The sequence below is a fragment of the Phaenicophaeus curvirostris genome, chromosome 8 (genome assembly GCF_032191515.1).
Source record: "Phaenicophaeus curvirostris isolate KB17595 chromosome 8, BPBGC_Pcur_1.0, whole genome shotgun sequence".
NCBI lineage: Eukaryota > Metazoa > Chordata > Aves > Cuculiformes > Cuculidae > Phaenicophaeus > Phaenicophaeus curvirostris.
This window is the reverse complement of record NC_091399.1, coordinates 19,114,112-19,234,306: the sequence shown is the minus strand read 5'-3', so window position 1 is coordinate 19,234,306 and position 120,195 is coordinate 19,114,112. Positions and strand designations below refer to the sequence as shown.

Genomic DNA, 120,195 nt, shown 5'->3' with positions numbered 1-120,195 from the left:
AAGAAACTGCCCAGTTGTGACAAGGGGCTGGTGCAATGAGCTGGCAGAGAGCTCGGGTGCAGAGGTACATGAAACAAGCTGCTGATAAGCGCTAACGCTGGGCAGCAGACAGAAGGTTTTCAACGTTTAGGGTCCCTGTGGGGTGATGCTTTCTCGGTGGAAGCAATGCAGCAGCCCCCCTGACCCTCAAGGAAGGACCGCGGTGGGTTTGGCTTCACCCCTCCGAGAGGACCTGCAGGCAGCAGGTGGCACTGGCAGAGGCTGCACAGGGAGGGGGTTGAGTCACCTTCCCTGGAGGGGTTTAAGGGACGAGGTGCTGAGGGACATGGTTTAGTGATTGATGGGAATGGTTGGACTCGATGATCCGGTGGGTCTTTTCCAACCTGGTGATTCTATGATTCTATGATTTTGCATCCCAGCGTGGATGAAGCAAAGATGCTCCGCACGGAGTTGCTCTGTTGGCTTCAGGATGGGGACGTGAGCATCAAGGTTAGGGACACGCGAGGCCACCCTCGTGCGATGCCATAATGCACAGCCACTGCCTGGCTTGATGGACACGCTGGGTAATAAAACAAAAAAAAAAATCCCTCTTAAAGCAGGGGTGAAAAGCAGTAGCAAAGCTTTCAGCGAGCACATGTGGGGGCTGAGCGCTCAGCCCGGGAGATGTTTATAGCACTTTAGGTCTGTTTGTGAGGTTGGAGCCTTTCCAGAAAAAAAAAAAAAAGCAGGGAGAGGGGGTAAAAAAACCCCACACAAATGAGAAAGACATATATTATTGTTTATAATCTGCTTTATTCAGCCAAACCTTTCCCCAGCAGCCTTGCGGATTGCCGTTTAAATCCCTCGGTGCCTTTAACTACCCGTACAGAAAGTGGTTAATGTGCATTCGCCCTAAGCTTGGCATCTACTCCAGGAAATCACTTTAATTGAGAAGCATTAAATGTTAAAATGATTAAAATATAGAAAGCCAACACACCGGTGCCCGTGGAGGGGCTTGTCCCCCCTCCTCCAGCCTGGCTTTTCCATCTCACCTGCCTGGGGGGATGCCCTGGTGGGCGCCCACGGTGCCACGCGATGGCTGGAAAGCTGCAGCCTCTTGAGACGCCGCGTGCCGGGGTGGAGCTGGCACCCCAAACCCACCCACCTCTCCGTCCTCGCTAAAAAACCAGGGCATGACGACCCCCCCACTCCAGCGATGCCAGCTCCTCCGTCCAGACAGGAGCCAGAGGACCCTGAGCCCCGGAGAGCTGATGGTGTGATGTCAGCCCACGGAGGAAGAAGAAAACCCCACAGACGGCAGCCGCTAAAGAGCATCCCGAGTTTATTTGACGTCGCTTTCTCTCGAGGCGAGGGGGTGACCGTACACATCTTCATGCCAACGCACAGGAGGCAGGGTACAAAAGCCACACCCCGGGCCCACGTTTGAGAAGACTGGGGGGGTTCCTTTCTCCCCAAAGACATGGCAATAAATAAGGTTTCATTCTTTGATTTTTTTTTTTTAATTATTATTTTCGTTGGGTTTCGTGGTTTTTTTTTTTTTCCTTCGTTTTTACCCCAGGAAACAAGACTCTCACTTTCTGGAACTGTACAAAATTTACACAGCGAAGGGAGCAGGCAGCGTCTGCCTTGTCGAAGGGGGATGGAGAGCAGCGAGCACGGCTCCCCCAGCCCCCTCCCCACCAGCCGCCCGCGGTGCCCGGAGAGCCCAGGGCTTGGCACGCAGCAGCACCCAGGGCGGGAGGGAGGCACGAGGAGGGGTAGGGGCATCCCGGCGATGTGCTTTCTTCTGTGGCCTTATTTTTATTCTTCTTCCCTATTTGCTTTTCAGAGCCCCCCGGATCCACCGCCAGACCCTCCCAAGGGGCAGCCTGGGATCGTCGGCATCGCCCTAGAGCCAGAGGGGATGGCGGGGAGCCTGGGGCAGAGCTGGGCGGCGAGCGTGGGGCTGGATTTTATCCATCGGGCTGGATGACTCCAGCCTGGCGAGGGTAGGGGGGTGCGGGCTGTGCCAGGGGAGGTGGGCAGGGCCTGGCACAAGCCCAGGGATGTGGGTTTGGAGGAAGGGGATGGTGCCAGGCAAGCCAGGAGCTGCCCCACGGGGAGCACGGGCTCTGCCAGAACCACCCTGGTCCCCCCTGGGTACCCTCAGCCCCTCTCACCCACCCCATCCGCTCCAGTTCCCACCATGAAACGCCCTTTTACTCCTTTTCGCGGCAATTCTTTCGCGATACCCTCAGAGGAACCATTCCCCACCTCTCCTGCCCACCTTCTCCCAGCACGTTGCAGCAGCTCCGCTAGTTTAATCCCTCCGCACAACCGAGGTAAAACCCGCAGCGATGCCCCACGAGCCCCCCTGGGATAAACCGCAGCCGCCCCGGGCAGCGGGGCCTCCGCTCTGCCTGGACACGGCGCCGGCCTCGTGAAAATAAACCCTGGTACAATATAGACTTTTCTTTCTGCCGAGGCTCCGGGCAGCGCCGAGTCACGTTTCAACTCCATATGGAAAAATAACTCTTGAGAATAGAGGGAGGAGGGGAGCGGGGCTGGCACGGCTGCCAGGCTGGGCTCCGCCATCCCTGATTGTCCTTCCCTCCCGCCGCCTCGTGCCGTCGCGCGTCCCGCCGCGCCCCAGCGAGCGTCCCGTGTGCCGACACCTCTCTTGTGCTTAACACCCAAAGGCATCCGTGCCCCGGCCTCGGCCTCGCCGCCCTCCCTGCCCTCCGACCCTCCAGGGCCCATTCCCATGGGAAGATCCTGGCCGGGTCCAGCTGGGGCGCGCGCCCTCGGGGCCCTGGGGGGGCCGGGGCGGGGAGGCGAGCGGCGCTTAGAAAGGGGGGTGATCCATGTCGTCCAGCCAGGAGGCCGGGCTGGTGGGAAAGTCTGGGTACCCGACGCTGCTCCCCGTGGAGATGTCGGAGGTGGGGCCCCCCCCGGCCATGGCTCGCAGGGCCGCGCTCACCCCCTGCGCCCCGTGGGCCGCCAGCCCCAGGCCGCCCTCCATGGCGTAGTCCAGCCCGTTGAGCAAGGGCGGGTGGGCCGGCAGCGAGGAGATGGAGGACGGCGACTGGGGGAGCCCGTAGGGGCTGCCGTCCCGCAAGTCCTGGTACGACTGTCCCGTCCCCTCCATGGGGAAGCTGCCGTTCAGCAACTGTCCGCCCGCCACGTCCCCGACGGCGCCGTAAACCCTGTTGGCGTGGCCGAGCTCGGAGAGGAGCTGCTCTTCTGCTGGGGAGAGGAGGGAGAGCAGAGTTGGGGGTCAGCGCCGGGGGGAGCCCCGCGGCCCTCCCGCCGCCCCACGCCGGCACCCAGCTCACCGCGGAAGCTCAGCTCGCTGTCGCTGACGCCGCAGTCCTCGGCCGAGCTCTCCTTCTCCAGCTTGCTGCTCCCGCGGCTCCGCTTGACGCTCTTGTAGAACTGGCCCCAGCGATGCCGCCCCGCGTCCTTCTTCAGCCTCTTCTCCTTGGCTCGGCGGTTCTGGAACCACACCTGGGCCGGGAAACGGGGATGGCGATGGCAACTCAGCACCCTCGGCACCCCTGCAGCCCAGCGCCCAGGGGAGACTTAGGCTGGACATTAGGAAAAAATTCCTCACGGAAAGGGTCACTGGGCACTGGCAGAGGCTGCCCAGGGAGGGGGTTGAGTCACCTTCCCTGGAGGGGTTTAAGGGATGGGTGGACGAGCTGCTGAGGGACATGGTTTAGTGTTTGATGGGAACGGTTGGACTCGATGATCTGGTGGGTCTCTTCCAACCTGGTGATTCTATGATTCTATGAATCTATGACCCAGCGCCCACGCAATCCTGCATCCCAACAAGCCAGCGTCCCGGCACCCCTGCATCCCCGCATGTTCTGGGCCCCTCACCACAAGAAGGATGTTGAGGCTCTGGAGCGAGTCCAGAGAAGAGCAACGAAGCTGGGGAGGGGGCTGGAGAACAAGAGGAGCGGCTGAGAGAGCTGGGGGTGTTTAGCCTGGAGAAGAGGAGGCTGAGGGGAGACCTCATTGCTCTCTCCAACTACCTGAAAGGAGATTGTGGAGAGGAGGGAGCTGGGCTCTTCTCCCAAGTGACAGGGAACAGGACGAGAGGGAATGGCCTCAAGCTCCACCAGGGGAGGTTCAGGCTGGACATTAGGAAAAAGTTTTTCATGGAAAGGGTGATTGGGCACTGGCAGAGGCTGCCCAGGGAGGGGGTTGAGTCCCCTTTCCTGGAGGGGTTTAAGGGACGGGTGGATGAGGTGCTGAGGGACATGGTTTAGTGTTTGATGGGAATGGTTGGATTTGATGATCTGGTGGGTCTTCTCCAACCTGGTGATTCTATGATTCTATGCGCAACCCAGCTCCCACATGTCCATGCAAACCGGTAACCCTGCGCTTCAGCATCCCAGCTCCCCAGCTCCGAGGCATCTCTTGCATCCAGGCAGCCCTGGAGTCCAGCAGGGCAGCACCCCTGCAACCCAGTTCCCACACCCCCATGCAAACCCACAGCCTGGCTCCCTGCCACCCCCACGTCTCAGCACCCAGCACCCTCGCAGTCTCTCACGTCAGGGTCTGTGCAGCCCAGCTGCCGCACACCCATGCAAACCAGCGCCCTAGCGTCCCCGCAACCCTAATACCCCTTCCACCCCTGAAATCCCTGAAGCCTGACAGCCCTGCCTCCCAGCACCCACGCACCCTGCCACCCCGAAACCCCTGCAGCCCAGCCGAGCCTCGTCCCCCTTGGCCAAGGGACAGGGCGGAGAGGAGCATCTCGGTGGCCTCACCTGCACCACCCTCATGTCGAGCCCCGTCTCGGAGGAGAGCTGCTCCCGCACGTGCCGGGCGGGCTTGGGTGAATTCTTGTAGGCGTTCTTCAGCGTCTCCAGCTGCTTGGCCGTGATGGTGGTCCTGGGCCGCTTCGCGCCCGCCTCAGAGTCGTCTGCAAGCGAAGGAGCCGGTACCAGCCCCAAGGGCAGCGTCGTGAGCGACCGCAAACCACCACCTCCCCAGACCCAGCCGCCCCCAGCGCCCGCAGCGAGCCCTCCTGGGCTGACCCGCGGCCACCCCTCGGCGCGATGTCCCATGTCCCGGACCTTTCGGGTCTCCTACCATTCTGCTTGGCGGTCTCGTAGTCCTCCTTGCAGACCAGCCGCCCGTCCTCCATCAGGTAGAACTCGTCGCCCGTGGCCAGCTGGCGGCTGCAGATGATGCAGGCGAAGCAGTGCAGGTGGTAGACGAAGTCCTGGGCTTTGCGGACCACCTGGGTGGGGGGGATGCCCTGCTGGCACGCGGTGCATTTGGTCCCGAAGCGCCTGCGAGGAGAAGCGAGCGACCCTGAGCCCCCCGGCGAGGTGGGTTCAGCGGGGACCGCGTGGGGACAGGGCAGAGTTGAAACCAGCAATCAACCTAATTACGCGTGACACTTCACACCGCAGGGTTTTATCTTCTTCAGAGCGAAAGACCAGCCTAATGGAGCTGAGGAAGGTTTGATTTTAATGGTTCTTTTAACTAATGCCTATAGGCTGCCTGATTTTTTCCCCTGCAAGGACAGTACATATTTCATCCGCATTAATACCAAATAAATTAATTACACCGCCCCGCTAGCATGATGAATCCCAGATTAATGCAGAATGATGGGGCTCTTACACCATAACGACAGCCCGAGGGGGGCGCAGGGCGTGCCGGCTCGGGGTAGGCAAGGCTGCAAGGAGCGTGCAAGAACGGGACCAGAAGCATGGGAGGAACAGGAAAAGAGCCTGGAGAAAGGGTGGATGGAGCACGCAAGGAGCGTGCGGGAATGATGCATGAGAACGGGACGACAACCATGGGAAAAGCATGTGATGAGCCGGCAAAGACCATGCGAGAATGGGATGATAAACAGGCAAAGAGCACGCAACCAGCATGCAAAGACCACGTGAGGGTGGGACAAGGAGTGTTCAAGGAATATTCAAGGACCTCATTGCTCTCTCCAACTCCCTGAAAGGAGGTTGTGGAGAGGAGGGAGCTGGGCTCTTCTCCCAAGTGACAGGGGACAGGACGAGAGGGAATGGCCTCAAGCTCCACCAGGGGAGGGTCAGGCTGGACATCAGGAAAAAATTTTTCACAGAAAGGGTCATTGGGTACCAGCAGAGGCTGCCCAGGGAGGGGGTTGAGTCCCCAAGGCTGCAGCGTGGGGCAGGTTTGCCCTGCAGAGGTGTGAAGGGTAACACCTGGATAACGCTCGCTGGAAATGGAATTAAAGGCACGAGGCTGATGCGTGCAATGAGGCCGTGGCAGCTCAGGAGAAACCAAAAAAATGACTGGATATTCCACTGGTGTTTTCAGCAACAGGCGTGGGGGCTCTGGGATGGACAGGATCGCCCTCACCGCCCAGCAGCACCGCTAGGGCCCTGCTGGGTCTCCCCCAGCACCCCTAAGCACCCCAGCAGCAGGTTCTGTGGAGCCATCCCAGCAGCAGCAAAGTCATCAGAATAAACCTTAAGCGGAGCCGTCTTTTTGGAAGGAGGCAGCCTAGGAAAACCCAAGCCCTTTTGCCCCAGCCCCAAGGCTGCCGGGGTGGGCGCTGAGCGCTCGGGGTGCTTGGGGGTACGGCCACCCCCCCTTGCTGCTTCCCAAGGGCCAAGCGTCCCCCAGCCACGCAAAATCACCCCGTGAGCCCCACGGCTGCCCATGATTTCGTGCTGTCCAAGGTCACCAACACTGGGTCCCCGAGTCCCCCAGGTGTCACCCAGGGAGCAGCATCGGGCACCGGGCATCGGCAGGGCCAGGGTGAGCTCAGCAGCCACCCAAAGGGGCGCCGGGGGCAGAAGAAGAAGAGGGAAGACCTGTCTTGTCTCATTTTTCTGGTCTTGTGCCCTAAAAGGAGGGTCAAGTGGGAAGGAGGGAGACAGGGAAGGGAGGGCTGGGCGGTGGAGGCACAGGAGACAGAGAGGGGGATGGAGGGATGGAGGGAGGGGTGGGCAGAGGGAGGGATGGGACAGACAGATGATGCTCTGCTGTGCCCAGGGCTGAGCTAGCTCTGCATCCCCCATCCCACCCCTCCACCCTCCCTCACACAAAACCAAATAAAGCCATTTTAAAAACACAATCACAGCATCACGGGATGTTTCCAAGCCACCCAGACCCAGGACAAGGCTGCCTGTGGCCAAGGACCAAGGTGGACGAGGTGCTGAGGGACATGGTTTAGTGTTTGATAGGAAGGGTTGGACTCGATGATCTGGTGGGTCTCTTCCAACCTGGTGATTCTATGATTCAAGAGCTGAGATTTGGAAGAGAGGAAAAATAAAAAGATGAAAAATCACAAAAAAACCCTGTACCTTTCCAGAAGCAATTCCTGCCGTGCCAACCTGCCTCTGAAGCTGCCTTAGATCCTCACTGCCTCCCCCGGTTACCTACCCCGAAATCAATGAGCGGTTGAAAGAAAGGTGAGGCGAGCGCCTGAATGAGTGGCGAGAGGCTATTGATTGGCACCAAATAATCCAGGCAGGACCTCATCTAAGAAAGTCGCTGATCTTTCAACTCTAATTAACATTGATTACCCGCACCTTTTGGGTGACTATTTAAACGACTTGGAGATTAATAGGCTGGAAAAATATTAGAAGTGAAGTGTTATTACCCAGGCGGTAGCAGCTGCTTTGACCGCGGAGGCTGGGAAGGAGAAATCCAAGGTGCAGTTTTGGCCCTGATGCCTTCGTGGGGGAACATGTAGGAGGCCTGAGAGCCTGGGGATGGGCAGGCAGGGAAAGTCTGATTTCTTGACATCAGGAAAAAAATTTTCACGGAAAGGGTCATTGGTCCCTGGCAGAGGCTGCCCAGGGAGGGGGTTGAGTCACCTTCCCTGGAGGGGTTTAAGGGACGGGTGGACGAGGTGCTGAGGGACATGGGTTAGTGATTGATGGGAATGGTTGGACTCGATGATCCAGTGGATCCTTTCCAACCTGGTGATTCTATGATTCTATGAAAAGTCCATTTCTAACAGAAAATAGGTTGTCCTGTCCCACAGGAGCAGGGAAACACCGAGGTTGTGGCATTGGAGGTACCTAATAACAACATTGAATGAGGTTTTTACGCTAATGGGAGAAAAGAAAAGTACAAAAAGTGGGGGAAGAGGGGAAGAAGCAGCACCAGCAAACTCCGTGGAGGAGAGCGAGGGCTTAGGTAGGAACAGGCAGTGTGGCTGCTGCTGCCTTGAGCAGGATTGAGCAGGTTTCTCCTGCCCTCTAGCTCCGAGCGAAGCTGGGGCTGCAGCAGAACCGCCACATCTTGCCATGTCAGGAAGCTTTGAAAGCAGAACGGGAGCATTGGGGAGGTTCTGGGGGGCTTTCAGAAGATTAAATCCCACCAAACACCTTCCAGCCTGTAAAACAGCAACGTTCCCTTTGCTTCCACAAGGAAGAAAACAGAGAGACGACGGGTTTGGAGAAATTACGCTTCCAACTAGGTGATGGATTTATCTGCTCGGCGGGTGGGAGACGCCGTTTTGGGGGGCTGTGTCCCCAAGTGGTACTCACTTGAAGAAATCCTCCTTGCAGTAGACGCTGCCGGCCCGGGAGAAGCAGCGGTCGGCCAGCTGCATGTGGCAGTCGGCACACTTGAGGCAGGAGCTGTGCCAGTGCCGGTCCAGGACCTTGAGGATGAACTTGTCCAGGATGTGCTGGTTGCAGCCGGCGCACTGGGGGATCTCTGGGGAGGGGGGGGAGAGAGAGATGGAGATCAGCATTAACCCCCCTGGTGCTCCCACCCGGCCGCCTTGGCTGGCAGAGCCCCACGGTGCCACGTGCTGGGGCTTCGTGGGGTGACAAGCTGCCACCCCTCGGCACACCTTCCCTTGGCCCAAACCCTCCAGGGTCACCGAGCCCACAGTCCCGTCACGCACAGACACATGTGTGATGTTTTCCTTCCTGCATCGCACTTCCCAGGCCACATCCTTCTCCCTGCCTCCCTCTGGGACGATGTCCCACAGCCCCTGCCCAGGCACGAGGCTCGTTTCGGACGGGAACGGTTGGACTTGATGATCCAAGAGGGCTTTTCCAACCTGGTGATTCCATGATTCTCCTTGTGGACAAGGAGAATGTCTCTTCCCCTCCGCTGCTGCTGCATCCCAACAACAAGCACTACCCACTTGGATCTCCCCAAGCTATTTGGACCCTGGTTTTCACGCGAGGAGAACAGCACATTCCCACCCGCTCGCTCCCATCCAGCTGGGATGTTACGGGATCCCGGAAAGGGCTGGAAAACACGGGCTGAAGCGAGGCCCTGCGGGGTCACAGCAGCAATGAGCGGGGACAGCAGGTCCAGCCCCATCCAGTCCTCTCCGACAGCATCCGTGCTGCGGGAGGATGCTTGGAAAAGGAAGACGTCCACGCTGCCATCCAGACCCCCATACAGCCTATAGACAGGCAGCTCCTAGAGTTCTGGAGAGCTGGATATTTATCCCTCTGTCTCTCTCTCAGTTATTCTCTGTTCAGAATAACTGGGAGGTGCTGCGGGAGAAGATTGCTCGGTGAAGCCAGGCACATCGCGCTGACACAAACGCAGAAAGAAGATTGATTTGGGGAAAAAAAAATAAAAAACCACCACCGAGCCCCTAGCTGGAGCGCACGAGCCAGAGGGATGTTTATGCATAAGGGTGGCCCCCGTCTCCAGTAAATATTGAGGGAGGAGGTGGTTTATTTTCTTTTTTATGCTCTGCGACCAGTGCTGGGGGGCTCGGAGGAGGAGGGGAAGGGGAATAGAACATGAGGGGAAGAAAGAGAGGGGGAAAATGAGAGGAAAAGCAGGGAAAAGGATATGTGGGGAGAATGAGAAGAGGAAAGAAAGGGGAGGGATGGAAGAGAAAGAGAAAAGAAAAAGGAAGAGAAAAAAAGAGGAAAGAATCATAGAATCATAGAATAACCAGGTTGGAAGAGACCCACCGGATCATCGAGTCCAACCATTCCTATCAAACACTAAACCAGAAAAGAAAGGGGGAGGAAAGAGGAAAGAAAGGGAAGAGGAGGAAAAAAGATGAAAGAAAGGAGAGAGGGGGAAAAAGAGGAAAGAAATTGGGTGAGTAAAAAGGGGGGAGAAAGGTGAGGGAAAGGAAAAAAAGAGAGAAGAAGAGTGGGGGAGAAATAATAAGAAAGAAAGGTGGGCAAGGAATAAAAGAGGAAAGAAGGGGGGAGGAAAAAACAGGAAAGAAGAGGGGAGGAAAAAAGAGGAAAGAAAAGTGGAGGGAGGAAAAAGAGGAAAGAAGAGGGGAGGAAAAAAGAGGAAAGAAAAGTAGGGGGAGAAAAAAAGGGGGGGAAGAGGAAAGAAGGGGAGAAAAAGAGGAAAGAAGGGGACAAAAAAGAGGAAAGGTTGGAATGGGAAAAAGGAAAGAAAAATGGGTGAGGAAAAAAGAGGAAAGAAGGGGAGAAAAAAGAGGAAAAAAAGAAGAAAGAAAGGTGGAGGGGAAAAACGAGGAAAGAATGGGGAGAAAAAAGAGGAAAGAAAAGTGGGGGGAGGAAAAGAGGGAAAATAAGGGGAGAAAAAAGAGGAAAGAAGGGTGGAAGAGGAAAAAGGAAAAAATGGGGGAGGAAAAAAGAGGAAAGAAGGGGAGAAAAAAGAGGAGAGAAAGGGGAGAAAAAAGAGGAAAGAAGAGGGGAGGAAAAAAGAGAAAAGAAAGTTAGAGTGGAAAAAAGGAAAGAAAGGTGGAAGGGGAAAAAAAGGAAAGATAGTTGGAAGGGATAAAAAGGAAAAAAGGTGGAGTGGGGGAAAAAAAAGGAGGAAAGAAAAGAAAGGAGGAGGAAAAAAAACGAGGATCTCTCCAGCCTGGGATCCCGGGGGCCGTTTGAGCCCGTGTCACATTCCCAACACGCAATAAATGAGCAAAACCCAGAGAGCAGCATCTCCAGCTCGCACGGGTCCTTCCACTCGTGTCACACACACACACACACCAGTGGCACCGATTTCGTTTGCCAGGGTTCGTTTGTTAATCCAGTTTTGGAGCGACGGGAAAATCACACACATATTTACCTCTTTATATATATTTATATATTTTATATATATATATATATATACACGCAGCTTATTTTCCACAAGCAAACAGCTGCAGCAGATGAGAACAGTGTCTGCCTCAAATTTCCAGAGGAAAATATGGTTTTGTACCAAGAGTTCTTATATTTTTATTTTTTTTTATTCCAATCTGTCCATAAGTCACGGCACCAACAGAACCGTATGTGCAACGAGGCACAGAAATTGCACTTGGCTGCTCTCCCTGTGCAGGATGTTGTTGCTATTATTATTATTATTATTAATAAATAGAGGAGAAAGGGAAGAAAAAAAGGATAAAAGAAAGGGGGGAGGAAAAGAAAGAGGAAAGAAAAAGGAGAGGAAAAAAGGGGAAGGAAAAGGGAGAGGAAAGAAAAGGGAGAGAAAAAAAAGAGGAATGAAAAGGGAGAGGAAAAAAGGGGAAGAAAAGGGAGAGGAAAAAGGGGGAAGAAAAGGGAGAGGAAAAAAGGGGGAAGAAAAGGGAGAGGAAAGAAAAGGGAGAGGAAAAAAGGGGGAAGAAAAGGGAGAGGAAAGAAAAGGGAGAGGAAAAAAAGAGGAATGAAAAGGGAGAGGAAAAAAGAGGAAAGAAAAGGGAGAGGAAAAAAGAGGAAAGAAAAGGGAGAGGAAAAAAAGGGGAAAGAAAAGGGAGAGGAAAAAGGGGGAACGAAAAGGTAGAGGAAAGAAAAGGGACAGAAAAAAAAAAGAGGAAAGAAAAGGGAGAGGAAAAAAGGGGGAAGAAAAGGGAGAGGACAGAAAAGGGAGAGGAAAAAAAGAGGAAAGAAAAGGGAGAGGAAAAAAGGGGGAAGAAAAGGGAGAGGAATAAGGGGAGAGGAAAAAAAGGAAAGAAAAGGGAGAGGAAAAAAGGGGGAAGAAAAGGGAGAGGAATAAGGGGAGAGAAAAAAAGGAAAGAAAAGGGAGAGGAAAAAGGGGGAACGAAAAGGGGGGGAAGAGGAAAGAAAGAGAGAAAACAAAGGCGTAAACTAAATAATAATAATAATAATAATAATAATAATAATAATAATAATAATAATAATAATAATAATAATAATAATAATAATGGGGGTCTGCAAAGGCCCCAGGAGGTGTCCCAGCAACCCCCTGGTTTGCCTGGTGCACGCAGGGAGAAAAACCTCTTAAGAAGCGCTGCGCTGCGCCCTGCGCGGAGGCGGCTGCGCGGGGTGGGGGGGGTGGGAGGGGGTGCAGGCTGCATCCCCCCCTTTTTTTTTTTGAACCAAATTCTCTGCTCCGACTGGGAGAAGCCGCGGCCGCCGTTACCGTCATTTCTCAGCGGCGGCTCCATCTCTCCAGCTTCTCCCCGACGGGAAAAATAAAAAAAAAAATTAAAAATTAAAAAAATAAAAAATAAAAAAATAAAAAAATAAAAAATAAAAAAAAATTTAAAAAAAATAAAAATTTAAAAATTAAAAAAATAAAAAATAATAAAAAAAAAAGAAAGACGGGAAGGAAAAACGGGAAAGAAATCAAGAAGGAAACGAAACAAACTCGATCTCTCGGATCGCAAAAAACCCAAGGCTCGGGGAGGATGCACCCAGCGCCATAAACCATCCCCCGAATTCGATTTTTTTTAATTTTCCCCCCCCCTCCCTCTTTTAAGGAGAAGGATTTGTCACCCGAGCAGAGGAAGATGCCCCGGCCCCCAGCACCTCCCCGAGGAAAAAGCCTCATTCCTTCACAGGGAAAAAAAAAAAATTAATTATATATAAAAAAAAAAAAGCAAAGCTCTCTGCAGCGAGGAAAACGACTTTCCCAGCGGCGATTAATCAACCCTCGCCCCAGCCCCCCGGCCAGAGCCCGGCGGCTCCCGGGCTCCGTTCCCGAGCCTTTGGCACAAGTTTCGCCTTCGGTGAGATGCGCAAAAAAAATATTAATAAAAAAATAATCGGAATGAGCGTTTTACCCTCGCCTCCTGCCAAGCGGGGGCCGGGAGGGGGGGGTCCCCCCGGCTGGGCTCCCCCAGGACCCGCTGGTGCGAGGATGCAGCCCCACAGCATCTTTTATTACCCTCACTAATTTTTTTTTTTAAATTTTTTGGCGCTTAAATGAATAATAATCATCGCATCCAACCGCATCTCGCTGGATTATTTTGTGATAATTCCCGGTCTGCGTCAGCGAGCAGAGAGAAGGGCCCGGGGGGAGCTCGGTGCCCCCCAAACCAGGGGCTGCAGCCCCGGGACCATCTCGGCACCTCGTTTCTCGTTAAATCCCTGCGAGTTCGGGGACCCCGGGCTGGGAGCCGGGGGGGGGGTTGGAGGGATGGATGGAGGGAGGGAGCATCCCCCCCCGCGTCTGGGTTTGGCATCCCGCAAATTGGGGCTCCCCCCACCCCCTCTCCGGGCCCGCAGGGATGAGCCGGGTCTAGGAAACCGATTGCAAATGGAGAGCGAATAATAATAATAATAATAATAATAATAATAATAATAATAATAATAATAATAATAATAATAATAATAATGATGATGATGATGAAGGAGAAGGAGAAGGAGGAAAAGAAGGAGGAAAAGGAAAAGGAAAAGGAAAAGGAAAAGGAAAAGAAAAAGAAAAAGAAAAAGAAAAAGAAAAAGAAAAAGAAAAAGAAAAAGAAAAAGAAAAAGAAAAAGAAAAAGAAGAAAAAAGGAGAAGGAGAAGGAGAAGGAGAAGGAGAAGGAGAAGGAGAAGGAAAAGGAGAAGGAAAAGGAAAAGGAAAAGGAAAAGGAAAAGGAAAAGGAAAAGGAAAAGGAAAAGGAAAAGGAAAAGGAAAAGGAAAAGGAAAAGGAAAAGAAGAAGAAAAGAAAAAGGAAAAGAAAAAGAGAATAAGAAAAAGGAAAAGAAAAAGGAAAAGAAAAAGAGAATAAGAATAAGAATAAGAATAAGAATAAGAATAAGAATAAGAATAAGAATAAGAATAAGAATAAGAATGAGAATAAGAATAAGAAAAAGAATAAATAAGAATAAGAATGGAAATAGTAATCGAAATGGAAAGAGGAGTAGTAGTAATAGAAGTAATAGAAGTAATAGAAGTAATAGAAGTAATAGTAATGGTAACAGTAATGGTAATAGTAATAACGATAATAATAGAAATAATAGAAATAGAAATAATAGAAATAGAAATAATAGAAATAATGGAAATAATAGAAATCGAAATGGAAATAGAAATTGAAATGGAAATAGTAGCAATGGTAATGGGAATAGTAATAGTAATAATGGTAATAGTAGTAATGGTAATAATAGTAGTAGTAATAATAATAATAATAATAACAATAATAAACAACAACAACAACAACAGTAGCAGTTCCCTTTCCCGCTGCAGCCCCCCCAGCCCGCTCTGTCCCCCGCGCTCCCACCGGCGGGTCCGGCCCCGGGGGTCCCCGCAGCCGCGCTCGGAGCTCGGGCACACGCGGGGACGGACGGACGGACAGACAGACACGCGCCCCGCGCACGGACGGACGGACGGACAGAGCCCGCAGCCGGATGGACACCTACCCCTCACACAGACAGACAGACAGACAGACAGACACACGCACACTCCGCGGACAGACAGACACAGCGCAAACACACAGAGACGGACGGACAGACAGACGCGCACCCCGCACATTCACCGACTTAGACAGACAGACACACGGAGACAGACACACGGACACACGCGGCCCCGCACACGGACGGACACACAGACACGAAGCCCCGCACAGGGACGGACACACAGACGCACGGACAGCCCCGCACACGGACGGACACACGGACAGACAGACGGACACACGGACAGGCAGCCCAGCACACGGACGGACACACGGACAGACAAACGGACACACGGACAGACAGATCAGCACACGGACGGGCACACGGACAGACAAACGGACACATGGACGGACACACGGACACGCAGCCCAGCACACAGACGGACACACGGACAGACAAACGGACACACGGACAGACAAACGGACACGCAGCCCAGCACACGGATGGTCACACGGACAGACAAACGGACACACAGACAGACAAACTGACACACGGACACACAGCTCAGCACACAGACGGACACACGGACAGACAAACGGACACGCAGCCCAGCACACGGATGGACACACGGACAGACAAACAGACACGCAGCCCAGCACACGGACGGACACACGGACAGACAAACGGACACACGGACACACAGCTCAGCACACAGACGGACACACGGACAGACAAACGGACACACAGCCCAGCACATGGACGGACACACGGACAGACAAACAGACACACAGACACACAGCCCAGCGCTAGGACGGACACACGGACAGACAAACGGACACACGGACGGACAAACGGACACGCAGCCCAGCACACGGACGGACACACGGACGGACAAACGGACACTCAGCCCAGCACACGGACGGACAGACGGACACACAGGCGTGCACACGGACGGACGCACGGACGCGCAGCCCCGCGGACAGACGGACACACGGACGGACCCACGGACGCGCGGACAGACGGACGGGCACCCAGCCGAGCGGACGGACGGACCCACGGACGCGCAGCCCCGCGGACGGACGGACGGACGGACGGGCGGGCGGAGGCGCAGCCCCGCCGCTCCCCGCGGGGGGGACCCGGGGGCGCGCTTGGTGGGCTGGGGGTGTGGGGTGGGGGGGTCCTTACGTGCGCCGGGGCTGCCGATGAGGCCGGGCGGCGCGGGGGGCTCGGGGCGCTGCATGCTGCCCGCCGCTCCCCGCTCCCCGCCCGCCGCCGCTGCCGCCCGCCGGCCCCGCAGCCCCGCCGGGGGGCGCGTGACGTCACCGCGGGGGGGCGGGGCCCCGCGCCGCCCGGCCAATCGCCGCCCGCCCCGCCGCGAGGGGGGCGGGGCCTCGGGGAGAAAGGGGCGGGGCCTGAGGCGGAGGGGGCGGGGCGAGACGCGAGGAGCCAATCGGCGCGCGAGATGAGGGGGAGGGGGCGTGGTCTGTGGGGAGGGGGAGGGGCTTGGTGGTGGGTGGGCGGGGCCTGCGGGGAAGGGGCGGGGCCTGGGAGCGGCCCCCCGGGCTGGGGCTCCTGTCGCGACATGGGGACAGCGGGACACCAGGACACCCGGGTGTAGTACACAGGGACACCGTGCTGCTGGGACAGCAGGACAGCGGGACATCAGGACAGTGTGACATCACACTATCGTGACATCAGGACAGCGCAGTATCAAGACATCATGGTGTTGTGATATCGGGACATCATGACACCGGGACATCCTAGTGTCGTGACACCAGGATGTCTTGATGTCACAATGTCCTGATGTCCCAATGTCACAGCAGCATGATGTCCTGATATCATGATAGCACGATGCCCTGATATCACGCTGTCCTGATGTCATGATAGTATGATGTCACGCTGTGCTGATGTCACAATGTCCTGATGTCACAATGTCCTGATGTCCCAATGTCACAGCAGCACGATGTCTTGAGATCACAATAGCACGATGCCCTGATGTCATGACACCAGGATGTCTTGATGTCACGCTGTGCTGATGTCACAATGTCCTGATGTCACAATGTCACAATGTCCTGATGTCACAGCAGCACAATGTCCTGATGTCACGACACCAGGATGTCCTGGTGTCATGATGCCCTGATATCGCACTGTCCTGATGTCACAATGTCCTGATGTCCTGATGTCACAGCACCAAGATATCCTGATGTCACGACACCAGGATGTCCTGGTGTCATGATGTCCTGATATCACACCACCATGATGTCCTGATACCGTGCTGTCCTGATGTCACGATAGCGTGATGTCACGATAGTATGATGTCACACTGTCCTGATGTCACGCTGTGCTGCTGTCCCAGCAGCACGATGTCCTCATGTACTATCGTGACATCAGGACAGCGCGATATCAGGGCATCGTGCTATTGTGATATCAAGACATCGTGCTGCTGTGACATCGGGACATCAGGACATTGGGACATCAGCACAGCGTGACATCAAGACATCCTGGTGTCATGACATCAGGGCATTGTGCTATCGTGATATCAAGACATTGTGCTGCTGTGACATCAGGACATTGTGATATCAGGACATCATGCTATCATGATATCAGGACATCGTGCTGCTGTGACATTGGGACAGCACGACATGAGGACATCAGGACATTGTGACATCAAGACATCAGGATATCATAACATTGTGACATCCTGCTGTCGTGACATGAGGACATCGTGCTGCTGTGACATCAGGACATTGTGACATCAGCACAGCGCGATATGAGGACATCATGGTGCTGTGATATCAGGACATCATGACATCAGGACATCCTGGTGTCGTGACATCAGGACATAGTGCTGTAGTGACATCAGGACAGCATGACATCGTGACATCAGGACATTGTGACATCAGGACATCGTGCTGCTGTGACATCAGGACATCAGGACATAATTACATCAGGACAGTGTAACATCAGGACATCGTGGTGTCATGACATCAGGACATCGTGACATCAGGGCATCATGGTATCGTGATATCAGGACATCGTGCTGCTGTGACATTGGGTCATCAGGACATTGTGACATCATGACATTGTGACGTCATGCTGTCATGATATCAGGACATTGGGACATTGTGACATCAGGACAGCATGACACCAGGACATCCTGGTGTCGTGACATCAGGACATCATGATACTTTGACATCACACTATCATGACATCAGGACAGCGTGACATCATGATATAGTGACATCACGACAGCATGACATCAGGACATTGGGACATTGTGCAATCAGGACAGCATGACATCAGGACATCCGAGTGTCATGATAGCAGGATATAGTGACATCGGGACATTGTGCTTCTGTGACATCACACTATCACGACATCGTGACATCCTGCGATTGTGATATCAGGACATCGAGCTGCTGTGACATCACGCTGTTGTGACACGGTGACACCGGGACACGGTGTTGCCGTGCCGTCATGCCGTGGCGACGTTGTGCTATCGCGACATGGCACTGTCACCACCGCAGTGACGGCACCGCGGGGAGAGAGAAATGTTTCCTGTGAGGGTGGGGAGGCCCTGGCCCAGGCTGCCCAGGGAAGCTGTGGCTGCCCCGTCCCTGGAGGGGTTCGAGGACAGGTTGGATGGGGCTTGGGCACCTGATCCAGTGGGAGGTGTCCCTGCCCGTGGCAGGGGTGGGACTGGATAATCTTTAAGGTCCCTTGCAAATCAAATCATTCCATGGCTCCATGATCCATGGGAGGTGGTGGCAAGTCCCCTCTTCAGGCACAGCCCCAGCTCTGTCCCTTAAAATCACATTATGAAGGCTGGGAAGCCCTCAAAGCCCATCCAGGTCAACTGTCAGCCAAAATGTCCCCAAGGACCACAGCTACAGGTTATTAACCCTTCCATGGATAGAGACTCCACAACTGCCCTGGGCAACCTAGTCATAGAATCATAGAATAACCAGGTTGGAAGAGACCCACGGATCATCGAGTCCAACCATTCCTATCAAACACTAAACCATGTCCCTCAGCACCTCGTCCACCCGTCCCTTAAACCCCTCCAGGGAAGGGGACTCAACCCCCTCCCTGGGCAGCCTCTGCCAGGGACCAATTTTTTCCTAATTTTTTCCTAATGTCCAGCCTAAATCCCCCCGGTGGAGCTTGAGGCCATTCCCTCTCGTCCTGTCCCCTGTCCCTTGGGAGAAGAGCCCAGCTCCCTCCTCTCCACAACCTCCTTTCAGGTAGTTGGAGAGAGCAATGAGGTCTCCCCTCAGCCTCCTCTTCTTCAGGATAAACACCCCCAGCTTCACCCTTCTTTCAGTAAATAAATTTTTCCTAATATACAGTCTAAACCTCCCCTGGAGCAACTGGAGGTGCCCTTCCCGTGTTTTCATTTCCCTGCTGAAATGCGAACCGGGAAGAGGCTTCTCCCACGTGAAAAAAAAATCCTGAGGGACACGGTTTAGTGTTTGATGGGAATGGTTGGACTCAATGATCTGGTGGGTCTCTTCCAACCTGGTGATTCTATGATTCTATGAATCCCAAAGCTTCATTTCACCAGCAAACCCCCGTCCCACACCGCTGGGCAGAGACTGGTGTGCACTCATTGCAGGAGTGACCCCCCCCCAGCCCGCTGAGCCCCGAAACCAGCTTCCCACTGCGAGGGAGGTGAATCCCAGCCCCTCTCATCCCCTTCTCCCCTAAATCAAGCACTTGCTCTTAAGTGCATTAAGCCCCCCCAGGCCACCTGAGCCCCCCCAGCCCCTTGGGGCAGGAGCCACTGTCCCCCCCGCAGCGTCCCCGCAGGGCTGGAGCGCGACTCCCAGCCTGGGGGTGCAGAAAGGCAGGTCCCCAAAGCAGATTTTGCTTCTCCTGCAGGGAGAAGCGTAGCTGGACGTGCAGACAGACAGACAGACACCGCTCCGTGGCGTCCCTGTCCCACCGCTTTGCATTTCCAGCCTATTTCTCTAATTATTCCACCGCTGCTCTCCCCCTCTCCGGCGCGCTCTGATTTATCTCTCAGCCCGGCTAACAGCTCCCTCCACCCCCTTCTCCTGGGGGAATTCAATTTTCATTCATTTTTCTGCTCTGCCAGATCGGTTCGGCCCCTCTGCCCCCTCCAGATCACTGGTGGCAGTGGCCGGTGGGCAAAGGGACTCGCCACTTCGAAAACCCCATCAGCATCTTCCTCCCTCTTCGCTCTCAGCTCTTTCCAGCAGAGCCTTCATCCCTTCTTCACCCTTGTTGCATTTGTGAGGTTTTGGGTATGGTCAGGTTGTATTTAAGGGGACAGGACGAGAGGGAATGGCCTCGAGCTCCACCAGGGGAGGGTCAGGCTGGACATCACAAAAAAATATTTCACAGAAAGGGTCATTGGTCCCTGGCAGAGGCTGCCCAGGGAGGGGGTTGAGTCCCCTTCCCTGGAGGGGTTTAAGGGACGGGTGGACGAGGTGCTGAGGGACATGGGTTAGTGATTGATGGGAATGGTTGGACTCGATGATCCAGTGGGTCTCTTCCAACCTGGTGATTCTGTGATTCTATGAATCCAGCTCTCACGGGGCCAAAACTGTCACCACCCCCCTTCGTTGTGCAGCCACCTCCCCCCCAGGCAGCACCTGCCGTGGCACCACGAGCCCCCACGTGTGCAGCTCCCACCGCTCCCCACTTCTTAATCATCCCAATCATCACCAGTGACCCCCCGCCACACGCCCCTGCGGCCGGGGTGGCACCAAGCGGTGACAAGCACAGAGAGATCCGGGTACTCACCAGCAGCCGGAGGAAACCTCTCCCGTTGCGGGTGCCACCGAACAGGGCGTCGCTAATTGTGATTGAAAATTAATCGACGTTAAGCGAACCCCTGTTGATTTTACAGCCCGAGCGCAGGCGGATGCCGGTGGAGAAAAGCTCTGGCCCGCGTCGAGGAAGAAAGGGAAAGAGGGTGAGGCAGGAGGGAGCGAGAGGGAAGGTGGCTGGGTGCGCGGGGGGCGTCCACCGGCCTTGGGAAAATTAAATTGCACTTGAGGGCAAATTGTATTAGGGAATCGCTGCGGCTCGCGCCAGCCTGCGGCCACTCGGGTCATTAGTCCTGGGGACACCAGAGCCTGCGGCGCCTCGGGAAGGGGTAAAGGGGTGACCCCGGTCAGGGAGGGCTCCTCGGGGCTGGCAGTGGGGAGCCACAGCCTATGATCCCCCGAGCGTGGCCGTGGCACAGCTCGATGACTCGAAGTCACCATCCTGGGGGGTGACAGAGTGGGGGACACCCCCCTCCTCGCGGCACCGAGCCCCGCGCGAGGGTCCCGGGCGCCGGGGTGCTGTGCCCCAGGCTGGCAGAGCCGGGGCCAGGGGGATCGGGACTGCACCAAACAGGATTACGGAAAAATCTATTTACTGGACTCTCTTTTTCCTGCGTGCCTGGCGGCTTTAGCTCCCCGACCCCGTAAATCTCCCCGGTGGGGCTGCCGGGGATGCGAATCTGGATGGCCTTGGGTGCCTGCTACCCCCTGCAGACCCCCAACACAGCCCCAGCCCACGCCACTGAGATATTTTGGGGTAACCCCAGGCAGCCCCTCCTTGCCAGCCCTCAGTCCCCCGCTGGGGAGCAGCTGGCAGGGTCGGGGTGCCTGGGGAGGGGGGTTATTGATGGAGGGGGCGATCCCTCCCTGGGGAAATCAAGGAGGAGGGCTGCGGCGAGGAGACCTTCGCCATCCATCACCCTGTCCCAGACAGGGCTGGGGGGACGCAGCCCCCGCCCCATGCCAGGACGAGGCCCCCGAGGAGCCAGCTAAGGGACACGGCCAAGGCCAAGCGCGGGGACCAGCCCTGCGCCCCGTGGAGGTGACCACGCGCAGACACCAATAAGAAGGAAAGAAAGCAAGAAAATTTATTCCAAGGGCAGGTGAGGGAGGAAGGGCCAAGGGAGCCAGAGCCCCCGGTGCCAGGGCAGCAGCTCCTGGGTGCCCCCCTTCCCCACGCCACCAGCCCTCGCCTCCCACCTGCACAAAGTGAAGATATCAAGAAAAAGGCACCAAATCGGATTGACACCCCCTCTCCCCCTTAATAAAGTTTATTATCGGCCGGGCCCTAATCCTTTTAAATCCCTCGCGTGGGGGGAAGGGCCAGGATTAGGGGAGGGCAGCGTAATCCCAATGAATTTGTTACAGGGGGATTTAGGCAGCGCAGGGAGAGCAGATGGCCCCAGCCCCAGCTCTGCAAAACAACCATTTTCCTTAATGATCCCTAACAAGGATAAAAGGGCAGAAAGAATCAGGGATAGGCGCAGGGGGCTTGAGCCTGTGGAGGTCGCAGTCCCTGGGGGGGAATGCAGAGATGCTCATGTGCATCTCTCTGGAGCACGGACACAGCCAGGACCAAACTGCAGCTCGATGACTTGTGCCAACCTTTTTTTTTTCCAGAGTTTTTCTGCCTCCCTTCTCCATCACCCTGCTGGAGGCCAAACCACAAGCCACCCCCACCCCAGGGACACAGCAGCTGTGCAGGGAGCAGTTGCCCACGGGTGCACCCAGAAGCAAAAAGCAGGAGAAAACATACAACAATCATTCAAAATATTTAAAAGGATTTAAACCAAGCCAGTGCCCTTCTTCCCTGGGGTGAGGGGGAGGCTGGAGCGGGGATGGCAGGGAGGGGAGGTGCTGCCCCAGCGTGCCCACGGAGCAGGGACAGCCGACACCGCGGGGCCAGCATCAGCAAAAATAATTTATTCCACTAAAACAAGCAGAGAGCGAGCAACAGCGCAGGGACGGGGCGAGGAAAGGCTAAAGGGGGGGGCCCTGTTCCACGTTGCAAAAAGCGGGGGGACACAACATGCAGCTGACCTCACGACTTCCACCCCCTGCCCAGCAGAGCCCACCTTCTGGGGCCAAATCCCCAACCCCGCCTGCCCCAGTAGTGGTTTGACCCCAAAAGGCACCAGACTGGGCTTCCCAGTTTGAAACCAGCCCAGTGCCAGGGAGCAGCCGGGTGCCGAGACCGGAATTGCTGTTGGCATCCCAGCACCCAAAACCACGGCACTGGGACCGGAGAGGGGGATACTCAGATACCTCCTTCCCCCTCAAAAGCCCCTTCCACCCTCTGCCACCGGCAGGGCAGCTCCTGGGGGGGACGCACCAACCCCCTTCCTCACTGGGTGACAAAACACGGTCCCGGGGTGCTCAGCTGGGCAGCCCACGCGCCCCGGGCGCTCTCCAACCGCTCTCAGGCCATGGGGAAGCCGGAACGGCCTTTCCGAGCACGGGTGCGGAGGCGGAAGAAGGTGTACATGCCCAGGAGACACATGGAGGAGAGGAAATAAAGGGCAATGCAGAGGCTGATGTCCAAGCGGGAGAATCCCAAACCAAGCACCCGCAGCCACGGGCTCCTCTGCACGCCCTCCTCCTCCTCCCGCACCAGGACACCAGGAGCCCAGCGGCGCTCCCGGCCCACGCCGGCATCCTGGGGCAAGGCGATGGTGTCCCGCTTGCTGAGCCGCCGGCGCCGGCCGGCTGCCGCTCGCAGCGCCTGGCTCTTGAAGTGCTGCTCGCTGAAGGAGTCCAGGTCCACGATGTCCTCACCCACCTCCCGCAGCTTGGAGTTCCGCCGCACGATGCTGGGGCGTCGCGGCTCAGGGGAGCCCGGCCGCCCCGGAGCCCTCATCTCACCCTCCTCCACCTCCTTTTCGTTCTCCCGCTCCTCTCGCGGGCCCTCAGTGCCCAGCCTGGCATCCAACCCCTCTCCAGCCACGGGGACGGGGTCGGCCTCGGTATAGTCCATCGAGATGTTGACCTTGGAGAAGCGCGTCTTGAGGAAGCTGAGCACGGCTTGCTCGTCCCAGATGTGAACCCCCCGCTCCTCCCTGTGGCACTGGGGACACAGGTCCGGCGGAGGCCACTGCAACTTGGGGAACTTCGGGTCCTCTGTGTCACCTCCTGCAGGCAGCGGAGCCAGCGAGCGGGTTTAGAGGGGACATGCAACGCAGCCCTTCTCTGCTCTACCAGTATAAACACACCCCAGAGCGTTCAGCAGCTGGGGATGGGGACAAGGACCTTTGGAGGAACCATCTCAGGAGGAAGATTACATGCTTCCCACAGGGAGCTTCCCAAAGCCACGTGGTGGCTTTGGGAAGCTCCCTGTGGGAAGCATGTAATCTGCATCTCCGGGGTGGTCTGATGCTGCATGATGGGGATCACGAATATGGGATGTCCCCACTGCTGCACCTTAAGGTAGCTATTTGCCAGCTCCATCCAGGAGGAAGGATGCTCCTCCACCTCCCCCCTCCTCCCCTTTTCCCTTGGGAAGCCACCCTGGCTGCTCCCCTCCTCCCTGCAGCCCCCCTTACCAGCCAGGCGAGCGTTGACCTCGTTGTGGTGGGACCAGAGCCAGAGGACGGCCTCCCTCCGGCTCGCCACCCGGTCCATGGACTCGGCCGCCATGGCCTCGAAGTGCTGGGCACAGTCCCGACAGCCGAAGAAGTGGCGGACGTAGCAGCGCATGGTGCTCAGCACCTCCAGCGGCAGCTCTGGGAGGGAGGCAAGAAGACAGGGAGGACCGGGAGAGCGAATCCAGACCCTTCAGTGCCACCACCATGGTCCCACGGCCCAGGTAGCAACCCCACGCCTTGACTCTGCAGCTCTTATCCGGGCTACAAACCCTTGCTCGCTTGCAGCGGGGTTCCCTGCGCCCCAGCCCCACGGGACACTGCCACCCCGAGCCTCTCATCGCCCCCAGGGACGCCAATACCTGTGTCAGGGCCGCTCTGGGCAGCCTGGACAGTCAGCAGGTGGAAGATGGTCCAGAGCCCGCAGGGGTAGCCACGGAAGTGGGGTTCAGTGCCCAGGCAGCCCACCCAAGTCACGTTGGTGGGGAGCATGGCAGTGTGGGAGGCCTGCAGGACAGACGGACACAGCGTGATGGAGCCGGCAGCTAATACGGGCGGCGGGGCAAGGGGCAGGGGAAGAGAGCGGGGACCAGGGTCCCTGTGGGTGCCTTACATCTCTGTTATTCTTCATGGCCTCCTTCAAGACACTGCGGGGCAGCTCAGGCTCCGTCCAGTTCTTCAGCCAGTCATCCAGGGTCTGCAGGTAGGTCTGCACGCAGGGACGCCCGGGGAAGTACTGCAGAGAGGGGAGAGCCGTGAGGAAACCCAGACTGTACGTGAGCAGTGGGACAGCCAGGGGTGCCAGGACGGGCACCAGGCAGCACCTGCACCCTCTGTGGCTGGGGAGCACTGAGGACCCAGCAAGGTTTTGGTGCCCAGCCCTAAGGGGCCACAGTGTGTTCCTGCGTGCGCATTCGGGCTCCAAACCTCAGCCTTGTCTGAGGGAGGCAAAAAGCCACTCTGACCATAAGTCAGCACAAAGCCGATTAGCAGCAGCATTTTTAAACCGCAGGCACCCCGGGGAGAGGGGGCAGCCTGTCAGTGCACGCCACTGATGGACGGACAGACAGAGGGACTGACCCCCAACCCACAGGGAGCACACAGGAGAAAAAAAACAAACGGGGAAGCAAAAGGAAGGAGCGTTTTGCTAAGTTGAGCTGTTCTCCCCGGATCCATCAGGATTCAAACCGAAAGTCCCAAATTCCATGGGGAATTCATCTGCGACTTGACATTTTTGCAGCAAAACAGACCCCCTTCAGGTTCCTTCGGTGGAAGCCTTTGCCATGCAAAGGTCTGCTTTCCAGGTACCACTTCTTACCACGTCTGGATTTCTCCCCCCACTTCCTTGCCTCAAACACCACTTGGGAATTCAATAGTTAAGTCTGGGACCTGTGGGCTGAGCTCTCCCAGCCTAAGCCCTGGCAGCAAATCCTGGGAACGCTGCTCCGTCCAGTGGATGAGTGTGGAAACAGCAGCTCCGGCTCAGCATCCTCAGCAAATCACCAGCACTAACCACCCAGCTTCATCTCCAGTGCTATGGCTCATCCTTGGCCAGCGAGGGGAAAGTTCGCAGGAAGAATTAAAAGCTGAGCAAATAAAACGGCCGCTGCTCCCCGCTACCCCTGCAAGCTCGCACCTTTGGCCAGGGAGCTGGCGCGATGGGGAGATCTATTTCTCTAGAGCAGCGGCTCTCGTTAAAGGGAGGAATAGCTGGGGGCAAGCAGAGGAAGAGCCACGTGAAGCTCTGCGCTGAGGACTTAGGACTCATTGCACCAGTGGCTCGTGTTTAACACGCTCTGCTGGGAGAGAGAGCAGGCAGGGGTGAGAGCAAGGGGTCTCACAAATCAGCAACGGCTGTGTGAGGTCCAATTTAAAGAAGGGAGCAAAGAAATCAGCCGTGGCCAGGTGAAGGTTTGCCGAAGAGCCTGAGCGGGAACGGGGACAGGGCTCCTGTAGCCCTGCTGGTGGAAACCTCGTCCAAACCCAGTGCCTGATCGCACCACGGAATTACACTGCCCTGCTTCTAGCTCAAAGCTCCTCCACATTTCAATTTCGCCAAGCCCAACAGAAGACCTTAAAATAGACTCTTACAGAGCCTGACTCGGAGCGGGAGTCTCTTTCTCAGACTATCAAAGGAGCCTGCAGAGATCAGCTCCCTGAGCCAAGCATCCAAGTCAGGCAGTCAGTTACAAACCCCACTGATCGTCTCTACCGCTCCAGCAGGCGACGGCATCTCTTGCAAAGACCTATTGTCACCTCATGGTACCTCCTGCAAGCTCTCAGCCCGCTATGGCCCCCAATACCTCCACCCAAGGTCTCAACTAAAGCTCTCCAGCACCTGCTCTTGGCTCCACCTGGGACCCTGGTCTGAGTCTGGGGATCCATGGGGATGGGGACAACCCCATGTGCTGAGCACCGGGACGCAGTGCTCGTGTCAGACTGCCACGCTTCACCACCCATGAGCACTGGGACGCAGTGGCCTGCACCCTGCATTTGCTTTTCAGCTTATAAATAGCCACGGGTAGGCGCAGGTGGTTCCTCTACCGACAGCAAAAAGCTCCTCACCTTCACCAGCATGGACACGTAGCACTTGAAGGCGGCCAGCTGTGCTCCCGACAGCGCAGCAGGGCGGGCAGCCTCCACCCGAAGCGAGTAGTGCAGCGTGGACTCCAGGTCAGCCATGTACACCTTGGAACTGGGAAAGACAGCACAACGCAACGGTTCATCAGCTCATTAATCCACATCCCAGGGATCCAGCTGTGATTTGGGTTTTTTCCAAGGGGAAAGACACAGTCCCAGCTTCACTGCCCACCTGCGGCCACGACACCTCTTCCCCGCACCAGCCCCAGCCTCCCACCACCGCAGAATGAGGGTGGGGGCTCTGACCTGTCCGCATGCCTTGGCTGGGGTAGGTTGGTCTCATTGGAAGTGCTGACAGTTGTGTTCAGCTTGTAGGAGCCACGGGTGACGCCTGAGAGCGCGCGCAAGTAGTAGGTGTAGAAGGAGCGTGCCTCCACTTGCCTATAAGAAAGGAGATACCATTAGCAAGACTCTCTTCCCTCCCAAACAGCCTCTATCCTCAAGGAGGAAGCAAAGGAGATCTTAGCCAGACCAGCAACTCAGACCTGAGGAACAATTTCGGGGTGGTCTATACTCTCCACCAGCCCCAGCAGTGGGTATCCTAGCAGTGAGCTGACCCCAGGGAGCTGTGCCACCTCCAGGCAAACGTGGTAGAGGGGTGGCTCGGTCACAAGCCATTTTCCTCTGCATGAGAGCCAGGCAGTGCTGGCAGCCCCATTCAGGGCCCACCTTGCCCCCAGCCAACCTGCCTGACCCAGCTACTGCCTCTGTCCTAACAAATTTTCCCACGATTATAAAGGAGAGGAGAGAGACAGGGCATAAGCCTGGTACCCCACCAGGCTACAGCACCCTGGGATCCCCAAATCCACCCCCTGCACCCACCCTGTGCCCCCACGCTCACACAGGTAGGCGGGAGAAGGAGCCGTTGCGGAGAACCAGGTAGCCAGAGGGGAAGGTGGTGACGCCAAACTTCTTCACGAGCTCCTCCTCACTGCTCAGCACCCTCCTCACTGCCACATTCTCATACTGCAGCATGTCCAGTGTCACCTGCAAACCCAGTGGCACCCTCAGGCGTGATGGGAACCCCAGTCTCACCAGGGATGCACCAAGGCTATTTAGCACCCTGTACAACACTTCGTAGTGTGCAAGCCACCCCAGAAAGTTGCTGGGAGAGGACTTCCCTGCCTAGGTGTCCAGGGTTATCTGGCACCAGGGACACGGGCTTCAAGAGAAATGGAAGATAAATGCAGCTCCACCCACCTCTCTGCCCACGAAGGAGTCATTCTTCTCAAAAATCAGCGCCAGGTACTGCTCCTTATTCCTCTGGAAGAAGCTGGAAACCTCCTCCACGCTGTGAAAGAGGAGAGGATGCCAGTGAGTGCCCCGGCATCAGCATTCCCACCCAAAACAAGCTCAGTCCTTATCCCTGGGGATTCAGTAGCGATGCTGGTGTGGGTTCAGCCCCACTGTGCAGGCAATTCCTCCCTGCTGAAGTTTCCAGCCCAATTTTCCACTCCAGTTCACAGGCTTTGAGAAAACCCACTGGGGTCAGGCAAGGAGGCAGAAAACAAAGCACAGGTAGGGCAGGTTAGGTGGGAGCTGCCTGCTCACCCAGGGAGAAAAAAGGCAACGCACTTGAATGAGGGCTGATGGATTTTTGGCTAGGACACAGAGGCACCAGAGACAAGCACATGCCCAGCTCAGTCACCACTTTGGGAAAGCCAAGTGCTCCCTGCCTAGGATGGCGGAGCAATTGCCTGCATCCAGCTAAGACAACTCAGATCCCAACAAATTCATACCGACTCAAGAAAATCCATTCTCAGGGCAGGAAAAAGCTGCTAACGGCAGCAGCCTCACTCGGCAAGGTATGGCACTGCCACACACCCAGCCCAAGGCACTGCTTGCTCCACTTAGGGCTGATGAGCAGGTTTGTTAGGAGATGCAAGAATACAGCCTGTCTCATCCAGGTCACAGAAATGGCTCTAGCCTGGCCAGTCATCTGTGTCTCCCTGGAATGTGGGTGATACAGTGGCAGCTCTGTGCTCATTTTTGGCTCAGGATTTCCCCAGACACCTGCTCTCCGCAGTGTGGGGGCCACCAGAGCTGCCCCCCCTACCTCGCCGGCTCCAGCGGAGGACAAGCGGGTGGCCAAGCATCCTGGCTCTGCTCAAGGTTGGTGATGATGGCATGGCGCAGGTCCTCAATGGTGGCACTGGGATCTGCGGGAGGGACAGGACACCAAGGGGTCAGTTCTGGGGAAGCCAGCGCCACAGACTGAGCCGAGGGGAGCAGCTCTGAGCTGTGCCCTCCAGGCTTCCCAAGGTGACAACACATGAGGGATGTGGGCAACAGGGCCATTCGCACCTGGGGTAAAAGGCCCACATGGCTCCGATACTCACTGGTAATCCTTATCCCATCCTCTGCCTTCTCGCTAAAAGCTCTGAAAAACTGAAAGAGAAAAAAAAAACCACACACGGGGACGCTGGAGTGTTCGGAGGGGGACAGGGATGCAGCACGGCTCAGCAGGCAGAGGCTCCCACCAGACCCGTTCTACCTCAGTTTCCCCATGAGGTTACAGCACACTGAGCAACAGCAGCCACTGCAGAGAGAGCTCCTGGACACGGACCCATCTCACCCCTGGAGGGGAGGGATGCAGGCACGGGCTGGGAGCCACAGCCAGCCAAAGGCTGAGTGCCAGCAGGCGGTAGAACAGGCATCTCCAGGGGTCCCAGAGAGGCAGCTGGAACATTCCTGATCCCGCAGAGCACTGTCTCCCTGCTCCATAGGTCTCACAAAGCAGGAGAAGTGTTTTCCCCCCAAGTCCTGGCCTCCCACAGCGGCTCTAGTACCCACAGTACATCCAGCAATCAGGTTACATCACACAGGTGTTTGCTTTATAGGCTGGGCGCACCAGCTGTTTGCAAAAGGTGTTTGGCGGGGACACAGGATGCAATGCAAGTGATTTCTTGGCACTGCCACGTCAGCACGCCTCCCTGCCCCAGAAGATGTTCCGGTTGACGTCCCTCAGGCAGTGGGTGCTCAGCAAAACCTCAGAGCAAGGCTGGGGCACAAGCCAGCCCCAGGGAAAGCCCCACATCCAACCCCACCTTGGACTGAGCCTGCAAGCCAGGACTGAGGGCATATCTGATCAAACCCACCACCCACCTCAAGGCAACCCTGGCTTTCGCTGCCTGCACCTGGAACGCTTCAGCTTTATTGCTTGTGTTGGAGCGAGGCCCTGTTTGCAGTGAGAAGCGCTGCGGAACGGCAGTATTGACACAGCTAAGAGGCTGGGCACAGGCCCGGGAGGAGGGATGGCACCTCATCAGCTGCCACAAGAGGCTCTCAGTCAGCCTCCCGCAGCATCCCCGCACCCTCCTCCAAAACCTGTGCCTGCAACCACTCCCTGCCCCGCTGCAGCCTTTCCCAGGAGTTTACAATTCAGGTGTCAGACTCTTGCCTAGCGGAGGGGAGACCTGTCTTCTACGTGTCACCCTGAAGCAGCATTTTGGGTTTTCACCCTCCTTGTTGCTACACCACTGGGCGGTTGCGCCAGTTGCATCCCAGCCAGTTGTGTTTTGGGGAAGGGTGAAATGGCTCAGTCTGTAAAGCCTCCAAGGGACTATTTTGATGCAATCGCGCTGTCGATCTGATTAAGCAAGAGAGGGACAGGCCAAAAGGAAAAGCACGGTGAAAACAGGGCACTGGTAAATGCCTGGCACGCACGGCCCTTACCTTCAGTGTGGGGAAACCAGTTATCCCAAAATCGTCGCACACTTGCTGATTGGCCTCGTCGGCACAGTCGATGGCCGCAAGCACCACCGCAGGCCTCCACTCTGCAGGGACAGGGGACGCAGTCAGCACCGCTCAGCCCCTCTGCGGCCCCAAAAACCACCCCGCTCCCCACAATCGCTGTGGAGATGGTGGGAATCTCCCACTGCGCCAGCAGCACGGCTTCTCCTGGCCCCAAAATCACAGCTTGCTCCTCGCAGGAGAGCAACCGATGGTTTCCAAGCCCCAAATACGCGAACCGCAGTCCACACCAGTGTTTAGCACCCTACTTTTTGGGTGGTAAGAGCAGAGGGAAAGCCCTGAGAGGTGGAACCAGGCTTTGCACACCCTGCCTTGGTCAGCACGCAGGCAGCTCTGCCCACGGCTGCCTGCCTGTCTGGTTCTGCCTGCCCAGCCTCTGCCACCACGGAAAGAGGCCGCCGGGAGAAGGGAAGGGATGGCAAACCGCAGCTGGGGAAGACCAGGGAACGTAGACTCCAGCTAGTCTCCCCCCAGCCCGAGGCCACGGTCGATAATCGAGAGGGAACAGCCCAAAATCAGTGGGCAGAGCACTGTGGCAGAGCTCGTCCAGGTGCTGAGCAGCCACTCCCTCCCAGCCCCATCTCGCCAGGGAGGACCAGCGGTTCCCCGGGGTAAAACAGAGATGAAGAAAATGGGGCATGAAAGCATTTAAAGCAGCAGGGTCTAAAAGCTAACAGTAAGATGGAGATAAAAGCTCCAAAATGGCTCCTTTTTAGTGTAAAGGACACAAGCTGGAGAACACCTGGCCTCTCCTTCAGGGAGGATGGAGAGGGATGCAGCACTAGCCCATGGATGGAGCCCACGCCACCCTAGGTGGGAGCCTGCCGGAGGTGGAAACCCACTGGGACCATCCTGTGTCACAGGTGATGAGGCAGACGAGTTGCTTCCCACTGCCCCGGCGGCACAGGAAGGCCAGTGCTGAACCCCGCTGCTAGGAGCCAGGCACGTTCCTGGACTCATCCACACGTGGTGCCCATGGGTTACTCTGGCATCCTTCCTGTCCAGCCCACTCCCATGAAAACGCACGCGTGGGAGCAGCACCGAGGGTGCCAGGCAGCACAGGGACAGCTTCACCCGGCCTCCGCGGGCACGCCAGCTGCGGTCCAGCCTCTGGGGCAGAGAGCCCAGAGGGAACTCAGTTCTGGAGAGGAGCCAGGAGAGCCAGCGTTGCCCCGCAGGGCACGGGCACGCACCTCATTCCTCACATCCTGCCCTGCTGGGGAGCACTGACGTCCCTGGCAGGGACGGCATCCCCTCGGAGGGATGGGACGCCTGCCCCAGCGGGTGCCCTGACTCACCAGGCAGCGACCGCGCTATATCAATTAGTGCAATAACAGAGGAGAAGCCGTGCATGCCCTGGGATGCCGGGGGAGGCAGGAAGAGCCCTGGCGGGGCGAGGGGCCTGGCAGAGTGACATGCGGGTCCCCAAGTCGGGCTGGGCACCATCCAGGCGCCAAGGTCAAAGCCCCAGAGCCCTGCCAGCCTCTCCCTGCGGGCACCGGGACAAGCAGGACCCCCCCAGGGCCGCGCCAGGGTCAGCCTGAGCTTCTCCCAGCCAAAGGGGCTCCAGGGATGCTGCAGGCCTGGGCATGGCAACAGGGGAGCCCGAGCACCATGGGGAGGGAGGATTTGGGGGTGCTGACTGAGGGTAAGATACAGGGGACTGAGAGGCATCGACAGGCAGGATGCAGGGAAGGTTTGAGTGATCCAGGGATGCAGGGATGATCTAAGAGCACAGATGGAGAGAAGGATGATGGAACAAGGACACAGAAGGAATTTAGGAATGCTGACAGGGGACAAGGACACAGGAGGATTGAGCGGTGCTGACAGAAGGGACAGGGATGCAGGGGACATTTAAGGGTGCTGATGAGGACAGAGGGGCAGAGACTGCAGATTCTGTGGGTGCTGATGGGAGAGGACAGAGACAGGGATGCAGGGGGAGCAAGGGCAAGGGGCAGAGACACAGTGGATTTGGAGGATGCTGACAGGAGAATGCAGAGACAGGGATGCAGACGGTAATAAGGGCTGTGGGGGCCGATGGGAGACGACAGACAGGGATGCAGGAGAGGGGCAAGGGGCAAGATCAGTGGGAGGGCTAGGGGTGCTGAAGGGAGAAACAGAGACAGGGATGCAGGAGGAACAAGGACGGGGACAGAGACAGGGAGAAAGGGGGAACAAGGGCGGGGACAGAGACGGGGACAGAGACAGGGACGCAGGGGAAACAAGTGAGAGATAGAGACGTGGATACAGGGGGAACAGGAGAGAGATAGAGACAGGGATACAGGGGGAACAAGGAACAAGGGAGAGATAGAGACGTGAATACAGGGGGAACAAGGGAGAGATAGAGACAGGGATACAGGGGGAACAAGGGAGAGATAGAGACAGGGATACAGGGGGAACAAGGGAGAGATAGAGACAGGGATACAGGGGGAACAAGGGAGAGATAGAGACGTGAATACAAGGGGAACAGGGGAGAGAGAGAGATGCAGGGGGAACAAGGAACAAGGGAGAGATAGAGACGTGAATACAGGGGGAACAAGGGAGAGATAGAGACAGGGATACAGGGGGAACAAGGGATAGATAGAGACGTGGATACAGGGGGAACAAGGGAGAGATAGAGACAGGGATACAGGGGGAACAAGGGATAGATAGAGACGTGGATACAGGGGGAACAAGGGAGAGATAGAGACGTGGATACAGGGGGAACAGGGGAGAGATAGAGACGTGGATACAGGGGGAACAGGAGAGAGATAGAGACAGGGATACAGGGAGAACAAGGGAGAGATAGAGACAGGGATACAGGGGGAACAAGGGAGAGATAGAGACGTGTATACAGGGGGAACAAGGGAGAGATAGAGACGTGTATACAGGGGGAACAAGGGAGAGATAGAGACGTGGATACAGGGGGAATAAGGGAGAGACAGAGACGTGGATACAGGGGGAACAAGGGAGAGACAGAGACGTGGATACAGGGGGAACGAGGGAGAGACAGAGACGGGGATACAGGGGGAACGAGGGAGAGACAGAGACGGGGATACAGGGGGAACGAGGGAGAGACAGAGACGGGGATACAGGGGGAACCAGGGAGAGACGAAGATACAGAGGGGAAGAAGGGGAAGGGATAGGGGGAAAGAAGGGGAAGGGGCAGGGACAGGGGGAAAGAAGGGCAGGGACAGAGATTAGAGACACGGGGGGAAGGAGAAGAGGCAGAGACAGGGACGGGGAGGCCGGGGGAGGGCCCCGGGGGGACTCACCGCGCAGGTCCCGGGCGAGGGCCCGCCAGGTGGGCGCGAAGTGCACGCAGTGTCCGCACCAGGAGGCGAAGAACTCGACGGCCCAGGCGCTGGGCGAGCGCAGGAGCCGCCGCTCGGCGCCGTCGCCGCCCAGCAGCTCCAGCGGGTCGGAGGCCGAGTAGAGCGCGCGGGGCCGCGCCGCGGGCAGCCCCAGCGCCGCCGCCGCCGCCACCAGCAGCACCGGCGGCAGCAGCAGCAGCAGCGGCGGCGGCGCCGCCACCACCCCGCGGCCCCCGACCCGCACCTGCCGCAGCCCCACACGCATTGCGCGCCGCGCGCCCCGCCCCGCCGCTTTTATAGCCGCGGGACGGACCAACTGCACCGCGGGGGGGGAGGGCGGACCCACTGCCGCGGAGCGCGGGGGGGGGTGGGGGGGCGGACCCACCTCCCCAGAGAGGGGCAGGGGGAGGATCCAATCGCCCCAGAGCGGGGGGGGGGGGGGGGGCGGGACCAACTAACTGCCCCTGGGGGTGTGTGTGGGCAAATAAACCCAGAGAATGGGGGGAGGGAGGGGGGAGAGGACCAAACTGCCCCACAGTGGGGGACATGCACACACAGAGCAACTGCCCTACAGTGAGGGGGTGGGGGGAAAAGGACCTAATTGCCCCCACCCCGGGTTGGGGGGGGGTGGAAGACTGAAATGCCCCATAGTGAGGACACACACAGAGAACCAATTGCCCCACAATACAGGGGGTGGAGGGGGGGAAATACCCCACAGCTCGAGGAAATAAGGACCCAACTGCCCCAGAGCGTGAGGCAGGGGGGCAAATACCCCACAGTGGGTGTATGGGGGGGCGGAAAGACCCAATTGCCCCACAGCGCAGGACACACACGTACACACAGACCTAACTGCCCCACAGTGGGGTGAGGGAGGCAAATACCCCACAACACAGCGGGGACTAGGGCCCAACTGCACCACAGTGGGGGGGGAAGAACACAATTGCCCCAGAACATGGGGCAGGAGGGGCAAATAAACCCACAACATGGGAGGGGGAGGGAGGGGGGTGCCACTAATCCCCCACAGCACAGGGTGTGGGGGCAAATAACCCCACAGCACAGGGTGTGTGCGCCTCAAATACCCCACAGCATGGAGCTGGGGGGGAGGGAAATACCCCCATACTATGGGTGAGGGGCCCCAAATGCCCCCCTACATATCATAGGGGTGCCCCAAATACCCCACAGCACACGGGGGGTGCCCCAAAGACACCCCCTCCCCCAGCATCAGGCAGCCCCCCCAGTGCGCTGGGCAGGGGTTGGAGCCCTGCAAGGGAACGCAGGGCGTAAAATGACACTTTTTTTTTTCTGATAAAAGCAAGGAAAGGCGAAGGCAGCTCGTGCACCGCTTCGTCCCCCCAGCCCCACGTGCCAGGGCTCACGCGTGCACCCGCGTCACCGGTGCCCATCGCCCCGGGGCATCGCCAGGGTGGATACAGCCCCCAAATCCATCCCTCCGCTCCCCTGAGTGCCCCAGAGGGCAAGGGGTGCCCATGGCTCTGAGGTTGGATGTTGGCTCTGTCCCCAGGAAGGCCATTAGCCCTGCTGGGCCCCACCTAGGTGTTTCAGGCGGACTCGCCGTGCCAGAAAAACGAGCCTGCCCGAGCCAAGCCACCCCTGGCAGGAGAAGGCAGGGGCATCCGCACCGGGCACGGCTCTCGGAGAGCCACAGGGCTCCCCAAGGTCAGACAGAGCCCCTCGGCCACCACCCTGGGGGGACGCTGCCATATACCCACCGCGAGCCCAGGCTGATGCAATCGGGGCAGAAGATGGTTTGCTCCAGCCCTGGCAGCTGTAATTAAATGCTTGAGGGATTATCAGCCCTTGCTGCTTGGCGAGGAAGGAGAGAGGTAGCAGGGCTGCTCCAAAGGGTGGGCAACAGACACCCAGCCACCACTCCGAGGCACAGCTACCCCTCATCTTTGCCCAGCTGGCGATTAAAAGACCCCAACTCCCTGTGTTTAGGCTCACAGTCACCGTTATTCTACCCTGGGCTATAGTCAACTTGATTAGGTTATCACAATGAAGGAGAGGTGCTCAGCACCAGTGTCATTGCTGGCATCCTCCCCACCCAGCTCACCCCTCCCTTCCAGGGAACCTCACAGAATCACAGAATAACTAGGTTGGAAGAGACCCACCGGATCATCGAGTCCAACCTCAATTCCTTGGATCCTTTCTTAGATGCAAAAGCAGCACCCAACCTGAAGGCAGCTGGGTAAGAGTCCACGCTGGGGGCTCCGGCTCCTTTGGAGGTGAAACACACCATTGCTCACCCACTAGAGCCCCAGGCTGGGGATGCTCCAGCGTCCGGCACCCAGGGAACAGCCAGGGCTGGAGGCGCTGCCGATGACCAGCTTAGCACGTCCCAGCCGTGTGGTTCTCCAGGGAACAGCCTCCTGCACCCGCAGGCTGGAGACCTTTCCAGGCATAGACTTGCCCAAATCAATTTTGCCTTTTAACTTTGCTGTAAAGCAAGAGATGAGGCTTTTTTTTTTTTTTCCACCTCCAACTCGGAAGAGCCAGATTTTCATCGCGGGATGCCCTGAGACAGGGAAGAGAAAAAGCAGAAATTTTCAAATAATCCATTTTAAAATGGATTAGAGACTAAGATGGATTAAAAATAAAAAATCAAGCCATGGCACAAGTCTGGGGAGGTTTAGGAAATGCCCTCCCAGTGCTGCCTGCCTGTTGTCCTCTCTTGCTTTGCCCCCCTCACCGCGAGTGGAGGTTCAGCAGATGGGTGCTGAGCTCCCACCCAGTCCCACAGCCCAGACACATTTAGGAACCGGCTTGATTTTCAGCTGTGCTGCACAGGAAAGCCTTCAGCACCCAAGCTATCATCCTTTGCTTTGGGAAGAGGTGTGCTCCACTCCCTCGGAGCAAGCCCATGGGCTCAGGACCACCAGAGAGGTCTCCATGCTGCACCTGCCCCTGGGCAGCAGCTGAGCGTGGCTTTAGTTCATCAGAGCTCATCAGCTCTCAAATCTCCTTTCACAAACTAACATCCAGCAGGAATCTCCTTGTAGTCCATGAGGTGTGGGCAACACCAATAGCCAGAGAGCCTCAAAGGCCACTATGATCTCAGCAAAATCATTTAAGCCCTGCAGAACTTGCTTTGTGCACCCAAAACGAGTCGTTTTCACAGACACAAAGAGCTACTCTGATGGTGTCTGTGCTGCATTAGAGAGGAGATGGGGAAAGAGCAGTTGGAATTATATTTACTCAGCCCTTGAAGTGTTGGTAAGGATTACTGAAGACACTGCAGCAACTGCGGAAAGGCTTCTACTGTCCATTTTTAAAACCACGAATCTGTCTGCAAAACACTAACAGCCCGAAACGGCCAGATAAGCTGGCCCAGGGCCTTCTCACTTCCCTTCAGTTGTCAAGGTTTGGGGACAAGGAGGACGAAATGGACTTTCTTCCTTGAAAATTAGAGAACACGTTCCTACCTAATTGTGTGATTCCAGGAACTGACTCCAAGAAAAACACGCGGCCAATGCAAGACTCATGATACAATCACGGCAACCCTGTCACCCAGCCCTGGCATTTCGGAGGTCGCTGGGTGAAGTTTTCATCCAACTCGCTGGGAGCACCCCAGATACACCAGCTGTGGAGGGGGCTCAACGGTTTTCCTCTCTCTCCAGTGTTCATGAGATGGACCGATGAACTCAATGAAGCCCTCCCTGATGTGGAGCGTGGCATCACTTAAAGCATGGTTCTTCTCTAAATAAAAGAGATTAGCGTCTCCAAAGAGCCTCAGCGAGCAAGTGACGACTCTGCCAGCTGCCACCTCCCAGCTGGTCCAAGTCAGCTGGAACACTCTAATCTAGGTAGCACTTTTCCCTTGGTGGCACCAGTCACACCTCTGCTGAGGTTTCAGACAAGACCTTTGGCAGCACCCGGGCTATAAACTTGCCAGGTTCTGTGGCTTTGCCAGGACAGGGAATAACACACAGAGTAAACCCATAACTGCTTCCCCCATCCTATATCGGCTCGGCTGGTCTCACACCTGTGAAGACCAGGAAAGCCTCTTGTGGCCCCCACTGATAGCCGGGAAATGCCGATTACGTGAGACAGGCTTGGCTGGGGACAGTTGATTTCTACTTTTCAAACCCAACAAGCCTGTAATAACAATGGATGTAAAAGAAAAGCCGGGGTGCATTCTCAGGATGTGATGAATGTGTTCACGTAGCTTGTGTCTGCAGAGAGGCTGGAGCAGCACCAGCCCCTTTCTGCTATTCACCCTCTGCTGATTCATCCCTGCTCAAAAAGACAGCAGTGACGATGCCCTCGCTCTTTTCAGAGGGACCTGGGGGGATCGGGAGGAACGGGTGCGATCTTTGGTATGTCTGGGTAGGAAACGTTTCACCTGCAAATTTCAGATCTACTTAGACGCATAAATCATCACCACAACCCAGGATGCTAAGAGCAGATGTTTTCCACTCCAGCTCATCTGCCCAGCTTCCAGGAGCAGATCGGGGGAGGCCACACCGCCCAGGTTTGCCACATCATTATTTGGCAGCTGGTTTAATTGCAGCGCATGAAACAGAGAATACCACACGGATGACAACGGAGCACTCCTCTCTCGCTGTGGCACTAGTCCTGCAACGTAAGCAAGGTCTCACCTGCCAAGGGCTGGTGTGCCCAATCTCAGGTTCACCAAGCAGCGCGGGCTCCATCACCTCTGCAGAGCAGCAAAGCAGGACACGGGTGCTGGACCAGGCTCCTTGCTGAGCTCCTCAGGCTGAGCAACTTGAAGGGCAGAATCCCCTGCAGCCTCTTTTATGTTGCTGGAATAAAAGAAAATAAAATCTCTGTGACACTTCCCAGAAGCAGTCTGAATTCCACCTCCAGCCAACTCTCAGACAAAACCCTACTTGGAGTCAGCCTAGATTCCACAGGGCGGTGAAAGACAAGTCAGCCTGCAGGTGGAAACCACCTGAAACCAGCTCTAGGGAGAGAACGCAGCCCGAGGGACACAGCAAGGCTTGCAAAGCAAGCACAAAGTTGCTGGAAAAATAGAGCCAAGAGAAACATTCAGATCGGGAGCCAATCAGACCTCCTCTGGGCCGTCCTCCCACCACACACTAGTCAGGCAGAAGAAGGTATCTTTGCCCCAAATCTTGTCCCCGTGCCCTGATCCTGCCCAACCTTCATTCTTCGGAACGGAGCTGCTGCCTCTCAACAGCTCTATTCTCCTTTCCCCAAATTCCTGCAGGATCTTTGATAGGAAATGGTTGGACTTGATGATCCGGTGGGTCTCTTCCAACCTGGTTATTCTATGATTCTATGATCTTATTCAGAAGGAGGCAGGAACGTGCAGTGCTATGGGGTTTGTTCACTCCAGTTTCTAGACCTCCCAGGGTGCCTTTCCCTCCCCCCCTCAGGACCTGCATCCCAGAGAGCACCCGCTGCTTTCAAACCCCATTACATCTCATCCACATTCCTGCCCGCCAGCGGCCCGTGCTCCAGGCTCCGGGCTGGGTGCCAGTGGCCAGGCAGCCTCCCTCCTCTCCTTCCTGTGCTCTGAAGAGACCTGCTGGCTCCCAGCAGCTCCCCACCGCCTCCTTTTCTTCTAAGGGCTGCGTTAATGAGGGGAGCTTGGACACTGCAGGAAGCCCTTTAGCTACGCAGGACGTGGCGATGTCTGGAGCAGAGTCAACATCTCACGTGCTCCAGGGCTCCGCTGGGCATTTCGGGATGCGGGATGGTTGCAACTGGCACCCTCCCTAGCACCTGGGAGCAGGAGGCACCCGGGAAGGGAGGCACCAAAACAGTCCCACTCGATCCAACGTGCCGATCCCGGCCCTTGCCCAACGCGGGAGTTTCACCGGGTCCACGGGTGAAGCGGCTGTCGAAGGCAACTGCGCTCCCTGGGTTCTGGAAAGAGTTGCACAAACACCACCGCAGAAAGTCAGTGCCAAAGTGAAGCAATGTAGACTTGCAAATGAGGAAATTAGAGCCTTCGTCAAGCTGATTACTGGGCATTCTGGGCAAGGACAGCAGTAGCATTGCAGCAGTTTTCTGTGTCACCCGCCAGAGCGCCGTGGCAGCGTTCCCACCGCTCGAGCTGTTTAAAGAGAAGCCAGTTCTTTAGCCAGAGAAGCACAAATCAGTTTTTTTTTTTCCAACGTGAAAAGCACAATAAGCCACTTCCAGGGATGGATATCGGAGGCCGCAAGCAGATGACTGTCTGAAAATGCAGGATTCATGGAGCAAAATTGCTGCAGGGCGAGGAAAGCAGCGACGTGGATTCTCTCCTGCTGCTCGGTAATGAGAGCACAGAGGCTGCAGCACCACTTTGTCTCGGCCCTTTGGACATCAAAGGACCCACCACCGCGCTTTGGCCAGTTCAGCTCCCTGAGCTCAGAGGGCTGCGGCGTGTTTCTCCGTCCGTATGAGGGCTGCAGACCGTGTTCCCAGCACGCTCTGCTGAGAACTTACCACACTGGCACCACGGGACTGCAGCAAAGCTGCTTCCATAATTAAAGTCCGAGCGGAGCAAGTCTTCCTCCAGGACGAAGCACCTCTGCTACGGAAAAGCCAAGAGGAAACGACTGCTCAGCACAGTGCAAACCGGCAATGGTTTTGTTCAACCCCCCTTTGCCGCATACGCCCCTCCCAGGCAGAGGAGAGTGGTGAGGAGCAGCCTGGAAAGCAGCAGCCTCCAAACTGCAAAGGCCAGCGCTGGGTTTTGTAGACACCTGTAGTAAATGAAAGGCAAAGCCTTTTCTGCTGGGCTGTACAGCGATAAACGGCACCAAACCACACTGAGGCAGCTCAACGAACACGCTTCGTCTTACGTATTTCATGCTGCTGCTCGTTCGCCACGTGCAAGCACACCTGCGGTTTGGCACCGCGACTGCTCAGCTGTCACCTCACAGAGCTCCGGGGCCTTTCGCGGGTTGTATTTTTTAATCCTGGAAAGGAAACAGCAAAGATTTAGCAAAGTTCCACCCATACATAAAGTTCCCAGGGAACAACACTCACTCCTTCAGTGAAGAAGTGACTGGTGCTGGTAACAGCAGCTGTAACCATTTAGGAGCCCAATTGTGGGATCCAAAACAAGGCTGGGGCTCTGAAGAATTGAATTCCAAGAGCCTTGTTTAGACAGAAAGAGCTTTCCCTCCATGTCAGGTTTTAAACCATGAGTTTTTAAAACCTATTTTAAATGAAACTTTTAAGGAGTAATCTTCCTCCTGCAGCGCGCTCCTGCAATGATTACACAACGCCATTTGCTGCTTCTGCTGTTCCCAACGCTTGGCTTTAACAATAAGGAAATTCTAATAATGTTATGATTATAATTAAGGCGACTGTAATGGGATTTTGTGGACTGTGATTGGCATCCCAAGTGCAGCATCAGACAGAAAGGGGAATGTACAAGGGACAGATTTCCAGGACACCTTCAGAATTAGCAACCATTTGGGTAATTATAAAGTTCCATTTTAGAAAGAACCAGGAAACAAGATTAATTTATAAATCAGTTTATTTACAGAATTTGTTCTCTTAAAGTACATTTCAGTAACCAAACATATTTACACTGGTGTACACAGGGACCACCCTGGTTATTTTACAGTTCTTAATTACAAAAAACCCCAACCCTCCGTATCCTTGGGTCTGTCTACTGTGCAAAGCTGCTCTGGATGTGAACATGAGCTGAAACTGGCCCAAAAACCAAGTTACCAGGTTATTTACACGTACACAGTTAAACGGGTTTCTTTTCAGCATCTCCACATCCCAGTAGACAGGGAGACGGAGCCTTCTGAAAGGCGGCTTTGCAAACGTGTATCAAAAGGCTCTGCAAAGTCAAGGAAAAAAATAGTAAATGCAAGTTAATTACAGTATTCCTCTTTCATCTGTATATATTTGTGCATTTAATGTTTAAATTACAAATAAGTTCAATAGTTTGCTTTTCTCCATGTTAGCTGATTTGTAAACACTTCAGATGCACTAAATAACCTGCTTCTCTGCTGAAAAGTCCTTTATTTTCCTAACGTTCTTAAGGTAGCAAAGGGATATGAAGGTCGGAACTGCATGCAGTTCCCCGCAGAATAGTCACTTAAAAGGTTTCTGTCGCTGTGCTACTGAAGATCTTCTGCAGGTACACACTTTATTCAAGTATTGCAAAAAGCTAAGGCCACTTTTTCAAGAAAGGAAAGTGAATAAGATGGGATTTTTCAATCCCACGTTCCACCTTGTGAGCAACAAGCCTTTTCTGAAAGGCAGAAGTACTGAAATCCACAGCTCGGCAAGCATCGTGCTGTGGGAGAGGTACTCGCGCTCCTTGGCCTCACAAGCCTGGGCTTTCCCGCCTGGCACCGAGATCCTTCTGAAGAGGAAGCCACATCTCCCCAGTGATGACAACCACTGCCCCAAGCAGCTCACGGGTCTCAAATAAACGTCTCAGCCTTGCATCTTCTAACACGGTTCCACTAAGATAACCAGGACTCAGAAATATCACCTTATTCTTAGAACGGGAAAGGAGGGGAGAGGAGAGAAATGGAGAATTCAGCCTCTGTTTGCGAGACTCGAGGCCTCCTCGTGCCTCGTTACCAGCCGCCACCCAGGCAGGCCACTGCTTCATCGCGGTAATCATCAGTCCACAAGTACTCAACACACTCAAGGTTTAGAGTATACACTCGCAACTCAACACACCTGAGGTATCAAGAAGATAATCCATGCACGTTCAAGTCTTTTTAGGGTTGCTCCTAGTGAGGATTGCTACCAAAAGTAAAGGGTGATGACAGCAAAGGAATAAAGCCGGACACAGCTTCAAAACAGCTGTCAAAATAGCTACTGCTTCTCTTGAGGGTACGAAACCAGCACTATCCAAGCCAGCAAGACAACAGGCATACGATCTCCAGTGGTCCTCCGTACCCAGCAGGCTGGCTGTACAACCTCTCCCTGCAGGCCGACAGCCCGGAGGGGCTACGCCAGCCCGCAGAACAGCCAAACAGCCTTGGGGACGCCGGGCAACCTTCTCAACACCAGCCACATTATCTACAGGATAGATACCAACTTTGTTTCTCTGATACTCCAGCCACAAACCTACGGTGCAGGTTTCTGCCTTCTTCCCGTAATTGCCACCTGTAAGAATAGCAATCCTGCCATTGAAGAAGATACACCCAGGAAAGGGAATCTGAGGAGGTGCCCCGGTCAGTGACACCACGCTGGTTAAATACAGCAGCTTTAGTTTGCTTCTGTCCTAAGCATTCGACTTTCCTGGTTCAGCACTGTGACATTTTACGTGGACAAGTGAATCATTTAGGAAGAAAAGCTGAACGATTCTCCAAGACTATTTGACTTCCAGCCAGCAAGAAGGGCCACTACTGTGGGACAGACACAACCTCCTCCTTGTTCTTCCACTCGTTAAACTCCCAGGAATATGGCTCACCATTAACTCACAAGCAAGGAGCTGGCCACGCTGTATCTGAGAACCTGCACGGACAAATCCAACATTTCCCAGAGCTGTTCCTGAAGAATTACCAGCTGTGTCATTGTGCAAAAGGCAAATATTCCAACCATAGCTTTAAAAAAAAAAAAGAGGGTGGAAAGGAGAACACAAAATGGAGCAGTAGCAGAGGGATGCATAGCAGGAACCTCAAGAACAAAGCAGATGAAAGAAATGATAGAGATCTCCCTGCCACACCCATCATGGCTTGTGGCATCTTTGGGGCACCTCCGAGGGCTTCAAAGTGTCTTTCCACACTCCTGCATGTCTGGGGAATCTGAGTCTCCTCTGGGTCTTGTCTCAGGTTAGCAAACAAGGACATCCACTATTAAGGCATCAACGTTGGACCTCAGTCTGTGTTCCTCCAAGAAAAACACAGGAGCGGGAAGGAGAGGTTAGGAAGGAGCGCCCAGCAGAAGAATGCTGCAGTTGAACCCAGACCTAAATCAACAACTAAGAGCTGGCCATGGCCTACAAGTTCTGGGAAAGGAAGGAAACAGATGGAGCAGGGAAGTTTCACATCATTTTTCAGGTTAGTCCCCTCAACTCTCTGTTGTCTCCAAACCAGATGTGACAAAGATCCATTCCTAGACCTGCCTTTGCTTCCCACCCCAGTCACTGAGGTTTGGTGGTTCTTACCTTCCCCCTCGTATCTGTCTCAAGAAGCTGAAGGTTTTGTGGAAAAAATATGGGGCTCTGGAATTTTCCAGAATAGATGCCATGTCAAGTTCAGCTGCCTGAAAACATGCAGAGAGCGCAGCCAACCGCACAGGGCACTTTCCTATAATATTCCAACCATAATTCCAACCACTTAATAAATTATCTGAAAATAAATAAAAACCCCACAAGGACAAAACACGCAGACAGTCAAGCACCTGACACCACTTTCTTTGGTGAATACACTCTGTTCTCAAAAATTGTTCAAGTAACAGCCTCTCTGATTCATTAGGTGGCAGTAAGGGAAGAAGCTGAGGGATTGAAGGCCAAATTTTTACGAGGAAACATTTTCCACTCCTGCATGTCTCATGCCTGAGAAAATCCTGAGTATCCGCTATCTGGGAGCAGCTGATGCTCCAGGAAGAGAAGCGCTACACAGTAGGAGGAAAGTTGTCTATGGGCTCATCTTTCACGTTTGACATTAGGAGGGCTTTATCTTGCTCCACCTCAGGACTGAAGCAAGTTACATAGGAAAAGCAGCACGAATTCTTTACTTGAATGCAGAAAACACCACCACCTAATCTCCCTGGACTGGCTAGCACCATACTTGGTACCACATCACAGAAGAAAGACGAAAACCAGCTTCACCGAGAAGGGAATTAAATGGGCTCTGGAGCAGAAGAAACTGATGCACATTGTTAGGGCTGCAGGAGGAAAGGTGCGAACATTATAACACTGTTCAGTACAGTCAAGTCTCCATTTGAGACTAAAACCTGACCAAACCGTTTCTTCCCCAAATTACTCACATTTATAAGAAAAGTCGAGTACTGACGGCTGACAGCCATCCCAGCAAAACAACCAATATCCCAACCGAACCCAACCCTTCTGGAGCACAAGCCGAACATGTCAAAGCCCCAGGCCGGGGCCTCAGACAGCTGCTGGCAGTCACGCGGCACAACCGCCCTGGCACACAAACAGTCTTGAGTGCTCCACCACACAGTCTCGAGTGCGGGATCAGCTTGTTCCAAACAAACCCAGTGTGAGGTCTCTAGTGGCAGCGGATGCAATTTCAGGTTCCTTTGACCACATCTGAATGGCCTTTAAACCCCACAGGTGGAAGTCCGGCAGCAGCGCTCGCAGGGTGGAGAGAATGTCAGGAGTCAGACAGGCCTGTGACGACACAGCCGTACGGTTACCTTCAGTGCTGTCAGACAAGCAGCAACCTCCGCTGTTTCTCATTTATCTGGTTCAAGACATCAACAGTGTCTCTGATTAAGGCCTCGAAGATCCCGTCTGCCAACTGCATCTTTACACACAGTTCATCCTCATCGTAGTTCACCCACTGTGCTTCTTCCTCATGAAGTTCCTGCACCTTGAAGGGTAGAAAGGAAAAGGCAGAACAAACATTACAATCCTGTTGCTCTAGGATATCCCCTGCAAAGTTCCAGAAAGAGTCCAAAGCAGCACGCATCTGCCAACAATATATCTGCCCGTCTCTGTAAGAGATTACAGGAAACGCTTGGAATAGCAAAACAAACATAGATCTATTTGAACCAGGCTATTTCACTGTATGAACATTTTCTACCTTGCACTATTGTATCCATTTCAAAGGATTTCATATTCCTGCACAGGTTTTTCACTTGAAAGAACTCAGCTGATTGGATATTCTTGGCCAACGGGAGAAGCTCCAATAAAAAAAATCCCTAAATGTGTATTTGCAAGACGCTGATTCCATGCAGCTTAAACCGGTAAGAAATCACGCAAAGGCCTTTAGCAGGTAAAGGAGAAGAAGAAAAGACTACTGCAGTTTAGTTTATTTGAGTAAGAACTAGGAAACCTAAAGGAAATAACGAACTTTTGCAGCTCGTCTGTATAAGAAGACAACATGCTGGCATGTGTCGTATGAGTTTCACAACTCACTTGCACAGAACACTCCACACTCCGTGGATTTGACAGCATTATTACAAATGGAGTTTTGTACCATTACATCTAAAAGAGTAACTCAAAGAGCCTTTATTTCCTTCTATCCCTAAATTTTTGACAAGCAAAATCCTGGTTTACTGTTCACTGGTAAATCGGTGTTCTAGCAACAGGCAGAAATACATAATTTCATTCAACAAATCAAGTCTTATCAAGAGGCTCTCCCAGCTGGACATCTCCAATTAAACTCATTAACGATGTGTCTAAGCGACCACTTTAGTATTACAGATACAGCCTAATGAAGCTCAAACTTTTGAGGAAAGAAAGAGTGGGTGCAAACATCACTCGTTTAAAATTACAAAGTAAACCTGCTGAAAGCTCTTTCTCTGCTCTGCTTCAGCAGAAAGCTCCTCTGATCACAAATCCTATGCTTTGGACTCAAAATGCATTTACAACGTCCACACAGACAAGTGTAAAACGTACTGAAAATCCCCTAACCCAATACCAATGCATAATAAGAGTTATCTACAGAGCGCAAGAGCTATAAGCCCCATCACCCTCTTTTGCCTGGAGCTAAACCACCCAGAAACTTGTCCATTTTGAAGTTGACAGCAGCTGTAGCATCACGGTGATTCAATAACTCAAACACAGCATGAAGCCCAAGAGCAGGCTGCTATGGGAACCCCAGGGAACAGGCACAGCTTCAGGGTTTGTTTCCATTCATTAGCCTTCAGTTATACACAGGGCTTCAGTCTGACAGCTCCTTTTCTCCTCTCTTAAGAGAGCCTGGGGAGAGGGCAGGGATCTCATCCTGCAAACAGCTTTGGAAGAGTCACCCTAGGGGCTTGCAAACGTCTGCACTACTACAGCCAGCACCTCTCTTCAGCACAGACCTCCTTTCTCAGATGCTGTCAAAGAGAAAGTGTTAGTGGTTTCATCATGCTACTTATTAATAAGGAAGAAGCAATAACAACAGCAATCAGATTTTCAGTGAGTGTTGTAGGTTAAAGATAATTTAACTCGGCCTGTGTTTGGATGTCTGAAACAGACTCTGAACTCTCAACAGAGCCCTGCTGCCTGCAATCGGTACGTGCTGGTTGTGAATTCTGATAAACCCTGGACTGAACAACAGCAGCATTTATTCTATGAATTCTATAAAAAAGTCCTCACCGATAAAGAGGCATAAGATCGAAGCACCATCATGGAGGCTGATCATGTGTTGTGTGTCTGCATCAGAGATAATTTAGATTAGGAAAAGCAAGAGATGGGGGTCACAAAAAGGAGAGGTGGAGCCAAAAAGAAAGGTTCCCAAAAAGCCAAAGTGGTCTGGGAAAGAAAACAAGGGCCCCAAAAGAAGGTGGTTTAGATCCTGGAAATGGAGGAAGATCAGGAGATGAAGGAGGTGGCTGGAGTCACATGCCAGGAGATGTCCAGCGACCTTGATTAATGACATCCAAGACTGATAACTGTGAGCGGCTGCACAACACCAACTGATGGGATGCTCTGCCCAAGCCTCCCTGGCCAGCAGCAACCTCCCTTCTGGGAAGCGAGGTCCAGACCTAATGAACGGAACGCTGGGGGTGGGGGGGAGTGTGTAAAATAATCAAGCAGGTTAAAAGCTCTGATCTCACTCCCCCTTAAAAAAAAAACCCAACATCCAGACCCACATTAAGCTACTGATCATTCTGTCTCACCTGCAACAACGTGATGGGACAGTTACTGTGCTTCAGGAGGAAAAAATTAAGATTTATGGGATAAAGAAACACACATAGATGGGAGAGGACACGGTAACACGATCTAGGCAGAGAAAGGCTGCATGTTAAATAGTAGTGGAAAGATGAAGAAGGAAAAGCAGTGTATCAGTGATTAGCTTCCTCTTGCCTCTATCATTCCTCTCTTTCTCAGAGGCACAGTGCACAATTTCCTTTGACATTAAGAGGACTTGCTTGCGCACACCTCTGGAAAACTATGAGAAAGTGCAACTACAGCTGTGGGCAAGCCTGGTTTACAGCATATTCAGAACACGCGTGGCAACTGCCCTGGCTTTGCAGCCCTCGCTGCAGACAGCTGAGCTGAGGCAGGTGCGACTGCTTTGTCCAGGAAACGTCTGATCCATTTGCTGCATAATTACAAACTGCTTCCAAGCAATAGAGACAGTTTGTTTTTATTTGGCGACTACTGTGGCTTTCATGGAAGTGGGCTTTGCATTGTTTTCAGTACACATGCAGCATTTGAGTTCTTGGACATCCTCATGACACAAGTAAAACTTCATGTATTTGACACCAGGAAGTGAGCTCTCTTTACCAAGGAGAAATGTACTTGGGCAAAGTCAGGAAAAAACAGTTTCAATAAGACTGAATTCCATCCTACAGTTAAAGATAAATAGTGCAGGAACCATTCCGTGTTCTTTATCTTTTCCTCCTGCAGGGTATCTAGTGTGGGGTTTGTGTGCTTGGGGTTTGTTTAAAGAGTCAAAGAAGGGAGCATGGAAAAAGGAAAATCAGGAGGTAACAAGGTAGCACGATCCTGCTGGCCATCTAATAAGTGCCACGGTACCCCAAAAAACCAACTTAAAAGAATATAATCGGAAGGCAACTTTAAGTAAACTAGTAAGTTTTGATTTCTGAAGGTCAGCATTCAAACCCATGTGTATGTGCAAAATAAACTATATTTAAAGAGTAAGTATATCATTTGGAGACTGGCACGTACAAAAATCCAGCAACAAACTACCACCTAGGAAGAATGCCAGCAGAAGGGCAGCAGGCAGGTGCATTCTCACAGCCCTTTCTCTCAGAGGGCCAGGAAATCTTAAGATGCACGATTGCATACAAGCAGACTCCAATTCTCCTCTTCCTACTGCACTCCTCTTGGGTTTAGCTCTCAGGCAACGCAGAAGTGGGGTTTCCAATTAAGCCAGCTTGATAAGAACAGCTTTGCTTTGTTGGAGAGTTCAGAGAAAACGTGCTAACCCTTAAGTTAGCAGGTCAGAAGACCGAGTACTTTTCAGCACTCTGTTGGCAAGCTTCTCAGGTGTGAAAGCCGAACACGCAGGTTTTGCTTCCTCAGGCTCCAGAAAAAAAGGAAGGGGGGGTGGCAGGGACAGCAATGGCAGAGTTCCTGCAAACAGATCAGCACAGTGAGTTTTGGCTGAAGCCCCAAGTGAAAAAAAAGCAGTGGAAACAGTCTATTGTTAGCACCTGAACTTCAGTAAGGAGATCTGAGGGTTCTTGCTGCAGTTTAAAAGGAGGTTTTGAAAGGTGCAGGAAACCCTGCTGCACCAAAAGCAGCACCTCGGTCTGCGTGTACATTCAAAATGCTCCCACACAGCACACGTGATAAAGGTGGCAACACAAAGGGACATGAGAAGAAAGCAAACACCTAAACATTCCTTTAACCTGACTTCAAAAAAAGTAGCTTTTCATAAAGGCAAATCTCCTGTACTTGTTTACTGAAAGCCAAGATTGGCTCTAATTGTTAACAACTGGAGCGACTGTTCAGCAGAGCCGAGAACTCCGTAAGAAATCCCATTACAGATGCATCCCAACGACAGCGATGCCTGATCAAAGCTGACAGTGCTGCCAAAAAGGAGAAGAGGGAGGTGGGGGTTTTGTCACTGGCAAAAAAAACATGGCTAACTGCGTTGGTGTCAATTCTGGGAAAGAGGAGACGAATAAAAATGCAATTAAAGATGCAGTGGCTGGTGGAAGCAGCAAAGACCAAGAAGGTGAAGGACTAATCCATCCTGTTCTCCTCTCAGAAGTGACCAAGAACCCAGCATCAGAGAGCATTGGCGCAGCACAGACTTCTCTTCCTGCCCTGCCCCTTCCCCACAGGGCTGAACCTTTGGTGGGGACAAGAACCACTGGGAATTGCATTTAGTATGATAAATCCAAGAACACAGACCCGTGGATAAGCAGCTAGAGACTAAGCTGGGCAAAATAGCTTGGCACTTGCTCTATGCCTTCAAAAGAAACAAAAGGAAATTCAGCAAAGAGCCAGGGCTCCCGGTTCTAGAGCCACTCGGCCATCCAAGGTGGATGATGTCATTATTTGACAGCCATCACAGCTATGCTGGAGAATGTGGTGTACAACAGATCCTCCTTCCTTTGTATCAAACCCTCAACCTGAGCTCCTGGGTCACACGTGTTTGATTCTCTCGCTAAAGTAACTAAAAATACATTGTTGTCTCAACAGAAAGCTCTTTTGAAGGTTAGTTTTACTTGAAGGGGTACCTGTGCTCAATGTTTACATGCAAATAATAGATGCCTAAGAATGTTTACCTCTGCTTTAAAAAGACTGTGTTTTATTTTAACAGTCTTTGTCTTTCTAAGCAGGAAAAGAATGTGGAGAATCAGCTCAGCTCATATGTACCCATGACAACCCCTGCACATTGCAAGAGGTGCATATGGGTTGTACTTTCAACTTCAACAAACTTCAACAAAGGTTTTTCAATTTTGCTTCTACAGCACCTAAATCTACCAAAAAAAGGTCTAGATTTCTCCTTCAGGATATCCCTATGTTGTACTTGTTCAATGTACTTCAAAGCAGATTTGGAAAGCTCTGAACCTGACCCCTCAGTTTCGGGTACACCGTGATTTACTAGCAGATCTACAGCAGGTCTTGCACAGACCTGTATATCCACTTGTGACCCTGGATTAGCCTTCCCCGAGAACTCATCACCTTAAGCACAAGTCAGAGGCTGACTTGGAGACAGAGAAAGCTATCAAGATATTTCATGTTTATAAAGGTTTTAATAGAACAAGGCAAGAGAAACGGAACGCTATCTCCTTGGCCCTTCAGCTAGAAGTTTATCCAATAGTGGCTTACGTTACAGTATAAATCTGTTAGCAATCCCGCTGAGACTGCCTTCTTCCTAAAGCACGACTCGCTGCAAGCTTCACAGAGTTATTCCCAGTCTTCAGCTAAAATTTTATTACCATATTCTTGTGAGAACAAAGTAAAATTAAACTCATTATTTATTAAGCCAAACTTGTCAGAGCTCCATTAATCTTTGATGTCTGGGTCTGCATGTAAATCACAGAGCAGATCATCTGAAATACAAACATATTCCATCTAAACCACACTGGATGCCTTCAACTACAACATTTTTTTCTAGTCAGGAATCTTTCTTTCCAGGTATAGTTCAAAGAAATTAGGAAATTAGTACACAAAGTGTAAGAGTTGTACCATTAGCTCTCTGGGATCTAAACACTAGACTTTTTCGTGCGTGATTTAACAGCTTCCATATTCCAGAACTGAGAGTATCCCAGACTCAAGAGCACTAGGACATGCAGGTCCTATACATAGACATTCTATTTACATTCAATTAAAATTAAACCCCTGGGAAAAAGCCTGTGTTGGAAACCTTCCACTGATGGGTAATTAAAAGACCACATGACCCATGACTTGAAGTTACATATATGCGCACGCGTGTGGAATCAATTTCAGGTATAATTAAGTGAAGCACCGTCTTAATGACGACTCATATTCCCAAGCAGAACCTTCACTATCATTATAGCCAATAAAGCTGTTAATCACCCTGCAATACAAGCCAACAAGCAACTTTCAAAAACTAGTACACAGCCAGATGTGCTCCACCTTACGCAGCTGGGACACCCAACTGCCTCTGCCCCAGCAGCACCCGTGGTCACTAGTCCTGCTTGTTGCCCAGGTCAGAGCAAACACTTAGCTGTGGGTACTAGGGATTAGCGAGTCCCACTCACTCTCTTCAAAGTTTCTGCTGTTCTAACCCAATGACTTTCCTAACCAGATTTGACCGAGAGGTTGCAGATCTGGTTTATTCAGTTCTCAGTGTCTCCCCTTAAACAATGTTACTTCAAAGGAAAAATATTTACATTTAAATTAGGAGAAACATATTCCCTTCCCAAAGAAAAAGTTCACTCTCCTCTCAGTCAAATATTCCAACATGTCCTTCTGTAAATTCACACTTTAAACTTTTGGGAGTGGGCAAATTTATAGTCCAGTCAAATCAGTAGTCAAGAACAGAGAATTCACTTGTCACCTTACTTGACTTCTGCTTTGGCAACAGGGTGCTCTCTAAAATGAAACACCCTCTACCAAGACCTCAGGCATGCTTTGTATTCTTTAAACAGCATGTTTGGATACCGGAAAATAGAATCACTTCAGTCGAGTGAGCAGTATCTGACACAATTGCTAATTTTCATCCACTGACCAGGATATGATCCACTCGGTCTCGTTTCTTCCGCCCAAATTTCATCATCTTCTGCCAGTCTGTTTTGTGATTAGGCTCCTTCTTCAGGCTGAACAACTTCAACACTTCAGCTGCAATGAAGCTCTACAGAACAGTAAGGGTGAGATTTATCACATTTCAGCTAAGAAGTGAAACGTATGCACAAAGTACCTACCCTCAAAAGTCACATTACAGAATACATAACACCTTCCTGTTCAGCTAAGAGATATAAGTGCACGCAAGAAAGCGACAGTGAAAGTCTTTGAGGCGACATTACACAATCAGAACAATTATTAAATCCAGAACTGGCGAAAAATAAAATTACACCGCTGTAACTATCTTGAGAATAGACACTTTCAATAAAACAGGAGAGCAAACGGGAGATTATGACAATGCATTTTATGGGAAAAGATTAAAGAAAAGCAGGGTGGGAGTTTGGTGTCCTTGTCCTGTGCCCCTGCCTTACCCCCTGCACCACATGCCTTGAAAGCCTTCTCAGCTACTAGAGTGATCTAGATACTATTTCTGTCTTTTCCAGGCAGTTACCATGCTGTTTCTTCAGCAGGTTAATTATTTTGATTATTGTATTGCATTTTGCAGTCAACTCCCACCCTCAATTTCAGAAGAAACAGTACACGTAGACGTCTTTGCGTGGGTCCTGAGGAGCTGTATGGAAGGTTCTTTGTTGGGTGCACTCAGGAAGACAGTATTTTTCCAGATGTCCAACCCTGCAAGTTTAACCTAGCTCCAACCAGGCTTTTGGGGGTTTTGTTCTTTCTTAAGCGCTACACAAATAACAGGAGAGCGCTCTTGGCTCGCCAAACACAACAATGCCCTCACCAGTCAAATTTTGGGTCCCTCTGGGCAACTCCCATTGCCCTTAATGAGGTGGCACAGGTTTGCCCGAGTAAAAAAATCCAGCTCATCCCATTTGGCTACCGTCGGATCCACGCCAACATAGAGAGTTCCACTGAAATCTGCTAAAGCAGCAGTCTGTCAGCATCCCTATGTTTTAAGACCAAGGCCATTTTGGGAGTTCTGCACAGAGGACTAAGGTTTAAAAGCAACCAGTACCAGCCAAAAGGACAGGGAAGCAAACCTATTGAGCAAAAAAAAAAAGGACAGGTTTGGCAAACCCCCTTCCGAGTTTGTAATCTCATTTCTCTTCTCAACTCATCTCTTACACAGCTGTTATGATCTTTTTACACTCAGACAAGTGCCAAGACGGTATTTTTCATCTCACTTCCCCTGCATAACAAAGACATCCTCCTACCTTGATCTCATCCAGATCACTTGGATCTTTCACTCGGCGAAAGTAAGCAGATGCTATCCTACAAGGCTTCATCCAAACAGGTTGATTTAGATTAGGATCCTCAGCAAAGATTTCCCCAAAGATCTCTCTTGTTAAATCAAACACCACCTTAGCAAAGAAAGAAGTAGAAGTTAAGACTTCTGTCATTCACGCTAAAGATTCAAAGGACAAGAATAAAATGCCTGAAGACTGTACCTTTCTATAAACCTGCTTGTTTATTGTGTCTGTGTCCTGCTCTTTGAGAGTACTACTAAGATCGATATGAAGGCTGCAGCTTTGAAGATCACGACCCAGCTCTTTCAGTTTCCAGAGTTGCTCAGCTGCTGCGTGCACCATACCCTCCACCTCCACCGCAGTGTGAGGGACGGCCAGAGGCTCCTCGCTTGGCTTTGCTGGCACTTTCTGCGGTTCTATCTTGGGCAGCACTGCCGGTTCCTCAGCTTGCTTCTGCGGGACCTTATGGGAATTCAGGCCATAGTCTTCATCAAACCAGTCTTGATCATCTCCCAGTGTACTCAGGAACTCCTGATTGAGCTCCAGCTCTGCCAGTCTCTTGGCAAGCTCTTCCTGACCGCTGGCTCCAAACACTGGACTCTCCTGCAAATTGAGACCAACGGAGTAAATATAAAAGCAGTGTACCACTATTGTCTATAAGAACTTATATTTTTAAATTATTCATCGATATAATTGCCAATGGATACATAAATACTCAGAGAAATAACAAAAAGCCCATAGTAAAATCAGAAGAGTTTTCATTCAAATACCTGGGGTTTCTACTACTCCTGATGAATGCTTTCAGAGGATTCCTACAGAGCCTAAAAGACTCTATGTCCTGCTTACTGCCTGTCCTAATGTTTAACTGTTCATGAAAGGCAGAGTGGTTTAAAATCCAATGACGTGACCTACATCTTTTCAATAACAAGCAGTCTCAGACCTCAAGCAAAAGCCTAAAAACTTTTAGCAGGTGATGGCTGTTGCAGTGAGCGAGTGGTGCTCACAGTGGTGAAACAGGCTGAAGCTTTCCATGATGATAATATGTTGAAATCAATGGCAAAGCAGGCAGGTTTACTGGGATCTTCAGGAGAGAGGCCGAGTCCTGTATCTGTGTCACTAATGGTTGTTCTGATTGTTCTGGTGAAGGGGCTGGAGAACAGGCCTTATGAGGAATGGCTGAGAGAGCTGGGGGTGTTTAGCCTGGAGAAGAGGAGGCTGAGGGGAGACCTCATTGCTCTCTACAACTACCTGAAAGGAGGTTGTGGAGAGGAGGGTGATGGCCTCTCCTCCCAAGTGACAGGGGACAGGACAAGAGGGAATGGCCTCAAGCTCCACCAGGGGAGGTTTAGGCTGGACATTAGGAAAAAATATTTCACAGAAAGGGTCATTGGGCACTGGAACAGGCTACCCAGGGAGGGAGTTGATTCACCTTCCTTGGAGGTATTTAAGGCACAGGTAGACGAGGTGCTAAGGGACATGGTTTAGTGTTTAATGGGAATGGTTGGACTCGATGATCCGGTGGGTCTCTTCCAACCTGGTTATTCTATAATTCTATGATACAGACTACTTCTCTACTTTTAGAATAAAAACTGCGGGTAAGGATCAAATACAAACTGAACATGTAAGTAGCATGCAAACTAACTTAAGTATTTTTCACTTTCATGTACCAAAAGGCGTCCTTCAGCCTGCAGGGCAACCAAAGTGAGCTGTGAACTAGGACAAACAAGAACACACATTACACACGCGCATACAGGCAACCTCCACATCAGCAAACACAACTCGGGGAAAAAACCAAAGTGGTGCCACGCTGCATTCCTCAGACTCAATTGTCAGTCAAAAGAACAATCTACTCTTAAACATTAGTGCAAGATGTCATGTACTCACAGGTCTGGGACACATGTCTGGAGAGGAAAGTTCTTCTCTTTCATCTTCCAAATTGGAACTTAGGAAGAAATTATTCAGCCCGTCGGGAATCTGCTTTGCTGCCTGCTGGGATGGGGTACCGGATTCCTCCTTCGCATCACAGAGCTCACGGTTGCTGAGCTGGATTTTCTCATTCTTGACCTTCTTTATTTGCTGTAACTGACTGACTGTGTCTTTCACAAAATCTCTAAGCAGACTGTCTGTCAGCAGACTGACCTTTTCCAGTTGGTCTTTTGACTTTTCCTCTCTAAGCGGTAGCCTAAGCTGGGCTTCTAACTGGTTCTTTTCTTTCGCCAGCAAATCCAGAAGTGGAGTTGCAGGCTTGTCCACAACTCCAGGAGAGAGATCATCCAACTTTTCAGCACATTCTTCCCCCAGTGTCTTCTGCCTCTCCAGTTTTTCAGAAAGGAAGTCTGAGATGTCATCCAACTGAACAGTAGAAATCTCATCCCCAACACCAGAAATGAAAGGAGCAAGGCTGGTCTCCTCTTTTACAGCGTGTTTCAGATAATCCACCACTGATTGTTCTTGGGCAATTGATTCAGCAGCTATAGAAATCTCTTTTATGCTGTTTGCTTGAGAAGATGATTCCTCATGAACCCTTTCTTCAGCCAAGGCTTCTGAAACAGCTGTGTCTGCAGGACCTTTATCCTGGGAATACTTCTCTGTTGCATCTCTGCTCTGGCTTTCCTTGTCTTTGCCAGGTTTGGAACTTCCGCTGTCTTTCTGCTCAGCTTTGTGTTGCTTCTCCAATCTATCATCAAAGAACGAGTCTTCATCCTTATTTGTGTCTAAGTGGCTATCAATGCTTTCTGTAATGTGAGAGATCTTTTGAGGAGGAGCAAAAATACCATGCTTTTCTTTGCAATCAAAATATTTAATACCACCGTAAGTTCCATTATTGTTCCCTTCAGGCTTATCTAGTTCCACGCCAGCCCAAAACCCTTTGGCAAACTTAGTCAGACCTTTGAATCGCAATGTTCCAGGCTGGACTTTACTCACAAGGACTCTATCACCAATGCTGAAATTTGCCAAACCATCTGTTTCTTCTGTGATCAAAACAGAGGCGCTTGGTAGTGACTCGGGTGGGGCCTGTTCTTGCTCCACATCTCTACGTTCAGTATTTTTCATAAATTCTACTGGAGACCCAAGTTCTAACAGCCTCTCTGAATGTATGCTGCCAGAGAGAGAGAAAGACTTGTCACTGAGGTATTCACTGATTTCGCCGTCACTGCCAAGGCTGGTGGATCTGCTTCTGCTGGTCTGCGTGTGCTGTGACTGTGCTGTTAGTGACTGAGCGTCATCATTAGGAGAGAGGAGAGATACTTCAAAGTCATCTTTGTAATGTTCCCCAGGAAGCATTTCTTCAACTGATGCTTGTTTTCTGGAAGATCCTTCAAAGTCCTCAAGGTATGATGGCTCCTTTTGACTGAAGAGTTGCTCTGAAAGCAGATGACCTCTTCCCTCCGCTGATTTGCTCAGTTTGCCGAAAGACTCTTCTACACTCAGGTCAGTTAAATCATCTTTATCTGTCAAGCTCTCTTCGAAGATTTCTTCTGTACTGTGAAGACTTTCTGCATCCACACCAAAGAATTCCTTCTGAGAGTGTTTGTTTTCAGAATGGAGGACTTTCTTTGGAAGGATGTCCAGTGAGCTCTCCTGTTCTTTATCTAATGTCAACAAGACGTCAGAACTCTCCAGAGGCTTAGCATGTGAACCTTCAATCTCATATTTCTCGGACTTTATGTATTCCAACTCCTCCTGTACCTCAGATTTATGACTGAGGGCAGCCTCATCAATGGATGCATTTACTGCTTTGTTCAATGACCCATACGATATCCTGCCAACGTCTTTCACATCTCTGAGAAGAGACGATGAAGGTACATTATCTAAGGAATCACCAGCTGCTGCTCTGGAAGTCCTTGGTGACATTAAAACTGAGGAAGATGTTCCAGAAGGTTCTCCTGCATGAACGTCTGTCACAGCCACCTTCTTGGTGTACACAGACACAGATCTCTCAGTTCTTGATGAGATGGTATCTTGAAAGAAAATAAAAAGTGAATTACAGAAGATCATACAGACTACATTGTTTTATTGAAAACTGAAAATTGAAACCATAGGCAACAAAATTAATATCAATGTTTCTACACCAAAAGATACAAACTGGTGCCTCGGCAACATGTCTTTCTAGCTGTCCAATGGACATGAGTAACATGCCTTCAATTCCAGGGCTCTAGCGCCTTCTTTCCAAAGCTGTTCCTTCTACCTGTATTTCATAACGCCATGCAATGCTAAACTTAAAGTAAGGGCTCAGCTATTTGTTTGCAAGCTGCAAAACCAACCAAGGTTACAGTGGTAGATGAAGATTAGGTAATGATCAACTGCAAAACACTGAAAAATATCTCAAAAACATCCTATACCTAAATGTCTGTTCCTAAAGCCTACATTGGTTTTGGTTTCCTTGCTTTCCTCAAGCGATAAAACGAAGAAGAAACAAAAGAAAGGAGAAAGGTCCTCCAGTAATTATGTTTTCACACAATCCTCAACAAAATTAAAATTAAATACTGAATATACAGGAAACAAACAACAAAAGCAGAAGCCTACTACATAAAAATAGTAAAAATATAGCTTGATCATTACAATTTTATGAAGTCTGCACGCTGTTTTAAAACCTCTTCTTGAATCAAGATTCAAGCAGTTTACAACAGCCAGTCTTCAAGACCTTCATCTGTAGCACAGATTCTTCCAGTCACATACCTGCATGTTCAGAAATGGATTCCAGAGATGCTCTGGATCGCTCTGATTCAGCCAGTGATTTCCAGTTCTTAACTGTCTCGGGCCTAAAGGTGAAACATCAAATTGCACGAATCCTAGTTACATCCGAGTGTTGTTTCATGGGGTTGTTTTTTAATAGATAAAAATGGAAATACGAGCATCTATAATTTTAACACCACACCAATGATAACATAAATAGCTTGGTTTGTCAACATACTGTGATCTTAGAAAGCAGGAGAGGGGAAAGAGAGGAGAGCTTGGCAAGTCCTGTAAAGTAATTTTCTAGTACAGTAATCAAGCTAACCCTTTTTTTTTTCCAGAAAAGAAAAAAGGTAACTTTTTTTTTTCCACTTGAATGCACTAAGGCTGCACCATCTGCTGGAAAAAATGTAACGCTTAAAACTACAGTAGGGAGTGCAGAAGTCATAGATAGTATTATCTATCCCTTAAAACCTAAGACCTAAACCAGATTTAAACTTGCAAAGAGGAACAGTTTGCCTCACACAGTGCATCAGGCATAATGGGTGATCAAAGCAGGAAAAGATTGGGCCAGTAAGCCAAACAACTATTTGGCACATTCTTGTGTAACTGAAAATTATGGTTCATAAAACTTGAAAAAAGGATCTGAAAGTCTGGGCAGGACAAAACCGCGATTCCAGGGCCAGTGCATCTTTTCAGGTTTGGGTCTGATGACACCAGCAAAGAGGTCAACAGGATACTGCCCCTGCTCAGGGCTTTAAGGAAGAGCAGTTTCCAGCTTTCCTCGCCCCAAGGTTTCTGCTCAAACAGCATTCACCACAGATTCAGAATAAACTCAGAAAGAGAAAATCCCAGTTACCTGTGGAGCGGTGGTGCCTTGATCTTTGGTTTTTCAGTAGCCGCTGAGGATGGAGTTTTGATCTGAGGTTTGGCTGCGGGTGACGCCTCCAGGTCTCGGCTTAGCTCGGCTTCAGTCTTCTTGATAAACTCATCATATGACTGCACGTGGAAAAACAGGTATGGCTGTTAGTCTGCTAATCCATAACTACAATTTAGCCATGAAAACCTATTAAAGGAATAAAGGATATACCTGGTTCCTCAGTAAAGCAATCTACTTAACTTCCTAAAGCTCTACAATTGTGAACCTTGGAAATTATAATACTTTGCTTCCTTAAACTACTTATGTGAGCATCGCTCCTTAATCCAAGCTAGGATACTAGTGTGCACAAACATACTTAAGTCCCCAAACACTGCCAGTAACCCGTTAAAGATATAAATTTTAAAGTGCAATGGCAACTTCACCTCAAGGCTCTGGTTCATTATAGAAAACAGTTAAATAGCCAGAACAGAGTCACATTTCTATGATAACAATGAGTTTTTCCACAGCTGTTGATACAATATTCTGCCAACAAAATCCATACTATAATGATTTATCCAAGGCTAATGAACTTTTACTTTGCCCTTCTTCTAAATTTTCCTAACCTCCAGTTGTTTGATCAAACTGGCTTCCTGGGCCTTCAGTCTCTCCTTTTGTCTCTTTTTCTGTTCCTTTTTCAGCTGGTAAACCACAGACTTCCTTTTCCGTAGCTCATCCTTCAGGGCCCTGATCCGTCCTTCAATGTCACTTTGATCAGATGTGGTTTCTGAAAAAGATTAGTTTTAGTCTTTTGTAAGCTCGCCCCTCACAGAACAGTTCTACGTAAAGCAATAAACAATCACCAAGTAAATACAAACTATGGGCCAAAGAATCTAATGCCAGCATGTTAATCTTAACAGAATAAGACTCAAAGCGGAATCTCAGATTCACAATGCTACTATGTAACATATGAAAAAACATTGCATCTTATTTAATTAAGAGAAAGGCTCGGATACACACAGTAACTTGCTACCAAACTTATTTTGCATCTACCGCCCCCATTTACTCTGCTCCCTCATTAACTGCTCATCATGTCATCTGTTGGGGAAATCATTGTTTTTCTGATGTATTTAAAAACATAACAACTCAAAGATGCACACCAAAAATATATCCAAAATATCTGTTCACAATCGCAGCATCAAGTTTCAAGCTACAGAGCGCACTTAATCGACAAGAGTGACACTTGGAACAGAGTTTTCTGGCAAGTTTGGATTTTCTGCAACCTAGATGAAATCATCCATGAAATGGAGAGTTTCGAAGGAAAGACGATTTGAACAAAGCAGGCCTCGAGATAATTTATTCAGGGTGAACAGGGGTAGTGTTGAGCTTAGACATGTAGTGGACTACTCAATAACAGCTTATACCAAACTACCTGGCCTATCCTTGCCGCAAGTTCTATTTTACAGACCCTCCAATCATGCCGTTACTGACTGTAGCTATTTTGCACTTGAATAATTTTTTCTTAATCGTTATCTTCAGTAATTTTAATATGATCTCCCCTATTCCTCTCCATGCCCAGAGCTTCCTGCAACCTGGTCGTCTTCTGATGATGTGCTACTTCTTTTCACTTGGGACACTGTCCCCAGACACTTAGACCCATTCTCTGCATGATAACCCCATTCTACCAGTGACTCAGCCACATTCCTTATTGCTGCTGTATCAATCTCTTCGTCTCTCAGACCTCTCAGACTTCACAGAAAGACTGCCTCAGTCTCTCACTGCTTATTCTTTTCCACCTACCTGATTATGTCTACTTTTATTTTAAAGGTATAACAACATAGTGCAAAACACCATCCTCGTCCCAGATTGGTCCCACAATTAAATATCAAAAACTCTTCAAAATATCTATCCAACACAGTCTTAGCGGAGCTCCTCCCTGGGGCTCGTGTTCCCCTTCCTCTTCTATAGCAGCAGCTGCAGCTCCTAAAGGAAAGATCTTGGCTGGTTTGCTTTCTTAATCCTCAATATTACCTAGAATTATTTCTGGACCAGAAGGCTTGGAGGTTCATATACGCCCAGTTGTTTACCTAGTATGTAAGGCACCAGCACTACTTGGTCAACTAGCAGAGACAGATGGACATTCTGCTAATCAATCTGATTTCTCAAGACAACAAACCACCACAATGGGGATTTCATTATCAACAACAGCCAATAAACACAATCAAACTGCTGTATTCTTTTTTCCATTAACAACTGTTGTCAATCATTTAGAGAATTTTAAAATAAAACAACACAGCACAAAAAGAATGGAATCGCACTTGCTAATCAGGAACACTTTGTGATGCCACTGTAATTAACAGCTCCTCCCAAATAGTAAGTGACCACTATGTAATTATAGCTTTTCTTGATCAACTCATCAGAGAAAGATCCGCACATGCTTTCATCTTTGACGATCTTGTCTACGCATGCATCAGACTGACAGCACAATGACTTCATCACTACTAAGCTGCTTGGAAGACTTGCCTCCTTACAATGGAATGATTTATTGTGAAACCGGCACTGTCCTCGTGGACTTCCTACCTCTCATACCTTTCTTCAGCATTTGAAATCAAAGACTGCAAATATTTTAGTTGAAAAGAGCTCATTTTCACGGTCACTGTTGCCTGCTCTGCTTTTCATAATGGCTTCCTTGGGTGGTTTCTTAGTCAAAACTTGAAAATAACTTTATCAACTTGCTGATTGCTTCACTGTTGCAAACTGCTCTCCAGACAGAATCCAAACACAAACTACTCAAGTGCAAATATCCAGGCGTTAATGTATTCATTTCTCTACCCAGCAGGAGAACAGCCGCCTCAAAATTAGTGTGTTTTTATTGCACTTATATTTATATTAACCAGAAAAAACAACATAAAAGATCGTTAAGCTCGCTACATCAAGCACCACTAAGAGTGGATTTGAATGCACACCATTAAGTTACCCATCTATCACAAACAACAGTCCCTACATGCAACAGAGCAACCTAATTCTTTTTCCATTAGATTGTTTCGGAAATTACGGAAAACAAGCAGAAAAATGCTCTCTCATTTACTTATAAGTATTTCATGATGTGGTATCAACTGCACTGAGAAAACCAAGACATTTTAGAGATTCTAAGCACAGAAAGGTTCAAAACTGATTTCACACTTTAACAGAGCTGGTGACGGTGACCCACTGAATGGTGGCTCAGGAAATCCTGGAATCCAAGTGACTAACAGACTGTGACAGCACACAAGGGGAAGGACCTCTCCGTACCACTTCAACTCTTAATATTCTCTCCCTCAGCATTTACTGGTAGCCAGCTTGGATAAGGGATAAAGGAGTATAAAGAGTCCATAAGTAGACCTTGTACTTTATAGTTCAAAATGCAACCTTAGGCCCTATTTTACTGCACACAGTTCAAACCCTCCTCCAAAAATAAATGCCTGTGCCCTGAAGTATCCAATCATTCTGCACATGCCAGCACAGGCCCAACAGGCTCTCTCGCATTGCCCTGACAGCAGAGCTACACAGGTTCTCAAACCAGGTTGTGTTCAGTAGGACAATCACGTCCATATGATGCTAAACCGTATTCTGCTTTCTTACAACACAAGGGGTGGAGAGGTGTCACCTGTGAGAAGCACAGCTAACCCTGCTATTCTTAGATTCTAGGACCACATTAACTATTGACTCTTATCTTCTTCATAGCTGTTTGCAGGACCTATGTTACTTTCTAAAAGCAGAGATAATATATGGATCTTCTTAGATTAAGAACCTTTTAAGCTGAAGTGATCAAATTGCATCCCAGGAAAACACTCCCACAGATTCCCAGACCTTAGCAATTTCCAGGAATTTCTGCCTGCCTCCCCACATCTACATCTGCATTTCAAGTTTACTTGTTAAAAGAAAAAGCTCTAAAAAGCAATTTAAAACCGAGCAAGTATTGCACCTACCTGACTGTGTCACGGACAAAGACTCATCAGACCAGTTGTGAGATGTCTGATGAGACTTCACAGGTGAACGTGGCTGTCCAGTTCTGTGGCTGCCCTTGCTGGAATCTTGCTTTGATATAGATAAACTGCTTTTGGGTGGAGACTATGGGAGGAGAAAAGCAGAAATAAGTGATTGCTTGTAAAGCTCAGTTTGAAAGTAGGAGGTTGTCATCGGGAGCCACAGGGAAAGAACAGCATGAGGAGAGGACATCTCATAAGCAGTGGTACCTATCCAGCTATCTTAAGAATTTAATCTTAGCTTGCTAGACAATAAAACAAAACCACCAAGAGCAGCAATAGCCGACTGCTTACTTGAAGCCTCAATTTCAGTAAATCTGCTTTGACTACTCCATCACCACCCAACTGAACTGACACAGTTCTGACTTGCAGGTGTTCAATAAATTTATGTAATCATATTTGGTAGCAACCACAGCAATAGGAAGCTTAATAAATATATCTGTGAAATCGAAAGGCCCATTTCATAAAAAGGGTGCAAGAGGAGTAAACCAAGAGCGCGCTATTGCTCTGAGGCCAGACCAAAAAGGCTAAGTGCAAACTTTCTTCCAAAATGCTGCTTGATGCTTCAACATCAGACCACAACTCTTTGACAAACCATTAACTTAACCTCTGGCACACACTGGACATTTTACCCCACCATCTTCTCGGTAACTTTCCAAGAAAATATTTGTAATAAGTCTAGATGAGCAGCTCTTTTACAGACGCTGCATCTTCTGTCTCACTGAGCACAGGGCAAAGTTATCAGGATGAAATGGTACAAAATTATCAGCCAAGAACTCATAGTACAGAACAATAAGGGACAATTAGCTAGCAAGCAGACATAATCCGAAACCCGAGGATTGCGCATGACGCTACAGCTCTCCTCCTTCATGTTACAGCTGTACATTGGGACACATTACTTGCAAATACAGACCATAGTTTCCACAGCCTCAAAGAACGCATACAATGGTAACAAGCTACCCTACAGCTAATCTACGTGGGTAAACTGGGTCAGTGTTCCACCACTGAATACTGCGTAGCTATGTGACAGACACAAAGCATTTTGCAAGACTACCCATAAGTTTAAAAACATCTAACCAGTATGCGGAAGCAATTTTTTTCCCTTGAGACTTCAAATAACATATCTGATCATACTGTTTCTTCACAGTAACGTAAAACGGTGTTGCCAACAGGATAGTTAAATCTGTTTGGACAGCTGCGATGGTGATACTTACTGTTTAGCCTTTTAAAAGTGTAAAAAGACATACAGCATAAAAAGATCACTCACGATTTTGCCAGGTGAGACAGAGGACTTGAATTCTTCAGAATAAACCATTTCTTCATTAGCTGTAGTTTGATTTGGGCTTTCTGACAGTCCGTGGCCCACAGTCTCTGATGGGACAGACTCAGCAGCTGGACTGCCAAGATCTTCTGGGATAGAGCTTTCACTGTTCAGATGACAGCAAGAAGGCACTGGAGACTCTTCTTCACTGGCTGTTTCTGAGATTGAATAATGAGAGAAAAACCAAAGTGCCTAAGAACATCCACTGACTTTTGTATTTTCAGAGCTACCGCTGCCTCCATATTAAAGTAGGAACTGCTACCAATACATATCAAAGTGGTGTTATTTCACTCACCTAGGCACCGAGGGTGGAATATTTAGCCCTAACAAGCATGTTTACCAGACAACTATTATTTAAGATTGCCAGATGTTCTTAGTGACTGCTGAATGTCTAAAATACAGAGGTTTTCAGGATATTCTAACATTTTCCAGACAACGCACTGCAAAAGGACTGCTAGGGAAACCTGTCCTGCCAGTTGACCATATCCTAGCAAGAGTCACTATTAGTCTTAAGAAGTCACTAAGTAGTATATAATCTGCAAGCCAGATCTTGAATTTAGAATTGATTGCTTCCTCTACTGTAGCTGCAGAAAACATTTTAATGTTATGATTTCATCATGAGTCTCACACCTGGCAACAACTAAAATAATAAGTTGGGTTTTCAATATTCCTGTTTACTAAATTCCGCAGGAGTCACAGCATGACTGAGGCAGCCATAGAAAACTATTCAATATTTGAGCAAAGTCTGGTGAGATGAACAACTTCTAAAGCAGGACTGAGCTCCAATGCCTTCTGGTAGATAAAATTAATAAAAAGTAAGTGTATTTTCTCATCTGTTGGTGATAATTCAGCATTCATACTGGTTTTTTGTTCACCGGAACTGACTGACTCATACACATATCTTTAAAATGTCTTACAGCGTCTAAAATCTGCATGACTGTTTTCTGTAACAAGTGTAGAAGGGCATAATTCTGCACACCCTTTGCACGTTCAAAGGGTGCGCTTGCCGACTTGCAGCAAAGTGGGGAAAAAAGGAAAATGGACTGTTTCTAGAACAACTTCATTATTTGTTCCCACTGCAATCCACTTCTATGCTTCATGCTGCGAGTACGGTCTGTTTAAGACAGAACAGTAAAGCCACAGCTCCCAACATTTGGGAACTTGATTTCCTCACAATGGCATCATTTATACTAATTGCATCCTAGCACACTTTAGCACAGTTGCAGATTTCAGATAGTTAATGTGCATTAACAACAGAGGGAAGGAAAAAAAGCTTTAAATTTTTGCAAACACGGCCAAGAGGAAGGCAGGCCCTTATAAGAGCCACTCTCAGCAACAGCAATGAGGCTAACAGGACAGACACTGAGCTCTGCAGAGGAAAATGGGTTTGACAGAGCAAGTTCAGAAGGTGATCGGCAAAAGGCCATGCAGTATTTTATTTTGAAAGGCAGAAATATAGCTTAAATTGTACATAGAAATGTCTGATAGACCCATGCTGCACTGTTCATTTTGGAAGACATACAGCAAAGGAGGAACACGCATTTAACTATGGTGTAAAATAGGGATAAAAGAGCGAGGCAACAGAAGGCAGCAGGGAGTGCAGAAATCAAGACTATAAGCATACAAAGAAAAACCACCACCAAAATGCCAAAAAGGGAAGACAGCGCAAACATAAGCAATCATGTTAAATTATGCCTTATTCTCATCATTTGCATCACTTTCCCCACCTCTATTACCTTTGGGCTCAGTTCTCTGATCCCCTAGGTCTTTCTTGGCTATTTTGGTTTTGAGCAGCTCTTTGTCCCAGGCAGCTAGCGCCTGCTTTTCTATCCGTCGTACTTCTGCTTCCTCTGCATCCAGGCGGCGTTTCCACTCCAACAATTCCTCAGCATGTTGTCGACGCTGCATCAGCTTCTGTTCTCGCTTAGTTAGGAACCTGACAGGCAGAGCAGAAGACGATGGGAGAACAGCCAACCACACTCAAAGGTTCCAATACCCCAATGCTCTAGTGCCACAATTCCCCAAATTAGAGCTGTTCAAATTGTTTTCTAGGATATAACCCACACTAACTACTATCTCCTAGACTTCTGATGCGCTGCTGAAAACTTCTGATGTGCTGCTGAAAAAACCCCAAGAAGACAAGAGGTTGTTGTTTTTTTCTATTAAGTACAGTCTACAACATTCTGTAAACCCATTGCTAATATTACAAAGATCTTCAAAATCATTGAAAATGCTACTAATGGTTCACTAAAATAAACAAGGTAAGTTCCCAATTTCAGGACATGAAAAGTACCTGTGGTATTAAACTGGAACCCTCAAGAATGCAGTGACTGAAAAATGAACCTTTCTTTTTGCTAAGCCCAGTGACAGAAAAGCTGCAACCCCAGCTGCCCCACAGTTCGTTCCAAGTACATAATTACAAGAGAAGGTGCTACTGTATGAATAGTTCTCCTGAATTACTGGAGGTTTTATGCTTCTTCTTTTAAGCATCTTCTCTATGGATTGCCACACTTGGCATGTTAACTGCGAGCTGATAGCTTCAAGAGTACGCAGGACTGTACTTTCCCAGCTACTAACATGCCTGGATGCTTTATCTATCCCGTTTAAGAACAGATTTTCTGCTTAAGAGTAGATAAAAAGCGAAGTTTATGCTGAAAAAATCAAGCAGATATTTTCTTTCTGACAAAGATTTCTTAGGTGATGCACCAAGCCTCAGAAAGGAGGAAATTCTTATACATCTTTGCAGGTACAACTAGGTTTGTGTGCATACGCTAGTCCTCTTTGCTGGCTCTTGAACAACAGTATCTCTGGTCCTACACAGTCTTGAAGGCAGCCTTTAAAGATTTTCGATATTTTGCCTTGCAAATGTCTTTATAATTCATAATTTTCAAGCCAACTCAGCATCAAAGTTTAAGCTATAAAGCACATAAATTATTTTGTGCTTTTTGATTTCCTGTGTTTCAAAAATCTCTTTTATTTACTGAGACTGGAATGACCAATGGGCTAATCTGCAGGTCTCGCTGGCTAAAGGACATTTCTTATTTGCTCATTTAGCGTTCATTCTGTTCCCCAGAGAAGTCGGTTGGCAGTTGATCAGAAAGGTTAAGATTCAGAAAAGTCCTTCTCCAAGACAAATTCAGACAAGGTGGACATGTGAAGATAAGTTTCAGAACCAGTAAGACAAGCCCACCATCATCTTCCCCATGGTGAAAACCAGAAACATCTCAGAGTCTCTGAGACACCATCTACCTTCAAGCTGACAGATTCTATGATTTTGTGCATTACTTTATCACTTTCTACAGACAAACATCAAACATCATCTACTCTGAGGCAAAACTGATGGATTAGTATTATTAATAACCAGACTACCAGCAGTAATGGCATTACAAACATGACACGGACACTCCGGCTTACGTCATGTCTTCCACCAGCGCCATCAGACTTACCAACCCTTACCTTCAGATACGCATCAGTTCCAATTAGTCTAGCAGATCATGTATTTAGAACTTGTCATGAAGATCATTATTATGATCTCAATGCAAAAGGCAACTATTTCTTCTTCCTTCACTCACTGTTTGGTTTCATCAGAGCATCTGGATCCTCACAGTTTACTGGATCTTGTGAGGCACAAGCCCAGTTGAAATAAAATGTAAGAGAAAGACTGAAACAAATGGATTCCAAAGAGTAGGACTCCTTAAAAGCAGATGTCAAACGAATTAACCCAGAAGACCACCAACAGGAGTAGAATTAACTAAATGACCATAAAGCTAATCACCACACAAAGGCTACTTAATAATAAAGAGAGGCAAAAGAATGACAGGAAGAGTATTCCAACACTCCACTCACAGAGGAGGATTAAAGCAGCATGGCTGAAGATGCAGAACCTTTTATAACCCTGGGCCACAAAGTAGCATGCACGCTGCCTTAATATTTTCTACAGTCTAGAGGGTTCCAGTTGCAACACCACAGGTACATATTTTTTCCTCAAAAGCAGGGGCAACTTCACAGAAAAATGAAATGCAAACCAATATCTGGCATCTAAGCTGGAAATCTGGGGGAGTAGAGAGGAAGCAGCAGATTACACAGCATAATTTAAAATTCTAACTATTTCTCTAGTATTAGTATCACACATTTTATCCATCCATTACAGATATTAACCTGAAAGCATTAACCTGATGCTCTAACCTGTACTCACACATCGAGGTATACTGACCTTAACCCCAAACTAGACACTCTGAGCAGCTATTCTGGAGCAAAGTGAATTGTCTGTCATTCAGAACACAGAGGTTAGAATCCTAGAATGGTTTGGGTTGGAAGGGACCATAAAGATCATCTGGTTCCAACCTCCCTGTCATGGGCTGAGACACTTTTCATTAGATCAGGTTGCTCCAAGCCCCAGCCAGCCTGACTCTGAACACTTCCAGGGACAGGGCACCCATGACTTCTCTGGGCAACCTGTGCCAGTGCCTCACCACTCTTATAAAAAAGATCTTCCTTATATTTAATCTAGATTTACCCAATCTTAGTCCAAAATCATTACTCCTTGTCCCATCACTACAGGTCCCAGTAAAAAGTCTTTATCCATTTTTTCTTATAAGCCTGCTTTATCTATTGAAAAGCCACAATAAGGTCTCCCTAGAGCCTTCTCTCTCCAGGCTGAACAACTCCAATTCTCTCAACCTTTCTTCATAGGACAGCTGCACCAGCCCTTGGATCATTTTTGTGGCCTCCTCTTGGACCTGCTCCAGCAGGTCCAAGATGCCTTTCTCATACTGGGGATCCCAGAACTGGACATAGTGCTCCAGGTGGGGTCTCACCAGTGCAGAGCAGAGGAGCAGAATCACCTCCCTCAGCCTGCTGGTTACATTTTGTTTGATGTAGCCTGGGATACGGCTGGCTTTCTGGGCTGCAAGTGCATCTTGTCAGCTCATATCCAATTTTTTGTCCACCAGCATCCTCAAGTCCTTTTCTGCAGAACATCCTCAATCCACTCATCTCTCAGTCTATACTGAGACTAGCGGTTGCCCTGACCCAGGTGCAGGACCTTACTGTTGTCCTTTGTGAGGTTCACGTTGACCTACTCTTCAAGCCTCTGGAGGTCCCTCTGGATGGCATCCCTTCCCTCTAGTGAATCAATGGCACCACTGAGGCTTGGTGTCATCTGCAAACTTGCTGAGAGTGCACCTGATCCCACTATGTCATTAATAAAGATCTGGAAACAGTAAGTAACGTGTCAAACGTGTTCATTGATGAAGAACCTCTTGACTTTCTAGGACTGAACAGAGCATGCTCTATCAAAGAGTCTATCACTTGAGAAAGATACAGTTACCTGACCAATTGGTTGTAGATATACAGCTGGAATTTGGGGTGGAGGTTGGGAAAACAGACACTGAGAGAAGCCCAGTGGTGAGACGTAAAGACAGAGAAGAAGTAGTGAACAGGAGAGCAGTGTCTACAAAATAAGGAGGAAGAGTTTCAAACTAAGATAGCAAAAAAGGCAGAAAGAACGAGAAAAGGATAGCATCTAGCAAAGAACTTTAAAATTAATTGCATTTAACATTATATAGTTACTACCCAACATCCGAAGCAGAAAAACTATGCACTATAATGCAGAAGGCAACAAGACACATACACTGACACCACTTCATTTTGTTAATTAAAGGCAAGCTGCTTTCACACTGCTGTATTTTTGTTTACATTCTGGAAGTGTTATTTCTTTGATGCAGACTTCCACATGCACGGGTTAACATTTCAGGCTGATCTTTTTGCAACTCCTGCTATTCTAAGACAGAATATATTAATAGCATTAAAAAGCACGCTGGGTTTGCGATACGAACAACTTTGCTAGTCTGAAACTTTAAATGCATTTTCATTCACCTGGCGGAACCTCAGTAAATTTACTTGTCCAAAGGTAAGCACCAGTGAGAGGGCAAATTAAAAAAAAAAAAAAAAAAAAAGATTAAATAATGTATTCTTAAAACATGAGCAATTCCAGGAAATCTGAGAAACACCTATAATTCAACTTCTGGCTGCTCTTTTGGGCTTTTTTGCAAGAAAGTGCAGACTTGGTCTAAGAATACTCGCATATTGCCTCTTCCTTTTAAACATCCAACTGCAGGAAGAATGCCTATTGCTTTTTAAAAATCTACATAACCTTACAGTTGTGCTTAACATGGTATATCCTAACGAACAACCGTTTTAAGCTAATCCCTATTGAATTACCTTATTTATCGGAAAATATCATGCTCTATATAGCTCTATCAACTACAATGCAAGCTAAGCAGCACATTAAGGAAAAGCAAAAGAAAATGAGCATTTAATCGGTTCTGCTAGTGCACTGATTATCATTAAAGCTGCGTATGCAAGGAAAGCAAGGGGAACGTGGTTAATTCTCTTTGACAGAGCATGCTCCTGTTCACATGCAGGCTACACAGACTCATCCACTAAAATTAAAACAGAACTATTCTTTCATTCCCCTTTTAACAGAAGAGAAATATTCAAGCTGCCTCATAAGTAAGGAAGCCAAAGAATTTCCGCCCTGCTACGGAGTACAGCGACTCCAGCACAGCAGGCTTTCCCAGCTCCTTCCTCTAGTTCCTTTGTACCTTGCTCATCATTCAGCTTCTTTCCTTTTGCAGTGTCTCACAACCTGATTCCCTTCAAACGGCAACTTCCTAGCATTGCACCCCAAAGCAAACACCCTTCTCTATTACGTTACTATTATTCTTATACAAAAAAGAACATTAAAAAAAGATACCAAGTCAGCACTGTTTTTCAATCAATAAGCACTGCTATCACTATCAAAACACTCACAAAAGGCTTCACAATTAGGAAGATCAAGTTCTAGAGAATTATTTATGTTTACATAAAATGCTATTTCCTTTGAACACGCACAACAATCCAAGACAAAGCTATAACGAGAATACGTGACCATATAGATTATATCACACATGATTTCCACTTGTTCCGCCTAAAAGCCATTGTTTCAGCTCAAATGCTGCCATTCACCTTCTGAAAACTATTCTCCAGACGAGCGATACTTTGGACTGACAATTCAAATATCTTTAACTGTAGAACACACTTTGTATCTGCTGTTATCCCTTGTAATGGCGTGAACAATTATTTATTAATATGTAATTCTTTCTGTAATCACAATCATTGCTTAGAGAAAAATATTTCAAAACCAATATTTAACAACCCCCCTACCCAATAAAAAGGTAGTCTTGAATATAAAATGTATTTGTCACCTAATAGTATTAATACACTATTAATGCTGTATCTCAAAATTCATAAGCTGTAACTTGGGTTTGTGTCACCATGTGAAATTTTCTATGTTAAATCTCAGTTGGAAAAAGACAAAGACCCTCTTTTTAACAAAAAAAAGATAGAATCAGAATAAAATTTTTGTTTCCTTGAAACTCTGGAATTCAACATGGCTTACACAGCATGTTGTTTTGAAGGCCCCATCTTAAGCCATTTACCAATCTGAAAACATACTTCGAGAAGAGTTTACTACTATAACAATGGGGGGATTTTCACATGATTTTGGAATGCCAAGAGTTTGGGTTTGGAACTACGACACTTCAGAACCTTGAAATAATTTCTGATTTTGGCTGTTCAGTTTACCAGATTCAACTAGAATTCAAATATAACAACAATCGAGTCAGGCTAGAACAGGAAGGCCATGTAATTTGAACATGTTTGTGGTTTGTTCCTACTTACACCAAACCCTCACTTACTACTACTGATTTTTACCTTCATGCAAGTGTGGGCTATGTGCTTCCTCAGTGATAACAAGCAAACAGGGTGCTAAGGAGCCACAGACCCCTTGCCTTCCCAAGTGGCACTGCTTGCTTTTTGGTGCTTCATCCAGCTGCGTTAGGAATCTCAAGAGGAAAAACATTACAACGATCACCAATATGAACTAAAATATAGTGATCCGTTTTGTTACAAGTTCAGAAAAATTAAGCTAAGACTATTTCTTGCAGAGAAGTGGCAGAGGCCAGACTTTTAATGGATTAGTCTGAAATAAGAATTAAAGGCTTGAAACTAATGAGCACATGCTGGTAAAGCATTTGGGTTGTTTAGTGCACGCAAAGTAATTCCTAGACTGAAATGATGCAGAAATAATTTTTGATTTACAATTTAACAGGTGAAATCAACAGATTTAGTCTTCAGACCCCAAACTGCCTATGCCCTTCATTATTTCCTCTGAAGACTAACAGCTGTTTTCAACTTTTTCCAACCTGTGGACCAGAAGGGTCTTATGAACTGCCTGTATTCTTAATCACACGCATTCCCATCACCATTACTTAAGAAAACACTCACAGAACTCATCCCTAGCTGACTTCAGTGCAATCAGAATTTAAATTCACAGACTAAATAAACTCTATGACTTTCTGTGAGCCAGATCTCAAACTCATTTATTAGTTTTTCCATAAGACTATTGCTATTTATAATTTAAACTTCAGTTCAAGATAAAAATTGGTACTGTCTCACACCCTACATTTTTCCCATTTAAAGTAATGGGGGAAGAGACAAAATACAGGCACCATTTTGACCACTTGACTTCAGGGCTCTCGTTGCAAGAACTGTGACAAAATACACCATCAAGCTGGAGCCCATCCAAGTTCCTTGTACGTACAAACATAAAAATCTTTGAAATTGATGTGCTTTTACTGACTATCAAGGACAAAGAATATTAAAGCCAATCTTCTCCAACAAACTTTGATCACACTGTCAGCTAATAACGTTTGAATCTTGGTATTCATGCAAGAATTGCAGCCTTTAAAATATTACATTCAAAGATTTATATAGTTCTATTAATGGTTCCAAAGAGCTCCTTTTCAGGCAACTCGGATCTAAGTGTATGTGACAGCAATACCTCTCATATTCTGATGGCCATTTGTAGAGCAGATACAGGCCAAACCAACTCATTCTATTAGAACAGTGAACTTTTGTGTACGGAAAAAAAAAAATAGTTACTTTTCATCCATTCTGCTGCGCATTTTTTTAAGTTTCTGCATAATGCTACTGGTCTCACTGCTGGAGATTGAGATGGGGGAAGGGCTGCGTGTTTCTGCATCAGTTGGAAGTGGGCTAGAACCATTGCTCTGCTTGATGTCATCCTCGCTGTGAAGTTCCTGCAATTAAGTGTTAAAAAAGCAACATTAAAAGTAAGACACTATTCTACAATCTCTTAAATGTTTGGGTGACTTTAGCGCACTTCTCCCCAGATCACACCAAATACTTCAGGCAAGTCTGTCCTCCTGCAGATTTAACTTCATTTTCCAACTTCATTTTTATTTGACACATTTTTTTCAGTACACCTTATTTCTCCATAATTTAAGTTGTCCCTTAACTGTAGCTAGAACAACATTACCTACCAGAATCGTTACCCAAATAAGAAACCAATCTTTTCTACACTACTATTATTAAATTTGTGTCTCCTTGAATTTTGTAAGGAGGCAGACAGTTACCAAAATCCTGTCTTGCTGTCTCATAAAGCAGATCCAAAAAACTCAGCATAATGACACTAACACATGCACACAGCAGCAAGTTTTGGGTTTAGTGCTTACATTTAGTACTTTAGGGTCTAAGAAATAATCAAACAAAATCAGAGCCCGAGATATCTAAGCATCAAAAAATTTATATTCCCAAAGTCATTAGTTAAGCCTGAGAATTAACAAACACCATCTACCGCCCATTTAAACCAGGACATTTTATAACTTCTCCAAATGCATTTCCTCAACAATGATTTCAAGAAATTAAACATTAAATTGCTGAGATAAGAAGATGAGACCGTTTCATGCAGACAAAACTTCCAAGCAATAGGTCCAATCTAGAAGCTTTACATTCCTTTAATACTGAAGGCAAACACTGGCTGCATGGCCAAAGAGGGAATACTCCAGCTTCTCTACTGAACACTTACCAGCTTGTTTTCTCCTGCAGACTTCAGTTTTTCCTGCAGTTTCATCGTAGTCTGACGAATTCGTTCTATTTCTGCCTGCTGTTTAAGGATCAGCTGTCTCTCCTTCCGGGCAGCCTTGTTAGCCTCTTGAAGACGCTTAATTTCTGCCTTTTAGGTATAAAAGATGAAGCATAAGAACTGTGACAGACAGCTCTCAAGCACTCACTTTAGAGCTGCCACAGTGTCCTTAGCTATGGGATTGAAATTGCTGTAATTGCACAAAGAAATCACCAGCCTGAATTTAGCAGCAATGAACAGAAGACAACGATAACACAAGGACCCTTTAAAACAAAATCTTAGATACTATCAAGATGCAAATAAAACTTATTGTTAAGAAATACTGGCAGCTTCCTATCCAAAAGCCTGGTATGGAGTTCTCAATTCTTAGCTTTTACAGTGTCTGAGACATTTAATGGTACAGGATATTCTACAGAATCTTCCTAGAGCGCATCAGTTACCTTTTCCTGCTGTAACCTCAGCAGCAGACCACGCTGCCTCTTTCGAATAGGTGGCATCTTATCATCCTCTCCCTTGTCTCGCAAATGCCTGCAAATACATCGGAAGAAAGGATTAAATAAGAAAGAACAAAACAACAAGCCTTTTACTCTTCAAAGTGGAAAAAGTTTACTTTTCCTAACCTGCAGAGGAGCACATGCCTGTGCTTAATAACTAGCATTCTCACATTCTCTGTGGTGGCATATTTTGTACTGTCTGGTCAAAGACACACACACAGTTAAAGGGCCAATACAGTAACACGGATTCACACATGAATGGGTAGAAGTTTGACAGAGGTAGCATGCTCACCGTGTGAGAAAGACAGAAGAAAGGACGTTGTTATGATTTGAGCTGAAGTACAATCAGTTTTCTAACTTCTCAGCTAAGTCTCATCTAAGTAACTTCACTTTCTGAAAGTTAACTGCGTATTTTTCAGACAGGGTGTCTCTCTAGCAGGGATAACACGGGGCACTGGGATACAGAAAGGCTGTTGCTTAGACTTATTCTGACAGAAACCAAGGTCATCCTCGAGCTGGTGGAGCCCAAAGTGAAAGGGGTGGAAAAAGTGACACCTGCAGGGAGGGGCAGATGGGACAGGTGACTCCAAACTAACCAGCAGAGGATTCCATCCCATATACATCTTACTCTTTACAAAACTACGGGATCACGAGGGTGAAGCTCTCTTCTTCAATGCCCAATGTCCAGCGAGGATCTCGTCTGTCTGTTTGCCCCTAATCCCGGGCCAGTGCATTCCCGAATCCAGCTCCCTCCTGCTGCCAAGCCCAGCCCAGGACCTTTTCCCTGTGCCTGCTCCGCAGCTTCTCTGGGGATTTAGTCATCAAGGCAGGGGGAGCAATTTTGTATATTTGTATACATTTTATTAGTACCTCATCAATAGTATTTTCTTTATTATTATTGTTTCATTAAAGCTGTTTTAGTTTTCGTTTCCAACCACAAGTCTTTCTCTCATTTCCCTTTTCCTGGGAGGGGCAGAGACTGGGATCACAACTGCTCACATTTTAACTGCCAATCCAGCCAGACTGGGACTAAACCATGACAGACGCTTGGGTCACTACCTCACAATCCTTCGTCAAATCCACAATGACAAGCTGCTGGAAGAAAATGTCTGGTGAGCAATGGTACAGAGAGTGGTCACGGAAAAGTATTCTTGATTCGATCTGGCCACCACTGATCAGGAGTATCACTAGGGACTTTAAGTGGCATTCCAGGACAAAGCATGTATTAGGTTGGAAAAAAAGTCATTAAAGAAAACATATACCTAGATTCACAAAGTCTGCCCCAAGTCAACTAAAGTGACCACAGACAACCAGCAAATAGAGGTCCAACCATTTTATACATTCTTGGATTAAGACTGGTAAGAGGAATGATTGGGAACTACCTTCTCTGACAGACATCTGACATTCTACTGTTTCAATGAAATTCTCTTTTATCAAACTGCATTCAATGTAAACATCAAAGCACACGTACAACCTGCGTTCTGTTCTTTCCAAGTGACAATACCATTTGCATAGGCTACTGATGTCAGAAGAATATTTTAACCATTGATATTTAATAAGGCAGGAGTGGGGCGGAGACAAAATCTTACAAAAAAAATTCAAGTAAAAATACAAGAAAACGGTCAGTCAGTAGCAGAGTTTATTCAGCACAGCCTTACTTCTTCTGGTGTTCCAGCCAAGCTAATTCAGCCTTGGTCTTCTCTTTCAGAGCCTTCTCCCGGAGCCGAAGCAGTGAGGACTGATGAGCTGCTCGCATTTCCTCCTCTTTCATATACTGTCTTACCATCTCCATGGTAAATTTAGAGAAACTATCTTGCCCCCCTGAGAACGGCATGCTTAGCTCCTGGAAGGCAAGACACATTTGGCATGATTTGATAATACAGAAATTCCACGGCTTTCTTCAATTACAAAGTGTGTGCTACACACGCACACACACAAACAGATGTTAGAAAGGAAGCTGTTGCTCCTTTCTGAGCTTTGTACAGATCTGCTTTTTGTGCCCTGGACTGCGTGGCAGTTTCTTGCGGAACAGAGAGATGAAGCATCCTCTTGTACTTCCTAGCTGTGTGCAGGCATAGCAGGAAGAATTAATCTACTGGGCTTCTATGACCTACCTCAAAAAGTCACTCCTCCAAAGACACAAGAGAATGGGCAGAGGCCTGGATGAACTGTTCCATAAGTCATGGTGGTTGTACAACAGTGACAATTACACAAGTCTATGTTTTGAGGTGCTTGAAGAGCAACAGGGAGGAAAAGAACATTCAAGTAAGCTAACAACACTAAGAACGGCTCACTTGAAGCTCACAAGCTTAACCATCTCAGTTCAGTTAATTTACCTTAACTATGGGTGCTTGACCTACCTTGATGGATGACAGAGCTGTTTTTTCTGGCGAGACTTCCTCATCAGAATCATCACGATTACCCCGTTTCTTCTCCAAGTTATTTCTGCGATGACTTTCAGAGGGCAGCAAAGACCGAAAAGACTTTTGTTCAATCTCATCCTCGGTCATGGATTCATCAAATTTCAGGGAATACTCTGTTGCAACAGAAGTGGAATCTGATGGAAAAATCAGAAGTGGCTTTACGCTCACGTATGTACCACGAATGCAGTTTTGCTGTGTCTTGTCGTAGTAAAGTTGGAAGGGCAGGAAAGACAGGGTGATAACTACTCTAATGCAGAAAAACAGGTGATTAGAAAAGAGGGACCTTGAGTAAGAGGTTATCTAGCTTCAAAAGACCTAGCAGTCCTCTGCACAGAGTTAGAAACACATTTTGGGGGCTGCTGAAACTTTTGGTGTTCCGCAAGTGAACACCTGGCTACAGCTAGCACAGCAAAAAGTAGAACGGCCCACAGACTCCACCACTCCAATATGCAAAATTTTGAAACCTTCTCCCTGTCCCACCCCCTGTCACCTCTTAAGAGGCTACCAATTCACCTGGGACCAGCTTTGGTCATGCATATTCCCTCAGCTATTTCAGAAATTCATTTTGAAACAGCACCTCTCTTGCTCCCCGCCTCCTCACCTTCAGATTGATCACACACAAACAATACACCAACCTTTTTCATCTGGCAGTGACAAAATACTATTGCTTGGCAAGGAGTCATCCGCAGCAGTATGAGCCTGCTCTTCAATACTGCTAGTTATCTTTTCACGGCGGGAAAGCTTCTTCTCCATCTCCTTGGAAGATGGAACTGAGGGGCTCTCTTGGCGGCTGCTGGTACTACTGCATTATGAAGAGATAAATTTTTCAAAAATTACTTCGAGCATTTCAAAATGTTTATTTTGCACCAGTACTGCATGCACCATGATCAACAACCCAGCAACAGTGGACATACGGATAGGTTGGGTTTGTTTTTAAAATGCTGCTTGGCTAATTCCAAGCCTCGTCAAGCCACCAACTGACAGCGGAACTTGTCATTTTTATTCTATCTTGGAAAGCAAGTGGCTGTAGGTATGCACGTTCTCCATCTGGCAATGAACATGGATGATAAACCACTGCAAACATCTCTCTTGACAGTTTTTAAAAGGATGAGTGAGACAGTGACACTGCTTTAAATTAGAAGAACTAATGAGAAGGACAAAATCATTCCAATTGGTGAAGATCAGAGAAGGACTGAGAAACATCATAGGACCTAACTCGATCAGGTACATGAACAGGAAACAAAAAGCTAAATTGTAGCAAGATACTGAAAAATAGCACAAGAAACCTGCCAGAACTAAACATCGGGAAAGCAGCGCTCCAGGCACTTCATGTAAAATCTCAAGCCAACACAAGGAAGCAGCGAGGGAAAAAAAAACCCAACCCATCTTAAATAAAGGGCCAGATACACAGAGAACAGACCAGTAAGTAACATATTACAGAGTCAGCAGTTCTACAGGTCCCTGCACTGAGATTTCAGAACACATGCTCCTGGTCTACATTCTGGTCCATCTTGAAAAGACATGGAGCAAAATGAGAAGGGCATTAACTGCAAATATTTAGGACAGAGTCATAAAAACAGAGACTTAAAGTGCAAGTTATCCACAGCACAGAAATCAGAATGATCTAAGCTCAACAGTTTTTGAAGGTATTTCATCTAACCAAAGCCAAGGCCACGTCCAAGTTCTGAACACCTGTAACAGGAGAGGATCCCACAACCTTCTTTCACCCCATTCCAGTGTATGACCACTCTTACAGGGAGTGGGTTTTTTTCCTTTGATTTTCCCTTTTCCAAAGTCTGTCACCATCGCCTTTTGTCATCACCCTGAGCACCTCCTCAAAGGTCCAGCCTGACATTCCCTAAGAGCCCACCTTCAGGATATTGCAACTAGAACCCTGTCCCCCGAGCTTTCTCTTTTCTGGGCTAAGCTGACTTAGTTCTTTCAGCCTCTCTCTCACATCATGTACTCCAGCCTCCTAACCACCTTGCTGGTTCACCACTAGACTTGTGTCAGGATGTTAATGTCTTCTCTTTACTGAGGAGCCCCAAAATTGTACACGATATTCCAGATACAGCCTCACAAGAGCTGAACAGAGGGGAACAACCATTTCCCTTCACCTGCTTGCTACACACTTGCTAATTCATAGAATCATAGAATCGTAGAATAACCAGGTTGGAAGAGACCCACCGGATCATCGAGTCCAACCATTCCTATCAAACACTAAACCATGTCCCTCAGCACCTCGTCCACCCGTCCCTTAAACACCTCCAGGGAAGGTGACTCAACCCCCTCCCTGGGCAGCCTCTGCCAGTACCCAATGTCCCTTTCTGTGAAAATTTTTTTCCTAATGTTCAGCCTGACCCTCCCCTGGTGGAGCTTGAGGCCATTCCCTCTCGTCCTGTCCCCTGTCACTTGGGAGAAGAGCCCAGCTCCCTCCTCTCCACAACCTCCTCTCAGGTAGCTGGAGAGAGCAATGAGGTCTCCCCTCAGCCTCCTCTTCTCCAGGCTAAACACCCCCAGCTCTCTCAGCCGCTCCTCATAAGGCCTGTTCTCCAGCCCCTTCCCCAGCTTTGTTGCTCTTCTCTGGACTCGCTCCAGAGCCTCAACATCCTTCTTGTGGTGAGGGGCCCAGAACTAAACACAGGATTCGAGGAGCGGTCTCACCAGGGCCGAGTCCAGAGGGAGAAGAACCTCCCTGGACCTGCTGGTCACATCGTTTCTGATCCAAGCCAAGATGCCATTGGCCTTCTTGGCCACCTGGGCCACTGCAGGCTCCTGTTCAGTCCCTGTCAACCAACACCCCCAGGTCCTTCTCCCCAGGGCAGCTTTCCAGCCAGACTTCTCCTAGTCTGTAGCTGCTCAGGGTTGTTGTGCCCCAAGCGCAGGACCCGGCATTTGGCCTTGTTAAACCTCATGCCATTGGACTCAGCCCAGCGGTCCAGCCTGTTCAGATCAGCTGAATGAGAAAGCAGATGTAGAACTCTTAGTTTCAAGTTATGAAAGATGAAAACTTCCAGTTAGAACATATACAGCAAATTCAAAATTGAAGATACTAATACGTGACATGCAATTGATTACATTGTAGACCACAGTGTAGGTTTTCCCATTGAAAGTTTAATACTGGCTTTCCCTTTTTATAAAAAAAATATTGAAGGAAAAATCTTGATATTCCTTTGTATTTGAGCTCTTATTTAAAGAAAAAAATCCCTGTGTACTACAAACTCTTCTTACCTCTGATCATGAGCCTTTGATCTTGAGGACTCTGAATAATTACTAAACATCGGTGAGTACATCTGTTTTGAGTCACCCGTCTCCTCTTTACCTTGTGACATGGCACCAGATTCACATTTCCTGAAAAAGGGAAGGGGCTTGAGTAAATCTGCATTGTCCTAAAACAAGGAATAATGCATTTTTCACAAGCTTTCATCAGTTTACTAGAAGTAGTAACAGCTAAAATTTCTGAAAAGAGCACTTAAAGCTCAGACCAGTAAAACCATCCTACAAAACATTCAGAGCATCTTCTCTAAGATCAGTTAATGCTGCCTTTGGTGAAGTAATTCTTCTTAAATGTGACATCTTAATTTTTTTTTCCCAAGAATAGTTTAAGCAAAACCCAAAAAATCTTACTCCCCCCTCCCAAAGATGTGAAACATTAAGCAAAACCTCTTTGTATCCGTTCGGGCTCTCAGTTGTTTCATGAACTCAGAGTGATGCTGCCGCTGGTGGTCAAACAAGGTGGAGACTGGAGCAGCTGGAGCGCTGACAGTATCAGAGATCTGTGTTTGTGTTAACTCTGTCATCTGAGTACAACAAAACCCAAAAGAATACAACGTGTTTATCAGCATCAAAATGTTTTTGAAAATAGGCATTTTCACAGGCAATTTACTGATTTATTGAACATACATGTCAATTCTGGTTGTGGGAGGCGTACAGTGCTCCGTAAACACATATTCTTTAATTTATGCAGAGTGGAATTATTGATAGGAAACTACAGGCATGCAAGATACTACTTATCGTATTATTCTAATAAACTGAACCAAACTCTGACCAGCAGAATGATCCTCACATAATAAAAATTTCCAGATCTAACATTAGGTTTAAAATATAGATTCATTTTAAATTGCATCTTACCCAAAGAGCATGAAATAGTACTTCCATTCTAAAGTAAACAACAAGATTAAGTTCCAATATCATACAAATTGTCAGGTCTAAAACTAGCAGCATTTAATCAACAGGTGACCATAAGATACCCTTTCTAATGTATAGCAGTCACTGTGTACCTGACTAGAAACAGAAACTTTAGAAATCATAGCGGATAAGACTGGTTTCTAGAAAGCAGAATTTAATATTTTTCTTCTTGTCCAAAGGTCTGCCTCATGCAGAGCAAGGAATTATGGTTGGTTTTAAAGACAGGAATAAGTTGTATTTCAGTAACTTCAATATAGATACTGCATTTCTTTATGAATTCTTCAATTTATGTATACAAATTTTATTGAAACAAGTGAATGATTTTTCTTCAATTGGATATTTTCTGTAAACCCACTGTTTTATCTTCATTAGCACAACAGTCAACTCTAAGCAAACAAATTTGTACATTAGCATGCTGTATTCTCTCTTCTGCATAAGGTAAACTTCTAATTGAAAGCAATGCAGAAAATTAACTCCATTCCTTTATAAATAAGCAATTACAATGTACATTAAAAAATATTGCAGTACATTGGTGACTGGCATTTCCATTGCTGCATTCTAGTTAAAACAAATGGTTGTTCAACCGAATATCAGGAGTCACTTGTGAGTGTGGATGGAAAAGCTACTCTGCTAGCCCATCATCACTGATCAGCTCACACCCATCAACCTCTCTATTAGAACCTCCTACTCTCAGACATCATACTTAAAGACAAAAGATTAAAACCCTACGCCAAATAAAAGCTGTCTGTTTCTTCTACCTTGTTTCTCAACCACTTTGGCTCAATAAGCTACACGTGTTTCTTTGTCTTTATCCAAGACTTCACTACCTACTACCAACAGCTACCGCACGTATCCAAGATTGCCTGAGCTTCTCTGCTCCTTTAACCTAATCCACTCCTCTCTATTCAAAAATAAAACTTCATATATTTGGCAAAGCCTGTATCAAGTACATCAGTATTATTCTACAATTCTGTTAGCCATCACAAGAACAGCCTTTCTGAACACTAACATGTGCATAAGCTTCAAAAAAACAGTTACGTTCATACTCATTATCCTGCTACACTCCATCCCGTGATCCTACTCCAAAGTCACAGCAACTGCTAAACTGTTTCTCATTTATGCGTCAAACAACTGCCATGTGGGGAACCAGTTATAAAAACTTATAAAAATATCTATATGCCACAAGAAGAACGAAAAGAGACTCAGAAAACCTCAAACTGTACCAAGCCAAAAGCTCTGCTGACAAAACTCCCTCCTCCTGTTTTAATTTTCCTTGCTGCTCTCCTACCTTCAAAAGTAAGCAAAATTGCAGTTTCCCTGCTCTTCTAGTCTAATTTGCATTTGAAACAGATGTACTCCGTAAGGGATTGATCCTGTAGCTCTGAAATTAAAGATGTCGGGTTCACTATCATCAGTCTATCCTGGAAGAACAAAAACTTCTTAACAGTTCATAAACTGCAAGATCACAAGAACAGTGAACAGAAATTTAACGCTGTCAACTGGCTTCTAAGAAACGATGCTAGAAAAGCACCTTTAAAGGTTTATCATTTGTCCCGTTATGAAGGTGATGTTGCACTGAGAGTAACACTGAACAGAGAATAACACAGAGGCAAAAAAAATACATCTTACCTCACGGATCTGGTGAGATGCATCTGTAGTTAGGAGGGCAGTTTCCGCCTGCTTGGCTGCAGCCTTGCCTGAGGTCTCTTGTACAGCCTCCTGCCGTGACTGGACCAGATGCTGCAGTGACTCTGCATGGACCTGTGCGGAAAACACAGCCAGTTCAGATCTTCAAAATCTCCTGTATGTAATAAGTATAGTTCTATTTTTCAACATCTGTGTGGAAAAAAGTTTGCAATTGGCCCCAAGAGCTTTTTCTCAGCTATATTAAACCCCTTCACCATTTCCATACGTTCACAGGCACGGATTTACTTACAGCATTTTGCCTCTTACACACTCCACATTTTTTGAAGGGCAGCATTACCTGAGCTGCCTTCTGCCTTGCCTCCTCCAGTTGTCTCTGACTTTCTAAGGCTTCTTTTTCAGCCTTGATTTTCAAGAGTACCAAGTCCCGTTCATGGCGCTGCTGTTGTGCCTACAGATTAGGTAAACAAGTTATAACCATGCAAGTTAAATGTAAAGACCTTTATTACCTCAGCCACCAGCTGCAGCTACCTGTGAAAGACCTAGATCTACCCTACTGGTGATGCCTCTTCTCCTCAAGTAAACTTTTCAGCCCACAGACCCTCTCCCTGACAGCAGACAATACACATTCCACATACTCTTCCACCATGGTGTAGAAAAAGAGAATTTAGCAGATCAATTGATTCACTGAACTAGAACGAGCAATCTTGTCAACATAAGGAAATTTCAACCAGAATATCCTTTTCAGAGAACAAGAAATATGATCCAGCCTGAACAACTACACAGCGTGGTATCAGGACCCGGCGTCAAACTCAGTAAACAATCAAGTTTTTACTTTTTTCAAGTACCTAACCAAAGCAGTGATTCTTATTAATGACACACACTCCTCAGTCACCAGTTCCTTGGTGTCAACTTAAAAACAGAAAGACAAAAGACATGAATCTTAAAAAATGGACATTATCAGATATGCTCCATCGTGCCTAACATGACTCCTCTGCATTGCTATTAAAAGCATAACGCACCCTGATTTGATTAATTTTCTTGCAAAAGGAAAAGAAAATAGGAAGTTAGCACATGGAAATATTTTTCAATTACCTTTAGAATCTGAGCCAGAGAAACAGTCTCCTGCTGGGCAAGTGAGATTCCTTGTACTCGTTCTATATCTGAAAGTTGTCGCACAGACTCCTCAATGGCACTGAGGTAGTTCAACTCTGCTGATAAACGATGCTGAAGACCAGCCGGGGAGTAGCGCATGCATCCTGCAGGATAAGAATCACTGGTCAACCTCCATAGGTTTCAGTGTCGCGCATGAAAAATAAAGAAAAAAACAATACAACTGCTCTGGGATTATTATGGTCTTAACAGAAGAACTCACCGCTTGCTGAGGCTGCTCCTGCTACAGATCTGCTAGCTCCCAGACTCAAGTCAGGGAAGGCTCCGTTAGGCTTCAGCCCTGATGTTGTACTTCCAGAGAAGCCCGCAGGTGACTTGACTCTTTCTCCTGTGTTGCTGCCTACAGAATCAAACATTTTTTGGGAACCAGGAGATGGGGAAGAAGTTGGTGTCTTCTGGGATCTTCCCTTGTCCGAGAAACTGCTGGTGAAATGAAAAAATAAAGGAGTCAGTATTCTCCTAAGTTCAGTTATTTGGTAAGAGAATAAAACAATAACCTAGTTCTTCCATTTATGCACACCAAACAGACTCACACAAAAGGCACAGACCCACACAACAGGCTGCCTTCTATGGTTTGCACAGGCCAGCGTGCCTTTAGGAAACTGCCTCATGAGATGAGATTTGTAGCGATATCCCAGTTTAAGGTGAAGTTTCTAGAGCATCCTATCTCTTCCCCAAGCATCAAACCTAGTCAGCACACATCGAAAAAACCCAAAACGTCGTAGTATCTACGTGTTCTACATGGCCAGACCAGCAGTTTCAGTGCCTCCTCTTAGGAAGCTGGCATGGGAAAGTCTGGATGCACTCATCTGCAGGTGCATTTACATACAGAAACATAGAATGATTTGGGTTGGAAGGGACCTTAAAGCCCATCCCGTTCTAACCCCCTGCCCTGGGCAGGGACACCTCCGCCTGGCTCAGGCTGCTCAAAGCCCCATCCAACCTGGCCTTGAACACCTCCAGGGATGGGGCAGCCACAGCTTCCCTGGGCAACCTGGGCCAGGGCCTCACCACTCTCAGAGGAAAACATTTCTTCCTAAGATCTAAAACACCTGTTTTGAGAGTCTGAGTGAAGAACTTCGTTTTACTCACAGGAAATTAGGGCAACATTTTGATATCAGAATACAATGAACAGTATTTTTAAAAAGTAAACTCCAGCTCATGAGTGCAACTGAACACAAGAAGCCATTGCTCGAGTCACTCTTTCATCAAAATGCAATGAAATGCTTGAAGGCCAAAATTCTGATTTAAGCAGTTCGTAAAACGCTAGAGAAACATTTCTTAAGAGAAAGTTAAAGGCATCTCTTTCCAAACATACTGCAAATAGTGCAGACATTGCTTAAATATACTCTTCCAATTTATGAAGCTGAAGAGGATTAATAGTGGCTGCTTACATCCCTTTGAAAGACATTCTGCTTTATTTAGCATATCTTAGGACGTCATAGGACATTTCAAGCCCAATACTGGGTATCAGCGAGTCACCGGTACAAGTCAATACCCCAGAACCATGCTACACCCACACAAAAGGAAAGACCATACATATAATTTGTTGCTTTTCATAAAAAAAAGTATAGTGAAAACTAAGCTGAGTGTGTTTCGTAACTACCTTCCTCGCACAATTGGCAGAAAATAAAGTGCATTCATTGCTGGACATACAGAAGATGCAACAGGAAAAATAATTTTTTTCTTCCTTTTGCATATCCAAAGACACAGAAACTTTTGATAACATGCCATAACACTACCAAACTTAAGTATATTTGCATACAGTCTTATAAAGTTCACGTTACCTCATCAGGGAGTGTGCAGACAAGTTTTCTAACGTGCTGTCTGTATCTGGGTTCTGTTCATGATCTTTACTAGAAATCCTGCTACTCGATAAGCACTTCTTTGCCTGCTGGGATCCCCACTCTAATTCAGACAGCATTTTGTCCTCTTCCACAGAGAAATGGGGAGAACTTCCATTGAAAGAATCCAACCCTAAAAAATCAACAACATTGCCAAAAGTTCATGTTCGGTATCTTAACTGTGAACATTTTAGCTATCAGGAGCCCCAAAACAATTAACTGAGAACCTTCTTCCCCCAGTTAAAGATGCCTTTGAGTTAGAAATCTGTAAATCCAACAAGCCAGAGATGTAAATTTGGCAGCTTCCTACAGGAGGTTGAGTTCTCTTCCCTGTATTGCATCCGCCGTCAGAATAATAGTCACTCAGCTTTCATTACAGCACATTATTTGTTTAGATAATGAAAACAAGCATTTGACTCTTCAATACTAATAATCAGAATAAAGTCTAGCTTTCTTTGGATAACCTAGAGAATTTTGAAAGGAGAGGGAGAGATAATGTGGAAGGTCCAATCTTATTTTTCTCATCTTTTTACTGACTTTAATCCCAGCTTTCCCTTATGTTACCCATTGCTTACATAGCAAGAGAGCACCAAATCATAGAATCATAGAATCACCAGGTGGAAAAGACCTCATCAAGTCCAACCACTCCTATCTGCCACTAAATCATGTCCCTGAGCACCTCGTCCACCCGTCTTCTAAACCCCTCCAGGGAAGGTGACTCAACCACCTCCCTGGGCAGCCTCTGACAGTGCCCAATGACCCTTTCTGGGAAAAATTTTTTCCTGATATCCAGGCTGAACCTCTCCTGGTGCAGCTTGAGGCCATTCCCTCTCGCCCTGTCCCCTGTCACTTAGGAGACGAGGCCAGCACCCTCCTTTCTACAAGCTCCTTTCAGGTAGTTGGAGAGAGCAATGAGGTCTCCCCTCAGCCTCCTCTTCTCAAGGCTAAAACAACCTCAGTTCCCTCAGCCGCTCCTCATAAGACTTGTTCTCCAGGTTAATAAATACACTGCTTCCTACAGTGACTTGTACATTTAGGAAAGCTGTCTGTGATCCACAGAGGAAGCATTCAGGCAAGCTTACTGTCGCCTTCATAAATGTGGCCATAACTCTGATTTTTCAGCAGCCTACTGGAATTTCCTCAGTATGGAATTCGAGGATAGTTCTCATATGATATTAAAATTAATTGAGCTGTTAGAAGGCTGGTTTTGGAAAGGAAACATTTCCAATACTGTGAATAATTTCTTGTCTATTTAAAATTATGTCACTGCATTTTAGGGTTGGAGAATAATCAGAATAGAATTTAGGAAGGAATCACTGTAGGAATAAATTCTTCTATCAGTATTAGATTATAGTTTCCAGATATGTAGAAAAATTGCTATTTGCATAACAAGAAAACCCTAAAACTTCCTCATCCAAAAAAATCCTACAGTCAGTATTGCACTTACGTTCTTTTTTCCGCCTCTTTTTAGAGGAAGCAGATGAGCGAGATGAAGCTGCAGACCGTGGTCCAGATGAATGTGGAGAAGCAAGCTCTACAGATCGAGGCTCATGGGGAGATTTCCTGCTAGGAATTTCTTCCTGAATGCTTGAATTACTGCTGCCAGCAACACTAAAAAGGAGCACACTGACAATGATTAACTAAAGACTTCCAACATCTACATTATGCCGTGCACAAGAAGTCTACCACACTTTAATTTAGAGACAGATGGCTGGAAATACACGAATTAGCCCATCTTGAAAGCATTGATTTTGAGATTAAAAACAATGACAGTTAAAACATGAGGAAGTGGTGGTGGAAGCCCCATCCCTGGACATGTTGAAGGTCAGACTGGACGTGGATCTGAGCCACCTGATCAAGCGGAAGGTGTCTCTGCTCACTGCAGGGGGATTGGAGCTGGATGGGCTTTAAAGGTCCCTTCCAACCCAAATCATTCCTTGATTCTTTAAGTTCGACATTATATGGAAGACATAGAAACATTCTTCCATATAACTTCCAATAACAAGAAGCAGTAAAAGATGAGTAATAACCATCTTTTCCAATGCTAACTCTTAAGAGCTATTTGACTGAAAAACATAAGAATGATTCCAAACGTGATTGCATTTTAGATAACTTCTGGGCATACAGAGATCATCAATTACTCAACAAAAATATGAGTAATTTTCAAGGACTACAGAAGATTTGCAAATAAGGAGGTAAACGCATACTAAATAACACCAACAGAAGGCCTATGAAGAAGTTAATCAGAAAGAAAGCGTTTTTTACAGCCAACATCTACAGCACGTGAAAGTGCCTTTCGCCTTCCTTTCTTCTGAGGTAACAAACCACCAACATATAAACACTACAGGTGGCCTTCCCCAAGGTGCTCAAAAGATGTAACTATACCTCATTACAGAAAAGGGCTCCCAAGAAAATCAGGAAGCCACATAACAACAGCAGTGAGATGGAGAGTTCCAGGATTTACAGCTTTCCGACTTTAATCCGAACAAAAGGCTTCAGAAGTTCTTGCAGACAAGTTATGTACCTGTTACTAAGCATTACTGAACCCTTGCTGAAAGCTTTTTAGGCTTTTTACAGAATTTTGAAGTACATAAGGTATTTTAACACTTTCAAACCTCTTTTCTTTTCCCTTACATTACAAAGAGTAACCAACAGCGTGCTGTAGTAGCCACATAAGTTGGAGAACTCAACTTCACCCGACTACAAGGGCATGAACCTTGCCTAAAGCTTCCCATTAAGACTAAAGAAAAACAAAAATGAAGACAGAGAATATGAATGTTTTAATCATTATGTCTTAACCATGCTGGTTGTTATAATAACTGCAAGGTCCTAAGGAAACACCTCATCACTTTGAGTAGCATTACAACACAGGGTAACAGAGAAGATATCCAGCATATTATGAAACAAAGTTTGCATTAACCGTTTCCTGACAAATCCTGCATTTTTATTTTTACGAGGAATCTAGCGCAGTGTTACCTGAGGTCACGTGCAATCTTTTTGTCTGTTAAAGTGCTGCTTCCCTGCGATGAGGCAAAATCATCTTCGTAAGAAACCACGCTCTCTGGAGGGCTCATAGCTGGGAGTAGTGGGCGCAGGAGGGAAGAGCCCCCACTTGACCTTTCATCAAACACTGAAGTGTGGAAAAAGAAGGGGAAAGACAAAACTCAGGAATGAAAATGCTCCCAGCCATGAGTTACAAAGACTTCCTTTCAAACACAAAAACATCAGGAGAATGACAATATACCCAACCCACAGTTTTAACACAACATAACAGGCACAGTCTTCCTCTTTTTGTAAATGATTCAATATTCTACTTCATTAATGCTCTCCAGCTAAAACATTCTTGAAGAGCACAGTGATTCCGAGCAAAGCCATCTGCTGAAAATTTAAATGCAATCATCTTTAAGGGAATAAACTGAAGGAAAAAAGAATCAAGAAAAAACACAAGACAAAAATTAACTTCTTGGAAAATCTCCCACCTCAAAATGAAACAGTCCTTCCAAAATGAAGAATAAATACATACAAGAAATGAAAATTAAACAAAGCATCCTTCATGAGACACTTGTAAAGCATGTCCAAAGACACTAATACTTGAAATGGGCTTGTTTGAGCAAGAGACTTTTCCTACCAATATATCAAAAACCTTACCTTTTCAAAAACCCATAGCATTACCTGAGTTTTAATTGTCGCACTACTTTGAGACATTATCAAATAGCTCAGGTGAGCAAAGATGGAAAGGGCAAGTCCACATCATTCATCCACCGAAGCTGTACATTTCTAACAATTTAGCCAAGCTACATTATTCCTGCATAGCAAGAACTCAGGATACATGCAGTCATGTCTATGGCACGAGGCAAGTGCTGCATAAAGCATGTACTTCAACCTTCTGCCTTAACTGAAACAGGACTGATGAGTTATTTCAGATGATCGGGAGCGCACATAAAGTAAGAGGATGCATGTTCCAATCCAGGGAGTCTGTTCTTCATGGTGGAGAGAACCATTTCCAAATGCACTCTGGGAAATTTAGATTCAGCATGGAATTTTGGATATAATAAATGTAAGTTTACACCCACAATTCTGTAACTATTGGTGTCCTTATTACATGTAACCCAGCACATGAATGTGTGAATCTTTCCTTGTGTTTGTTTCGCTTACACAAGAAGACAAAAGGAAGGGGAGGAAAGTGAGAAAGCCTTACACAGATTCATGGTTAAGATATCTAAAAGCACATTCAGAAGTAAGACTAGGAAAATAGCAATTTATAAGAGCTTCAACAAATTTTTCCATCCTTACCTTCTTTACCTTTTCCATGAAGCTGGTAACTTTTCACAAAGATGTTGATGACACTGTGGGGACTTCCCTTCGCCAGCTCCTGCCACGGCTCCTTGCTGTCCACGTCACTTGGCTGAGGGAAAAGTGGCAAATACTTCTCAGCTTCTTTCTTAAACTCCTTTATGGCATCAATAGCATTTCTCTCCCGAATGCAGAAATCCTTCTCCTTTAATGTCTCCAGCATCTTCAGCGGTGACTGTTTGTGCTGTCCTCCCTCCTCTTCAGAGAGGCTTCCATCACTCAGAAGAGGTCCTTCACTGATGGAGTCGATGCTGGACTCGTGAGGGATTACAGCTTTGTCTGGAGCATAAGCCTGGTTCTCACGCCCTGGGGACTCAGCCTGCCTCTTGGATAAATGTCCTAGTACCCCCTCATGCTTGTTAGCAGCAGGGGACCTCATTCCAAGGCTGACTGCAGCAGTATGAGGCCTGATCGTCTCAGGGAGCTTCTTAAATTCACTAAGGTTGCCTACGCCAGGAAGGCTGTCATCAAAGGCTGTATGAGACAGACAGGTATCCAACATTTTTTGGATTCTGGCTGAAAAAGCATCTTCATTTTCCTCTCTCACAGGAGGGCTCACGGCCTTTGCCCACTGCCCATCAGCCTGGTTTTCTTGCTTAAATCCATGGTCTGAATTCCACATGGTACCATAATTGACACTGGCCCCAGCCAACCTCTTGGCTTCACTTTCAATCCTGCTAGACAGGGAAGCAGCTGTAGCTTTCAGAGCTTCAATTCGATCTAATTTGCTCTTATATTGGCTAGCAGTAGGTTTTACTAAGAGATTTTGCTGTGCAGCAGGTGAATTCAGGTACGGCTGAGGCATCAAGTTCAGTGATCCCATGGGTGTAGCGTGGCTCCTCCTGCCTGCCAACACGGCATCACACTCCTTGGACAAAAGGTCTATCTGCTCCAGACTCCAGTGTTGGGAGCACGGGGCTCCACTTGAGCCCGCAAGAGCTTGTGAGGGAGAGAGATGGACTCTTGGGCTCAACCTTTCTGGCTGTACCCATGGAGGCTCCATCAAAGTGTTCCTGAAATGAAAAGTCAACATGGAATTTGATGATTTACACAAGTGCTGTTATTTCAGATGAAAGCATCATTGCCACAGATTTATTTTTCAAGACAAAAGAGTTCTTGGTTAGGTCAGAGGGGCAGGGAATGGCACAGTCAACAGTTACAGAATGTTATCTAAAAAACCCAAACAATACAGCACCTTCCAAACTCAAAATGTCATTTACAGTGTACTGGGTATTTTAGAGTTGGAACACGATGAGTGTTTTGAACAGCAGCAGTGAGTCTTTTCCAAAAGTTTCCTGACTTCAAAAGGAAGGAAACATCTTTTTTATTTCTTTCCCTCCTCTCCAGTTAAACCCAGCTCTTGTTTCACTGGTGCTGTCACTTTGGGCAGGCACAAGGAACACTTACAGAAAAGGAGGACTGGAAATACAAGAACGTTTAGAGTTCTGCAAGACATCTTTTTTATTCCCAGATAGCTCCCACCTGCATGACAGGAGACCTTCACCAATAGCACTTGCACATATTCTAAATACTAGGAAATCCATCAAGTCCCTCACGAAAAACAGCTTCCCTGTTCACTATGAGGCTCTCCAAAGAACTTACGCAGCCCTTTAAGTATCATCTCTCCCCTAGTACTACTGTTGACCTTTTTTCCTTACAAGGTTACACTAATAATATTTATTACCCCCGGTTCAGCAGCCTATCCCATACACAGCATTCCTGGCACCCTTGAACTTTTCCAGAAAGGAAACAGGCCTTGTTGAACTTAGCGCGGATTTGACCAAGTTAGGGTAGAGATAATGAAGCAAATATATAATTAAGAAGCAGACATACATTAAGTAATTAAAAATGAAGACCCACTTGCACAACAAGGATATTATGTATAAGACAGAAACTTAATGATGCTTAGTTCCTTACATTTAAGTGGTTGGCTAGGCCTTGACTTACAGTAAAAAACGCTTTGGTAATACACTGAACAATTAAAAATGGAGAAAGCAGCACGAAAGGAAACAGGGTAAAGCTAGTTCCAAGCAGAAGCAGAGGATTTGGGTACTTTAGAGACAGTAACTAGCGGCCCGACTCCACAAAAACATAAGAGAAACATTGAACACAACAAACACGAAAGAAAAAAAAAAAATCAACAGTCATTCATATGATCGGCTTCCCTTGCCCGATGGCAGAGGAAACACAGTCTCCCAATACAAAATGTACATTCCCTTGATGTCAGCAAAACATCAGCAGCAACCACCATTCACTTTATTTATTTACAGACTCACTAAATACCCATAATCAAAGTTTTCACATGCTTTCCTGCATCAGCTTCCTCTTTACTGTGAGGAAACGTTATAATTGCCATAAAGACAATTACTTTTGCTAGAATATTTGGTAGGAACGGTTGGACTCGGTGATCCGGTGGGTCTCTTCCAACCTGGTTATTCTGTGATTCTGTGATTCTGTGATTCTGTAATATAAACTTAAGCACCTTGTCTATTTTCACGTCTCAGAGATAAAAACTAGAGCATTTTCCTCTCTCTCAGAAGGCCTACAGTGGCTCACCTCAGTAGCGGCTGCTGCGGCTCCGAAAGCGACACGTCACTACTTGATGATGCACTAGGAGGACGCTCTTGAGCCTTGTTCTCTTTGTCGGATTCTCCAGATGGCTGATAACCAGGTCTGGGCTAGAAATGAAGACAACCAGAAAAATGCATTTTCAAAAGTCTGTAAGAGTTTAGAAGCACTTGTCTCATTAAAATTGAACAGGCTTACATTTCTCAGTGCAACACCACATCTTTCCTACCAGGCAAAGACTTAAAACCACAAGACAGTTATGGTTTTGTCTCAGCAGAATGCACTGGGGAAAGAGCTTTGCCCACATACTGAACCAGTTCAGCACAACACAAAATGGACATTAGTCTTTTGCCATATATTAATGTTCTTTATATTCAGTTTCTGATCAATAAACTTATTAAATTCACTGCCGATAAAGTTTGCCTGCTGACTGAAAGCAACTTCAGACAATGCTCCTCATTAATGTTTATATTTTCTCAACAGCTATTACAGCTGCTGTTAGCTAGTATCCAGAGCTCCGCTTCTGTTTATAACAGAAGGATGATTTCCATTCACCTTTCTAGTAGACTTTGCTATGCCAAAAATAAGCTATCAGAAAGAAGACTCTGGATCAAACCCACCATGCTTAAGCAAAGCTTAAATTAAGCCTAATTAAATTTAAGCAAAGCTTAAATGCTTAAATTCCTTGTGCCATTTCTTTTCACCGACAACCAGACCAGGACAAGCCACGACCTTCCTAAAATATGACCTCTATTCCTGCAAACAACTGCAACGCATCAAGTTAGTGAATCAGCTATACCTGTGCTTCCTGTACTGTAGGCTGCTGAGGTGGCTCTTCTAAAAATGAATGTTCCAGCAATAGTTTAGAGTAAGTCTCCTGTAACCGTTTGGCTGCTAAAGCCTCAGGAGGAGGCATGTTCTTGACTTTAGCAAAAGCCTCCTTTTGCCTTCTGTAGAGCTCTTGGAGCCTTTTGTTCTTCTGTTCTGTTGCTTCCTTTTGTGCTTTCTTCTCTTCATTCTGCTTCTTCTTCCTCTCCTCTCGCTGTCTGATCATGTACTGCCGAACCTCATCTGTATCATAGTGACGTTTCTTAGAGATCACCTGAGGCTCCTCACTCGCAGCTATCTTGTCCGGTTTCCTTTTGGTTGGACTGTGGCTCCGGGCACTTTGAGTGGGCACAACACATTTCTGATTCTGCTTTTCCACATCTTTCTCTTGCTTTGTACTCAAAGAATCCAACTGCAAGTCATCCAGAATTCCACGTATCTCCACAGGCAGAAAGTCCTTATTTACAGGGGCGTGGTCTCCTTGGTTATCATCTGGAAGAGCAGCTTCCAGTTTCTTCACATTATTCTCAGACCGTACTTTACTCCTTGACCTGTCAGAACTTCTTGAAGAGGCTTTACAGGTAATGTCCAGTCTGGAATCTGAACCTGTCCTTCCAATACAGCCTGCTAAAGAATAATTCATGTCAAATATTTTAGGTAAAAATCAAATTTGGGAACTACTTAAAAGAACTACAAAAGTGAGGATGAGGGACAAGTTCAGATCTCACTGTAAACACGCTTGTGTTTCATTCAGTGCCACAGTCTGAATGTAGCACCCTTTGCTTAGACTGAGCTCCCAACCTTTACACTCTTACCAGCCTCACCAGCTCACAGGCATAAGCAGCATAACAGCTACCACCATCCCGCACTTGCCCTGCCTGACAGTCTGGATAAATTGTGGAAAGGGTTGGTGGAGGAAGCAATGAAGATGCAGATGGATGAACCAAAATTCCTGTAAAACAGGGATGCCTGAGCATAGCTTACATATTATATGCAGCACACCTGGAAAATTCAAGTGGCCTGTGGATCACTTCTAGCCATTCCTTCGCCCACCAGCTTCAAGAGGCAAAGACAGGTTGCAGATGATCCACTGTTTTGGTTGAACTCATTTCCCATCTTTTCCAGAGCTCCTGAGCACCTTCGCAGCGTGTCCTACCCCTCAAGCCACAGAAGCAGGGCAGGCTTCCCCTCACACCAAAAGAAGTTCAATAATCCACCCAGGAAGAGATGTTGTGCATCCCAACTATGGATGCAAGCAAAACTCTCCCCCTTGGAATCCAGGCTAGGAATGGGATTTATTTTAATAATAAACTGATGACATTCCATCCCGGAAGTCTGCTTTATTCCACAGACACGCAGTGTCAGATAATAAATAAAGCAAAACAAAGTCCAGCAATGAAAGTACAACCTACCAGCCTTGGCAGCTCTCTCTCGTCCTGTTCTGTCACTAGATACAGCTCTTCTCTCCTGTTCTATTCTGGGAGTGGGACCCAGTATCTTTTTTACCAGCTTTTGTCCCTCCCGCCAGGAGGATGCACTTATTATGTAGCTTCCACCTGCACAGTAAGTAATAAATACAAGTCAAGCACTAGGTGGATTTTCCAACACATAAAAAAGAAGTATTCATTGTCACCATTAATAATTCCTACGGCATTTTGTTCTGTATTAGCTGTACGGCTGCAGTCACACAAAACAGCCCTAACAGTGATGTACCAAGGAGATGGTCAGTAACTGAATCACATAACATCATGCTTCACGCCCACACATAATACAAAAATCCCAATCACACTGTAGCACATTAAAACCCCACAAAACACGATTTAAAAAAGGGTTATATAGGCCTAAAATCTATAAGCAGATGTTACTAAGGATGAGGGGGAATACTTGTTGAGGTCTGAGAAGCTCTTCATCTCCTCTTAAATATGGATAATTAAAAAAAAATAAAAGTATCTAAAATGTTGTAATAAGACCGAAAATAAAAGTGGGAGATAAAAACCAATTTATCTTCACCACAAAAGAATATTAGCTAATATTCTAGGAAGAAAAAAAAAAGTAGAGATTTTTACAGCTAATTACTTGTTGAAACAGGTGTTTTTTGAGAGGTTAAAAACCACTGAGCAGCGGTTGTAGGCAGTGATAAGGTCTCCCCTCAGCTTCCTCTTGTCCAGACTAAACAAGCCCAGTTCCCTCAGCCTCTCCTCATAAGACTTGTTCTCTCATCCTCAACCCATATCCCCCCTCCTCTTCCTTATTTTAAGTCAGAAGGGGGAAACCTGTTCAGACAGAAGCCTGCAACCCACCAGCCACGCATTGATTAACAGCACCCTTGCTTGTTGTCAATTAGCCAAGTATTTTATAAAGCTGTCACTTGAAACGTGTCACTACAACCCTCTCTGAAACAGAGGTACCAGCCAAACGGATTCTTTTGCCCAACTCGCTGTTCTCAGTTACTTCTGCTTATGCTTAAAAGGGCAGCGTCAAGTCTCATCTTCCATTTCAAGTCAGCTGTTTGAACCAAAACACGCAAGCGGAGCGGAACATGAGCTGTGGCTATTTATAGCCCTCGCTACATTAGGCGGCTTCTTACTGCTGTGACTGGAGGAGGACGGACCATCACGGATACGCCGCTTAGATCTGGTTCTTATCTTCTAGGGATTTCAGGCCATCATTCTCCTCACATTAAATCCATTACGGAGAATAACCACGGCCACTAAAACTTTCAGCAGTCTCTGTGCTCCCTCGTCACTTGGAACTGTCACAAACATTGTTAATTAACACAGACATGAGTTAATTTCGTGAGTGTGAATGGATCAGCACAGGAAGGAGCAAATCCATCCTCATCACTTACTTGTAAGTATTAGCATTCATACCACAAAACCCACATGCAGCTTCGTGATTTACAGCACGCAGAAGCGTAAATTCATGCTCTAAAAAACCCTTTGTAACGACTTTTAAAGCAGCTTTTTTTTTTTTTCAAGAAAGCATTTACTGATTAGGGGTCACTGTACACAAAAGGAAATTTAAAATCCCAACAGGGGTAAGAGATGCCTCACTTCACATTTATTTAAAGAAAAAAAATTGCTGTAGTGTGACTGCAGTCATAACTATTTCCTTTGCATGAATTAAAACCAAATACAATGCAGATGTGGAAGTCTTCCTGATTATTTGCTACACACAATATCAAAGATTAACATTACCAAGAAAGTCGGAAGCACTGACAGATTTCCACGCATAGTTAATTTTATTTTCTACTGGCACTGTTCTACAGTTATCTGCTCACATTATCTTCTCAAAATAATTTTATTAATGGAGAGTGGAAACATCAGGCAACAGCAAAAAAAAATAATTCTTAATTGGTAAAATAAATAAACACTTTTATATAAACACTCTTATATAAATATTGTACAGCTTGCCAGGAATGTGCTTTTACATTATTTCACTAACTGAAAAAACAAAGAATGGGTCAAGCCAGAACTGCAGGTTCAGGACAGCAACAACGTGACATGGGATGTAGAAGAGCAGCAGTCAGAGAAGACCCTGAAGAACACTCTGCTCCCTGCTTCCCCACTGAGAAATCATACAAGAGAACAGCTTTCACTGCAGGCTCTTCTCACAGAGAAGGGTAATTCAGCAAGTCCTCTCCATTCCTCCTCTCAGGATTATTCCCTGAGCTGTAGATCAGGCACCAACCAGCACCACTAACTCAAGGAGGGTCCACAACAGGAATACTGCTGCTTCTTGTCTGCATTGGCCCGACACATACCCAAGAACAGCCACCCCACCAAGAAACCCACAATCTTCGGCCGTTTCTGTAAGGTGCACACAGCAAGGGCAAAGGAGAAAATTAAAATAAACCAAAAAAGCACACACAGCCACCCAACCGACCACACATACGTACACATCCCCAGCGCAGTGCATGGTCTACAAACACACTACAAGGACATCATTGCACATCTGAGAACGCTTTGAAAGCAATATGCTTTCATTTTTCTTTATTTCTTGAGGCAAAATTCATCTCTGCAGGCCACGCAACAGTCTTCCTACTACAGTACAGCTACTCACCTTGTTTGGACTCTGCACCTGGCAACCGTGCCAGTTTTTGCACCTTCCGCACTGGTCTGGTTGCTTTTTTCTCTTTGTTTCTCTCCCTAGGTTTTCCTTTCACTGTTGAATCATCTAAAAACAAAGAAAAGCTGTTAGGTGATATCCCACAGTAAAAAACAAAGAATAACAAGGTTGCATTAACATTTGCCTTGAAAAAAACAGAACTCTGAGAAACAATAAAAACCACTGACTCTCACAGATTACATACTGAGATCAATTACTCCCTGTCCAGCATTTTAAAATTCTCATAGCATGACAATTCCGTTTACCTGTGCACTGGGACACAGCAAAGCCGCAGCAATGCCCTAAGAGACCTTTAGAAAGTTCATTTTCCATTTTAAAAGAAATGCTGATGATAGTTTGACAGGAACAATTGCTGGTTGTCTTCTCCTAAGGATATTACATTTTAGAGTATTACTGTTCCACAAAAGCACGTAGTTCCTTCACTCCTGAAACACACAGGCTGCTGCTTCCACATTCACGCATGACAGCACATTCACTCATTGCATCCATGCCGGAGTGTGACAGACGGGATACCCGTGCGCTCTACTTCCTGCAAAACCCGCTGCAGAATTCATCCAGTGATGCAGAACTGTTCTGTATCACCTAAACCCTCATTTACAACACAATGAGGTTTTAGGCTTTAGAAATGCCAGGAACGGTTACCAAAAGTAGAGTCAAATTTTACCAGGAAATTGGAAAGAAAACCTGGGATGTGGCTCAATCTCCACCCCACTGAGTGGGCTTCCCAGCTGCCAAAGGTACAAAGCAGAGACCAGCACTGCCCAAGGACAGGCTAACTGTACGCTCAGTATCAGCAGTCTATGCTGGATGTTTTCAAAGATACATTAAAGCACTTTAGTTTACCTGCCTTGAAGATGCTCTTTTCTTAATCCCAAAAGTGAACTATATATAAGGGACTCCACAGCCACTACTGCAACTGCTTTCTTGTTCCTCTTCTATTAATAATGTGATCAACCTAAAGCAACCAGGATGCAACTCCCCCCATAGATAGATCTGAAGCTTTATTTAGATGCCAATACTAAATTTTATAGCTCTTAATTTCAGCTGCATCCACTCTCTGATGGATGCCCGTAGGAAGTATGAGAGAGAGAATAACAGGTCACATTAAAGGACATGGAAACAGAACTTTAAGAGCCTCTCTCCTCCTTCCTTACAAATTCTCCAGTTGTCTTTGAGGCTGACAACAAGCACAGGGAAGACAGAATCAACACATCAAGTCCCGGAGGCCTCAATGACTGCATTTGCAGAAATCTAGCTTACCTCTTTAAGTGACAAACAGTTCCTTCCTGATCCCAGAAAACTTCAGGCTGCTTCCTACTCATTCTATTCATATTGCAGCAATTTTATTCTACTAAGTTCAATCCTGAACACCTTCAAGACAGAATTACTGGAAGCCTGGGGTCCAATACAATATCCTTTAGCTTAACCAAAATAAAGATATTCTGTATGGTCTACACGTACATGTGAAAACCCTCATTGCATTAAAGAACTACACTTCTGCAGATATTGGAGATCTTAGGGCTTATCGTAGCACATAAGAGTATGGAACAGTTTGATACAACTGACTCTACACAGCCCAAGCGACATATGTTGTAACTTTAATAAAGAATTAACACATGGATAGATAATCCAACAACCTAAAAATACATTTACAGTATATATGCTGTGTAGCACCAGCATTTGATTACTTGGAATCATCTATTCAATATAATCTTTTCAGGTCAGAAAGGAGACCCGTTCCACGACAGCTGTTCTACACAGGGCATCAGGACAGGCATGTGGCTAAACACACACGCAGCTCCCTCCTTTAGTAGGCACAAGTCCACTGAACACGCCATCCAAATGCTTTTTAGGTTGGACCTATCCACTGCACACGTGAAACTTCTCAAAAATTTGGATTTCTATAAAGATCTTGTATATCATTCATGTTACGCTTGGCAAAACTGAAAAAAAATGCTAGTGTAGATGGAAAATCTTCAAACGTTTGGCATTAAATGTCTGGACTGATGGTGAATAGATTAATTGCAAAACAATTTTCTTGAAAAGAAGCCGCTGTCCTTTCTGAACCTTTTTTTTTTTTTGAGTGTTTGCTGAAAAAAAATCCTCAGTGCCTTGTCAAGCAGTACAAGTAAAAGGATCTACAACTTTCCATACCAGCTGCTATACTAGCAACATACAAAGACACCTACCAGCTTACAGTCTCATCACATCTCCTTCAGTCTTAAATATGATTTGTCCAACATGAAAAGTTATTTTTAATATGTAATAAGCAAGCTCTTAAGCTGCGAAAGTAGAGGTTCTCAGGGGATTTCATTTTCCATTCTGTCCCTTTTTATTCAACTGTTCTCTTTCCCTTCCCCCAACAGTTAAAAGCAATTCAACCTCACAGTGCTCCACTGTACCCAGCCTAGCAAATCAAACAGCACACTTGGGCATCCTACCCTACATCACCCAGAGAAAAGAGCTGCCAATGGTACTGCAGTTTTTCAGAGTGAAAAATTAATAAAGATTGGGTTTTGGAGCAGTAAATTTGAAAATACAGAGCATTCATCACAGTTTTGGCCTTTTAGCAGCATAACTATCAAGCAAATATACAACATTTATTTATTATCTTTGCTTATATTTTTAAGCATCAAAATATTGTGCTGCTAAATGAGTTCATCACCTAAAACAGATCTTTTTTTTACTGTGCTGTCATTTTGCAACAACAATATCCAATGTCTTTCAAAAGACCATTAAGCAAAGAGGAATGAGTAGCAGTTTTCTAAGCTTTTAGCATTCAGCATTCTCTCCTACACCTTTATGTGGAACAAACCCCAAAGGCAATGTTCTGCTGATTTATTATCGCAGAGATGCATGGTCCCTCCTTCCATATCGAATCCAAACCTTACAATACAGAAGGTAAAGGAGTCATGGAGGAAACAAAATCCAGATTATTTAAAACACTTCTTAAACCTGTTCTCCCACTCCTCAGGGAACCCAGGGAAGACCTCTAAAAATGCCATCGTGCACAAACTTCTGGGTCATAAGTTTCTCCAAGAACTTCAGGACTTGGGTTATTCTGATATAAAGCACTGAAGTCCTACAAGTTCAGAGGTATTAAACCAACCCAATGCTATACAATCCCACCTGCAACATGCACGCCTGCAGGCATTCCCCCTTTTACTGCAGCCTTTAACCTCATTTCAATAATCACTCCCAAGACCTTCCACAGCAGATGCCCCTTGTCTCCCCTTTAGTTACCTTTACATTACAACTAAACTATTGACAATTCCCACAGCAGTTTCTGGACTGACAATTTAACACTATATCGAACCAAGTAGAATTCAGGCTTCAACATACGGTGCACAAAGTGTTTTAACAGTGTTAAACATGACAAAAAAATATGAAAATTCTTCCTATGAGATAATATAGGTTTCATGAAAACCAAAAAGTAGTTTGGTTTTGTCCTCTTAAACAGGAAATTGCATTTACTCAGGCAAATGTGTACGAAGAAGTTAGAAAATTAAACAAAAACTGTTCTAATGAAGGCCTTTTTAAAATTCTTGTCTCAAAGAAAAGACGTCATCTGATTCTTTTCAGGATTGATTTTAGCATTTTAGTGAGAGAATGGGGAGAGGGATTTTGTTTTGAGTTTTTTGTTGAACAAGTTACTCCTCCTGTGGAGAGAAGAACAATATATTCAACAGTCATTGCTTCAATTTTTTTGTTTCCATGACTTTGTTGACTTGTACAAAATAAAATTCTCTGCCTCTTCAGGAAGGTTGTGTGGCTTCATCATTTCAGTTTGTGTCTCACCTGCTAACTGGAGTGATAAATCTCTGTACAGCTTCTGACTAATGTGGAATTCTTTCTCGTGCCAGATCTTTCCATTCGGAGAGCAAACTTCTGTTTCGGCACAATTGAAACCTATCAATGAACAATTGAAGAGTTTAAAATAACTGCATAAAATGTAAACAAAGCTTTTTCAGGGTGGAAAGCGTGGGAAACTGCCAAGTATGAAAGGAAATACTTGAATTTTTTACACTAAATTAGAAGAAAACAATATACCAGTCTGAAAAACAGCAGACTGGATGAAGAAAAGATTATTACAAAATGAAAAATGCTTTCTAAATCTAATTAATGTTACTAACCCTTGGGACCATTAAAATATCAAAATAAATCCAAACACTAATACAGTGAGCTGCTTTTTTACAGTGATTTGTAAGAAGAGACTAAGAAGAGAAAAGAAGAATTTCAAAAGAATCCACAATTCTGTAAATACACAAGAATTTCTTTTCTTCCCTGTCCACATCTGCGATTAAACCAGGCTAAGCACTCCTGTAGTGCCCAAGAACAGCTACGAGTCACGTCCATGTTTTGACATGCGGCTCAGTGAACTGAACTCTGCTCCTTCACCCCATATAACCAACAGGAAGGGATTCTGCACCTCCTTACCTCTGTATGAAGGGGGAGCAGGTGCACACGCCACTTTCCTGACTTTAGGAATCACCACATTCTCTACGTTTGTGACCACGACAGGTTGCTCCGCATATCCCGAGTGCTGTCCTCTGGCACCCCGCTCTTCAGAATGCTCCCACTGCTTTCGAATCCGCTCCTTCAGCTTCTCCAGCTTCGCATCATGCTGCCGTCGTTTCAAGATTTCCAGTCTATGAGCACTACAACTAGTTGTGGCAGAATGGGAAGACACTTGCAGGTCACTGTCCTGAGATGTGCTACTCTGAGGAGTTTTAGTTCTACTACTCTCATCTCCTCTGGAGCCACTTGTTTTTTCCTCTTCCAGCCTTGGAAGTGTTGCAGCCTTAAGAAACGCCTCATTATTCTGCAAGGCATCAATTGCTGGTCGGTCATTCAAATACCTGACAACGGTCTCATCTGCAGCAGAACACAGGCTTTCAAGATCTCTGCCGTGTAGATCCTGATCATGTGCCATATGGCCTGTTATTTCAGTCCTCCCTTCCACTTCACTGAGGTCCAAACTAGAGAGCTGCTGCTTGGACTCAAGTTGGCCAGAACTATGGTATGATGGAGATGGATCCCTGATGTAATAGAAGGAAAAAGAAAGTCACCATCAGGGTGCGAGCGTAGGACCTTCCAACCCTGCAATCAGCATAACTACAAAAATTCTCTCCACTTTAAAGGCAAGTCCTTTTAAAGTTTGATCACCATACGTTTAGTAGTGCAAGTCAGACAACACCGAAAGAGGTTTCGAAATTTAATCTTCTGCACTCTCTAGCTGACCAGGACTGTATTTGAAGTTGAGAAGCTGAAATTAGGGCATGGAGAAAAATCCGCAACCAGTATAGTCACCCTTCAACTTAAAAAAAAAAAATTAAACCTTTAAATAAAAACCAAGTGTAAAACGCATGAGAAACACTGTTAATATATCTGTAAAACAAATTAATGCACACATGCACAGTTCCTGGAGACCATATGCATTAGCTGGGAAAACAAATTAATTGTACCAAGCCCCCCTGTCCTGTATTAATTGAGCATTAAAAAGGCAAGTCCCCATCCAGAGCTTCAGAGTGAGGTGGCTATGTTGCAACAACTGTAAAGCTTAGGAAAGCTCTGGAACCTGGAATTCAAGAAACTATAGATCTCTCATCACTTTTGGATGATCTCTAAGGTCGCTTCAAACCCAAAATATTCTATGATTCTATTCTACTATTCTGGGGTTTGTTTTCCTGTGCACACAAAGCACAGACTACAGGCTGTTCTCAGAGAAGGAGTAAAGTGTTAATGTAACAGTAATGGCATTATAAGAAAGCTATTTTTTTCAATTTAATATAATGGCATTAGTCTAGCTGTTCTCATTATCTTCCCTTCCCTGAAGTCTGTTAAATATACTACATATTTTCAAAACTAATAACTGATTTAAGTTACTCCTGAACCAAACCAGTCTCATATGCAACAAGGAAGGAGAAGAATCTCACTGCTAACAGGAGAAGTGAAAAAGGAGACCAGAACTTAGATGTCAGGATAACAGTTTATTAATAAAGAATATTGGAATTAAAGAAATATGCCATGTCCCAACTCCACTCTAATCACTCAACAGCAATGTGACTTTACTAGAAGAACATTTAGGAAAGAAATGAGAAGTAGGTGTTAGAATCTAATAAAAAACGTGAGCCAGCAGTGTGCCCAGGTAGTCAAGAAGTCCAATAGCAATGTGGCTTGTATTAAAAATGGTGTGGCCAGCAGGAGTGGAGAAGGGGTCATCCCCTTGGACTCAGCACTGGTGAGGCCACACCTTGAAACCTGTGTTCAGTTTTGGGCCCCTCTCTACAAGAAAGACGTTGAGGCATTGGAAGGTGGCCAGAGAAGAGCAATTAAGCTGGGGAAGGGTTTAGAGAACAAGTCTTATGCGAGGCAGTTGAGGGACCTGGGGTTGTTTAGCCTGGGTAACAGAAGGCTGAGGGGAGACTTTGTTGCTCTCTGCAGCTCTCAGAAAGGAGGTTGTAGTGAGATGAGTGCCGGCCTCTTCTCCCCAGTGACAGGAAACAGGACAAGAAGAAATGGCCTCAAGTTGCACCAGGGCAGGTTTAGATTGGTTATTAGAAAAAAATTCTTTATTGAAAGAGTGATGAAGCGCTGGCAGAGACTGACTAGGGCAGTGTTGGAGTCTCCTTCCCTAGGTGTGTTCTAAAAAACATGTTGATGTAGCACTTCGGGATGTGGTCCATTAGGCACAGTGGTGTTGGGCTGCTGGTTGGACTGGATGAACTTAGAGGTCTCTCCAACCTTAATGGTTCTATGATTCTATGAAAAAACTATAACCAACCCACCCAAGCTATTAATTAGGGATGCCTTTGCAAAGAACACACACTCCTTGTAAAACACAAGGAATTGAAGTCGTGGCAAAAGTCTTCCAGGCTCTGATACTACAGCAAGTTACGACTAGTTTATTTCTGCTGCAGGTTCTCTTTATTCTTGAAAGCCATCGAGGCATCTTACGTTCATTATGGTATTTAAAGTAGCCTGGGTAAAACAGGATTTTAATAATTTTGGAACTTGATGATCTGGCCACCACTTCAACACATTTGACTTTAAGCTCATGTTGTCTGAACAAAAAACGCACGTGTAACACTTATTCAAAAGGAAGACACTTTAGTCCAACACCACGTGCTGCTCGTGCAGGTGGGTTGGCGGAGGAAGCAAATCAGTTTTCAAGGAGCTGTCAAAAACATCACCATCAGCTTAATTCTGGTCTTAGTGTATTTTTCTTTAACAGTCAGCTGTCCCAGCACTAACCTGTATGAAGCCAACGGTTCACGAAAATCCATGCGATTGGTTTTTTTCACATTGCTCTCAAGAGTGGTCGCTCGAAGAGGGCTGCGTGAGGACTTCTCCTTGCTTGATTTATTTTGGCTGGAGGACCGGGAAGCTGAAGCAGAAACCAAAGAATCCTCTATGCACCTGTCTCTCCAGAAAGAGAAAGCTTTTGGGGCTGAACAATTAAGAACATAGTTTTTCTTGGGCTCAAGCAGCACTCCAAAATAGCATGCAAAAAGCTCCCTTTCTTTAAAGTGCTGTTTTCAAAAACTAGGAGCAAGGTGGGAGGTACTTGAAACAACGACTGTATTTAAAGAGAGGTAATAACGCCTAAACATGTCACTAAAGCCGTGCATGTTGACCGTGTTGCCACTAGAGGTCGATCTGTCTGTTCTTCTCTAGCACCACATCACTAGAACGCTCTAAACAGGGTTTAAAAATGAGTGCTCCTTTCTTATAAGCAAATGCTGCCCTTAAATTAAATAAAGGGACCATCAGATTTAGCATTCCATCAGGGTGGAAGAGTTGACGAACATTAAAAATATAATCAGACATTCCAGTGAAAACACAAGCATAAACAATTGTTATCCAAAACCTTCACAAAACCAGGGTCTCGGAATGGGACAAGCACTGCTTACACACAGTGTGGGGAAATCCCTGACCCTCCCTCCAGCCAGGCAATAACACACACTCCTTCCTAAGCTAAGGGAAGAAAATATTAGTTTCTCCTGGACAATTAAGAGTTTCATGAATAAAGATCACTAGCAGCAGATGAAAACCTGGGGGCAGGGAGGAGAAATCCAGCTTCCCCAGAAAGCCGTGGCGTTGCCCTGCCTCACAGGCACCGTACTCAGTAATACGTACCCTTTCTGCTTATTTTCCTGCTAGTGCTACCAGAGGGCTTCTTGGCCTCCATGACAGAATCGAACACAGCCGTGCTGGTGGGACCTATTTCCAATTTGTTCTCTATATGACGCAGCTAGAATTTGAAGATAATGCAAATCAGAATATTGTTTTCAATTTTTAAGCTACCGTTTTTTACCCCAACGTGACAATTTTTTCCTCATCTTCATAAAGAATAGCACTGCAGGCAAAAGCAACTTCACAAGGCTCATGTTGCAAAACTGTACGGCCTTAAGGCCAGAAACTACACCAGACTGTTAAGATTTGTTTAAAACGATTATCTAAATTAGGTTCTGTTGCATAGTTTTGTTTCCATAAGTAGGCTGTTCTGAAGAAATTAATAATAACATGGCATTCCGAGTCTTAATGCTTGGCCTGAATGAAATATTAATTCCACTTGGAATAAATTCTATAATACTCTTTTCAAAACAGAGCATGATACAAGATCCCACATGTAAAACCCCACACTGATGCTCAGCTATTAAAAAAAATGGACAAGACTATGGGAAAGTGATGAATTCTCCTGAATCCCAAGCTGTTTGGTTTCTCTGAAGCCAAGTTTTAGACACCAGCTTGGTATCTTAAGCACTGAAGTTTCCACAAAAAGACAGCAATTCCAACACTCAAAGATGAAAAGTTAAGAAATATACTGGTGGTGTCCCAGTTTCTGACTGGTTTGGGCAGTCAGGGGAGAGCTATTTTTTTAAGTTTTCAGAAAAATTATAAGTCTCCACTTTCTTAAAAAGAAAGGAAATATTACACTCGAGAATTAGCAGGTATTCCTATACTCAAGACGACACTTGCAGTGACAAAAATTTCTTCTACTGTGTATGGAAACATTTTCCAAGGTAGAAAGGTGTTCAATATGCACGTACTCCAGCTGCTTGCCTGACTTTCAACTTGTTTAACAGACAATCACTGAGTACAATAATACTTTGGTTACAGCTTTTCTAGTTCTTACTGATTTGAAAAGGATTTCAGAAAAAAAAAAAAGAAAAAAATTGAGTACTTACAGCAGCCTTATTCTGAGAAAAAGTGGTCCATGCTGTAGTTAGATCTTACAGGGCAGAAACAAAGAAACAAGTTTCTCATTAGTATATGAAAAATAATGAAATAAAATATTCCCTCAAAACAATTTTCATGGGCACACTAATCAAGTTCTTTTAATGACTCAATTTCAGCCTGCAAATCTCCCCTATGAGAGGCCGTTATCAGTCAAGATTCATCTTAACAGAGCAATGAAGTATTTAATGTGAAATTTAATGAGCTCACTATGTTAGGTTGAATGCATTATCACACTTGAAATCAAATCTACCACACATTATGGATGTTTAGAAGAAAAAATAATGCTGATTATCTACCCTAACACAAATACCTTAATATTTTTCCATTACACCATGGTTTAACTACTATTTTTTTCCCCTTACACTTCCTTCTTCACTAAACTAAGCATGAATACATGGTTGCTGAAAGACTCTACTGAAAACCCAAGCTTTAAACACATGAACTTTGAACTGCAAACATACTGAACTGTACATCCTACAAACAAAATTGTTTGTGAAGAACAAGCAAGAAGCACTAATAAATTTCAGCTTTTTAATCTAAACAGATTGCGCATGTTCTGTGCACAATCCATCTCAGCAGGCTGCAGTAGTATTTGCCTCTAAAAGTATTTAGCTCTTCAATACCCCTCTTTTGGTTTCTGATGGTTTTATTCTGATCTAATGGTTTACACAGTGCCACATCCAAAGCCTTAACATGCATCAGAACCATGGAGAGCATTAGGATTGGAGAGGTAAAACGGGAAAATAAAGCTTTTCCTTAGGGTAAAAAAGCTGCCAACTTCATTTCAGGCAAGATTCAACAACACAAAGGAAGAGAGTTAAGGAAACAACACAGAAACAACTTTGTTTTGACTTGGAGAGATGACGCTTTGTTACAGAACACCTCAGTTTGACAAGGTTCATAATTTTAAAAGAAACTGAACATATTGCAGGAAACAATCCACAATAATGTCCTCTTACATATAAAAAAAATAATCCGTCTCTACTTTTAAAGTAACTCCCAGAGTCCAGGTGTGTCATTGTGGAGATCTTAAGACTGATCTCAAACCACAGACTCACCAAGCAACTCAGCTGCTCTAGACAAGAGCTTTCTGCCTATCGGGAGTGTAACTGGAATTTGGAGGTTCTGGACCCTCCCTTCCTAAATCACAGAGTAATCATGACAATAAAGAGCTACCAGGATTTCTCCAGCTCAGAGACACCAGTGCTGCAAAGCCATCTCAGTGGCAATGTACTGCTGTTATTTGAGTTGTTTCAGCTCTTCACAACTTTGGAACCGAGCAAGAGTCCAGAGCAACTGTCTCTCAGGCTCTTCCTCAGTTCTTTCAAGAGCCTACAGTTGGTAGTTCCTGATCCTGCACTGCTCCTACCCTACAGCACTCAAAAAATCTGCCTCTGTGCCATCTTGGCAACCATAGCACAGGCTGGCAACTCCTAATGCAGATCAGCAAATACTCTGCAGATCAGAGCACAAAATTGCTGTCTCTGCAAAAAGGAAGCAGAGAACACATGGTCTTAGCTTTCAAATTGAGACACAAGAATGCTTTACATAAGAACTCCCCCAAGTTTCAAACAATTCATGATAAAACACCTTCTAAAGCAAGGCAATAAGACAGACAGAATCCATACCTCTGGTAGAATCTTTGCTTTGGTTATGCCTCGAATTTTGTAGAGGCACTTCGTTCGTCTTGTTGCTCCACATAGTGTCAATTTATCTACAAAAAAAAAAACAACAGTCATGTAAGAATCAAAGAGGAATAAAGTAAGTACAAATCTATCTTGTGCTAAAGAGAACATAACCTTGATTACTAGGATGCACGTTCACCTTATACAATAATTTCAAACTTGCATAATGAACAAGATCAAACAATCGGCACCAAACCACAAATGTGCTTACAGTTTGCAGATATTCAGAAACCCTACAATTCCATGGATGAAGACAGGCTTGCTTTTGTTCATCTGTTACAAAGAAGAGTGAACTCAAGAAAAGGAGAGCCAGAGGTCATGCAATTTAGATCACAGTAACAAACAAGCAAGCCTGAAGAGAGCCACATGGAAACACTGCACACCAAGCGGCAACAGAGGCAAGTACGACACAGCTTGAACCTATAAAGGTTTGGCAAAACCACCCAATTTTGACCACAACAGATTAATGTGTCACCTATCCCTGTCAAAGGAAAAGGCAGGACAGAACCACACAGCAGGACACTACAACCAGGAACAGAGACAGAGCTGGAGCTGCCGTTGTTTTCCTGTGAACTTCCAAGGCAAGACTGACAGGGAGTCTAAAAAAGTGCGAACTAAAAAAGTGTGGTTTGTGAGCAACAAACCAGGCGGCTGCTATCACTAGAGCTGTTTTTAAATAAAGGATAGAAAAAAAACCCACTCGATCAAGAAAGATAGTTTTTAAAAGAAAAGACAGGTAATTTATGCAAATAGTTACTTCTCATTACTTTCACTGCAAACAGATGGGCTGTCCTAGGCAAAGCTGTAACAGACTTTAAAGAAGTGCTACATAAGAAAACAAGGAAGTTTAAGAGATCTAAGAGGAGCTCATAGGGCCAACAGGAACTCTGATTAGTCAGCACTGCCGCTGCCCTCTTACCAAACAGCTCCCGTCTGGCAGCACGTGCTTACTGAGCTGTCTGCGCAACACATTTCTGTTACGGAAAGAAAAAACTATGTGGCCACAGAAGTCACGAAGGAAGTTCCAGACCTCCAAAAGAATCATAAAGATAGATTTTCCTCTCTCTCTTCTCATGCACTCCTAAATATAATTATTCTTATTTTCTGAAAATTTCTTTTGCTGTCACTTCCCTACAAAGGGTGCCACATACAAGGGAATTCAAATATAATGGCCACTCTTCTGACAAAAGGTAAAGGAACATCCCCAAAAATTGGCACTGTGTACTCATTACTGGAACAGACCATTGCCTGTGGATTTTGCAACAAGAGCGTTTATCATATAGGTTTTTAAGGATATGCATGGTGATCAGCAGTGAGGTTTGGTCCTCACATCCAGTCACACAGCTTGTATTTATGGCAGGAGGTTACCCCACAAAACCTTTTATGACCCAAGAAAGCCTATCAATAGTAAGAGCACAGGTCTTCTAAAGTCTTTAGTTCTGCCTTTCTTTAAAGAATCCAAAAAGAATTCAAAAGAATGTTGCAAACATACGTGAGCCTATGTATCACAGAATCATCTAGGTCAGAAAAGACCCTTAAGATCCAGCCACGTGTCAGTACAGAAACACACATTAGTGAGCCCACAATAATGCAGAAATTCTAGAAAGAAGTGGGGGGTGTTTGCAGTTTTAAGTATTTGGTTATGGTCAGTGAGCCAAATGAAGTTAGCAATTCTGCTTCTAGGACAAGTGTTGCAGAGCTCATTCATGCAGAGCTGCAGCTCTGTGCTTCATATCATTCACTCATTCACGCTGTAAATCACAACGCTGTCCTGCCCTGGAAATGATCTATCTGGAGCAAAGAACTGTGTGCTAAAAAAAATAGAAAATAAGTATTTTATTAATAAAAATGGGGCAATTTAGAAAATTATTAATTTGAAAGGTAATTATTATAACCTATTCTGAGAGCTGTTGGAAACGTCATTATACCATAATCAGGTTTCTTGCCCAAATATAAACATAACAAAACCTACTCAATATATAAATATAGCATAAGACAACTTCTGGACAAGCAACTGCCTCTTAAGGGATTATGTATCCCTCTTCATGTACTTGCTTGGGATTTATTCTTATGTTTAGAATTAGTAGTATAGACAGAATTTAGTGGGGGACTAGAATTGTTGCCATTACTACACACAAGAAAGTCTATATAGATTATTTATGATGCCCCTGTGAACACAGTATTGTAAATACTCTGTGTGTCCCTTAACTCCCTAAGAAAAGTACCAGATTAAGTAAAAAAGTTTGAAATCTCGTTATACCACTCAACTCCAGTGAAAGCTGTCAGTCCTTTACCTGAGCCAAACAGAACATGGGTCAGACAAACAGCGCACACACTTTGAGAACACCGTAGTTCTGATGATCGCTAAAGATGTAATTCTGTCTCACGCCTCGGTTCAGAAGTATAAAGGCCACTCGACCTCTCTCCTCTCTGTCCAAGCTAGGAAGCAACCACAGAGCATCCTGTTGTACACCTCTCACCTGCAGTGCTGGCTCTGAGTACGCACTCTGACTCCTACTGGCTCCAACTGTGATCCCCGAGCAGGTCTGCTCAACTCCGGGTGCTGCTGCTGGAAGAAAGACGCGTAAGAACGGAGCCTTGTGGAGCTGTCTACGGTTTCAGGAGGCAACACTGCAGTAGTTTGCAGTCGCGATGCAATCCTAACTACAAAGGTGTGTGTTTTAAATGTCCCTCTCCCTCCTTCAGAACGATGGGAGAAATTTATCAGCTTCTCAAAACCAACCTACAAGTGATGTTGATTCCCACCAGCCTTTGAATTCCTACAGATACTAGAATAACTTTGTTCTATTACTGGACCTTACGTGAAATCAGCACGCTACCAAAAAGCAAGTACTTGTTTAATTGAACATCCTACCTCTGCGAGAAGCTAAACCAGGCAGAGAACACTAATTCCACCAAGAGTACAGCTCAGAGTGGGGGAGAAAAAAAATTAAGATATGGTTGCAATGTCTATTTATAGGATTATAAATAGACAGGGTAGTGGACCAATTCAACACTGAAATACACTGAAATGAGTAAGGATCAGAGAATAATACTAAACTAAAAGAAAGATACCAAGGAAGTTTGAATTATTTTTAAAGCGCAAAAGTTGTCTCAATGTCCCAGGAACAATTTTAAGAAAAAAACATGCTATAAGAATTACACTCTGAAACGACTGTTTCAGGAAGATTTTTTTCTGCTAAACTAAATGATCCACTACTATCTAATATACAGCTTAAAGGAAGGGTGGGACAGAAAGCAGCTCAACAGAAGAAAAGCCAAAGACCTTCTGAGGAGAGAGCAGTGACAGCAAAAGGTTATCTGCAGGTTGGGTAAGACTGCGAGGACCTTAAAAGTTTGTCAAGAGAAGGTGGAAACCACAGAAGCAGCAGAACTGATTCGATTATGCGATTGCCGGTGGACACAGACATCCTACATGGGTCTGTTAAAGGCCGGTTTGGCAAGCTTTGTCTTGGCTGAACGGTTAAAATACAAATACCATTGTATTCTGACATTTAAACCCCAGGTCAAGTGCCCATCTCACTCTTTACTTGTTTGTCCAAGACAAGAAATGGTACACAGGAATATGCATAGCAGAACTGCTGCAGATAAGGACAAAGAAGAAAGTAGCAAAGAAAGGATACACTCCAAACTGGGAAAAAATTGATGGTGCAAAGGACATGGACACGGGGGCACAACTGTCTGTTCCCCAATGTTCCTATGGGAAAGGCACTGAGAGATCAGAAAGCACGTGAGAAGGCACCAGAAAGGAAGAAATGAAAACAAAGAGGAAACTGCTGCCAAATAAAGAAGTCAAATGAGAAACCAGCATTATATTTACTATCAAATGTACCAAGGATGGCACTGAAAGTTACAACAGATAACAAAATAACAAGTCAGCATAGTAAAAGGCCAGCATTGCAAATGAAATGGGAGGTAAGAAATTAGGATATGCTTAGAAAAGGTACACAAAAACGTGAAGAGACGAAAAACAGGGCTGGGGAAAAGATAAAGAAAACTGGTTAGAGAAGCAGGATTAAAAAGGAAGAGCTGGAGGGAAAGAGAAATGGAAAGAACCTTTGGAGAACCGGAAGAAAAAGCGACAATAAGAAACTAGTATATTGTAAAGTTTTCCCAAGTACCCTCAGTATGATTTTTCGCTTGGTAGCACAACCTGGTAAGAAAAGGGAAGAGGAAAGTCAGAAGTCAAGGCACCGAAGCAAGGAAATGGGAGAGGAAACTGAATCATCCGCGTTCAGAGAAGGCAGAGAGTGTGAGCAAGAGATCATCCACTGTTATTTTCACTAACGTTCAGTGGTGATGCAAAAAAACCCCTCAGTGTGCATAGGGAACGGTATTCCTCAAGCAACTGTTTCTTATAAAAACACAAGAGACACCAAATGAAAGCGATACCACAAAAGAAAAGAAGAAGCTTTGCTAAGAGTAGGGAAAGAAATAAATCATTAATATTGACTTCTACGGAATATTCTTAAATGCTTAATCCCCAAAGCAGCAGCTTTTGCTACAAACTGGGCACACAGTGTACGGGGCGAGCATTTCACACTGATTAAGCTACATGAAAGCAGCACTGCCAGTAAAATCATCTTTTCCTTTCTTTCCACCTTGGTCCCTTTTGCCTTACTCAGGCAGAAAGTCAAGGGGTTTAGGTGGGAAAGCAAAGCGGACTGGGAATATGATAAGGTCTGAAAGTGGCTTTTTTGTTCTTCTTGCTTTGCTAGTTTTAGCTAGATTGTGCCACAAGCTACAAGCAGCATGAGAAGGAACGGAAACACTGAGGAACAACTGGATCAGTCTCAGTCCTGCACCAGCCGGTGCGACCTGTCATAAGGTACAGTTGTTCCTTAGGAGCGAGCACTTGAAGCTGCTGTTGCCTTTACCTCGAGGAGAGCGAGTGGGACTGGGGAAAACTAGAAGCATTCCCATCACCACCTCCTCAGCTGCGGAGATGCCACTGGAGCTCCAGGGCACCACGGGAGTTTACAGGCCCTGCTGTGCACGCCCCACTGCACTCACATCTCCCATCGCGCAGAAAACTTGTCCATGGGGGAAATGAAGGCAGAGACAAACTAAAGTTTTTAGGGATGTTTTTTCCCTGTTAACAAAAAATATTTTAAATTTCCACGTGCAAACAATTAGAAGGTGGCTTATGGAGCCTGAAGACCCCCTGGAGCTCGTGCCGGTGCAGCTCAGCTCTGCAGTACAGGCAGTAACAGACACACACAGGTGGACAGACACAATCAGAGCCAGTTGAGCAAACCGTTTTTCCGAGCCAGCCCTCTGAAAGTGATGGTATTTCTATTTAAAGACGCAGAAACACTTTCCATGTCTCCTCAAATACCACAGAACACAATTTATGATTGTATGCTTGCGCCTGGAATACAAATACCTTTACCTACTCATTTTTCTGGAATCCAAGCTTTTACCATATTGCATTATTCTATTTAAATGAGAGCTAAGAATAGTCATAATACATTATTCAAAGGCCTTTTTTGGCCATGTTTATGGGCTTTTAAAATGTTTGGAGTTTTTTATAGAAGAGTAATGTATTTTTTTTTCCTCAACACATCTTGAGAGAACTGTGCCTCTCGAAGCAATGAGACGCAGGTGATTTTCTGACCTTCCTCAGGGCTGAGGACACGTTCCAGCACAACAAACAAAAGTGTGACATATTTGCCAAAAAAGCACCGCATCTTCAGAATCTACAGCTGACTCTGCAGAATCAGATGGGTCCTCCTCTCACCTTCTTTCAATGCTTATTTATGCAATAAGCCTTTAAACAAAACATATTTTGGGGCAAAGGTTCTGAAAGGAAGGTAATAACCAAAGTGCAAGTACAACTCCAACGGCACTCTCCACCATATTATGTCGAGTCTGTAATCCCTGCTTTGCTCCTCTAAAATTATTTCTGCTATGAAGTTGGGGATTTTTCTCATCATGATTTTTAAGTGGTGCTGAGCTAAAGAGTCAATGGGTTCAAATTTGGAGTGCCTTTATATGTAGTTTTGCTGGTATTTAATCTGAGTGGTCACTAATACTATACAACCTACAAATATTTTACCCGTCCAGCCTGCACCAAGAGGGAGGCTGCATATAAAGACAGCAGACACAATTATGTAAAGCTGGTGCAAGAAAAAGCTGGAAGTAAGGAATACAATTCGTAAGAAGCTTGTGAGTGTCAGCTGCTCTGAATGAGTAAAATTGTAGATTATATTCAGTATTTCGTCTTGTGATGCAAACAGTTAATATATCAGAAGAACCCACTTAGCAATCACTATGAATTAGGAAAATAATAATTAAAACCAAAAAAGCTTCAAAAGTAAAAGAACTATATAAATAAAACTTCATCTGTCTTGCATTATAAAAACATAAAAATGCTACTAGGGATACTAAGGTAGCATAAAAAATGAGCAATCACGATACGGCACACACTTGCAGACAGAAAAGCAGTAAAGAATTTCAAAGCACATGTCACTACCTCGAGCTGTTAAGCAGAAAGATAAATGACGTTGACAGTCACACATCCACCAAATGTCAGAAAATACAGCAGAAAAACATGACTATGTTTCACAACCTCCAAGACTAAATCACTGCCATCAGTCAGCTACTAAATTTGCATCCAAACTATAGCGAAGTTGTTCTACACATGAAATATTACCAAAGCTGATTCTCTCCAACTGTGCTGGGGATGGACTTTGCAACACCCTTCTGGTATAAGAAGACATAGCAACTTGCAAAAGCGCTTCTGCTTCATCGCAAGTGATGCCAAAGCGATGAAAAAAACCCTAGCACTAAAAAATGGATTAGCAGTTCTAGTGAAAGTAAAATGCACTGAATGTCTTACTGTGCTTCGTCACATGCTAGGAGGCTCTCTGAGGAAGCTCACTGAAATCAATGTTGTGACAGTCAGCGTCGACTCAATTCATTGTTCCTGAAGAAATCAGAGTACAAAGGCACAGAGGATGCATCCGTTTATTGTGGATGCCTATCCATTCAGAAGTTCTCTATTTTCTTCGACTTCAAAGATCTTCGCATTTATGACAGAAAAGGAAAGAATCAACATACTCTAGTTTCACGAACAAATAAAATACTCCTCCATTTGTTTCCTTGGCCTTCAAAACAAAGGTTCACTCGTTCCATCTCCAGTTACTAGGAACCGCACATTAGAAGATTTCAGTTCTTGCAGCCCGTAATCAACTCACTGAGCAGGCTACACTCAAATTCTTCAACAAATCCTGTCTCATCTCACAAGGAACACTCCATGGTGAGGGAGTCTCCTGAGGACTCACAGCCAGTCCTCTCAGCCATGTGCAAGGTGCCAGGCTGCTCATTTTGAGAGTCCAGGACGACAGCTTTCAGCTGCTCAACAATACTGAGGATACACAAGCAGAGCAGCAACTTCAGCTGCAGCTCTCTCAACTGGAGACTGCTCTCTATTTTCTTTCAAAGAAGAACAAAGTGCAGAAAAAGTTAAGGGAAAACGTTCCAAATGTCACTTTCTCGAGTTTGATGCCTTTGCTCTGAAGCTGCATTCAGAAGTAGTGTCTGGGAAACATCCCAATTACAACATGAGACATGAAAAACCCCAAACCCCATCACCAGCACAACAGCGACCACCAGCGCCGTCTCTAGCCTGACAGTACAAAGACTGGTACCAGGACTCTGCCAAGAACACTTTTTCTTGAACTAGTCAAAACCAGGAATAATTTTTTTCTCATATTTAAATAATTCCATCCCGCTAAAAATCCTTTAAGTACCTAAAACCCAGACTTTTCTGTTTCAATATGACAACTTCACCTTACGTATTTGCAAACATAACACATCATGTTAGTATGATTAGAAAATACCAGAGGAAAATGTAACCGCCTTTTAAACTTTTACACTCTTCTGCCATGGATTTGGCTGCATGCGAAATTCTGCCTTCAGTGAGGAGTGTTCCTCCAGAGCTAAAACTCAGCCAGAATTTCTGTTAGCATTCATACATTTCGAGTGATCCAGTATAATTGATTAGTTAATTTGCTCCATTCTTTCTCCAGCCTATTGACAAAGGTTTCAGGCTTACGCATACCAGTAATTTTATTCTCGACCGAGTAGTCCATTAAAATCTATTACATCATTAGCACAACGATACACATCCATCTTCACTTACATCTACAGATAGATCTTACGCTCAGACATGCTGATCCAGCCACGTGCCTAATACATTCTCTGTGCTGGGAAAGTTTTCTCTCTGCACTTGCCTACCAAAACCCTCCTGTGATCACTATTACACCATGATTTGCAACAGTAATTTCTCAGATTTGTCTGAATAGTGTGAATTATATTAGCTTATGTACATCAGTAGCGCATTTCAAACAGTGCCTCTGTACTGAAAAAAAAAGTCGCACTGCTGATGTAAATTTCTAAGGTAGAATTGAGCACATTTAGCAACTTGACAGTCATGAAAGAACGTATATATTCTTTCCTAACCACCCTAGCAATCTTGCCACTCCTCCGTGATGGATGCAGCGCTCATCTGACAGCGTCACAAGCCAGCTCAACTCACTAACCCAGCAGAAAATTATTCACTCTTTCTTCTTTTGCTGGGTTGGTTTTTTACCAGTTATCAACCTGAACCAGGTCGCTGCACGGTCAATGCCAGAACAGGTCAAAGTAGGGGGAGAGAAGCAGCAGCAAAGCATCATGCTCGCTCACCTTATGATATGCAGCTGCACTTATCGGCCACCGATACAGCAAGAGAAAAGAGATCTAGTGCTCTGTGCACCAACACTCTTGATTTCAAACATGTCTAACTTTAAAGACTTTAATAGGACTACTGCCTCATCTGGGCCCGCTAAAGTCTATGAGGCTAATCACATTAATGGCTTTCTGCTCAAGCGTGTCTGATACCCCATACCGTTCTAGCAGAACGGAGCAGTATGTCTGGTAGAGGGGTACAAGGAGATGCAGAAAGTTCATTACATCCGAGTCCACAAAACTTTAGAGCATAAAAAGCAGCAATTCCAAGATTAGACACTCATCCATATAAGGGATGTTTTTACTACAGTGCCACAAATCACTAATAAAGTTATTTCAAGACATGGAAGACACCATCTACTTTGGGACTGTTACATCCGTAAGGTCTTCCCAGCAGCACACCAGCAAACTTAAGCTATGCACCAGCTCAGTAAAACAAATTCATGCAAACAAAGTGCTTTGTAGTTGTAAAGCCATGTTCCTTCAGCCGCCACCACACCTAGCCGAGGGAGTCTACCAGAAGATCCACACCAGTCAGCAGTGAAGTTCCCACAGCATCCTGGCCCCTTGTAGAAACGCGTCATTACCACAGAAATTAAGTTGCTCTCTTTAGTGGATGCAGAGTACCTTTGTTTCAGCTAGCGTCACTCTAAAACCGAAGCCTCCCACAGTGTCCGCGGGGCCACACCCTCAGTTACATTTAATTGTCTAAAGCATTACCTAATGAAATTGTTGTAGCAACCAGAACTATTCCATGGAGCAAGCAGTTGGCGTAACTCAGCCTGCCGGTGCAGACAGTCTGACAGGACGTGCTGAGCTCACACGCAACACAGAACAAGCACCCGACCGGCTACAGCTCCACACGCAAAGGCTACGCTTCTGGTCGCAGTACCCTCCTCAAGTTCTCATGCCTGCATGATCTGTAGCCCTGTGAAGCAGTTTAAAATAACCACAACACAGAACTGACAGCTCCGACTGTAAGTTTTCAAGCGCAAGACACTGGAGCGTTCATCTACACAATGAGGCTGCTTGACACACAAACCTCCACGCAGCGTGCCAGGAGTTGCCTGGCTGCTAAGACACAGCTCACATCCAAAGTCAGAAGGAGATCAACCATCCCAGAAAAACTACACCAACAGCAGGCATTACATGACAGAAAACTGCATCCACAGAAAGAGTCAGTCACACAGTATAAAAAACTTCAAGCCAACAGCAGCCAAAACAAGCGGCACCATTGGAGACAGAAACGCTTGGGGCAGAGTCAGCTGGGATTCACGAGGAACTCTGTGCAGGGAGACATGACCCCAGACCCCTTCCCGCAGCACAGGGCGGGCAGCTCCCCACTCCTCTTGCACATTCACACTGCCCCAGAGCTGGGGGAGCCCAGGCGGTGGGGGGGGCAGTCCCTTAACGCAGAATCATAGAATCACCAGGTTGGAAAAGACCTCTTGGATCATTGAGTCCAACCACTCCTATCTGCCACTAAACCATGTCCCTGAGCACCCCATCTACCCATCTTTTAAACCCCTCCAGGGATGGTGACTCAACCCCCTCCCTGGGCAGCCTCGGACAGGGACCAATGACCCTTTCTGGGAAGAATTTTTTCTTGATATCCAGCCTGACCATCCCCTGGCAGAGTTTGAGGCCATTCCCTCTCGTCCTGTCCCCTGTCACTTGGGAGAAGAGACTAACTCCCTTCTCTCCACAACCTCCTTTCAGGGAGTTGTACAAAGCAATAAGGTCTCCCCTCAGCCTCCTCTTCTCCAGGATAAACACCCCCAGTTCCCTCAGCCGCTCCTTGTAATCCTTGTTCTCCAGCCCCTTCACCAGCTTCGTTGCTCTTGTCTGGACTCGCTCCAGAGCCTCAACATCCTTCTTGTGGTGAGGGGCCAGAACTGACCCCAGGATTCGAGGAGCGGTCTCACCAGGGCCGAGTCCAGAGGGAGAAGAACCTCCCTGGCCCTGCTGGCCACGCCGTTTCTGATCCAAGCCAAGATGCCATTGGCCTTCTTGGCCACCTGGGCCACTGCTGGCTCATGTTCAGTCGCTGTCAACCAACACCCCCAGGTCCTTCTGCCCCGGGCAGCTTTCCAGCCAGACTTCTCCCAGTCTGGAGCTGCTCAGGGTTGTTGTGCCCCAAGTGCAGGACCCGGCCCTTGGCCTTGTTAAACCTCATGCCACTGGTCTCAGCCCAGCGGTCCAGCCTGTTCAGATCCCTTTGGAGCCTCCCGGCCCTCCAGCAGACCGGCACTTCCTCCCAGCTTAGTGCCACCCGCAAACTTGCTGAGGGTTCCCTCCTGCCCGGTGCGGCGGGGGCTGCGGGGCCCGGCGGCAGCGAGCGCGGTGACAGCCGGCAGCCCCGCCCGCCCAGCCCCGGCGCCGGGCCGAGCGCGGCCTGAGGCGGCGTCGCGGGCCGCTGCCGGCTTGTCCTCACCTGGTCAGGGCAGCGCTGTGCGGCGGCGGCCCGGAGCGCATCCCGCGGAGGCAGAGAGGAGGCCGGCGGCGCCCCGGAGGCGCGGAGCGGCGCCGCCACCACCGCTCGCGCTGGGACACGGACCCCCGCCGGCGGCGCGAGGCACGCCGGGAGCGCGCTGCAGCTCTCGCGAGACCCGCCGGCGCCGACCCTACCGACATGGCGGCGCGGCGCCGGCCGCCCGCGGGGTCATAGGGACCGCCCCCGCACGCCCTCTCAGGGACCGACCTTCCCAACATGGCGGCGCCCCGCCCTTCTCCCCCCTCCGCGGCGGCCATGTTGGGTGCGGCCGCGGTCCGCTTAGAGTCTTAGAATCATGGAATCGTAGAATAATCAGGTTGGAAGAGACCCACCAGATCATCGAGTCCAACCATTCCTATCAAACACTAAACCATGTCCCTCAGCACCTCGTCCACCCGTGCCTTAAACCCCTCCAGGGAAGGTGACTCAACCCCCTCCCTGGGCAGCCTCTGCCAGGGACCAATGACCCTTTCTG

At 47.0% G+C, this 120,195-nt stretch overlaps 3 protein-coding genes across 13 annotated transcripts; all 3 read right to left on the bottom strand.

Moving 5' to 3' along the window:
- Positions 1-2,791: 2,791 nt before the first annotated feature.
- LHX4 (LIM homeobox 4) lies at positions 2,792-17,915 on the bottom strand. The gene is made up of 8 exons (XM_069863081.1): positions 17,910-17,915; positions 15,374-15,919; positions 14,325-14,459; positions 8,484-8,938; positions 5,083-5,285; positions 4,758-4,912; positions 3,315-3,486; positions 2,792-3,225 (listed from the first exon to the last, which is right to left on the bottom strand). The coding sequence occupies exons 1-8, from the start codon at positions 17,913-17,915 to the stop codon at positions 2,825-2,827; spliced, it is 2,073 nt and encodes a 690-aa protein (XP_069719182.1). The 3' UTR covers positions 2,792-2,824.
- A 4,223-nt stretch (positions 17,916-22,138) lies between these two features.
- QSOX1 (quiescin sulfhydryl oxidase 1) lies at positions 22,139-33,760 on the bottom strand. The gene is made up of 12 exons (XM_069863080.1): positions 33,457-33,760; positions 30,125-30,225; positions 28,789-28,837; positions 28,506-28,608; positions 27,650-27,740; positions 27,291-27,436; positions 26,696-26,830; positions 26,375-26,504; positions 24,423-24,545; positions 24,172-24,316; positions 23,771-23,950; positions 22,139-23,360 (listed from the first exon to the last, which is right to left on the bottom strand). The coding sequence occupies exons 1-12, from the start codon at positions 33,758-33,760 to the stop codon at positions 22,651-22,653; spliced, it is 2,217 nt and encodes a 738-aa protein (XP_069719181.1). The 3' UTR covers positions 22,139-22,650.
- A 7,197-nt stretch (positions 33,761-40,957) lies between these two features.
- CEP350 (centrosomal protein 350) lies at positions 40,958-119,783 on the bottom strand. 11 transcript variants are annotated; one of them, XM_069862664.1, is made up of 39 exons: positions 119,661-119,783; positions 108,416-108,501; positions 106,736-106,779; positions 105,684-105,798; positions 104,799-104,931; positions 101,982-102,583; positions 101,343-101,453; positions 97,479-97,592; positions 94,829-94,972; positions 93,388-94,043; positions 92,577-92,698; positions 89,961-91,033; positions 88,644-88,797; positions 87,115-87,278; positions 85,611-85,800; positions 84,026-84,246; positions 83,746-83,909; positions 82,943-83,101; positions 82,636-82,767; positions 80,482-80,618; positions 80,050-80,169; positions 77,454-77,620; positions 76,756-76,952; positions 76,054-76,238; positions 74,342-74,429; positions 73,845-73,991; positions 72,899-73,056; positions 69,243-69,365; positions 65,650-65,849; positions 63,860-64,071; positions 62,536-62,677; positions 59,194-59,354; positions 58,571-58,710; positions 57,715-57,797; positions 54,919-56,996; positions 53,236-53,637; positions 53,002-53,148; positions 51,711-51,833; positions 40,958-44,969 (listed from the first exon to the last, which is right to left on the bottom strand). In XM_069862664.1, exons 2-39 carry the CDS (start codon positions 108,486-108,488, stop codon positions 44,805-44,807), a joined length of 9,546 nt encoding a protein of 3,181 aa, XP_069718765.1. In that variant the 5' UTR covers positions 108,489-108,501; positions 119,661-119,783; the 3' UTR covers positions 40,958-44,804. The 11 variants fall into 11 exon arrangements, with proteins under 11 accessions (XP_069718765.1, XP_069718770.1, XP_069718772.1 ...); XM_069862669.1 differs by having other exon boundaries at positions 76,756-76,931; XM_069862671.1 differs by having other exon boundaries at positions 82,991-83,101.
- Between the last annotated feature and the right edge of the window lie 412 nt (positions 119,784-120,195).

Excerpts from the sequence above, each read along its gene's own strand:
- QSOX1 (XM_069863080.1), bottom strand. The coding sequence starts at position 33,760 with ATGCGTGTGGGGCTGCGGCAGGTGCGGGTCGGGGGCCGCGGGGTGGTG. Across the intron at positions 27,741-28,505 it reads CCTCCGCTGGAGCCGGCGAG|CGTGGAGGAGGTTTCCAGCT; the intron begins GTAGGGGGGGCA and ends CCTCTTTCACAG. Across the intron at positions 26,831-27,290 it reads TCCTTCTCCCGCCTACCTGT|GCAAGTGGAGGCACGCTCCT; the intron begins GTGAGCGTGGGG and ends CCTTTCTTATAG.
- LHX4 (XM_069863081.1), bottom strand. Across the intron at positions 14,460-15,373 it reads GTCCGTCCGTGTGCACGCCT|GTGTCCATCCGGCTGCGGGC; the intron begins GTGTGTCCGTCT and ends TGTGAGGGGTAG. Across the intron at positions 4,913-5,082 it reads CGAGACCGCCAAGCAGAATG|ACGACTCTGAGGCGGGCGCG; the intron begins GTAGGAGACCCG and ends CTTCGCTTGCAG.
- CEP350 (XM_069862664.1), bottom strand. The coding sequence starts at position 108,488 with ATGTGGAGCAACAAGACGAACGAAGTGCCTCTACAAAATTCGAGGCAT. Across the intron at positions 57,798-58,570 it reads AAGGCACCACCGCTCCACAG|GCCCGAGACAGTTAAGAACT; the intron begins GTAACTGGGATT and ends TTTCACCTTTAG. Across the intron at positions 53,638-54,918 it reads CAGACATGTGTCCCAGACCT|GAGAGTCCAGTGTTTGGAGC; the intron begins GTGAGTACATGA and ends CTCAATTTGCAG.